The sequence below is a fragment of the Neofelis nebulosa genome, chromosome 2 (assembly GCF_028018385.1).
Source record: "Neofelis nebulosa isolate mNeoNeb1 chromosome 2, mNeoNeb1.pri, whole genome shotgun sequence".
Lineage (NCBI taxonomy): Eukaryota > Metazoa > Chordata > Mammalia > Carnivora > Felidae > Neofelis > Neofelis nebulosa.
The window spans coordinates 144,961,424-145,105,602 of NC_080783.1; the positions used below are offsets into that span (position 1 = coordinate 144,961,424).

At 35.9% G+C, this 144,179-nt stretch overlaps 1 protein-coding gene and 1 long non-coding RNA gene across 28 annotated transcripts; both read left to right on the forward strand.

Moving 5' to 3' along the window:
- Nucleotides 1–3,359: 3,359 nt before the first annotated feature.
- Nucleotides 3,360–107,755, forward strand: ZNF644 (zinc finger protein 644). 27 transcript variants are annotated; one of them, XM_058716614.1, is made up of 11 exons: nt 3,361–3,647; nt 4,443–5,040; nt 26,101–26,710; nt 28,634–28,787; nt 33,579–33,639; nt 54,899–54,934; nt 84,049–87,086; nt 87,272–87,877; nt 89,783–89,905; nt 105,144–105,246; nt 106,052–107,755. In XM_058716614.1, exons 5-11 carry the CDS (start codon nt 33,596–33,598, stop codon nt 106,242–106,244), a joined length of 4,143 nt encoding a protein of 1,380 aa, XP_058572597.1. In that variant the 5' UTR covers nt 3,361–3,647; nt 4,443–5,040; nt 26,101–26,710; nt 28,634–28,787; nt 33,579–33,595; the 3' UTR covers nt 106,245–107,755. The 27 variants fall into 27 exon arrangements, with proteins under 27 accessions (XP_058572614.1, XP_058572597.1, XP_058572600.1 ...); XM_058716617.1 differs by lacking the exons at nt 26,101–26,710; nt 28,634–28,787 and adding an exon at nt 7,713–7,757; XM_058716625.1 differs by lacking the exon at nt 54,899–54,934.
- An 11,675-nt stretch (nt 107,756–119,430) lies between these two features.
- LOC131504396 (uncharacterized) lies at nt 119,431–135,368 on the forward strand. The gene is made up of 2 exons (XR_009257963.1): nt 119,431–131,040; nt 131,141–135,368. It is a non-coding gene; the product is annotated as an uncharacterized LOC131504396 (long non-coding RNA).
- Nucleotides 135,369–144,179: the final 8,811 nt, after the last annotated feature.

Consider the following 144,179-nt stretch of genomic DNA (forward strand, 5'->3'; position numbering starts at 1 on the left):
AAGTGATTTGTGCCACTTCTGGGCTTGGCCACTTCAACTTACTGCACTCATGATTCTCCATGTGTACTCTCTGTCTCTTTGCAGAGGATCTAGTAGGAGACTCTAAGACCTTCGCGGATGGCAAAGCCAAATGGTGGAAGGAACTTAGGTGCCAGAATAACTGCTTTGAGGCCTCCCCTCTCCTTCCCACTCACTGCAGTAGAGTGTGACCTGAATAATAATGAAACTTTACTGTGTGAAGCCATTGAGGTTATTTGTAATGGTGGTAAGCCGTTACCAATATTTCCTTGGCTTTGGTGATGTTACACTTGTGCCTGAATCTCCTTTTATGCCCCTGTCACTCCATTTCTTTCTTTTTTTTTTTTTTTTCCTTTGAGAGAGGTGGGGTAGGGGCAGAAAGAGAGGGAGAGAAAGAATCTTAAGCAGGCTCCGTGCTGTCTCCACAGAGCCCCACACAGGGCTCTGTCTCATGAGCCATGAGATCATGACCTGAGCTGAAATCTAGAGTTGGACACTTAACCATCTGAGCCACCCAGGCACCCCTCCCCCTCCATTTCTTGTTTCTTGGACTTCTCTACTTATTCCTTAAATATTTTTTATTTAAGTTTCCATGGTCCACTGTTTTCTTTCTCTACATGTGTTCTGTGAACAAGCTTATGTACTTTCATGGTCTACTTCTAATATGTTGATGAGATAGAGTAGTAAATGTGTTTCTCAATATTAGATGTAATTTTTACTAAATATTAAAAAATACATGTATACTATCTATCTGTCTATTGTACCATGTTTTACAAGGTTTTGTTATAACTATGATTTTGAAATCTTTGTTATCTATTTCCTCAACTTCCCCCTCCCTGGTAAGTTGAGAGTTGGTTATATTTTTTGTCTAGTTCTTTTATTGGACCATAAAAACTCCTCCTGCATTCAACTACTGTTTATTAAATATGTACGACAAATAGTCTTCTTTTTGCTGCAGTGCCCATATGGCGCTTTTCATGGAGTAAGCAATTGGTGAATGTTGTTTGAGCACAATTATTTATTTCATGCTTGCTCTGTATAAGGCTCTGTGCTGATGTTAATGTGAGACGAAAATTAAATATAAGACTTGATTTCTATTGACTTCATCTTTCTCTATGCCAAACATCCTTCTACTTCCACCCCAATTGGCAAACATTCTAATATTTGCAGTTCTACAAATAAGACTGCCTTATAGTCTCGGTACTCAGAGGGGAGTCCAGAACTAGTGAGGCCCTAAGATAAATCCAAAACTTGACTTTATTACTACGATAGTAGATTAATCAAGGTTTTTACTTTTTCTTTTTTCCTGGAATTTGGAAGTACTAGAATGTGGAGAACTACCTGCTTTTATCCAACATCAAACTGCATTTTCTTCTCACCTGTATCATTTGAGACTACAGCTTACTTTGGATCTTTTCTTGGGTAATTCCATTCACTGGAATAACTTTCCTCTTTCTCTCTTTCTTTTAAAAGATTCTTAGTCAGATGCACTTATCAGAGCATTATTTTATTACAGTGAGTAGAGGTGCTTTGTGAATTTTCTACCAGGGTCAAACTGTTTACAACATCTTGATGTTTATTCTCAACTGCCATTTCCTTTCAATGTCTTTAACTATTTTGGCACTGTACTACATATCTCGTCCTTGGATTTTTCCAGTTGCTTACATATTTGTGTTCTTTTTGCATTACCTTATTCAAGCTTTCCACCCTTATCAAGCTTTTTGACATCTATTTTGTAAATAATTTCATCAACTATTACTACTTTTACTATTATAATTACCACTATTACTTGTACTACCATATCTATAGCATTACAATTTAGTTGCTGGATCCTAGTATCAACAAACAGCATCATTAGTGAGACAAGTTCCTGATCATGGTTGACTTCTAAGTGGTTCTATTTGCTTGTGGCAAGATCTGCCTGCCCATCAGTTAATTGGTAGTGTACGTTCAGAACGGAAGCAACAGAGTTTGTTGGCTTTTTTTGTTTTTGTTTTTGTTTTTTTGTTTTTATGGTAACTGCTTCTGTACGGATACAATGTCATGAAAATTTTCATAGTACATAGGATTTTTATTAATTGTAAGTCTAATAGTAAATGGAGAATGTCTGATTTTAATGATTCCGCGGATGAAATGACCCAGAGGGCACCCCTCTCAATTGGCTGAAAAAAAATTTTCATTTACATAGTATTATTTACCCATTTGTGTAAATACAGAAGGAAAATTCACATTTTAAAGAGTCTAATGAGCTTCGTGACTTTGGGAAAATTACCTAGCCTCCCTTTGCCTCATTAGGTTGTAATGAAATTAAATGAGTTGGAGCAATGTTTGGTACCTAGTAAGCACTCAAAAGTGTTAGCCATTTTTATTATTAATTAATGCAGCAAGTGTAAATATCTGTTCTTGGGGATCTATGTCTGCTGCTGCTGTCATGATCATACAGGAAAGAGAATGTCCCTCATTCTTGTCAAATAAGCACAAATATGGTGTATTTCTCTGAATGCCAATAACACCTTGAGGGTTTGGAGAAGCACAGTTTATGATGGTTGCTAAGCTAATGAAAGGGTTTTTTGTTGTTGTTGTTTTTTAAAGAAGAAAACAGATTCAGAAAAGATGAAAAATTTATTAAGACAGGACTAGTAGATTCCTTGGGAACTTTTGGTTCATGTCAAACATGTTAGCAACTTCTTGTTTGCTCAGTTCGAAAGCAAGAGAATAGCCCCAAGTCAGTGTTTCTCAAAGTGTAGTGTGTGTAACTCTGTCCTCAGACTCTTGGGGTGGATACTTGTTAAAAAGGATGATTTCCAGAACTCTTTTGGGACCTACTGATTCTTTGAAGGGTTAACCAGTATCTCAAGTGCTTCTTATATAACCTTAATTTGGAGACTTCTGGCATAATGAGTAACACAGGGACAAAGTATCCTCCCTGCACTTGAGATTTGAAAGAATCAAATTGGGCCAAACCCAGGGCACCTTTTAGGGCAGCCTGCTCCGCTAATTGAGTTGCCACATTTGATGCTTCGCCTGGCCATCAAGCATCTCCCAACAATTGGCTCCCTTAAGATCCAAACCTTCCTCTGCCATTACAGTTGTGACTGGCAATCTTGAGTTCCTTTGCTCTTTTCATCAACAGTAGGACAAGAAAAGGAATTTTGGCACTCTAGTGATTATGGAAATCAAACACGGGCCTGTTCCACCTTAAAGGGCCTAGGCTTGCCTAAGTGCTTGGGTCTTGCAGAGTTTGGGCACCACCATATTTGGAGCGTGCCTACTTTGGGGCGGGAACCTCCTTGAGAGTGATTAGGTCAGCGCTGGGGGAGGTGACCTTGTTTGGTTTCTGGCACCCGAGAACAGTGGTGCACTGTTTCTGCTGCCCCCGTTTGCCTAATTGGCCCAGGCGCTCCACCAGAGCAAAGCCGCCCTAGAACTCCTCGCTGGCCGCCCCCGCGGCTCGCAGCTCGGTAGAGGCGGGAAAGCAGCGCGCCTGCGCCGTGGGAACCGGGGCCGGAGGCGAAAAGCGGGGAGCGGAGGGGGGCCGTTGGAGCCGAGTAGCGTACAGAGCGGCGTGTGACGCGGGGACGCCGCGCGCTCCCAACGTCGCCCCGGTTTGACGCACACGGCACCAAACTGTGAGTTTCAGGGGTTATTTGGTCGGATTCTCCGGGACTCGAGTGGGTTTCGGGCCTCTGGGCTGTGGCGGCGGCGGGATTGAGGGTGGCGGAAGAACTTGGGGGACCCGACCTTCGGCGCTCGGGCCCGGGGAGCTACGCCCTAGGCTGGGTCCCAGCCATCCAAAAGGACGCGTTTTGCCGCACAGGCTAAGATGGCGGCGGCGGCCGAGGAGGCGGAGTTGGTGCTACACAAGGAGCCCGGGCCCCGGGTTCGGGGAGGCGGCGGCCGCGGCGGCCGCGGGGGGCGGCGGAGCCTGAGGTGAGCGGCGGCCGCCGCCGCGGGGCGGGACTCGGCGGAGAGTGGGTGGGTAGGGGGGGGGGAACCTTTCCGCGGCGGCGTCGGAGGATCCGGTAGCGGACACAAAGGGGCTGAGCTGGGCACTAGACTTGGGGGTTTTGTTTAGTCACATGAAGCCGAGCAGCCAGTGAGCAGTAGGGGGAAGGGGCCGAGATCCGGCGGCTTGGGGAGCCTGGCGGTCGCCATTGCAACGCACTGAGTAACGGGGCGGTCCGAGAGCAGTCACCAACCCCTCTCCGGGGCTGCTCGGTTTGGGCCAGAAGCGCCAGCTCTGGCATTAACACACACCCCTCCCCTTACGTGGGACCGGGACCGCATAGACCTCCCCTCCCCCTGTTCTGCAAGATCTTATGCCGCTAGGTGCCTGGGAAGTAACAGCAAGAGGTAAATCGCCCAAAGTGTTTGGGTTGCCAGGGGCTTGGTGGGTGTCCAGCTAAAGCTTTTTGCTTCTCCAGGTCTGATTCCCTGGCCTTTGTGTCCCTGGGAGCTTAATCTCTGCCAGAGGAAAGCAGGTGTGCTCCACTTCTCCCGTGAACCTGAAGATGAGTTGTCCCAGACCCTTCTCAGTGATTGGAAACTTAGGTGGTGGAGCTAAAGGTTTCTTGTTACGAGACTTCCACAGACGACTCTCGTGTTGGGATCCATCCATGGTTTAGCAGCATTAGTGGAAAACTTTCCTTGAACTGCCTAAGTAACATTGACATAAATTTAGTTGTTATAAAACTTTCATGTCTAGACTTCAAATTTTGTGTGGTCATTGAGAAGTACTCAACAAGGGGGTAAACACAATGGGGGCCTAAATGATGGTCCTGTTTTGTATACAAGTCAATAATTACAACAGGAATACCAAAACACCATCATCTCTTCTGGCCAGTTCTGACTAATGCCAGGCTTGTTGCATCTGGATGATAGATTAGATTTGCCTTAATAGTATATTGCCTCTCTGCAGTAGTTTAGTTACATTTCTTTGGTCCAAGAAGAAGGAAAGCATTTCAAAAAATAGACAACTCAAGTTACTCAAAGGAAACCTGCTGTTTGCCTTCAGTGTCATGTGTAAGTATCCAGGGAAGTTGATGGCAGTAATACTGCTTTGGTAGCTTTGGTGAGAAAAAATTAGTTTTTATGAGGAAGTTAGAATTTTGACATTTTAATAGGTGAAACATGAAGGCTTGACCACTGTTGATGCAGTGATATGTATATCCCTGTTAAAACCTCTGTAGTGTGGATTTTAGAATTGTAAAGTGACACTGCACTTAACGGCTACCTCATACTTTGTATATTGGTATTAACTAATGTTTGAAGTACAGAATTTGGAAACAACTAATGTTTTGGCCAGGTCACGTTAACAAGAGTAAGTTATGTGATTGCAGGGTTAAAGCACATTTGGATTGTTAACTTTAGATCTCTGTTCAAATTAAAATTTGAATTTTTTAATATGACTTAAAACTTTCATTTTCCTTCTTTCAGATACAGATTTTCCCCCTTTAACTTTTCATCTTTTAATAGAGAACACTCTTACTGTATTAACGAATAGGAGATACATCGACATTGGCAAAATGTATTACTGAATCATGTGGTTTTGGAGTGGAAGGAATCTCAGGGAACACCTAGTTTTACCCACTGTTTTATAATATATTAAGGACCAAGTATGATTAAGTTAGTGAATAATGGAAAATTGTCTTTTCAACTTCTACCTCATTGCTCTTTTCATTGATCACGTTGGTGGGATGAAAAGGTGACTGTCTGCAGCTAATGGTTAAAATAAAACATTTAAATAAGTGTGCTTGAAAACACTTATTAGATACTATTATATTAATGAGAACTTCTGTGACAAGAAGTTAAAAAGTTTCAATTAACATGATATGGTGATACAGTTGTGAAAGTGACTTTCAGTGAAATAATTTCAGATACAAAATACAGACATTTCAGATAATTTGGGGCCAATGTTGCTTTTGAATTGTGAGGTTTTCAAAAAGCAGTCTTGACCCAGAAATTAAAAAAAACAAAAACAAAAAAACAGCTTGATGAACTTCTTGGAAGATTTGAAGTAATTGCCATTACTAAAAATTATTACATAAGAAATGCGATGCTGAAAACAGTAATGCGAGTGCCTTCATTTTGTAATGGTAGCTTTTTTATTGGGTGAATGGACATGACACTTAGATTAGCCCTTGTTAAAAGCAACTTTTTAAGATTTACTACTACTGAATAGTAGTAGATCTGTAAGATCTGTTAGGAAATTCAAAAGTAGCAAAATCACTTATGGTGGGATCCCTCAGTTCTTTAACTCCTTTGGATATCAAATATAACAAAACTTTTAAATCATATTGAGGTTTTAAAGCTTTTATTGGTCATTTAGGGTACATTTAAATTATTGATTTTTCTAAGAACTGCTTCTTAATTTTCAACACTGAGTAGATTTAATTACATTTTAGTCATGTGATAAATCGGATTATTCTCAGATTATTAGTAATTACAAAGTGAGTGTTATCTGCAAACCTTAAATATTTTGCAGTTTTAATTTGTTATTCAAGTTATATGAGGAAGAGTTTTGGTGTGGTTGAATTGAGACTGTATTGGGTAGCATGAGAAGAGGAGAGACTCAAGGACAGTCACTAGAAGTGGTGAGGATACCTAAAATTTAGACAGATTGGTTGTCAGAACAGATCAGGTTTATCCCAGACATACTGTTAGTGTTAGGGTTACCTATTTAGACTCTTCTCAGGGTGTGGGACCAAAGGAAAAGAGTGGATCTTATTTTTGTAGGAATGCTTTTCTCATGATTGCTTTTCAGGCAGTCTTAAAGGCAGCAGTTTGCCCTGAATTCAGAAATAGGTATGCTGAATTATCCAGTCCTAATTTTATTCCAGTCCTTTTAAAAAAGTGTTTTTAATTTAATTGATAGCTGTATACAATAAAACATGAGAATAAAGAATAGCAATTATGATATTTTGGGTAGGTATTCAAATGAGCTCTAGTTTTGAACACTTATTATCATTAATCCCAATAAAGACTGTTTTGTAGATGGAATCTGTAAATGTTTACAAAGTTATGAGATACAGCAACGATTAAGGCAGTTCTAGATATATTGTCTGTTAATAGAGAGAAATAGTTGCTTTTAATATTACAGACCATTTACATCTTTGAATTTTCAGAAAATTGACAGTAATCAATCTGATTCTAGCACTAGCTCACCCTGCTGGTTGGCTGAAGTATTTCTGTTCTTCTCTTAAAAACAAGTGTAAAAATCACTTGAGACCTAGAAGGTAGAATAGCAAATTAAATTCATGGTCTTTCTTCAGGAAGGTGGGGGTCTCCATGAAAAGGGTGTTTCTCATCTCTAGGGTCGTAGTTGCTCTACTGTTAATTTTTTTCTAAGATCTGCCAAATTTGAACTATGGAGTTACTATCTTTGAATTTAGGAGGAACTCTTAATTATGGGGAGATACTATGTTTTTGTCCTTTTCAAGGACAAGATTCAAGATAGGACATCCTTTGACAATTGAGAAATGTTAGCAAGAAAAACAAAAAGTCCTGTGACATAACTTTCCAGGAGGAGAAAAGCAGAGGATCTCAGGGGGAAGAAAAGAAGCATGCCAGGACAGAAGCAGCAGTGCACACTTCTGGATGGAGGAAAGTGAGGCTGGATTAAGATTAGTGTTTCTAAGATATTTCCTTTATACTCTCCCTCTACTAATCTTTGCTTTACCTCTTCTGTTTGCAAGCTGTAGCCTTCCCATTTCATTTGGGATTCTTGGAACTGTGATCTTGTAAGTAACTTTGCGAAAAGTATAGATAAGTGGTTTTTTCCTTGTAATTTAATTCTATTAGTCTAGATTGTGGTACAGTTGAAGTTGGTTGGAGTGATAAATATGATTTTAGGTATTAAGCCTTTAGTATGTATGTCTTTCATTGAAGTTGAAAATACAGCTTTTAAAAGCTTTTAAAAGACTTTTTGTACAAAGTCCAGAAACTTAAATAAGTCAGGAGTGAAATGAGTAATTTAAAATAAAAAAAATGTAACGAAGTGTTAGGATGAAAGTACTTTACAGTTTACAAAGCATGTTTATCTGTATTCTATCAATTATCTATCTTTTATAAAAGATTAACACTTTTATCCTTTCTTCTGTGGTGTTTATCCTTTTATTTGAAAGCTGAATGCATATTTTTTTCATCAGTTTCTTGAGGAAGATGATAATATAACTAGTATTTTCAAAACACCATTTATTGGAAAGAGAATTATGGCCATTTGTTTGTTGAATGGTTTGTGAAGGTGGATAAAAGCCTTGCCTGTTGCTTACTGTTGATTTGCTGAGTATTACACACATACACACACAGACAAATGTGTATATATACACACACAGGAAATCATAGTTGCATTTATAATTGTATATGAATAAAGAGATAAGATGAGCTAAGGTTTAAAAGTGTAAGCTTTGAAGTAAAACTGATGGGGTTAAAATCTAGCTGTTGCGGGGGGGGTACCTGGCTGGCTCAGTCAGTAGAGCATGTGCATGTGACTCTTGAGACTCGCTCTCAGGGTTGTGAGTTCAGGCCCACGCTGGGCATAGAGATTGCTTTAAAAAATCTAGCTCTGTGAGCATTAGGCAAGAGGATTTAACAATAATAATCTTCATAGAGGCTTAAAGTTTACATAATTCATGTAAAGTCCTTAGCTTTCTGGTACACAATGGGTGCTGAGCAAATGTTAGCTTTTATAATAATAGTAATAGTTACTACTATTGTTTAATTTTTTTATAATAACTTGAAATTTTCACCTGCGAGTGATTTGGAATTACATACTTTTGCTAGTGTTCCTTTTTTAGACCCATGTCTACAAAGGGAGGGTTGTTGATAAAGGAAGTTAGATGTAGGCATCAAAGTGTGCCTTCTCCAGTTCTAGCAGCAGAAGCTATTAACCAGGTTCAGTATTTCAGGAGCACATTCCCTTTTAGTACTGTCAGCTGATGAATAAATGCACTTGGGAATGAGTGCATTTTAATGTGAAGTTGTTTCCCAGCCAGTGTGTTGATTTATCTTGGTTAAAACATCCTGAATTTCTTTACTGTCCTTTAAATTTTTGACCATTAGTGGCGGGAAGAGGGTGAGTGGCTGTATGTATTTGTATATAATATACTTTTAAACCCCAGCTAAGAGAGAATAGCTTCAACAGCAGCTAGATTGAGGAGAGGTATGTTATCATTTTGTTGCTTTGTCTGAGTCAGGGGAATTTCCTCAAACAGCATTTCCTTTTGCTGTTTTCCTCTCCATACTTTGTTTTGTATTTGGGCTGGTATGGTCTTAAACTTACTTGTATCTTTAATTTTTCTTCTACCACCTATGTCCCCCACCACCAACATAGATTTTAAGCTTTTTATTTAAAAGCTAGTAAAAGTAATTTTAAGTTCATGTGGCAGAGAGGTGTGAGCATGAAAAGTTAGAAGTTTCAGATATGCTTAATATTTTCAGCAGTTTGGAAAATGAAGGAGAGAAAAGTCACCCGTTTCTTATCACCATTATATAATCATTAGTATTAAAGGAAAGGGAGATGAGGGGCGCCGGGGTGGCGCAGTCAGTTAAGCATCTGACTTCGGCTCAGGTCATGATCTTGTGGTTTGTGGGTTTGAGCCCTACATCGGGCTCTCTGCTGGGCTCTCTGCTGTCAGCTTGGAGCCTGGAGCCTGCTTTGGATTCTGTGTCTCCTGTTTTCTCTGCTCCTCACCCGTTCATGTGCTCTCTCTCTCTCTCAAAAATAAATATTAAAAAAAAATTTTTTTAAAGTTAAGGGCGATGAGACCAACATTAAGCATCTACTCTGTATTCCTTATAATAATGTTTGATGTATATATTCCCGTTTTATATGCAAGGAAACAAACTCAAACTCAGGTCATGTAGATAGTAATTAGTACAGCAGCCAAATTTGAATCTTAGGTATATCTTGATTCTATAGATGAAATCTTTCTACTGTGCTTTCCCTCCTTTCTATCTGTACTTTAACCTAATTATACAATTTGTAAGTTTTATTTCCTACTTATAAAACATTATAAAAGCATTTTTCTGCCTACTCTTATTTTAAGCGGTGTCATATTGCCCACATTGTTTATTCGTACCACCGTATAAAGGCTCTTTGTCTTGGCTGCTGGATATTGGTACAATGTTATTGGTCAAAGTGGAGACTGCCTTTTTTCTTTACTGAGTGACCAAGAAGAAAAATAATGAAGGTTAATCAGAACTAATACTCTTTGGGATTAGAAATGCTACAGGTTTAATAATATCTACCTGGTGAGACATTTAACTCAAAATTGGATATATGTAAAATGTAGATGACATTTTCAGTTTAGGCATGTGAAAACAACTTTTCCTATATTTTTATACTTTGAAATGCTGTAAGTTTCCCTGTTAGAAATATTTAAAAAGTGATATTAAAATTAAATAGGCAGTTAATTTTGTTTGGTTACTATTTGTAATTCCTAATGTAATAACCTTTATAAAAGGGAAAATACTGAATTCTTATACTTTAATTGGGTGGATGACATATATTTAAATATAATTTGTGGGGCTTTTATAAATAAATTGTACAGGGCAGCACTGACCAGTAGGAATATGTTGTTGTGCTACAAATGTGATTTAAATTTTTCTGTAGCTATATTAAAAAATGAAAAGAGGGGTGCGTGGGTGGCTCAGTCAGTTAAGTGTCAGACTTGGGCTCAGGCCACGATCCTATGGTTCTTGAGTTCGGGCCCCACGTCGGACTCTGCTGACAGCTCAGAGTCCGGAGCCTGCTTCAGATTCTGTGTGTCCCTCTCTGTCCCTCCTCCACTCACACTCTGTGTCTCTCTTTCTTTCAAAAATAAATAAACATTAAAAAAATTTTTTTAATGAAAAGAAATAGGTAAAATTAAATTTATTAATGTATTTTATTTAACCCAGTATATTCAAAACATTATTCCAATAATTGAGCTATTCTGCATTCATTTTTTTCATGTCAGGTCTCAGAATCAGAAGTGTGTGTTCTGTAATTAAAGCACATCTCAATTCAGACTAGCCGGACTACAAGTGCTTAGTAGCAACGTGGCTTTTGTATTGGACAGTGCAGATATAGTTAGTTCTGTACACATATGGAGAAAGGATAAAGTAGGAATTGAAATGAGCCTTAAAGGGTAGCTAAGAAAAGAGTCTGCTGGAGAACAAATCTGTAAAGTGATGGGAATTAAAATAGGAGACATAATTGGAAATCAGATAATAGAGTGACTTGAATCTAGTTTAAGGAATTTGTTTAGTATGGGGGATGTGTGTGTATGAGATATTGTATGTTGGAGGGTGCCTAATCATGTCTTGTACATGAGCAGTTAATATCAAATTAATGTTTAAATGAGTTAATATGAGGCAGAACAAGGGGCACTTGGGTGGCTCAGTTGGTTGAGCTTCTGACTTGGTTTTGGCTCAGGTGATGACCCTAAGGTCATGGGATCAAGCCTCGTGGTGGACTCCATGCTGTGTGTGGAGCCTGCTTGGGATTCCCACCCCCCTCCCCCTGCCCTTCTCAACCCTGCTTATGTTCTCTTTCTCTCTCTCTCTCTCTCTCTCTCTCTCTCTCTCTCTCAAATATGCACACACGCGTGCGCGTGCACACACACACACGAGGCAGAACAGGAAAAATGCAGAAGAGTACTCACAAAGTCTTGTAGGTCTTCTAAGGGGAAAAAAGTGTGCTTAGGGAATATTGGTATTCTCTGATTAGCCTTATGATGGAGAATGATCAAAAAGGAATTGAATTGAGAAAAGGTTTTTAGATTTGACCATTTTTTGTAAGTTATTTTTATATGTTTTATTTAGGTATAACTTACATACAGTGAAGTGGACACATCTTATGACTACACCTCAGTGAAATTTTTCATAGAAGCATACACACACGACTTCTCAGATAAAGACAGTAAACATTTTCTATATGGAAAAAATTTCCAATTCCCCCTCCAAAAGTGACTACTGTTTTGGTCTCTATCACCATAAATAAGTTTAGCTTATATTTGAACTTGATTGTGGCATATTTGTCCTCCTTTCCAAGGGTAGTGAGAGTTGATGGCTTGAATCTCTGTCTTTTCTGTCCTTGTTTGGCATTATGTGAATTTGGAGGTAATCAGATGATAGATGGTTGGTACCGTAGCTCTACTTTTTTTTTTTTTTTCCAGTGTGGTTTATACCAAGATCAGAGAGGTGTTTCTTAGTTTTCATTAATATTGATTCTTCAGAAGGTAGTTTTATGACTAGAAATTTGTTTAGAATGCAGAGATTTGAATTGCTTCTGCAGATATCATAGTTATCTGGCTTGCTTTCATTACAGTATTCTCTAGGCATATAGCCAAGAAGTAGGTAGAGGAGGTCTTGGATTGCCTCCTAATATAGAGGTCTTTTGGAACCTTTTTAATAGTAGCTTCTAGGCATTATGTAAGTTAGCTTTCAGGCATTGCAGGTTACTTAATAAGGTATTTGAGTGTTTCTGATTGTGATTATAGGGATAAGAGTAAATTGGTGTACTTCTGTTTACAGCTAAGTATGCATTCTTAACCTGAAAGATTTTGACATTTATTTATGTGTAAAGAACCTAGAATATTACCTTAAGGACAGTTACACAAACATTTGAATGGTTAAAATCCATGAGAGACACTTTACAAAATGAAAACTGCAGTGGAATTATTCATCATGATTTTGACTTCTAATGCTTGAATCAATTCTGTTTTTCAAACGGAATTAATGGTTACAACATTGTTTTTTATAAATACTGAGCAGCAGAAGCCTTGTTTACTACAACAATTGGTGCTTTTGGGAGAAATATTTTTATTTCTCAAATATGTATTTCATAAAGTTGAAACAGTACCTAACAATGAAAATATGTATCTTTACATCCTAGTATGCCTAGTTTTGAAGAACAGATACGTTTCGTAAATTTGTACAGAAGTGGACCTGAAAATACTTTCTCATTAACATTTGGATTATGAATGCTTTTGAACTTATGGAATGAGAATATATAAAGTTTTGTTTTTTTTAAATATGTAGTAAGTTTGCTTAATATACTGTAACCCTAAGAATTTTATAGTTGTCTTGAAATAAAACCTTATATATCAACTTCTCTTATGTAGGTTTTGCATTTATGAAGTACAGAAGGCTAAAGCAAATTGGTTAGATTAGACATTGAAAAAGTGTGGTTATTATCTACAAAATATTAAGACTTTATATAATATCTTTTGGGCCAGATTTAGAAAACCACAAACAAAAACAACTAGAATGTTATTAATTAACAGCCTTAAGAGCTTTAAGAGCTGACTTCTCCAGATAGAAAAAAATATTTTTAAGGGTATGTTCTATGTTTTTGTGTTGTTTTGATGAAAATGAATGTTATATTTGTATTTAGTTTTGGGAGATTGGATTTTTTTTTGTATGCAGAAAAACCTTATTTTTGTGGTTGTATGTTCTTCAACCTTTGCTTGTTTTCACTGGGGTAGTTATTATACAGAATTCACTTAGTATCTTACTAGGGTAAGAATGCTAATATATGGAGTAAAGGATATGGTTCCTGCTCTGAAGAACTTATGATTTAAGACACAACTTGAAGAGCACTTAATAATGAAGCATTTGAATTACTGAGTTGACAGAAAATAAAATGAATGGTATCTAGTAAGACTGGACTAATTAATTAAGCTCCTTGGCAAAAATATTTTTCTAATCTAGGTTTTGAAGAAGTGGTATGAAGATTGGTAGAGAGGTAGGGGAATAGTTATGTTAAAAAAGCACAGAGATGGAAATTGTGGAATGTAAGTGTTTCCCTTACTCAAAATAGAGTCTATTTTAAATGAATGTAATGAAGAATAAATTTGATAAGATGTGGCCCGAGCTGGGGGAATCTAAAGAAGTTTGGATTAGAAATTAGAGATAAGGGATATTCCTTAAGGCCACTGAACAGAAATAAATGAATAAAAATAAAGAAAGATTAGCAGCCAGATAGAACATGATTGGAGAAGAGATTGAAGTGAGGAAGGCCAGTTGGAGGTTATTATCTTGGTGGGTGAGAGGGAAGAGTAAGGATGGGTAGTTTTAAAATCAAGCAAGTGAACTATGTGGTTCCTGTTTGTCATGCAAAGTTAAAATAAGAATGGAACACTTTTATTGTCTCATTGAAAATAAATTTACTTGGACACACAATTTGCAAATAAATTATTAACACTAACTGGGATACATTCACCTTGTTCTATTAAAAAACTGATGAGCTTTTAAGTTTGGTTTGAAAACGAAGTAACACCCAAGGAAGTTATGCTGTAGTGGTATTTTCTGAATTGCTAGTACTTTGAACTAAAAAAAAAATTACTTGAATATTAAGAAGAGCTTGTAATTGTAATGTTGTATTCTGAGTTATAATAGTATATTTTAGACATGGTTTAAGAGACATTCTGATTGGTATAGGAGTTGGTGGGAAAACAGATAATAAAATTAATAATCTGGAATACCAGTGTTTAAATTTGTTTTAAAATAAATACTTATTTCAAAATTTAGGAATAGTTGAGAAGAACACAGTGTGTTGGTAGGGGAAAAAATAATCCTTATAGTTCCCTCTGAGCAGTAGCATTTTTTGATATTTAAGATGTAAGATGTTTGTCTTTATTGGGGTTTTTAAGGGTGTTTAAATGGAATGGATACTGTGTCTTATAGTAAGATTCTTGTTTTTTTATTTAAAAATTTTTTTTAATGTTTATTTTTGAATGAGAAAGAGACAGAGTGTGAGGTGGGGGTGGGGGGGTGCAGAGAGAGAGAGGGAGACACAGACTCTGAAGCAGGCTCCAGGCTCTGAGCTGTCAGAACAGAGCCCGACACAGGGCTCTAACCCACAAACCGCGAGATTGTGACCTGAGCCGAAGTCGGACACTCAACCGACTGAGCCACCCAGGTGCCCCAAAATTATTCTTAAAAGAATTAGAAAAATATGAAAAAGTTTAGAAGTAAAATAATTAAAATTTTTTATTTCCCTTTTTTAGAGTTATTAAGTGGAACAGAATTTGGGAGTTTATAGAGCCTAGGAACTTAAGGTAATATGTTAGTCTTAGTTTAACAAGTTTACATTTTAACTGTTCTCACAGTTAATAAAGACTTAATTTCAGTAAAGAAGTTAGTGAGATTTCTGGCAACATGATAAAATAGGCAAGTACATTTGACTGTGTCCTAGTTACCTGTTGAGACATCAACTAAAGTAAAAGAGAATAGGCTGTCCCCTGTTGTCACTGGAAGTAGAGATCCATCCATCATTTCTGAAATTGGTATTTTGGTATAAAGAGTATGGGTGAGATGGGATGACAGTAGAACTATTCACTCTTCTCTGATTATCCTGAACTATTGATATGAGAATAGGAAGCTTGCATGAAAGCCCTCCTCTGAACCTCTTAAATATTTCCCTGTCTCTACCCATTTGTGCCTGGAAACTTCTTAGAAATAGACATATTTCCACCTTTGTGCACTGCTTGGGTCTACGTAAGCTGAGAAGCAATGAAAAATCATCACATGCTTGAGGAGAGGCTGCAGTTTGAAAGGCCAGATTGACTATTCCGTATACATTGAACCTACTGAAAAGCTCATACAGAAAAGAGGTGGAGGAGATAGAGATAATTTGTGGCTATGATGGGATCAAAAATCTTGTGCTATGGCATTGAATGCCTTAATGGTGACTCTGCCATTAAGAGTGGTAGAAATGGCATCCTAAGAAGATGCCCTTTAGTGTGATATTGCTTGTCCACCTTCCTCCTGGTTCATCTTATTTTCCAAGACTTACCAACTCCCTGTCAAGTTTGATTAACTGATAGCCTTCCAGCAGCTTTTTCTTAATTTAACAGGAATTGGTCCTCCTCACTCCCTGCCTTTGCAGATTGGATTAAAAATTTTTGGTGTGTAGTTTTATGAGTTGTATCTAAGACATAGTAGGAAATCTAAATCATTAAAAATAAAGGAATGGCAGGGTGCCTGGGTAGCTCAGTCTGTTAAGCGTTCGACTCTGCATTTTGGCTCAAATCATGGCGTCACAGTTCACAAGTTAGAGCCCCATATCAGACTCTGCACTACCAGTGCAGAGCCTGCTTGGAATTCTCTCTCCCTCTCTCATCTGCCCCTCCCCAGCTTGTGTGCTGTAGTGTGCACACGCTCTCTCTCTGAAAACAAATAAATAAAGTTAAAAAAAAAAAACAAAGGAATGGCAAAAATACTAAAACAAGTTCATCAATATCAAGCAAAGGATAAAACCTTTTCTAGAGTAAAATGAGTGAAAAAAGAAATTTTTTAATAAAAAGTTAGAACTAAACTCTATCAGCTTGAAATTGTGTGTGATAAACAGCATTGAAACATGAAGTAATGTTTCTTTAGAGAAATTAGTAACACCAGTCTTTTTAAGAGAGTTTAATTTACCTCTCAGAAATTAATAGATCAAATAAACAAATTAAGGATATGAAGATTTGAATAGCAATAGATTTTACTTAAAAGATGTATGTCAACCTTTGTTCCAAACAGAGAATACGACATTCTTTTCAAATTCCTGTGAATTTTTAAAAAAATCGTGTTTTGAGTTTCAAAGAGAATTTGGGGTTCTAAATAAGAGGAATGGCATAGGCCAGTATTTTTTTTTTGATTAAACAATAAAACTAGATATTAAAGCCAAAATGATGTTAACTACTTGCTTGGATGATGAAAACTGTGTCCTGTTGGGATTTAAGCTTCAATTTTGTACTATTTAGAAGTATATGACATGAAAAAACAGATGAGATTAATATTCATTTAAACATGATGGGTTAAAAAACTTTCATTTACTTTGCTATCCCTACTAGAATTGGAATAGTGGTTTTCGTTTGTTTTTTTAAAGGCATAGGGTGTCAGGGACAAAGAAAACTGAAAAGTTGATCACAGGAAACTGGAGGCTGAAAAGCAACACGTAGTAACTAATTTTGTAGATCTGAGAAAACTGAATTTTCCGCTTATTTTGGGGGAAGGCCTAGAATTGGTGCCGTAGATCCTGGGGTTCTTCAGAAATTGGTAGCTTCAGGTACTTTTGAAAGAATTGTCCAAAAGTCTATACTAAAAAATAAGCAACACTCATGGTACCAGGAGGGTACCAACATGGTACCCTCAAGTTTCTTCTCTGTACTGGAGAACTCTACACACAGCTTGGGATAAGGGTGTCGTACTAAATAGTATTGACTAGAAATCTACATCCAGGAATCCTCCCCAGCCTCTTTTTCTCTACTGGTCCTGAGAATACTGGGTGTCAGTCTTATAACCCCAGATGTGAGGTTGGAAGATTAATCCTGTGATAGCAAACTAATGATCAGGAAAAAAGGCCAAAAGATAATAACAGATGTGGATTCACCCAGAGAAATGGCCCAGACTGGTCCACATCCTACAATGACACCTACCCATTAACGCATTTTATAGACAGCCTTTAAATGTTTCATTTTCAAATATGACATTAAGGATCATTTGAAGATAACCTCAGTATGAAAGAGGAAGAAACAGAAACAGTTCAAGAAGAAAAAAAGTTACTGGAATATATTTGGAAGTAAGATAAATTCTATCTTTGAAGCAAGAAAGGATGCTTGCTTTAAAAAGAATCCTCAGGGGCGCCTGGGTGGCGCAGTCGGTTAAGCGTCCGACTTCAGCCAGGTCACGATCTCGCGGTCCGTGAGTTCGAGCCCCGCGTCAGGCTCTGGGCTGATGGCCCGGAGCCTGGAGCCTGTTTCCGATTCTGTGTCTCCCTCTCTCTCTGCCCCTCCCCCGTTCATGCTCTGTCTCTCTCTGTCCCAAAAATAAATAAAAAACGTTGAAAAAAAAATTAAAAAAAAAATAAAATAAAATAAAAAAATAAAAAGAATCCTCAGAAAACAAAGAAAAGCTCTTAGACATTTAGAATATGAAATAATAGAAGGATTGGAAGTACAGGATATGACATTAATAGAAAAGCTAGAAATTTAGAATGTTACATACTTAGTAGAAAGTTGGAAGATAAAGTTGAGGAAATCTTCCAGAAAGCAGGACAAAAAGAGATACAAAGTAGAAGGTAAGAATATGAGAGGATCATACTTGGTGAATTCAACATGTAAAAAATGAGAATTACAGAATGGGGAAAAAAATGTGTGGAGGAAATTAATAATTGAACAAAAAACTTGGGTTTTCACACTGACAGGGTGCACAGAATGCTCCGCATAGTGACTAGGGGGGAAGAACCCACGTCAAAGTACATCATGGTGAAATTTCAGACATTAGAAATAAAAGGAAGTTCCTAAGAGCTTTCACGTTTGAAGCATATAAAAGGGATTAGGAATCAGTAACAATGGAAAGTAATTGTTAATGGAATAATGCCTTCAAAGCATTTGAAGGAAAGGTATTTCCAAACTAATTCTATACCTTGCCAAGCTGTCAAGTGTGGGAGTAGGCTAAAGTTATGAAACACATGAGGTCGTTGGAATATTTATTTCAGTTGCACTGTATCTCAGGAAGTTACTAGAGGACGTGGACTTTATCAAAATGATGAGGTAAATCAAAAAGAGGGATTATCCAGGAAATAGGATCCAGTACAGGAGATAAGTAAAAAGAATGCATACCTAAAATAATGGTGAAGGGAGATCCAAGGAGTGTGGCTGTGCAGCAGGTCTGAGAGTTATTAATTTAGATTGGAATTAGAAGCAAAGAGGATCTAGATGGTATGTCTTCAGAAACGTGTGTGTGCATGCACACAAAATAGAGGGGATTTTTGTGATTTTATTAAAAAGGGACGTTTATATGTAGTTTTCTTTTCCTGTGATGTCTTGGTTTTGGTATGAAGGTAATAATGGCTTCATAAAATGAATTAGGAAATGTTCCTTCCTCTTCTTTTTTGAGGAAGAGTTTGTGGAGGATTGGTGTCAATTCTTTAAACGTTTGGTTTAAAGGTAGATTGTACCAGAGAATCCATCTAATCCTGGTTTACTTTTGGTAAATTTTTTCCTTATTTAATCTCTTTAACTTATAATGCTATTTGGATTTTCTACCCCTTCTTGAATCAGTTTCAGTAGTTTTTCCCCCTAAAAATTTGTCCATTTTATCTAGGTTATTTAATGTGTTGCTATACAGTTGTTCCTAATGTTCCCATATAATCATTTTTATTATAACACCAGTAGTAATGATCCCTTTATCATTCTTGATTATAATAATTTGTCTTTTTTTTTTTTCTTGGCAGCCTAGCTGAAGGCTTGTAAACTTCATTGATGTTTTCAAAGAACCAACTTTTGGTTTCATTGTTCTGTATTATTTTTCTGTTCTCTGTTTCATTTATTTATGCTGTAATCTTTATTTTCTTCGTCTGCCTGTTTTGGGTTTAGTTTGTTCTTTTTCTGTTTTTTTTTAAGGTCAAAGTTTAGGTTTTTGAATTGAGATCTTTTTAAATGTAGGCATATATAGCTATAAATTTCCCTTTAAACACTGCTTTCACTTCATCATTTAAATTTTGGTGTGTTGTGCTTTTGTTTTAATCTTAACGTATTTTATAATTTTCCTGTGTGATTTCTTTGACTTCTTGTTTTTTAGGAGTTTGTTGCTTAATTTCCACATACTAATTTCCCAAATTTCCTTCTGTAACTGCTTTCTAGTTTCATTCCCTGGTGTTTGGAGAACATACTTTGTATTATTTTATTCCTTTAAAGTTCTTGAGACTTGTATTATTGCCTAACATATAGCTTATACTGGAGAATGTTCATGTACACTTGAGAAGGAAGTGTTCTGCTGTTTTGAGTGGAGAATCCTGTACCTGTCAAGTCTAGTTAGTTTATAGTGTTAAAGTCTTCTGTTTCCTTGTGTTGTTTTGTTTGCTTTTTTTTTTTTTTTTGGTTTGGCTGTATCCATTATTGGAATTGAGTTAAATAAGTCTCCCAACTATTTTTGTTTTTGTCTGTTGTCTATTTTTCCTTTCAGTTTTATGTTTCTGCTTCATATGTTTGAGTCTTTATTCTTAGGAGTATTTGTTTATAGCTGATCTATAATTTTTGATGAATTGACCTTTTTATCATTATAAAATGTCCTTCTTTGTCGTCTCTAGTAACATTTTTTTTAATGTCTATTTTGTGTGATAAGAGTACAGCCATTCCTGGCGTGCCTGGGTAGCTCAATCAGTTGAGTGTCCAACTCTTGATTTTCGCTCAGTCATGATCCCAGTATCATGGGATTGAGCCCTGTCTCAGGTTCTGTGCTGAGCGTGGAGCTTGCTTAAGATTCTACCCCTTCCCCTCTGTCTCTTAAAAAGGAAAAAAAAAAAAAAAAAAGAGTATAGCCATTCCAGCATTCCAGCTCTTTTTCTTGGTTATAGATTGCTTGGTATATCTTTTTCCATCCTTTTACTTGCAATTTATTTGAATCAAAAGTGTCTTTGAACCTACAGTGTATCATCTCTTTTAGATAATGTATAATTGGGTTGTCTCTTTTTACACATTCTGTCAGTCACTTCGTTTTGATTGGAACGTCAAGTTTATTTGCATTTAATATAGTTACTGATAAGGGAGGATTTATGTCCACTATTTTGTTACTTGTTTTGTGTTTGTCTTAAGGTTTTTTTCTGTTGTTCTTTTTTCCTCTACTGTTACCTTCCTTTGTTCTAAATAGATTATTTTGTAGTACCATTTAAATCCCTTATTAGTTTTTTTCACTATATATTTTTTCATTGTGGTTGTCCTGGGAATTGCAATTAATAACTTTACTTCAATCTAGTTCAGATTAATAGCAACTTAATTTCAATAATACACAAAAATTTTTCTCCTGTATAGCTCCATTTCTTCTCTGTCCTTTGTGCTATTATTCTCATGCAAATTATGTCTCTATATGTCTCTTAAATCAGAAGAAAAAAGTTACACAATTAAAAGTTATTTAATGTTCTATATTTTATATAATATATTTTATGTATATTTTATATTGTATCTTTAATATTTACTTACCTAGCTACCTTTACTGTGCTCATTATTCTTCAGGTGGATTCAAGTTATGGTCTAGCGTCCTTTCATTTCAGCCTTAAGGACACCTTTCAGTATTTCTTGTATATTAGGTCTCCTGGTAACCAGTTCTGTCAGTTTTTGTTTATCTGTGAATGTCTTAATTTCGCCTTCATTTGTTGAAAAGTAGTTAAAGAATTCTGGGTTGATAGTATTACTTTTTCAGTACTTTGAATATGTCTTCCCTTTGCCTTTCTGGCTTCCATGGTTTCTGATGAGAAATTATTAATTTTATGGAGGATCTCTATACATGACAAGTCACTTATCTCTTGGCTATTTCAGGATTCTTTGGTTTTTTAGTTTATTTATAGTAGTTCATTGAGTTTTTTGGATGTTAGGTTAATATTTAGGGAACTTTTCAGTCATTTATTTAGATATTGGTTGTTTTTTTTTTTTAATGTTTATTTAGAGAGAGAGAGATAGCAAGTAGGGGAGGAGCAGAGAGAGAGGGAGAGAGAATTCCAAGCAGGCTCCACACTGTCAGTACTGAGCACGACATGGGCTCGAACCCATAAACCATGAGATCATGACCTGAGCCAAAATGAAAAGTCAGACGCTTAACTAACTGAGCCTTTCAGGCACCCCAGATATTTTTTCTGCCCTTTTCACTTCTCTCTCTCTCTCTCTCCCCCTCTTTTCCCCTCTCTGGGACTCCCATTATGTGTATGTTGACATGCTTAATGGTGTCCCCCAGGTATCTTAGACCCCTCTTTTTTTTTTTTAATCTTTGATTTGTTTTTCTTTGTTTTCAGAGAAGTTAATCACAATTGACTTATCTTCAGATTCACTGATTTCTTTTTCTGCCTGTTCAAATCTGGTGAAAATTTCTAGTGAAGTTTTAATTTTACTAAAATTTTTTTACGTTTCAACTCCAGAATTTTTTTTATTCTTTATCATGATTTATATCTATTTATATTTTCTATTTGTGGGACATCTATCTCATAACTTTCCTTTGGTTTGTTAGACATAGATTTCCTTTAGTTCTTTGAACATGTTTAAAATAAGCGATTTGTGAATGTGGTTAAGTCTAATGTCTGTGTTTCCTTGAACACTTTATATTGACTGTCTTTGTTTTCCCATGTATATGAACGATTCTTTTAAGTCTTTTTTTTTTAAGTGTTACTGTTTTTTTGTTGAAAACTAAATTTTTAATAATGTGGAAGCTTTGATAATCAGATATTCACCCCTCCCCAGTGTTTGGTGTTATTACTGTTTGTTTCTGTTTGTTTATTCTGAACTAATGTAATAAACAAAAGTGAATTGAGTAAAATCTGCTTTCTTTAACATGGGTGACCACTGAAGTCTCTACTCAGTGAGCTTAGTGTTCAACTAATAATTCAACAGAGGTGTCCTTAAATACCTGGAATCAGTGAGTCTCCCAGTTTTTGTTTAGAAGGTCTGTGTGTGTTGGGGCCTTCAGCATTCAGAAGAGAATTTTGTAACTTTGCCTTACTCTTAACTTGCTGCTTGTGTAGAGCTTCTCGTTAGCCAGAGGTGAGTGCTTAGGGCCTTCTCAGTTTTTTCCTGAGCATGTGCACATACGTGTGCTTACATATGACCATCTAGATTCTCAGGAATATTTTGGAACTTTTCGAAGCACCCAGTTTTCTTTTTAAGCTCTTTTTGGTTAGCTTATTGTTTGTCTCAAGTGTTATCCACTGCCTTGGTCAGCTGCAATATGAAACAATTGCCTCTGATAGTTTTTGACAAATACCCTTGGGGCAAAGAGTTTTGTTTTGTTTTGTTTTGTTTTGTTTTGTTTTGTTTTGCATGGAGGGAGCTCTGAGGTCAAATTAAGATAGCTTTGGGAGTGGGTTCTTCCAGGAAACCACCAGACTGTCAAATAATGACAGTCCTCTGGGAATGTAGTAGTAGAGGCAGTCCACCTTCTTCTGCCCCCCTGATAGAGCTGCCAGGCTGTTAGTTTTCACCAGGTTTGTGGACTGTTGACTTTCAAAGCTACTATAAAGCTGGAGTGGGAGGCTGGGAATAGGGCAAAATAAAAATGCCACAGTTTGCTGGTCTTACTAAAATATAGCTATCTTTCTTGAATAAATTCTCCCCAGATTGCTGCGAGCCTTTGGTTAATTTCTAGTTTGGAAAATGTTGACACTATTTTTGCCAGTGTTCTTCTTGGTTTAATGGAGATGATGCTTTTCAAATGTCCTTATTTTGATATTTTTGCTTATGTCTTACTGTTGAGTTTTGAGAGTTCTATATTCTGTTTTAGATGGCAGTCTTTTGTTAATGTAGTTTACAAATACTTTCTCCAACTCTGTCACTTTTTAATCATCTTAACAGGATCTTTCGGAGGGTAAAAGATATTTGTTTTGATGAAGTCCAGTTTATCAAGTTTTTTCTTTTGTGGATCATGCTTTTGGTGTTATTTCTGAGAACTCTTTTTCTAGGTCTAGATCCTGATGATTTTTCTGTCTTCTACAGGATTAATAGTTTTACATTTTATGTTTAAATCTATAATCCATTTTGAGTTAATATTGGTATAGAGTGTAAGATTTAAGTTGGTATCCTCTTTTTTCTTCTGTCTGTATATTCAGTTGCTCTAGCACCAACTGTTGAAAAGACATTTTTTCTCTGTTGAATTGCTTTTATACTTTTGTGAAAAATTCAGCTAGCCATCCTCAATAGGGCTTTGAGGAGGTTTTAGAAAATATAGAAGGAATACAGGGAGTTAATTCATTTTCTCATGTAGGGTTCGGTCAGATCCAAAGTGAAAAATCCACATACAAGTATAACTACATTGTTTAGAAATCAGGGGTAGGGGAGGGATGGTTAGAGAAGGGGTGGTGGGTAGTCTTGATTTTCATAACAAGCTTTAATTGAAATCTTCAAATAATGTATTTGTATAATTTTAATTAAAGTAGAAACAAAATACTCTAGTATAATGCCAATGCTTTAGTCAGGGGAAAATTCAAAGCCTTAGATGTCTATATTTTTAATATTGTAATGTTTTTAATGTGGAAAAAATACTCAGAATAACACATGGTAAAAATGTACAACTTTAGAATTCAGAAGTGCATACCTTCTTAACCCCTAGTCAAGAATTTAACACATTGCCACTCCTTCCACTCTGTTCCCTCCCAATCAGCCTCCCCTTTGTCTTTGGGAGGCTACCATCCCACCTTTTATGTAGTCACTTTTTTGTTTTATATTTTTATTACTTAAAAATACATTTTTAAGGTATATATTTTTTCCTGTTAATGAAATTTGCATAATTGGATCTTGGCTTTTTTCAGCATTATTTGTGAGTCATTTATATTTTCACATAAAATTGTAGTTCATTCAGTTTCGTTGCTCTGCAGGCATACCTCATTTTATCACACTTTGTTGAGCCTTGCAAGTGCTTTTTTTTATTTATTTATTTTACAAATTTCAGGTTTGTGGCAACCCTGTATCTGCAAGTCTGTCAGCACCAGTTTTCCAACAGCATTTGCTTTGCGTCATGTTTTTGTGTCACATTTTGGTAATTCTCACAACATTTCACACATTTTATTGCTATATTTCTTACGATGATCTGTGACCAGTTATTGTTGATGTCACTACTATAATTGCTTTGGGGTGCCAGAAACCACCATGGCATGGTAAACTTAATAAATGTTGGTTGTGTTCTGATTGCTCCACTGACTGGCTGGCTGTTCCCGTTTCTCTCCCTTTATTTGAGCCTTCCTATTCCCTGAGACACAATATTGAAAATAGGCCAATTAATAATCCTACAATGGCTTCTAAGTTTTTAAGTGAAAGGAAGAGTTGCACGTCTCTCACTTTAACTCAGAACCTGGAAATGATTAGGCTTAGTAAGGAAGGCATGTCAAAAGCTGAGATAGACTGAAAGCTAGGCCTCTTGTGTCAGTTAATGTGTGAATGCACAGGAAAAGTTCTTGAAAGAAATTAAAAGTGCTACATCAGTAAACACATGAATAATGAGAAAATGAAACAGCCTTATTGCTGATATGGTTGAAAGTTTTAGTGGTTTGGATAGAAGATCAAATCAGCCACAACATTCCCTTAAGCCAAAGCCTTATCCAGAGCAAGGCCCTTCAGGGGAGATAGCTCAGGGATAGAGCATTTAATTACAGAGCAAATCCCTCTCTTCAATTCTGGAAAGGCTGAGAGGTGAAAGGCTGCAGAAAAACTGTTTGGAGCTAGCAGATTTTGGTTTGTGAGGTTTAAAGAAAGAAGCCTTCTTTAGAACATAAAAGTGCAAGGTGAAGCAGCAAGCGCCGATATAGAAGCTGCAGCAAGTTATTCAGAAGATATCTAGGTAAGGTAATTAACAAAGGTGGCTACACTAAACGACAGATTGTCATTATTGACAAAGCAGCCTTCTAGTGGAAGAAGATGCCATCTAGGGCTTGCATAGCTAGAGAGGAAAAGCCATTACCTGGCTTCAAAACGTCGAAGAACTGGCTGACTTGTTGGGGGCTAATGCAGCTGGTGAAACCAGTGCTCATTTATCATTCTAAAAATCGTAAGGCCCTTAAGAATTACACTACATCTACTCTGCCTGTGCTCTATAAATGCAATAACAAAGCATGGTTGACAGCACATCTTTTTATAACATGTTTCATTGACTATGTTAAGCCTACTGTTTGACCTACTCCTAGGAAAAAAGATTCCTTTGTAAATATTACTGACAATACACCTGGTCAAGAGCTCTGACAAAGATGTGTAATGAGGTGAATGTTGTTTTCATGTTTGTTAACACAACATCCATTGTGCAGCCCATGGATCAAGGAGTAATTTCAGGTCTTGTTTAAAAAGTACATTTTGTAAGACTGTAGATGCCATAGTGATTCCAAAGATAGATCTGAACAAAGTAAATTGAAAACCTAGATTCAGGGGCGCTGGGGTAGCTCAGTCAATTGAGCATACGACTCTTGATTTCAACACAGGTCATGATCCCAGGGTCATGGAATCGGGCTCTGCATTGGGCTCTGCACTGAGCCTGTAGCCTGCTTAAGATTCTGTCTCTCCCTCTGCACCTCTCCCCTGCTTGCGTGCGTACTCTCTCTTATCTGTCTCTAAAATAAAAAAATAAAACCTGGATTCACCATTTTAGATGCCATTAAGAACATTCATAATTCATGAGAAGCGGTCATAATAACAACATGGACAGCAATTTGGAAGAAGCTGAATTCAACCCTCATGGATGACTTGGAGAGAGGTTCATGACTTCAGTGGAGAAAGTAACTTCAGGTGTGGTGGAAATAGCAAGACAACCAGAAGTGGAGCCTGAAGGTGTGACTGAATGGCTGCAATCTCATGATAAAGCTTGAACAGGTGAAGAGTTGCTTCATAGGGATGAGCAAAAAAAGTGCTTTTTAAAGATGCACTCCAGTCCTGGTGAAGATGCTGTGCAGATTGTTGAAATGACAACAAAGGATTTACATATTATATAAACTTGATAAAGCAACAGCGGGGTTTGAGAGGACTGGCTCCAATTTTCAAAGAAATTTTACTGTGGCTAAATTGTTTTCAAACAGCATCACTTGCTACAGAGAAATAGTTCACGAAAGGAAGACTCATTTGATGTGGCAAACTTGTCTTATTTTAAGAAATTGCCGCAGCCACCCAACCTTCAGTAGCCACCACCCCTAATCAGTCAGCATCTATCAACTCTGAGGCAAGACCAGCAAAAAGATTATGACTCATTGATAACTCAGAAAATGGTTAGTATTTTTTAGCAATAAAATATTAAAAATATAATAATATAATATAAAATTAAGGTATGTACTTTTTTTAGACATAATGCTATTGCACACTTAATAGACTATAGTATAGTGTATATATAACTTTTATATGTACTGGGAAACCAAAAAATCATTTTACTCACTTTACTATTTTGCTTTATTGTGATGGTCTGGAACTGAACCCATGCTGCTTGTCAGGTATGCCTGTATAGTACAGTACATTATATGAATATCCTACAATTTATCCATTTTGTTATTTGTGGAAACTTGGATTGTTTCTACTTTTTAGGCTTTTTAGGCTTTTATGGATAATGCTGCTATGTATTTACTTGTGCATGTCTCCTCGTGTACTCATGCACACATTTATATTGAGTAAATATCCAGGAGTTTAATAGCTTGGTTTTAGGGTACATTTATGTTTAATGTCAGAAGATACTAACTTTTTTTCCAAAGTGTTTTGTAACAATTTACAATCTCATCAACACTTTGCATTTCAATTTTACCAACACTTTATATTGTTAATCTTTAATTTTAGTCATTTTGGAGAGTGTGTAGTGGTTTTAGTTCCCATTTGCCAGTTTCCAAATGTATCAATTGACTCCCCTTTTTTTCCTGAGTATGGATCACAATCTCCTCTTTCTTTGTGTAGGATATAATTTTGCTTGAAAACTGGACATTATATTAACATGTTTTAGTGACTCCAGTTTCTGTTGGTGTTTTTCTGAGATTTGTTGGGTGAGGTTTATAGTCTGATTTTGATGCTTGCCCTGTGGTTTTCTTCTAGGGATTCCACTAGTTTTCATCTGTTCTCCTGGGCTATGGTTCTGTCCTCTGGCACTTCAGCCTTGTAAGGCTTCACCTTCTTGTTGCCCAAATGGTGCACACTTGAGAAATGCGCTCTGTTGAAAAAGCATCAGTAGTACAGCTCTGTTTTTCAAGTGTAAAAATACTGGCCTCTGCCAGATTTTTTTCCCTTGACCCCTGCAGTTCTCTTTACATACTTCGTTCATCAGTCATCTGGTGATTTAGCAAAGTTTATGCTGATAATTTTTTCACTACTTCTCTGGTTCTCTCACTGCTAGTTCTCTCACTTAAATTTCTATTTCTATTTTCAGCTGCTTCTCCAGGCCTAAAATCTGATAATAATTCTGTATTATCTTTTTCCAGAGATAATTTTTGTTTGCTTGTGCCTCACCTGGGGTGACCAGCAATCTGGGATTACTTTATTTAAATTTTAGGGATTGAGTATGTGTTGTTTGTTTGTTTTTGTTTTAATTTGCTCAACTAAAGTCTTTAGGTAGGGCTGCAGTACATGCAAGGACTTGTTTACTTCTGGCTCACTAGAGTTTAGTCCTTTGGAGTCTCAGTTTAATAGCAGGCAGTATTCAGTATGGCTCCCACCATTTCTGAACCTTGCATTCCTGTTTTGGTCCCCTTAGCTCTAAAACAACGTCAGAAATTATGATCAGTTTCTCAGCTGCCTCATCTGTATTGGTAAAAACCCCCAAGGCAAAGAAACATCCTTGGATGCTGGGTTTGTATCAGTAGGTTTCCATCCCATCTTGGATCTTGGCCAGGTCATTCTTTACTGTTGTGTTAACTTTTTGGTGCCTTCAAATTGATAGTTTTTTAAATATTTTGTTCAGTTTCTCTAGTAGGTACTTCAGTAGGAGGATTGATAAGTTATTTACTATTCTGCTATTACTACAGTTATTTCGAGAATGTTTGGATTGATGGGTGCATATAGTGTCATTGTGGTAATGATTAAAGCTTTTGGCTTGGGTTTTTTCTATGGTGGCTTCATTACTAAGTATGTTGTGATGTGGCAGAGATGCTGCTGGCTGCTCTGACATACATAATTCTCATGGCTGTTATTTCCACTGAAGAGTGTATCTTTCCTAGTACTTGGAAACATCCTGGGAAGGATTCCCAATTTCCCACACTGGCCTGCCTCCTCATCTATGAACAAATTGCTGTGGCTGCCTGAGGAATTCTCATCAGCCTGGATGCCACTTGTTCATCCCTCAGTCCGGAGGCCTATGGTGCCACTTTAACAGTTGAGTGAAGAGTGTTTTATTAATGGGCAGTCAGGGTGCCATTAACATAAATCGGAAAAAGGATGTTAGGTAAGATAGCAGATTGCTCGTTAATAGTTTTCATAGATCATTTTGGAGGACCCTGAAAATTTTCATTATATGGTTATATCTAGTAAAGCTGTCTAGCCACAGAATTTCACAAAAAATAATAGTTGACTGGTAACATTACTTGTAAAAAGGATTTTGCTCAGTTTATATGTCTCTTGAAATTGACAAACTCACAAGATGTTTTGTAGAGTCACTGCTAATAAAAGAGTAAAAGAGACTTTTATGTCTCTTTTTTCCTTGCCTTCAAAAATTGAGGTCAATTGTTAATCTAAAATAACTCTTCTAGCAACTCCTGGGTGGCTCAGTTGGTTGAGTGTTCAACTTCGGTTCAAGTCATGATCTCACAGTTCGTGAGTTTAAGCCCCTGTTCAGATTCTGTGTCTTCCTCTCTCTCGGCCCCTCACCCACTCATGCTCTGTCTCTCTCAAAAATAAACATTAAATTTTTTTTTAATGCTTAAGAAAAATAAAAACCCTTCTAGGGATAAGAATAATTTAATTTGGTTTCTTTAGGATTGAGTTGTATCAGTTTGCTGTTACTGTGTAATAGACTACAGTAAAACCTTGGTTTGTGAGCATAATTTGTTCTGGAAATGCTTATAATCCAAAGCACTTGTAAAGCAAAGCAAATTCAAGAACCATTGGCTCAGTTGTGATCATGTGACATTCGGTGTCACCTACTACTCAGATTGCAAGACATCACTTGTTTTAAAATTTATTAGAAATGTTTGCTGGTCTTGCAGAACACTCACAGACCAAGTTACTTGCAATTCAGGGTTTTACTTGTACTCTAAAACTTGGTGGTTTAAGACAAACCTTTATTGTTAAAACAAGTCTGTAAGTCAGCTGAGCAGTATTTCTGGTCTTGCCTGGACTCATTTATGAGTCTGCATTCAGCAGCAGGTCAGGAAGGTGGCGTTGGTGCTCTTGACTGAGTTCCCTAGGGTGGCCTGTGGTGGGACATTTGGTCTGTCCTGTTATCCTCCAGCAGATTAGAGTAGGCTTGTTCTCATGATGGTAGCAGGATTCTAAGAAGAACCATGCAAGGTCTCCTGAGGTCTAGCTCAGAATTTGTGAACTGACGTCTGTTACATTCTATTGATCTTCCTCATAAGGAAGCCTAGATTTAAGAGTAGGGGAAAACACTCTACCTCTTGATGGGAGAAACTGCAAAGCCTCATTGTCAAATGCATGAATAATGGGGAAGTGTAGAATTGGAGCTGTTTTTGCAGACATATTTTTGATTCATGATGTAAAATTAATATTCTATATTTGTTTAGTTCCAGGTTGACCTTTATTATATTTCAGGAGGAATTGTGTTTGGGTATAGAAGTTTAGGCAAGTATAAATTAAATATGTCAATCTGTTCAGAGGTCCAGATGATTCTAGTTACGTACGTTTTATTGAATATATCTAATGACATTCTGGAAGCATCGTTCATGCATTGAATTACCAAAGTTGTAGTACCAGTTGTAGATGTTGAAAGAGGATTTATTTTCACCTCTACTCTTTTTTGGTTATAAATGACAATATTCTTTTTGTATTCATTATTATTACTCTAACTTCTTTAATTAGAGATTTCATTGTTTTCCCAAGTTTATTAATATTTGTATATTGTGATCTTATAATCCGTTTTATTGAAGTGTAATTGGTATGTAATAAATCATGTTTTATGTGTACAATTTGAATGCATTTCGTATCTGTGTGTACCCATGAAATCATCACCACAATGAAGATTATAAACTTATCCTTTACCCTCAAACTTTACTTGTGCCCCTTTTAATCCTTTCATATTTATTGCTCCTCCCTTATGCAGTATATAATCTTTTTGTCTATATTTTTTTCAGTCAGCATAATTTTCAAATTCATATACATTGCATGTGTCATTAATTCACTCCTACTTACTCCATTGTAAAACTGTAAGGGTTCACATGTTGGTGGACAATTTTTCCTTCAATTTTTGGCTATTACAAATAAAGGTGAACGTTTGTAAGTTTTTATATGAGCATATGCTTTCATTTCTTTGGGTAGATACCTAGAAGTGGAATGACTGGATTATACGTGTAGTAGTTGTATATTTGACACTTTAAGAAATGGTGAAACTTTCTACAAAGTTCCCTTTCAATTCTGGTGGCTACTGACATTCCTGACTGTGGCTGCAATCTTCAAAGCCAGTGTTTCAAATCTCTACTCTGTCTTCACCTTCTCTTTGTATAGTCACATTTCCCTGTCTCCTCTCTTTCAGGAATATATGTGACTGTACTTAGGGCCCACCCAGATAATCCAGGGTATTCTCTCCATCTCAAATTTTTAACTAATTACATCTGTAAAGACTTTTCTTTTGGGAGGAGCGGTCATACAAGGTAATATTCACAGGTATTAGGATGTGCATTCTCTTTTGCAGGGCCATTGTTTTTCATCCTTTCACACTCAGCAACTCCTAGTGGACTTTTAGTCCTCTCACTTTGATTTATAGTTTAGTTTGCAATAGGTCACAGTATCCAGTTCTGGGTAGGTAAAGATTGGTGGTAGTGGATGGCAGAGAGAATATTCTTGTCTCTTCTAGACATTATGTAGAAAACTCCAGGCCTGTGATTCTCAGTTGTGGCCCTGGAAATAGCAGCATGATCTTAGGGACTTACTAGAAATGGAAATTATTAGGCTCCAACTTAGAACTACTGAATCAGGAGCTCTGAGGGTGGGGGCTGGCAGTCTGTATAACATGCTCTCTAGGTGGTTCTGATGTATGCTGAAGTTTGTGAACCACCTTTCTAGTTTATTGACATTATTAGTATTAAAACCATATTTACCTTCTTCTCCAACTCTTTTTTGCTTAAGTCCAATACTTTAATTAGTCTGGGAATTGTAGTCCACAAACTTTGTTTTCAGTAGGGATGCAAACATTTAGAACCAAAATCTTGGTACTGATGATCAGTGAAATTAATTAATTTACTCTATAGAAGTTTGCATTGGTCTGATTTTTGTCAGTTGTATCTTACTTAGATGTAGTTATTTCATAAAGTAATATTACTGTATTCAGAAGTGATATGAACTTTTTTTCTCTAGTCCTGGAAATGTGAATTAAACTCATTAGCCTGAATTTTACTTATTTCCCTATGTACATTTTGGGATACAACACAAAATTTCTTGTCTTTCATTCAGCCTACATTGTTGTACTTTTACCACGTACCATCCAGTGAAAATGCTGAAATAAGCTGAATGACTTCTTGGCCTCAGTGTGTCCACACTGTAGTTCAGAAAAACACACAAGTAAACAATTGATACAGAGCTATCACCAGTTGTTAATAGCAATTGAGAAACACAACATCGCTGAAGAAATTAGAGAAGGATCTTTCGGGATAACTAATATTCAAACTAATATTTGAATATTGCAAAACTAGTAAAAAATATGTTAGCAAAGTTAGAGACAGTAAGTGTAGTTTGCCATGTTAAAAAGCATGAAAGTTGAGTGTGCGTGGGAGCTGTTCTGGGAGTTGAAGGGGTTTAGTATTAGAAACCTGGAGTGAATGGGAGAGTAAAGATTGGGGATAAATCGATAAGGATGAGATCATTGATGAGTAGTGTTGAAGGACTTGAAGCATAGATGTGACATCTTCAGTATAGCTGTTTGAAAATGAGGACTTATATGATTCTGAGAAGGATGAATTTGAGATGATAGTCTGGAAACAGAGTAGTTACAGTAATCTAGGTGGGAATGGCAGTAGGTATGGTGGTGCCATTTTTGGGGAATAAGAATTTAAAAGAGTAACAAGCTTGTTTCAGATAAGGAGAGGAGATGTGTAGAGTACAGAATAAGACATACTGAGTTTTCAGAATTTGTGAAATGTGAAAAATTAGAGGTAGGTAATTTTTCAAGTATAAGGGAATGTTGGGGTGGCGGTCACATTATGCTAGATTGTAGGTTAAATTGAGGAAGTAGGAGAGTATCAGTATATACTGCCTTCTAGAATAATGGCCCATGGCATTTAGCAAATAATCGTTGTTAGTCATTATTACAGTTATTATTAGTGTATACTTTTATGCCATCTCATACTGTATTTTTATCTTCAGCTTTTTGGTGTACTTTTTGGCATGTATGTAATAGTATTAGACAAACATCTAGATAGAAGTGTGTGTTTTAACAAATACTGATTTTAATTATTGCTATACTATTAAAATTAATCAAAATAAGTTATTGTAAATCTTTAAAAAAATTTATTTATGGTTTATTTATTTTTGAGAGAGAGAGAGACAGACAGACAGAGTGTGAGCAGGGGAGGGGCAGAGAGAGAGAGAGGGTGACACAGAGTCCAAAGCAGGCTCCAGGCTCTGAGCTGTCAGCCCAGAGCCCCATGAAGGGCTCGAACTCACGGATTGCAAGATCATCACATGAGTTGAAGTCGGATGCTTAACCAACTGAGCCACCCAGGTGCCCCATATTGTAAATCTTTTTTAAGATAACTAGAAAGATTAAGTTTTTCATTTGAATATATCTCAGTTCATCAAAAAGGTAGTATTTAGTAAGTTTCCTAAAAGTTTAAAATGATCGTGTTTTAGTTGAATGACTTTTTCAGATAGATGTTATATAAAGAAAATAATTAGATTTGCAGTTTTTAATTTAAAACAATAAGCGTGTCATAGAAATGTACTTATTTCTATCTGAAGCAGAAAACTAAATGATGGTCTTTGCATGTATTTTTTCAGGTTTGAGTTAATTTCGAATGAGATTGTTTTTGCAACGAGATGTTAATAAGACAAAATCTAGGTAAGTAGAAGACTTTGTTAAGTGTTACGTATCAAAGTAGGAATAATACAAAAAAACTTATGTTTTAAAAATGTGTCTTTAAGTTCAGAATTAATGAGTTTTTCAATAAAATTTTGAAATACGAAGAACTGACTTTTTGATGTACTTGCTCCAGTTGATTTGGTGGAAGTAACAGTAGAGCTATGAAATTGTGGAACTAAATTCTTCATTTTCCTTCTTTTATGTTGAGTTTAATGCAGTTTCCAGTGACTATTAAACATAGAAAATTGAGTTGGCATTTGGTTTAGCTATTCAGAAACCAGTTCAGTAAGAGATTTGCTAGATTGCTTCAATGTTTTCTTAGTGGATGATAGTACTTGAGTAGTTTTTGCCTTTGTGAATTTTACTTTTTTGTTTCTATTAATGAAGCCCTTCTACAAATTGATTAAATTTGCCAAATTGTGTTTTTTTAATGTTAGTATAATGTTCAGAACTGTAAATGATAATATTTTTCTTATGAATATTTGTACTGAATGACTTTATAATTTAGCATTGTGCTTTGCTTTAATTTTTTAAGACTGTTGATTTTCAGGGAATTGAATTGTGATCATGTACTTGTTTGGTTTGGTATATGGGTTTTCAATAATATAAGCTGTTGAGATGTTAAAAGGATACATTTGCTGTCTTTTGGTAAATGAACATGGTTTCAGGATATAAGCAGATTAAAAAGAATACTTTGATAAATTGTAGTTAATTTGGTCTTTCTCCAATCTAACCAGATGTTTCAGCTGTCAGAAACTTGCTGATTTCAAAGTTAAAAAAAGAAAAAAAGAGCCCAGAGTGAGAAGTGCTGTAGTTGAGTAATATGCAGTTAAACAGTGTATTCTCAGTAAGTGGTTTAGGCATAATTGGAAACTTTTTAGGCAAAAAAGTTTCAGTTTTATTGCTGTTACATAATAATTGTAATGACAGTGTGAAGAGTTCTTACTGTGCTCTATATTGTGTTAACTGCTTCTCATGCCTTATTAATCTTTATAGTACTTCTTGTAAGGTAGGTATTGCTGTATAGAAAATTTTTATTTTTTTTTGTTTATAGTGAGCTATTTCTTTTCTTTGGGAAAAGTACACTGTTTTCACAGCATTTATTATAAAGAATACTTGCCTGTATATCTTCTTGTAGGGGAAAAGAAGCTAGACTTTTTTACATAACGTCTTATAGGGATTTTGTTTACTAATTGAATATACAGTGTCTGTTAGAACCTTTATTCTGATTTCTTAAAAGTCAGATATTGCTTAAGGGATGACACTGATTTAATTTATTCTGGCCTTATTCTACCACAATTATGTATGCATTTTTTCTTTTTTTAGTAAAATATGTACATTTTTACATAGCTTAAGTTGTAATTTATATGTGGTAAATTTTAAAGTATAGAGCTAAATGGGGTTTTTACATATATGTGCACACATGTGACTACCATAGAGGTCAAGATACAGAACATTTTCATTGCCCAGAAAATTCCTCATACTCTTGCCTTTCCAATCCAATGCCTTTCCCCCTGAGGTAAGCATCTTTCTGAATTTTATCAGCATAGTTTAATTTTGCTTGTTCTTGAATTTTATGTATATAGAATTCTGTAACATTATACTCTTTTGTATGGCTTTTTCCAATCAACATAGTATTTTTGAGTTTTCTCCATGTGGTTGTATCGGAAGTTCATTACTTTTTATTGCTGAGTAATATTTCATGCTACATATTTTTTTCTCTATAATTTTTTTTATTCTCCAAGTCTCTGACCTCACTTGCCAGCATTCTACATTGCTTTTTTCCCTCTAGTTGTCCCCTTCATTGTTCCCCTGTCACCTGCGCAAGAAAATGTAGGCTCTGTAATATGGCATACAATGGTCTCACTGCAGCTATTCCAGAATGCTAGAATTATCTGAGTAAAATAAGTATGATGTTTCATATATTTAGTTTTAGTCCTGATTAAATGTTGTCACTCTTCCCCAGCCCCTTGTCTCCCCAGCTGCCATTGTCCTTCCTCCTCATTGTCAGGTTATCTCCTGAAATAGTCCATCTGAAGCATTATCTTGTCCTTTGAGCCAGACCTAACACTTCCGCAGTAGTATGTTTTCTTTACTGGACTTTGGTGAGCTCTTTGAAGGGAGACACCACCAGTGTCTTACTTATCTTAGTAGCACAGTGCCAGAGTACTGTGTGTACTTAATGAATGTTTGTAAAACATAGAACACTGAATAGAGTTCTGTCTCGGACAAGTAGGGATTGAGAATACTGGCTGGAATGGGGTGAGGACATTGGCACTTCGATTGCTATTGCACTGTATGAAGGAGCCAATGAGGCAATACAGAAGCAGCATTATAGACATTTTGGAAGGAGAAATAAAACCTCCCTCGAGTCTTCTTTCAGTCCAGTTGAAAAAAATGGCTCGTGATGTTCTTAGTTGAGACCTTAAGGAAAACCGTGTTGGTTTTGATTATTCTTTTCAAATGAAGGTATTAATCCATGTTATGGCAGTTGGAGTGTTTAGTACTAATGGTATTCTTTTTGTGAGTTTGTACTACTTATTTCTTTAAAGATTTTTAAAGATGTATTGGACTAATACAAGCAGGAGATTAGGAAGACTGGTCACATCTAATAAAGAAAACTTTTTCTCATTTTCCTGAGGGTAAAAAAAAATATTGGAGTAGAGAAGGAAATTGAATCATAGTCTGGAACTATGATAACATTTTTGATTTCTGTAGCTTAGGAAGCTTGCTGTTTGATGAAAAATATTTTTAAAAATTTTGTTTTACCTTTCTAGGTCTATAATATATATAAATAATACACTTTATTAAGAAATGAAGCTTTTAGAATATTTTAAAGCATTTTATACTAGTTTTTTTTCTTCCGTGTTTGAAATTTGGCTAGTTGGGTTGGCTGTTGTAGTCACCTGGGGGATTTTTATGCCTTCTAGCAAGTCCAAAGCAAGGAGAGGTTCTTCCCCACTGGGATCAATTTGTTGCTTTTCCTCTCTGCAGCCTCTGCCATAAAGGTTGAACACAGAGTTGGACATTGACCCCGTCTCTTGCTGTTTCTTCTGATCCCTACAAGGATTTTCATAGACATAGATCTTATCAAATGTAGAACTTCAGTTATTTGTTTTATTTTATCATGGATGTGAAGTGTGTTTAGTTTTCTTGTTGATAAAATTTGAGCATTCGGAGAAATTTAACCTTGAGGTTGTTTGACTTAACATGTATTTGAAAGATTTTAGACTAGTTTTTCTTCTCAGAAGCTGATAGGTAAACCTCAGTTTCAGATTCTTCCCCTTCGTTTTGCCCTTCAATAGTTTATATGGTCAGCAGCTGCTTTTTTCATTTCGCAGAGTTCCTAAGTCCAAGGATTTGAATTTCTTTATGAATATTTATCTTATGTTAGCTAATTTCCTTAATTTTCAAATTAATCTCTCTATGCTTCACTTTAGTAGCAGTGTAGTTGTGCTGCCCTTTGTTGTAATGTGAAAAAGAAAACTTTTAAATTAACAAAAATGTATGTTCTTCATTCTAGATGAGATTGCACAATGTGCATTTTACCTTTTTCAAATATATTGCCAAGTAACATTTAGGATTTTGGAAATGTTATTTTTTAAAGAAGTCACATAAGCTTATTTGCATAAGAGCAAATAATATAGAAATGTTTCCAATAAGTAAAACTTCCCTCTCTCACCCAGCTCTGTACTCCCCATAAATCATCAGAAAGAACAGGTATATATTCTGCATCTTTCTCTTTACACTTGTCAATTATATCTTGGACATTTTTCCATATATGTATTACATTTAATATAATTGTTTCCTTACTGATAGAGATACTTGGATAAATCTCAGGTTTTTTTCCTGTTTATATAATGCTGTAATCAATATTCTTTACTGTGTATATATTTCACTAAATTATTGGAATTGTGTGAGAATGTAGGATAATTTGTAGCAGTGGATTGCAGGTGAGTGTGTATGTGCATTTTAATTTCTGATATATATTGCAAAATTGCAATAAGATTGCATCACTTAACATTTTTGTTAGCAGTGTTTGAGAATATCTCTTTCCCCACACCCCACTGAATATTAACTTGTGTTTTAATCCATGTCAGTGTAATCAGTGAAAAGTGTATTTATTGGTGCATTTTTTTTAATTAGAAGGATTTTAAATTTCTAGGTCTTTTGAGAAAGCAAAGTTAATGCGACACGAATTGGAACATCAAATTAATAAATTTAACAACAAGCCAAAGTAATTTTGCTACAAAACAAGCCCACTCATTATAGCGTAGCGGTGTTTCAAATGGTAGAGTTTCTACTGGTCATTGAGCTCCTTCATTCTTCTGATGGCAGACTTTTACTGTGGCAGTGGAGGTGGTGTTGCAGGTCCAGGCACTACCAACTACCATTTTCACGCAGGAATCCCAACGCCAGATCCCCACAGCTTGTCTTTTTATCTTGGTTTTGCCCCAGAAGGAGCAAGTGTACTTGATGTGCTGGCTTATTTCATTATTCTTCACCATTTTCCTGAGAGAGGCACCATAATGGGTCCTGTATTTATGACAATACCGACTTTCTTGGCGTGCTTAGCTATGTTGCCACAAACAAGGTCTGAGCCTAGAGAAGGCTGGTGTATTCCTTTAGTTGTGAGATTCCTCAAAGGTTTGCTATGTCCCCTTCATCATAACTTAATTCCATCAAAGAATATATAATTGGCAAAGATTTTTCTCCTTTATTGTTAAATCCACCAATTAACATACTGTTGTGTTTTATGTGTTGCATTCAGTTATTTAATATTGAATAATCAGATTGTTTGTCTTGTTACCTTCATACTGTTTACTTAGAACACATATTTCCTTGTGATGGATTTCTTTGTAATTTGCTCCAAACTGATGCTAGTGTAGTCTGTAAATAAAATAAAATAAAAACCATTACTAAGTATTAGGTTAATTAAATTTAGATTAATAACATGCTGCTCAAAAGCTGTTGTTTCTTGTAACTAAAGCTTTAGAAAACTGTGTGTGTGTATGTGTGTGTATGTGTGTGTTTACCACCCTCAGCATGTGTGATAAGCTGTAAATGTCTCTTATCTAGCTTGTAGAAATTCCTAAATTTAAGATAAAAAAAAAAAAGAGCTGAGAAAATCCATAACATTATGATGGCTTTCTCTGAATTGTTTTTATTGCCTTCTTTGGGGTGTATTTTTTTTTGTGTGTAGTATTTTCCAATGTGATGCCTTTTCTCCTGGATATGATTATATCTGTTTGCCTATACCTCTGAAAACTCATCCTTGGTTTCACTTTGTTGTTTAATTTGTCTAAAAGGTTAAGTAGGCTGCATTGATTTGTTTTGGAAACTATTTTCTCATTCTATTTTTCCAAAGAAAGTTTCATCTAGACCTGTACTTGTTATAAAAGTTTATCCTCAAATCTGAAGTGGTTTTCAACTTGACAGTTAAAGGCAAAGTGGCAAATGTCATTCCAGTGTGTGAACAGGGAACCATAAAACTGCCCTGTCAAACTAAAGAACTTTGATATTACTATAGTTTAACCTTCTGTGGTAGGTCTAAACTATAAATAGAGGTGCTAAATAAAACAAGATATTCAGTAAGCCTTAACTGAAACATAATGTTCTAGGCACTTGCTATATGTTAAGTGTGCATTGGTAATTTGAATTCTCAGTGCCATATAGCTAATTATAGCTCATGAACATAATACTATCAGGTATATATAGGGGAGTATAGTTGCACTAACAAGGGAATTTTGAAGGGAAAGATCAGGAAGGGCTTTGTTGAAGGAAGGTGGTGTTTGAGTTGGGCCTTGAAGAAAAGAGTAGGATTTTGATTGTAGGATGGCCTTGGGAAAATGTGGGCAGAAGGGAGTATGAACTAAAAGTCTTATTTTAGTTGCTAGAAATTATTTTATAAAATGGTTTCATTTAACTGGATGTCCGTGTTATCAAAATTACTGGCATTTTCTTAAGTGTACTAAAGTTTATAATTTATTATAGTTTTGGAAGTCATTATTTAAATGGTTTCCGTGTTCTGTTTTTCAAACTTTATTTTTATTTTTTAATTTTTTTTAAGTTTATTTATTTATTTTGAGAGAGAGAGTGTGTGTGTACAAAGTAGAGCAGGGACAGAGAGATGGAGAGACAGAATCCCAAGCAGACTCTGCACCATCAGCACAGAACCCGATGTGGGGCTCAAACTCATGAACTGTGAGATCATGACCTGAGCCGATATCATGAGTCAGATGCTTAACCAGACTGAGCCACCCAGCTGCCCCCTAAACTTTTTTAACAAGTCTAATTTTGAACCAATCTAGAAATAAATTATACTCTGAAAGACTCCATACTGATCATTCACTTACATATTACACTGTTGTACTTAAGAGTATGTGATTTGTAAATAGTAAAAGACTAGTGTGAAGTCAGATAGAGAATTGCAAAGATTGAAGAATTAGAATGTAAGTCTTCTGACCTCTAATCTACTGTTCTTTTGAGATGACTGACCATTAAAGAGATATTTGAAACATTTTAGGGTCTTCTATCAAGGCTGGGAACTATGGGTATATCTGTCATATGATCAGTTATCAGTATACTTAAGATTTTATTGATTTATTCATTGTTTTCTGAGTTGGTTATTACAGCTACATTGGTTTCGGCTCGTAACTGATACTAGTTATTAGTATGAAGAGGAAAGATGACAAAACATGTAATTACAATAAAATGTGATTAGTGTTGTTAGAGTTTGTGTTCCTGGATGGCAAGGACCACGTCTGTTTTATTTACTAATATGTAAGCACGGAGTATAGCACTTGACTCTCAATAAGCATTTAGTAAAGATTTATTGAATGATTGAATGGAAATATGCCAAGAAGTGACATTTAAACTAAAACCTGGAAGAACTGTTAATGATTTATCTAGATAAAAATTTGGGGAAGGACTGTTGTTAGCAAAAGAAATAACATGTGGAAAAGATGAGAGAAAAGAGAAGGAAAGATTGGAGCAACTGAAAAAAAAATGTGTATCTTTTTTAAAAAAAATTGTTTATGTTTATTTTGATAGAGAAGGAGCGCATGTGGGGGAGGGGCAAAGAGAGAGGGAGAGAGAATCCCACAAACTATGAGATCATGACCCCAGCTGAAATCAAGTCAGAGGCTTAACTGACTGAACCACCCAGGCACCCCAAAAATGTGGCTCTACACTCTATCTTGAGTGTAGAGTTCTACATGGAGTGGGGCGGGGGGAGCTGGTAGTGTCAAGAGATAAAAGGGAGAGTAAGTCTTAAGATATTTTATTGAGGGCTTTATAAACCATTTTAAGAAGTTTGGATTGGGTTGCCTGGGTGGCTCAGTCGGTTAAGCATCCAACTTTGGCTCAGGTCATGATCTCACAGTTGGTGAATTCAAGCCCCACATCAAGCTCTGTGCTGACAGCTTAGAGCCTGGAGTCTCCTTCAGATTCTGTTTCCCTCTCTCTCTGCCCCTCCCCCGCTAATGATCTGTTGCTCTCTGTCAGTAGACATTCAGTAGACATTAAATAGACATTAAAGACAAAAATAGACATACAAATAGACATTAAAAAAAATAAAGGAGTTGGATTAACTCTAATGAGACATCATTTTAAGGAGTTAAAATGTGAAGAAGTGACGTGGTCAGATCTGTTTTTTAGAAAAAACGTCCCTAATTGGGGCACCTGGGTAGCTTAGCTGGTTGAGCATCCAACTCTTGGTTTTGGCTCAGGTCGTGATCCCAGGGTTATGGGATCAAACTGTGTTGAATCTCTCTCTCCCTCTGCCCCTCTTTCCCACATGTGCTCTCTTGCTCACTCTCGCTCTCTCACTCTCTCTCTCAAATTAAAAAAAAAAACAACAGCAACAAAAGAAAAACATCCCTAATTAAAATGTGGAGAATAGGGGTACCTGGGTGGCTCAGTCGGTTGAGCATCTGACTTCACCTCAGGTCATGATCTCGTGGTTCATGAATTCAAGCCATGCGTGGGGCTCTGGGCTGACAGCTCAGAGCCTGGAGCCTGCTTCCGATTCTGTGTCACCCTCTGTCTCTGCCCCTCCACCTCTCATGCTCTCTCTCTCTTTCTCAAAAATAAATAAAGATTAAAAAAAAAACATGTGGAGAACAGATTGGAGAAGCTAGATTGGATTCAGGACGACCAGTTAATAGCAGGAGAATACTGGCCTGACTTCAGAGTGGTGGTAGGGGGAATAAAGACTTAAAGATTATTGAAAAATGGTTTGCTCCTTATAGATTTATGTGATGCTGTTTTTATTAGAGTTTCTGGCCTCTCCTTATTAATTAAACAAGATTTAATACTATTAATGAATAAATAATCATACTATTGATGGCAGGAATCTTACCAAAGATACTTGAGTTGCTAAGAGTATGTTAAATGTGTTAAGTCTTGGATTTCCATTAACATTGTCTAATACATAGTAGCTAAATATGAATTCTGATAATATTTGGTGATGGAGACATTTTTCAGTCTGAGTAGCAAAGTTTAGGTTAAAACGATCCTGAAGACTTAAGGTTAATCATGATTCAGAAAATCATTTGGAGGAGGATGTAGGTGGGGGGGCAGGTAGAGAAAATCATTTGGAGAAAAGTTATATGAGTAGGACCTTGCCTGCTTTGTTCACCATTGTATACTCACCATCTAGAGTAGTTCTTACAGAGATACTCAATAAATATTTGTTGAATAATGTCACTACTTACATATATTTAATATCTAATCAAATTTTATTTTTAGTTAGATGGCAGAGTGGCAGACAAGTTAGTTTTTCTAGCTTATAAAAGATTATACTTTAAGTAATAATTCTCCCCCTTAAATTTCCCTATAACCATACGTATTTATACTTCATTCCTTCTATGTTCTTCCCTTCCAACAGTGCCTAATGATGCCATTTCATAACTTACTTGCTTCCTCTCTCCCCATTCCCTAGTCCCTTGTAAGCAATAATGTTTGCAATTTCTGTAATTTTTTTTCATTTCAGGAATGTTATATAAATGGAATCATATGTATATACAAATGTACAACATTTTGGTGTTGTTTTTTTCTATCAGGACAATTCCCTCAAGATTCATCCAAGTTGTATATATACATTGATTAGTTCATTGTTTTTATTGCTAAGTAGTATTCCATGGTGTCAGTGTTTCACAGTTTAACTCTTCACCTATGGAAGAACAAAAGTCTAGATTATTTCCATTTTGGGGCTATTATGAACAAAGCTCATATGAACATTTGTGTACAGGTTTGTGTATAAACATCAGTTACGGTTTCTCTAGAATAAATGCCCCAGAGTGCAGTTGCTGAGTACAAATGCTAGCTACATGTTTAGTTTTATCACAACTGGCCAAATTGTTTTTCAGTAGTAAATAAGTGATCCAGTTTCTCCATATTCTTGCAAGCATTAGGTGCTAGAAGTAATTTTGAATTTTTTTCTACTGTAGCCATTCTGAAAAGTGTGTAGTGATATCTCATTGTGTTTTTAATTTGGATTTCCCTAATGGCTTATGATGCTCAACATCTTTTCAAGTGATTTTTTTGCATTTTTAATCTCCTCTTAAATGAAATGTCTGTTCATGTCTTTTGCTCAATTTCTAATTGGATTGCTTATTTATTTATTTTACTGTTGTTTTGAGAGTTATATATTAGAGCTACTGGTCCTTTGTCAGATAAGGGGTTTCTAAGTACTTTCTCCCAGTCTGTAAGTTGTGTTTTTATGCTCTTAACAAGGTCTTTAAAATTTCAAATTTTGATGATATTCGGTTTATCTTTTTTTTTTTTTTCAATTGTGCTCTTGTTGTCAGGGTCTAGGAATTCTTTGCTCTAAATCCTGAAGAGATTTCCTTATCTTTTTTTTTTCTAAAAAATTTGTAGATTTGCTTTTTACATTCAAGTCTGTGGTGATCCGTTCTGAGTTAGTTTTTTATGAGTTGTAAGATTCAGTTTGTGGTTCTTTTTTGTCCTATGGACATTTAATTTCTCTAGCACCATTTTGTTGCAAAGGCTATCTTTCCTCTATGAACTGCTTTTGGAGCTTTGTCAAAAATTAGTCGGGCATATTTGTGTGGGTCTGTTTCTGGGTTCCTTTTCTGTTCCTTTGGTCTATATGTCTATTCAGTACCATGCTGTCTTGATGATTATAGGTGTACACTGTGTTGTAATTTAAGTGTATAGTATGTTGTAGTATACTGTGATACAGTATGCTGTAATGATTTTCCCACTTTATTCTTTTCAAGTTTATTTTAGCTAATCTAAGCCTGTACCTTTTCATATAAAGTTTAAAATAAGCTTGTTTATGTCTATCAAAATCATTCCCAGGGTTTGATAGGACTTGTAATAAACCTATAGATCAGTTTGGGAAGAATAACCCTATACTATATTGATTGATCTTCCAATCTGTCTCTCCATTGTTTAGGTCTTTATTTCTTTCATTAGCGTTTGTAATTTCAGCACACAGGTATTTTATGTTTCATTAAGGAGATAGTATTGTGATTTTAACTTCGGGTTTTGTATGTTCATTGTTAGTATATGGAAATGCAATTGGTTTTTTTTTCTTGAAGGTACGATTAACCTAAAATATATTATTAATTTTAAAGTATAAAATTTAGTGACCTTTTAGATTTACAATATTGTGCAGTTATACCTGTAACCAGTTTCATTATGTTTCATCACACGCAAGGAAACCCTGTACCCATTAAGCAGTCAGTCCTCTTTCTTCCCTCTTCCCCCCAGCCCTTGGCAACCACTAATCTGCTTATTATCTCTATGACTTTACTTATCCTGGATATTTCACATGAAATGCTTTGTATAGTATGTAACCTTTTGTGTCTGGCTTCTTTCACTTAGCATAATGTTTTTGAGGCTGATCCATGTTGTGCCATATGAGTACTTCATTTCTTTTTATGCCTGAATAAGAATAACATTCTGTTGTATGGCTGTGCTATAGTTTCTGTATCCATTCACCTGTGGATGGACATTTGGGTTGCTTAAAACTTTAGGCTCTTGTGAATAGTGCTGCTATGCACATCTTAATCATTTTCAAGTTTATGGTTCAATAGTATTAAATATATTCACAGTATACTTATGAAGTATATTTTGTGAAACAGATATCCAGAACTCTTTCATTTTGTAAATCTGAAACTCGATACTGATTAAACAGCAGCTTCCCATTTTGCCCTTCCTCCCAGCCCCTGGTGACCACATTCAACTTTGTGTTCTCATGAATTTGACTATTTTAGATACCTCATATAAGTGGAATCATATAATATTTGCCTTTTTGTGACTGAGTTATTTCACTTAGCATAATGTTCTTAAGCTTCATCATTTGGTAGCATGTGACAGGATTTTCTTCCTGTTTAAGGCTGTATAGTATTTCATTGTATTTATATACCACATTTCCTTTATTGATTTATCCATCAGTAGATGTTTGGGTTGCTTCCACCTCTTGGCTATTGTGAATAGTGCTGTTATAAACATGAGTATGCAAATATCCTTCAAGAGTCTTCCTTAAATTTTTTTGAATATATACCTCAAAGTGTTGTTATGGCTGGATCATATGATAGTTTTATTTCTAAGTTTTCTAGGAGCCTCCATCCTGTTTTTGCACCACTTTACAGTCCCCTAAATAGTTCACAGGGTTCTAGGTTGTCCACACCTTCACCAACATTTGTCATTTTCTGTCATTTCTTTGAGGGAACTATCCTAATGGATGGCAGTGATACTTCATTATGGTTTTGATTTGCCTTTCTCTGATGATTAATGATGATGAGCATTTTTTTCATATGCTTGTTGGCATTTGTAGATTATATTTAGAGAAACATCTTTTCAAGTCCTTTGCCCATTTTTTAATTGAGTTATTTGGTTTTTTGTTCTGCAAGAATTTTGAAAATATATTTTAGACATTAACTAGTTACCATATCTACATTTGGTAATATTTTCTCCCATTCTGTAGATTACCTGCCTGTTCACTCTGCTGATTGTGCCCTTTGATGCCCTTTGATGCATGGAAGTTTTTAAGTTTGATGTACTTCCATTTGTCTATTTTTGCTTTTGTTGTCTGTGTTTTTGGTATCATATTCAAGAAATTATTGTCAAGTTAAATGTCACGAAGACTTTTCCTCTATGTTTTCTCCTAAGAGTTTTATAGTTTTAGATCTTACATTTAGGTCTGTGGCTCATTTTGAGTTAATTTTTGTTTATGGTATAAAATAAGGATCCAGCTTCACCCTTTTGTATGTGTTTATCCCATTTTCCCAGCATCATTTGTTGAAGAGAGTATCCAGTTTTTGTTGAAAGGTTTTGGCATCCTTGGCAGAGATCATTTCACTGTTTTGTGAGTGTATTTCCAGACTGTCTTTTCGGTTCCTTTGGTCTGTTTGTCTTTATGCCAGTACCAGAATGTTTTGATTACTATAGCTTTGCAAATTTATTTTGAAATTAAGAAATGTAAGACATGCAATTTTGTTCTTCCTTTTCAAAATTGCTTTGACTTTTGAGATCCCTTGAGATTTCATATGAAATTTAGGGTAAATTTATCTACTTTTCCCCCAAAAAATGCCATTGGGAATTTGATAGTCATTATGTTGAATCTGTTGATTGCTTTGGATAATATGGATAATATGGACTTATTAACAGTAAGTCTCCCAGTCCTTGAATACTGGTTATTTTTCCGTTTGTGTTTTCCTTAATTTTCTTCGGCAATGTATTATGATTTTCAGTGCACAAGTCTTTCATCTCCTTGGTTAAGTTTATTCCTGTTTTTTATTTTTATTGATGCTTTTGTAAATGAGATTGTTAATTTGTTTCAAGGTTGTTTATTGTTAATGTATAGACACAACTGATTTTTTTTTAGCGTTTATTTTTAAGAGAGAGAGAGAAAGACAGAGCATGAGTGGGGGAGGGACAGAAGAAGAGGGAGACACAAAATCTGAAGCAGGCTCCAGGCTCTGAGCTGTCAGCACAGAGCCTGATGTGGGGCTTGAACCCACGAACCATGAGATCATGACCTGAGCTGAAGTTGGACACTTAGCCGACTGAACCACCCAGGCACCCCAACACAACTGATTTTTGTGTGTTAACTTTATATCCTACAACATTGGTGAATTTGTTTATTTAGTTATAATAGTTTTGGGGTGGTTTTTTGTTGTTGGTTTTTTTTGGTGTCTTTTGGGTTTTCTGCATAAGGTTGTCTATGAAGAGAGATAGTTTTATTTTTTCCTTTCCAATTTGAATGGCTTCATTTTTTTCTTGCCTAACTGCTCTTGTGAGGACTTCCAGTACTATGTTTGATGGGAGTAGCAAGAGCATACAACCTTGTCTTATTCCTGATGTTAGAGGAAAAGCTTTCTTTTCCATTGAGTGTGATTTTTACTTGTGTGCTTTTCATAAATGGGCCTTATTATATTGAGGTAGTTTTCTTCTATTCCTAGTTTTTTACCATGTTTTTATATCATGAAATGGTGTTGCATTTTGTTAAATGTTTTTTCTGCATCAATTGAGTGGTTATGTAGTGTTTGTTCATTGTGTTAATGTGGTATATTACACTCATTGATTTCATGTGTTCAATCATCTTTGCCTTCTGGGAATAAATCCCACTTGGTCATGGTGTAATAATCCTTTCAGTGTGCTATTGAAATCAGTTTGCATTTATTATGTTCAGGATTTTTTTGTATCCATATTCATCAGAGATACTGGTCTGTAGTTTTCTTGTGTCTTTGTCTAGCTTTGGTACCAGAATAAGTAATGCTGGCCTCATTGAATGAGATTGGAAATGTTTCCTCCTCTTCAATTTTTTGGAAGAGTTTTAAGAGAATTGATGTTAATTCGAGTCTTCTGTTTTTCCTTAATTAGCTCACTGAGGACTTGTCAATTTTGTTGATCTTTTCATAAAGCCGACCTTTTGTTTCATTGTTTTTACTATTGTTTTTGTGTTCTCTATCCACTTATCTCTGCTGTAATGTATATTAATTATTTCCTTCTTTATTCTAACTTGGTGTTAATGTTTTCCATTTATAATTTCTAGAGTTGTAAAGTGAGGTTGTTGATTTAAGATCTTTTTTCTTTTTTTTAACTTATTTACAACTATACATTTCCCCTGTTAGCATTGCTTTCATTGTGTTCCACAAGTTTTGTTATGTTGGGTTTTCATTTTTCTTTGTCTCAAGGTATTTTCTAATTTCCCTTTTTCTCTTTGTTTTGACCCTTTGGTTGTTTAAGAGTGTGTTGTTAAATTTTCACAGATTTGTGGATTTCCAGTTTTCTTTGTGCTATTGATTTCTAGTTTCATTCCATTTTGGTCATAAAAGGTATTTGTATCATTTCATTCTTGAATATTTATGACTTGTTTTGTGGCCTAACACGTGGTCGGTCTGTCCTGAAGAATGTTCCATATGTACTTGAAAAGAATGTATATTCTGCTGTTGTTGGGTAGATTATTCTGTATATGTCTGGTACATCCAATTCGTCTTATTGATAATCTTTGTAGTTCTATCCATTTTTGCCTTTTTTGTGTTAATTGGTCTTTGTGTTGTGCATCATTTTCATTTCCTCTCATTTCCTTTTATGTGTATTTTTTAGTTGTTCTCTTGTGTTTACTTTGGCAATTTCAATTAATATCTTAAGATTATAACATTCTAGTTTGAATTAATACCAGCTCTGTATCAGTAGTGTAAAAACTGTTCTTATACAGCTCCATCCTTCTTCTGTTTTGTTGTTACTGTCCTAAGTTACTTTATACAGTAGTACTGGCTTTTATGTTTACACATGTAGTTGCCTTTATCATTATTATTTTTTTTATAGCTTTGAGTTATATAATGTCCTTTCATTGTAGCTGAATGATTCCCTTTAACATTTCTTGTGGGGCAGGTCTACTAGTGGTCAACTATCTTCAGCTTTTATTTATCTGAGACTGTTGTAATCCTTTTTTTTTTTTTTTAAGGATAATTTTGCTGGGTATAGAATTTTTGGTCAATTTTTTTTTCAGCACTTTTTTTTAAGTTTATTTATTTTGAGAGAGAGTGGGAAAGTGTGAGCAGGGGAGAGGCAGAGAGGGAGGGAGGAAGAGAGTGAATCCTAAGCAGGCTCCACTCTGTCACTGCAGAGCCCAGCAAGAGGCTCCATCTCACAAACCATGAGATTATGACCTGAGCCAAAATCGAGAGGCCACCCAGGTGCCCCTCTTTCTCTACTTCATTATGTCAGTGCTTTGTGGCCTCCATGGTATAGGATGAGAAATTAGCTTTTTTTTTTTTTTTTTTTTTTTAAGAGAGAGAGGAGGAGAGCATGTTCAAGCAGGGGAGTGGCAAGGGGGGTAGGGAGAGAGAATATCTTTTTTTTTTATAATATGACTTTTTATTTTATTTTATTTTAATTTATTTTAATGTTTTTATTTATTTTTGAGACAGAGAGAGACAGAGCATGAGCAGGGGAGGGGCAGAGAGAGAGGGAGACACAGCATCTGAAGCAGGCTCCAGGCTCTGAGCTGTCAGCACAGAGCCCGACGTGGGGCTCGAACTCACAGACTGTGAGATCATGACCTGAGCTGAAGTTGGACGCTTAACCGACTGAGCCACCCAGGCGCCCCCGAGAGAGAGAATATCTTACTTAAGCAGGCTCCGTGCCCAATGTGGAGCCCTTCATAGGGTTTGATCTAATGAGGTCTAATGAGATCATGACCTGAGCCGAAATCAAGAGTCCAATACTTAACTGACTGAGCCACCCAGGTACCCTGAGAAATTAGCTTGTAATCTTACTTACAGCCCAATGTATATGACTTCTCTCCTGTTTCTTTAATTATTCATTCATTGTGTTTGTGTTTTGACCATTTTATGTTAACGTGACTTACTCTGGATCTTTTTGGAGTTTATCTTTCTTGGAGTTTGTTGAATTTGTTGGCTGTTCAGTTTCATGTCTTTAATCAGATTTTGGATATATATGTCCATTATTTGTTGAAATATTCTTTCTACCTCTTTCTCTCTTTCTTCATCTCTCATTATAAATAGATTGGCACATTTGATGGTGTCCACAGGTCTCTTAGCCTCATTTTGCTTCATTCTTTAGTCTTTCTACTTCTCAGACTATATAATTTCAATTGATCTACTTTCACGTTCACTGATAGTCTCTTCTACTTGCTCAGATCTCCTTTTGAAATACACTAATGAATTTTTCATTTTAATTGTTGTTCAGCACCAGAATATTTATTTGGTTCTGTTTTATAAAGTTTTGTCTGATTCCTTTTGTATCTGTTTAGTGAGGTTCTCTATATTGAGTCATTATTCTGGTTTTTAAGTGGCTCTTCTAACACTGTCATACCTGCCACAAGTAAATAGGAACATTTAATTTGCAGGTTGGAAATTGCTTTAAATGTCAATGGTATAAATATATCAATCAAAAAAAAAAAAAGAAAATGACAGAGTAGATAAAAGACACAACTCTATTATATGTAGCTTACAAGAAATTTACTTCAAATTCAGTGACATAACTAGGCTGGAAATAAAAAGATGAAAAAGGATATACCATACAAATATTAACTTAAAAAAGAGGCAAGAATGGTTACATTAATTTCTGTTAAGTTGACTTCAGAATAGAAAAAATTACTAGAGACCAAGAGGTACATTAAATAATGATAAAAGCATCAATCTACCAGGAAGACATAATGATCCTAAATGTGTATATACCAAATGATAGAGTCCTAATCTACACTAAAAAAATAAAATAAAAAAGAAGATAAAGTTGAAAAAGGAAGAGATAAATCCACAGTTATAATTGAACACTTTACCATTCTCCTCTCAGCACCTGCTAAAACTATTAGACCTAAAACCAGCAAGAATATAAAAAATCTGAATACGATAAACCAACAGGATCTAAATGACACATATAGAACATTCTACCTAACCACATAGGAATACACATTTTAATCGAGTGCCCATGAAACACTCATGAAGATAGACAACCCCTTTCAGCAATGAAACAAGCCTGAAGAAATGTATAAGAATCTAAATCATATAGAGTGTTCTCTGACCATAATGGAATCAAATTACAGGTCAGTAATAGGAGAATATCTGTCTATTGAAAATTAAACCTGCTTCTAAATAATCCATGGCTTAAAAATTCTCAGAAAAAGAAATTTAATGGAAATGAAAATACGACATAACAAAATACAAGGAATGCAGCTGAAGCAATGTTGAGAAATTTATAGTGTTAAAATGTTACATTTGAAAAGGGAAAGATTTCATATAATAGAGAATGAAAAGCAAACTAAGCCCAAAGTAAACAGAAAATGAAAATAATAAATTTAAGAGTAGAAATAAATGAAATTAAAGAGAGAAAAATCACTGAAATGGAAAGCTACTTGTATGAAAAATCAATAAACTCGATAAACTAGCAGGGCTGATAAAGATAGAAAGTAGATAAAAATTACCTATTTAATAATGTAATGGTGGATATCACTGTAGACCCTATAGATATTACAGGGATGATAAGAGCTTACTATGAACAATTTTACAGACATAAATTTAACAATTAGTATGAAATGGCCCAATATCTTAAAAACACAACCAACTGCAACTTACTCAATACACAATTAATGTTTAATAGACCAATAACTAGTAAGGACATTGAATTTAGAATTGTGAATCTTCCAGAAAAGAAATCTTTAGGCCAAGATGGAAGTTTAACTGGAAAATTCCAAACTGGAGAATTATTTTAAACAAATTTAAGAAGAATTAACACCAATTATATCTAATCTTTTCCAGAAAATGGAAGAGGGAACACTTTCTGTTTCATTTTATGAAGCTAGTATTACACTGATGCCAAAACTAGGCAGAGAAAGTACAAAAACAAGAAAACTGTAGACTTAACATCTCTAACCTTAGATGCAAAAAATTCTCAAGAAAATATTAGCAAATTGAACCAAATAATGTGTAAAAACAATTATATAGTACAAGCAGGTGGTATTTATTCCAGGTATATGATATTGATTGAACACTTGAAAGTAAGAGTCCACGAGTTCATTCTTTTTCATGTTAATTCAGATTTCTCAGCATTATTTTTTGAGAAGACTGTCTATCCCTTTGGAATGTTCTTGACATCCTTGTCAAAAAATCGTATGATCTTATATGTGGAAGTGTAGTCTGTACCACTACCACACTGTTTTGATTACTGTAGCTTTGTGTAAGTTTTAAAATCAGTAAGTGTGACTTGTAACTTTGTTCTTCTTTTTCAAGATTGTTTTTGCTATTTAAGGTCCCTTGAAATTCCATGTAAGTTTTAGAATGAAATTTTTTGTCTGCAAAAATGCCATTGGGATATTGATAAGGATTGGATTAAATCTACCTCGAGTAGTATTAATATTTTAATGTTATTAAGTCTCCTAATCCATGAACACTGGATGTCTTTTATTTTTATCATCTTCAATTTCTTTTGGCAATGTAGTTTTTTCAGTAGTAAGTCTTTAGCCTCTTTGATTAGGTTTATTCCTAAATACTGTGTTCTTTTTGATGCTTTTTTAAATGGTATCATTTTAAGTGTTTTTTTTTTTCAGATTGGTCATTGTTTATTTTGAGAAATGCAGTCAACCTTTGCATGTTGTTTTTTCCCCCCTCTATTGTTATTTTCAATTTTTTCTTAGTTTTATTGAGATATAATTTGCATGCATCACTATATAAACTTAAGGTGTGCAGCATAATGGTTTTACTTACATATCCAGTTGATCCTTGAATAACGTGGGAGTGAGGGGTGCTGACCCTGTCCACAGTAGAAATCCATGTATATACCTTTTGACTCCCCAGCAACTTAATTCTAATAGCCAACTGTTGATCGGAAGACTTACCGGTAACATGGAGAGTTGATTAACACACATTTTGTGTGACACGTGTTAGGTACCATTCTTACAATAAAATAAGCTAGAGAAAAGAGAATGTTATTAGGAAAATCATGAGGAAGAGAAAATACATTTACAATATTGTCCTGTGAAAAATCTGCTTATAACTGGGCCCACACAGTTCAAACCTGTGTTGTTCAAGGGTCAGCTGCATTGTCAAATGATTACTGCCATTAGTTTAGTTAGCATCCATCATCATATAGATAAAATAGAAAAAGCAAAAAATGAGAAAGAATTTTTTCCCTTGTGATGAGAACTCTTAGGGTTTACTCTCTTAACACCATTCCTGTATGTCTTAAGGTGGTGTTAACTATAGTCGTCATGTTGTACCTTCTGTCTGTAGTACTTATCTTGTAATTGGAAGTTGTATTTTTTAGCCACCTTTCTCCAGTACCCTCCTCCCACCACCACCTCACCTGTGGTAACCATAAATTTGGTCTCTTCATGAATTTGTGGGGTTTCTTCTCCTTTTAGATTCCACATGTAGATGAGGTCATACATCATTTGCCTTTCTCTGACTTACTTCACGTAGTATAATGCCTTCAGGGTCCACCCGTGTTGTAAATGGCAGGATTTCCTCATTTTTTACAGCTGAATAATATTCTGTTGTATATATTTACCACTTCTTCATCTGTTCGTCTCTCATTGGACACTTAGGTTGTTTCTATGTCTTAGTTATTGTAAATAATCTGCTATGAACATAGGTAGCAGATATCTTTTCAAGTTAGTGTTTTTGTTTTCTTTGGGTAAATGCCCAGGAATTGCTGGATCCTAGGGTAGGTCTATTTTTTGAGGAACAAAATGCTGTTTTCCGTAGTGGCTAGGCCAGTTACATTTCCACCACCAGTATACAGGGGTTCCTTTTCTCTATGTCTTTATCAGCATTTGTTACTTGTCTTTTTGACCATGACCATCCTAACAGGACTGAGGTGATGCCTCATGTGGTTTTTAAAATTTTTGTTTAATGTTCATTTATTTTTGAGAGAGAGCACATGCGTGTGCATGGGGTAGGGGCAGAGAGAGGGGGAGACAGAGGATTCAAAGTGGGCTTCGTGCTGACAGAAGACAGCCCGACATGGGGCTCGAACCCTCTAACCAGGAGATCATGACCTGAGCTGAAGTCAGGTACGTAACTGACTGAACCATCCAGGCACCCCTCTCTCATTGTGGTTTTGATTTGCATACCTCTACTCACTAGTGGTATTGAGCATCTTTTCATGTACCTGTTGGCCATTCATATATCTTTTAAGAAAAATGTCTATTCAGATCCTTTGCACCATTTCTAATTGTATTATTTGTTTTCCAGCTATTCAGTTGTACGTTTATACGTTTGAGGTGTTAATCCCTTTTTATATTTATGGTTTGGAAATATTTTTTTCCCATTCTATAGGGTGTCTTTTTACTTTTTGATTGTTTCTTTTGCTTTACAGAAGCCTTTTAATTTGATGTAATCCCTCTTACTATTTTGTTGCTTGTTAAGGTGTCATATTCAAAAAGCCCTTGGGGCGCCTGGGTGGCTCAGTAGGTTGAGCGTCTGACTTCGGCTCAGGTCATGATCTCGCAGTCTGTGGGTTCGAGCCCCGCGTTGGGCTCTGTGCTGACAGCCCGGAGCCTGGAGCCTGCTTCAGATTCTGTGTCTCCCTCTCTCTGCCCCTCCCCTACTAGTGCCCTGTCTCTCTCTCTCTCTCTCTGTCAAATATAAATAAACATTAAAAAAAATTAAAAAAAAAAAGCCTTTGCCAATACCCATGTCAACACCGTGTTTATTTCTAGGAGTTTCATGTTTTCAGGTCTTACTTACATTCAAGTCTTAAATCCATTTTGAGTTAATTGTTGTTAAGTGGTGTAAGGGAGGGGGTATGTTGATTTTTGAATGCTGCAACTTTGCTGAATTCATTTATTTCTGACAGGTTTTTTGTGGCATCTTTAGAATTTTCTGCCTATAAGATCATGTCATCTGCAAACAAAGATAACTTCCTTTCTTTCTAAATTGAATGCCTTTTATTTCTGTGTCGTGCCTAGTTGCTCTGGATAGGAATTTCAGTACTCTGTAGATAGATACAACAAAAATGGGCATCCTTGTCTTGTTTCTCATCTTCGAGGAAAGGTTTCTGTCTTTTGCCCCTTAGTGCAGTGTAAATTCTGGGCTTTCCATATATTGCCTTTATTATGTTGAGGTCATTTCATTCTATTCCTAGTTCATTGAATGTTTTTATCATGAAATAATGTTGAATTTTTTCAAATGTTTTTTTCTGCATCAACTGAGATGATCATGTTGTTTTCATCCTTATTTTTTGTTAATGTATATTACACTGATTGATTGTCTTATGTTAAACTATCCTTGCATTCCAGAAATAAACCATCCCCTGCCCCCGCCCCGTGGTCACGGTGTGTATACTTTTTAATGTATTGTTGAATTCTGTTTGCTGTGTTTTGTTGATGTTCTCATTTCCTTTTCTACGTAGATAATTGAAGGCACACAGTTGCCTTTCATAATGAAGACGTGCTACAGTATATAGTATTATTTATTCTGTCTTTACTACTAAGGAAAATATGTTCAGTGGAATGTGATAATATATCTTTCAATAATCATTCATACATACCAATATTCAGTTGCACATGCCTCACATTAATCACAACATATAGTCATATGCTACCTGGATTCCACACTATGTTTTTCAATCATGGTTGCACCTTTAGCTCCCTAGGAGTTTCTTTAATATATATGTGTATTCTTTTAATAATTCTTTAAATATATATGTTTAAAACTAACAGTGCCAGAGCCACATTCCTAAATTCTTCAGAAGGAGACTAAGTGTCAGTAGTTTTTAAAAGGTCTCCAGGTGCAGACATGGTTGAGAAACCTGTTTTAGATGATTCTGACTACATATTAGAGCTACTATGGAAAATGGAAAACTATAGCAAAGTTGAATCAGAAACTCTAGGGAAGAAATTCTGGCAGTCTGTTTTTGAAAAGTCTCAATTTTTCCAAAGCACATTTACAGTTTTGACCACTAGTTCACAATTTTCTCAGCCACAGAAAAGGACAGTTAGCAAACTGTTTTAATTAAGGTCATTTACAGGGACTTCTTATGTAAAGCTTTTTATATTATCGACTCAAAAGAGATCCATATGTTTAATATATCAGGTAATAATAGCTGAGTTGTTCTCTTCTGACCATTAAGGAAATTGCTGTCGATATCTAGGTAGAAATATATCTCTGCTGCGTGGGGTGCAATAATAAGAGTAGGCAGGACCAAATTTTTTCTTAGGCAAGGGTGCTCATATGCCCAAACAGATACTCCTTTTTTTAAGCCCCAACATTTAGCGTAAAGCATGGCGGAGGTAACCTCAGTTTGGTGTATTCATAGGGCAAAAATAACTAGTTATTCACATATATTACAATGGATCCTTCAAATACAGTATAAGATAAATGTATTCGTCTACTAGGGCTGCCGTAAGAACATATCATGGACTGGGTGGCTTAAACAACAGAAATTTATTTTCTTACAGTTTTGAGGGTTGGAAGTCCAAGGGAGGTTTGGTTTCTCCCGAGGCCTCTCTCCTTGGCTTTAGATGGCCATTTTCTTGCTGTGTCCTTACATGGCGTTTTCTCTCTGCATACATCCTTGTTGTCTCTCTGTATGTCCTAATCCCTCCTTTTAAAGACACCAGTCAACTTGGATTAAGACTTACCCTAACTGCCTCATTTTAGTTACCTGTTTAAAGGCCTTGTCTCTAAGTATAGTCACAATCTGAATACTTGGGGTTAGGGCTTCAGTATATGATGGGAGTGAGGGCACAATTCAGTCTATAACATTAAGTGGGTTCAAAATGTTCTGTGTAACTGAATGAATTAGTGAGTTGAATGCAATTATTTGGAATTGTTTTTTGCAATCTACATTTTACCATATCCTTAGAGTGTAATACCAACCAAGTCCAATAAACAACTTTTGGTTTACTGTGGCAGGTAGGTGTGCACCTTTGCCATCTGAAGGTATTTTAAACTATTTAGAAAAAATGTCATAAATCTGGGAGGATATTGTAGCCTTACTTTATATCATTTATGATATAAATTTGTTTGAAAAATTCATTATGACCCATTTTAATTACTGTGATATTAATAATTAACAGTATAGAAACAGTAAAAGTGTGTTCTTTTGTTGTTTAAAGCACCTGAAAGCTAATGATATAACGATAAATGTTGCAAAGATTTATATTACTCTTACTTTCCAATTAGTGGAAATATTAAATAAGTTTTTATCTTTTGTGTACACACTGATGGCTAGGGAGAGGCAGTTACCCAGAAATAAGGAGTGTGTCTGGATAAAACAGTTACCGTTAATAAAAAAGAAAGTTTGCTTTGTTGAATTCCCATAATTGACTGATTGCAGGCTTTATTATTCACTTATAGTTAGCCTGCTTTGTCTGTGTCCCTTCATTTAGGTATTCAAGCACCTTCTAGTTGCTTACAACACAGTATATACAGCAAAAACATGGTTCCTATTCATTGGGAGAAATACATTCTTCAAAAATTAAATCAAATATTTGAAAGACATTAGAGCTCTGAAAGAAACAAAAGCATATGACAGAGGAACTTGACACAGAGTTTTCAAGGAGGGCTTCCCAGAGTAAGTGACATTTAGAGCTGTGATCTGAAGGAAGCTTAGGAGTTTAGGTTAGCTAATTTATGTGATGGAGGGGAACAGAGGATTCCAGACCAAAAGAACTGCATGTGCAGAGTCCCTGTGATGAGAAGGAACACAATGGGGAATTTGAGAGAGGGCCAGAGTAGTTGAATTCCCTGAGAACTGTGAGGAGTAAAGAGATGGAAAGGTAGGCAGGGCCCAGCAAAAAGCCTTTTCACGGGCGCCTGGGTGGCTCAGTCGGTTGAGCGTCCGACTTCGGCTCAGGTCATGATCTCATGGTTCGTGAGTTCGAGCCCCGCGTCGGGCTCTGTACTGGCAGCTCAGAGCCTGGAGCCTGCTTCAAATTCTATGGCTCCCTCTCTCTCTGCTCCTCCCTAGCTCATACTCTGTCTCTCTCTCCTTCAAAAGTAAATAAAAACATTTAAAAAAAAAAAAAAAGCCTTTTCAGCTGTGATAAAGATTTGGGACTTTGTGCTGAAATAGAGGAAAATGTTGTGTTACATAGAGGAGTGGTAAGCTTGAAAAGGTCACTCTGCCTCTAGGCATGAAGAAGTGATTAGAAAGAAACCAACAGATCCAATGAGAAAGCAGATGGATTAATTTTTAAAAATTATTTCTGCTTATGATCATACACAAAAAAGTAGTCACACTGGTACTGTATTAGGCGCTAGGGGTGCATCAGTGAACGAAACGTTAGTCTCTGCTCTCAAGCTTACTTTGTGGTAGGGGAGAGGAAACAGATAATCATATAACTATATAATCTGTCAGCTATTAACAAGTAATGTGAAGAAAAATAAGACCAGAGAGGGGGATGAAGAGTGACTAAGGGTGCTGTTTTATTTAGGAACTGAGAAGATCACTGGAACTGAAGAATCTGTGGAGGAAGAACTCCAGGCAGAAAACATTACATACAGAGTATGTGGGGCCTGGTCAAGAAATAGCAGGGAGGCCAGCATGGCTGGGGTACAGCGATAAGGAGAGTGTTAGGAGATGAGGCCTAGGACTGTATACATTATAATTGGGTTGTACATTAACCAAATGACACTTACTACTAATATCAAAGAGTGTGTGTGTGTGTGTGTGCGTGTGTGTATAGCTTTCTACTAAAATTTAGTCATTTATTTTGCTGGTAATAGTTTACAAAAGTAAAATAGTATTATTAGGTTCTGGACCCATTTCCAGTATATGGAGGGTTGATTTCTGTGCACACCACCATGCAGTTCTCCAGATATCAGCTTCGTGTCCTACAATTCAGCTCATTCTGGGGCACCTGGGTGGTTCAGTTGGTTAAGCATTAGATAGACTTGATTTCAGCTCAGATCATGACCTCATGGTTTGTGAGATAGGGCCCTGTGTCAGGCTCTGCACTGACAGCATGGAGCATGCTTGGCAATTCTTTCTCTCCTTCTGCCCCTCCCCTGCCTGCTCACGCGTGCTCTCTCTCTCTTTCTCTCCCACCTTCTCTCTCTCTCTCTAAAAAATAATAAACATTAAAAAAACAATTCAGCTCAATTCTGATACTATTTCACAGGTTAATGTTACAGCCCTCTAAGACTCCCCCCACCCCTAAACTTCAGATGCCAGTTGCAAGCCCAGGTTGTGGTCTGCTTCTGATCAACTGGTTACCAGTTAGAGGTTCCCATGACCCTCTCCTTGAATTTAGGATGCAAGTTACAAGTCTGGGTTGTCACCTTGTTACTTGTACTTCAAACCTACTGACTCTAAATCACAGGTTCCCATGATCCCCTCTTTGGGTTTGATTAATTTGCTAGAGCAGCTCACAGAACTCAGGAAACCAGTTTACTTACTAGATTTCCGGTTTATTATAAAAGGGTATAACTCAGGAAGAAGTGTGCAGTTTCCATTGTCTTCTCCAGGCACACCACCCTCGCAGCACATCCCTGTGTTCACGAACCCACAAACTCTCTGAGCCCCATTCTTTTGAGGTTTTATGACAGCTTCATTATATTTACAGGATTGATTAAATCATCAGCAATTGATCTAACCTCTAACCCTTCTCCCCTCCAGAGGTCAGGTAGGTGGGACACATGGTTAGCATGGCAACCTCTGGCAAGCATTCCCCAGTCTTAGGTGATCTCCAAAAGTCACCTCATTAACATAACAAAAGGATTTTTTAATAACTCTTTACACTTAGGAAATTCCTAAGGGTTTTAGAAGTGCCAGAAACTGGGAGGAAGACCAAATGTTTCTCATATATCACAATATCACAAGTATTCATCATTTAATAATTTCTAAGAGCTATTTTTCTTCTTTTTAAATAAGAAAAATAGTCATCAAAAATACTCAAATACAAAGGATTAGTGTTACTGCTCTCCCAACCCCCAGTTCACTGTTGAAGTCCTAATCCCCATCACCGCAGAGTAGGACCTGAGGTAGGTATCTCGGAATACCTCAGAGTAAACCTTTTTTGGTGATAGGGTATTTACAGGGGGAATCAGGTTAAAGGTAGGTCACTAAGGAGGATGGCACAAATCCACTTATAACTGTTGTCCTTATTATAAAAGGGATATTTGGACGCAGACATGCATATAGAGGAAGACAGTTTGAAGAGACCTAGGAAGATGATCCACAAGCCAAGGAGAGGCCTGAAACAGATCATTTACTACTCTCCTTACTGTCTCCCTGTCTTTAATGAGGGTAATACTGTTGTAAAACCTTCAGGTGCCTCCCCTGCATGTGTTTCACTAATTTCTAAAGCAATGTAAGTCTTTTTAAGAAAATCTGGAACTAAAAAACAAGCAACAAAAATAAACAATGTGGCATTATATTCATTGTTTGCTTTCTAAAAAAAACTTAACTTTGAAACTGTAGGTTTCTTCAGGGTAATACATACAGCTGTTTTCCAAAAAGATTGACCTTTTTGGTTTGTTTTCAGACTTTGTACCAAAATATTTCACAAACTTATTTACTTAAAATTTATTCTCAGATTGATTTTTTTTTTTCTATTCTAATAATGTATTTCAATGTAACTTTCTGTTGCTTCAGAGTGGTGTTTCATGAAAAAAAATTGCCACCACTTGGTGGCACTACTTGGCTTAAAAATGAATCAGATGGTCTGCTTCTGCTATTAACTGCTGTTCTGCATAAATCATTAAATTCAGAGGGGAGCAGCTTGATATTAAGCAACTTAATGTTATAAATATTTGATTCTTATTTTGTAAACAAAATAATAATAGGTGTTGTAAAATTGAATTGTATTAAAATGTCATATGGAATATAAAAATATAAACCAAGGCTTAGTTTGGTAGAGAGGGAAGCCTACGAATTTTTGATAGGATTGTCTTTTAGTTCAGGCATCATCTTTATTTTTTGCCTTAATCATCTTTGTGTCTAAATGTCTGAAAAATATTTTTAATATTAGAAACAAACATCTTCAACTTTTCTTTAATGTTAGCATTTTCTAAGATGTGTATTTTATTTTGTCTTATATAAAGCTATGAAATTGGATTTTTTTCAGGTGATCAAGGTAAATTAAATGTATAGGAAAACAGAAAATATAAAGGTGTTTCATTATGTCTTTCTGCAGCCAATATGCAGAGGATCTAGAAATGTAAGATGTGGAAAGTTATTACACCCCAGACATGACTTTTCTCCTAAGCAGTTGATACCTAATATCATAGTAGCTAAAATATTTGTGTAATTATTGTGTTCTAAGTTGCATATACAGCATATAAAAGATGGTGATCCACGTCTTTAAAATTCAAATATGATACATCAAGAAAGTGCAAAAGTGTAAGTATACAGCTCAGTGAATCACCACAAAGTAAACACCCCACAGCCACCAGAGATCAAGAAATAGAATACTGCCAGCAACCCAGCAGCCCCTGTGTTTCCTTTCCCGATCACTCTTACTTGGAGTAACCACTGGCTTGACTTCAAAGAATATGTCTGTGTTTTTGTTTTTTTAACCCCGCCTTTGTGCTTTTATATAAATAGAATTATATAATAGTATTATTTTGTTTTTGCTTATTTTGTTTAACATTACATTTGGGAGGTTCATGGATTTTTTTATTTTCAGATGTAGTTATAGCTCACTTGTATTTCATCAGTATCTTTTTTACTTTTGGACATTTGGATTGAATAATACTGTCATAACATTCTTGTATGTGTTTCTTGGGGCACATGTACATTTATGTTGAGTACATACCAGGAGTAGATTAGCTGGGTGGTTGGTGTATATGTGTTTAAATTTAGAGGATAACATGAGAACTGTTTTCAACATAGTTGTACCTGTCCTGTTAGTAGGATATGAGTGTTCATGTTGCTCTGAATTTTCACCAGCATCTGGTATCAATAGCTTCTTTAATTTTAGCCCTTCTGGTGGGTGTATTTCCCTGATTTCAAATACGATTGAGTACTTTTTCACAAATTTTTTGGCTGTTCGTATATCCTTTGCTGTGAGGCTTCTTCTTTCCCCCACCTTTTTATTATAATTATTATTATTATATTCCTAATATATTCCTAATTTATACGAGTTCCATAGTTTATGGGTATGAGCCCTTTTTTTTTTCCTTTTGGAGTTTCTGTCCTTTTTAAGAGTTTTTTTTTAATTTAAAAATTTTGTTAATGTTTATTTTTGAGAGAGAGAGAGAGAGAGCAAGCACAAGTGGAGGAGGGACAGAGAGAGAGGGAGACACAGAATTTGAAGCAGGCTCTAGGCTCTGAGCTGTCAGCACAGAGCGTGATGTGGGGCCTGAACTCACGAACTGTGAGATCATGACCTGAGCCAAAGTCAGACACATAACCAACTGAGCCACCTAGGCACACCCCTGTTTTCATATGTGGTAGATATAAGACCTTCATTTAGTTAGGTTTGTTAGAAAAATATATACCCACTTTGGCTTGGTCTTTACCCTATTGTTAATATCTTTTGATGAAAGGAAGGTCTAAATTTTAATGTAGTTCAGTTTATCATTGTTTTCCTTTATAGTCAATGTTTCTTGCGTTCTGTTTAAGAAATCTTTCCCTGCTGCAAGGAGGTGAAGACATCTCTTATGTTACCTTCTAGAACAGTGGTTCTTAACTAAGGCAATTCTCCCTTCCCTCACCCCACACCTTCCCTACCTGTGCAGGAAATTTGGTAACGTTCACATTTTTAGTTTTCACAGCTAGGTGACTGGGGTATTCCTGGTGTCTAGTGGGTTGGCTAGGGTTGCTTGCTAAACATCTCACAGTGCACAGAATGCTAAACGTCCAGCAATGTACAAAACAGTTACCTAGCCCAGAGTGTCACTAGTGCTGAGGTTGTTAAGACACTGTCCTAGAGACTTTATTACCTAAAACTGATTCTATATACACTTGACCCTTGAACAACATGGGAGTTTGGGGTGCTGACCCCTGCATTGTCGAAAATTGCTATATAACTTTTGACTCCCAAAAAACTTAGCTACTAATAGCCTACTGTTGATTGGAAGCCTTAATAAAATAAGATAGTCAATTAACACACATTTTATATATGTATTATATACTGCATTCTTATATTAAAAGTTAGCTAGAGAAAAGAAAATGTTAATAAGAAAATCATAAGAAAAATACATTCATAGTACTGTAGTATATTTACTGAAAAAAATCCATGTAATGAGTGGACCTCTTTGCCATTCAAACCCATGTTGTTCAGGGGCCAACTAAATGTAAAGTATAGAGGTCACCTTTTTTTTTCCTTAGGGGTACGCATTTTATGAGGCACCATTTATTGAAAAGATTGTCTCACCTCTGCTCTACAGGATCACCTTTGTCATAAATCAGGTGACCATATATACATGGGTCTGCTTTGGGGCTCTGTTTTATTTTGTTGGTTTACTGTATCTACCCTTACACCAAAATCATGCTGCTTTAATTTATGTGGCATTATAGCAAGTCTTTGTATTTAGTAAGACAGATCTTTCCACCTTGTTCTTCTTGACTCTTTGAGCTTCCATATAAATTTTTGTAGTCACGTGGTCAGTTTTACAAAAATTGAATTTATTCATTAATTTGAGATAGAGTTGACATCTTTATGGTAATGTCTTCCAGTCCATGAATGTCATATTATCCTTTCATTTATTTAGGTCAGGAGTCTCAAATTCTGCATTCTCAAGACCCATTTAAACTCTTAAAAAGAACTTTATTTGGTTATATCAGTGTATCTCAGCCTTAGCACAGTTGACACTTTGGGTCAGATAATTTATTGTTTGGAGGAAGAGTTTCCCATTAAATGTCATTATAAATAACATAATTTTGTGAAGAGCATACTTTCCAAAACAAAACTTAGTGGGGAGAGTAGCATTGTTTTTACATTTTTGCACATTTCTTTAATATCTCACTTAATAGAAAACAGCTGGATTCTTACACGTGCTTCTGCTTTAATCTGTTGGAATAGCACGAGTCCTGTAGACTCTGGACAACTCCATTTTACAATTTTGAGAGAATGGGAGTGAAAAAGGCAGATAAGGTCTTCATGTTATTATGAAAATAATTGTGATTTTAAAGATCCCCTAATAAGGTCCCAGGGATCCCTAGAGGCCTATAGATTGCACTTTTGGGAACAGCTGCCCTAGAGTTTGCAACATGCACTGTTGACCTGTAAGTCTAATTAAGTTATTTTATATTTTTTAGACAATACAAGGAAACTAAAACACTAAAGATTCCATTAACTTCCTCCCCTTCTTAGTTTATTTCCTAGAATACGTATTTTTGACTGCATATTTGTTTTAAGCCCCATAAAAAATCATCGTTTTATGTCATTATTTTAGATTTACCCACATAGTAACCATTTTTGTTGCTTTTTATTCTTTCCTGCATCTTCAGTTCTCCCATCTATAATCACTTCCTTTTTTTGAAGAACACTTGTACTGAGAAATTGTCAGTTTTTGTTGTCTTGTCATGTTCTGTATTTCACCTTCACTTTTGAATGATAGTTTTTTTACTAGTTAGAATTCAGGGTAGGCAGTTATTTTCTTCTAACTACAATGTTATCCCTTTGTGTTTGGGCTTCTTTTATTTCTGTTGAGAAATTGGTTGTTACTCCTGTCAATGCCTTCCAGCCAAAAAGACCAGTAAGAACACAGTTTTTTATACTTGTTGCAGTGAAGGATTCTACATGTATTTATAGGAAACCTTTGGGTGTTTTTTTAAGAGGGTATTAGAAAGAACCTATTACAGGATTTGGACTTTGGTTGGGTAATTTTAGAGAGAGTCTAAGGAAGTAGAAGTTTGCTGTGAATTTATTGTTGTCAGAACATGGAAACATTTTAATATTGCTATCTTTTTTTAAATTCAGGTGAAATTTATGTAGCACACAATCATTTTAAATGCACAGTTCAGTGGTAGTTAGTATATTCATAATATTACACAGCTCTCTTGTTTCAGAACTGTTTCAGTATCCTGTAGCTATTATGTAATATTTCCTATTTTCTCCTTCCACTATCACCTGATACTCTTTACTTACTATCTGCATCAGTTTGTCTATTCTGGATATTTCATATGAAAGGAATCCTGCAATACATGACCTTCATGTCTGACTTCTTTTACTGAGCATAATGTTTTCAAGGTTCATCCAAGTTGTAGCATGTACTTTGTTTCTTTTTTGCTATTATGAATAATGATGCTGTAAACACTCATGTACCAGTTTCTGTGTATACATAAGTTTTCATTTTTCCTGTGTATATATCTAGGAGTTGAGTAGCTGGGTCGATTGGTAATTCTCTGTTACCTATTTTTAGGAAACACCAAACTGGTTTTCCATAGTGGATGCACCATTTTACAGTCTTACCACAATTGATGAGGGTCCCTATTTTTCCATATTCTCATCAACACTTGTTATTTTTCATGTTTTTCTTTTTTTAATTAAAAATATCTTAATGGGGGTGCCTGGTGACTCAGTTAATCATCCGACTCTTAATCTCATCTCAGTTCTTAATCTCAGGGTCATGAGTTCAAGCCATGTTGGGCTCCATACTGGGTATGAAGCCTACTTTAAAAAAAAAAAAAAAATCCTAATGGGTGTGAAGTGGTATCTATTCGTGGTTTGCATTTGTATTTTCTTAATGACCAAGATGTTGAACATCTTCTCACAGATTTGTTGGCCATTTGTATATCTTTTGACAACTGTCTGTTCACATCGTTTGTCCAGTTTCTTATGCTTCTTACTTTTCTTACTCTTGCTTATATTCTTTCCTTTCCACTCAAAGAGTCCCCTTTAACATTTTTTGTAAGGCTGGTGTAGTGGTGATAAATTGCTTTAACTTTTGCATGTCAGGGAACTTTTGCATAACTCTCCTGTTGTGAATGATGGATTGCTGGATAGAGTATTCTTGGTTGCAGAGTTTTTTTCTTTCAGCATTTTGAATAGATCCTGCCTCTCCCTTCTGGTCTACAAAATATGTGCTGAAAAATCCGCTGATAGCTTTTTGGGGTTTCCCTTGTATGTAACTGTTTTCTTTTCTCTTGCTTCTTTTAAAATTCTCTCTTTATCACTCTTTGCCATTTTAATTACTATGCTTTTTCTTGGTACGGACCTCCTTGGGTTGATTTTGTTGGGGACTCTCTGTGCTTCCTGGATCTGTATTTCTGTATCCTTCCCTAGATTCATGAAGCTTTATTATTTCTTCATATAAATTTTCTGCCTCCTTTTCTCTCTGTCCTTCTGGGATCCCTATAATATGAATGTTATTACACTGGGTGTTGTGGAGTTCCCTTAATTTCGTCACATTTTTCCACTTGATTGCTTTCCCTTACTCTCTTCTCCAGATTGCTGATCTATTCTTCTGCTTTTTTTAGTCTATTTATTCCCTCTAGGGTGTTTTGAATTTCAGCTAATAGAGTTAGTCATCTCTGATTGTTCTTTATGTTTTCTGTTTGTTGAGGCTTTCACTGAGGCCTTCCACTCTTTTCTCAAGTCCAATGACTGTCTTTATGACCATTACTTTAAATTCTCTATCAAGCATATTATCTCTCTTCTGTTTATCTCTCTTGCTGGGATTTTGTCCTGTTTTTTCATATGGGTCATAGTCCTCTGTCTCCTCATTTTGACTAACTTCTGTATCTGTTTCTGTGTGTTAGGAAAGTGATCTATATCTTCTGCTCCTAAAAGTAGTGGCATTATGAAGAAGAGGTCTTGTGTCCTGCAGTGCAGTGTCCCCAGTTCACCAGAAGCTGACACTTCAGGAATGTCTCCTGTGTGTGTTGCTTGCATCCTACTGTGGCTGAGCCACGTTTGCCTTCAGTCCAGTCATCTGCAATATTGCTCTTTGCCTGTTTTGGTCAGGGTTTGGTCCCTGTGGTGTTAGTGGGCCAGTCTCAGCCACCTTGCACTTGAGTTGAGTCTGACCAGGTGTTTGCCAGAGCTGTGGTAGCACCAGTCTGCAGGGTTTCCCTGTGTTGCCCCTGAGGAGCTTTCATTGGTGGGAGGAGCCTACAGTCAGACCAGATGTCTGCTGGCAGCCCATGCTGGGGCCACAGACAGACTGGTGTGTGTGGTTTATCTTCCCCTCTCCCTGAGGCATGAGTCATTTTAGAGTGGTGCTTGTCCCTGGCAAGGCTGCTTGCACACTGCCACCCTTGTGGTATTGCTTTGGATGGACTCCTTCAGGTCTGCAGGAGAGCGTGGGGACAGGGGTGCCAGCCAGGTCCATGCCAGTCTACTGCAGGAGAGAACTTACAGCTGCCAAGGAAAACTCTTGTCCAGGCTGGGATGGAGGGGCCGAGTCTAGAGAAGAATGCAGGGGTGGGGCACCCTGTTATGTTAGCAAGCTTAGGTAGAGAGTATTTGTGCTACACTGGTTCCCACAGGTTTACTTTCCAGGCTGGGAGTCGGGGGAGGGAAGAGGGAAATGGTGCCTGCCAGCTCTTTTGTTGCTGGAGAAGCCTCCCAAAGATCCCTGCTCCTCCAACACATTCTTTGAGATTAGTAAACAAATCTCTTTCCTGTATGCCCTAGGCATTTTTCAAACTGCTGGTTCTATGTTGTATCTCATCAGGACTGTTTGTTGTGCTGTCTCTTTTAGGGAAGGGACTCAGTTTCCTTTTGTCCTCCAGCTCTCTCAGCACCAAGCCTGCTGAGTTTTAAAGTTCCAGTCCTTTTGGTTTTCAAAGCCAAATGTTACAGGGATTCATCTTTCCAGTACAAGTCCCCCAATGTCTGGAGTGCTTGGCATAGGGTCTCTTCCTCATGCCTGCAGCATCCCTCCCATGGATCCCTCAGATTGGTCAATTTGGCTCCCAATTGTGTCTCCACGCTACCTACCCTCTTCTCTACATTTAGCTGTGGAGAGTCTGTTCTGCTAGTCTTCAGATAAGTTTTTTGGGTTATCTACGTTGATGTGGGTATTATCTAGTTGTATGCATTGGACACAGTGACCCTAGGATCCTCCTCCTTTGCCATCTTAACACATTAGTTCTTGGCTGAGCCTTTGTCCATTTTTAAAACTGGGTTGTCTTTTTGTTGTCCAGTTGTTTATATATTCTGGATTCTAAACCCTTACTAAATATATCTCAATAATGTCCTTTGATGGACAAAACTTTTTTATTTTAATGAGTCCAGATTATCTATTTTTTCTTTTGTTCATCATGCTTTTGGTGTGAAATCTAAGAATTTATTGCCAAATCCAACATCATGAAGATCCATCCCTAGGCCTTCTTCAAAGAGCTTTATTGTTTTCAGCTGTTATATATATAGTGTTGATCCATTTTGATTTAGTTTTTGTATGTGATATGAGGCAGGGATCCAACTTCATTATTTTGCATGTGATTGTCCATTTGTCCCAGCACCATTTGTTGAAAAGACTGTTCTTTCGCCATTGAATGGTGTTGGCACCTTTGTTGAAAATCGGTTGGCCACAGCTCTTTGGGTTTATTTCTGGATTCTCAAATCTATTCCATTGGTCTCTGTGTCTACCCTAATGCCAGTACCACACTGGTTACTATAGCTTTGTAATAAGTTTTTAAATCAGAGGGAGTACCCTACTTTATTTCTTTTCAATATTGCCTTTGCTTTTCAGAAACCTTTCCAGTTCCGTATGAATTTGAGTATCAGCTTATCCATTTCTGAAAGAAAAAAAAAGGCCATTAGAATTTTCATAGTGATTGTACTGAATCTGTAGATCACTTTGGGAAGTTTTGTCATTTTAACAATATTTCATCTTCAAATCCATGAACATGGGATGTCTTTTCATTTATTTATATCTCCTTTAATTTCTTTCACCATTGTTTTGTCGTTTTAAGTATGTAAGCCTTTTACCTCCATAGTTACATTTATTCTTAGGTATTTTATCTTGGATGCTTTTGTAGATGGGATTTTAGTTTCTTTTGAGATCATTCATCAGATCATTCATTGATGGCTTAGAGAAACACAACGGATTTTTGTGTGTTGATCTTACAACTGCAAATTTGCTTGATTTTGTTATATTATCTCTGGTAGGGTTTTTTTTTGTGTGTATATGTGGAGTCTCTGGTATTTTCCAAATATATAAAATCATGTCATCTGCAAATAGAGATAGTTTTATTTCTCCCTTTCCAATTTGGATGCTTTTTATTTATTTTTCGTGTATAATTGTTGTGGCTGGGACTTCCAGTACAGTGTTAAATAGCAGTGGTAAAAACAGGCAGTCTTTTACTTGGAGTGAAAGCTTGGTTTTCACCTTTGATGACTATGATGTTAACTCTGGGTTTTTCATGGATGCCTTTTATTATTTAGGGAAACTCCTTTCTTTTCCTAGTTTGCTGAGTGATTTTGTCATGAAACAGTGTTGGATTTTAGTAAGTGGTCTGTGTCTGTTGAAATATTCATGTATTTTTTTTTCCTTTGGTCTGTTAATATGATGTATTACATTGGTTGCTTTTCTTATATTGAACTGTCTTTGCATTCCTGGGATAAATCCCACTTGGTTATAATATATAATCCCTTTAATGTGCCATTGGATTCAGTTTGGTAGCATTTTGTTGAAATTTTTACATCTGTATTCATAAGGGGGTGTAATTTTTTTTTCAGTATCTTTGTCTGGTTTTGATTTTAGGGTAATGCTGACTTATAAAATGTGTTAAAAAGTGTTTCCTTGGGGCACCTGGGTGGCTCAGTCGGTTGAGCGGCTGACTTCTGCTCAGGTCATGATCTCGCGGTCTGTGAGTTCAAGCCCCACGTCGGGCTCTGTGCTGACAGCTTGGAGCCTGGAGCCTGCTTTGGATTCTGTGTCTCCCTCTCTCTCTCTCTGCCCCTCTCCCATTCATGCTCTGTCTCTCTGTCAAAAATAAAAAATAAACATTTAAAAAAAAAAAAAAAGTGTTTCCTCTTCCACGGGGCACCTAGGTGGCTCAGTCAGTTGAGTGACTTTAGCTCAGGTCACGATCTCATGGTTCCATGAGTTCGAGCCCCACACTGAACTGTCTGCTGTCAATGCAGAGCCCACTTCAGATTCTTTGTCTCCCACTAGGCCCCTCCCAGCTCACATTCTGTCTGTCTCAAAAAATAAATAAACATTAAAGAAAAAAAAAAGAAGTGTCTCCTCTTCCACATTTGGAAGTTTGTGAAGGATTTGTGTTAATTCTCCACATGGTAGAATTTATTAGTGAAACCATCTGATCCTGGACTTTTCCTTTTTGAGAGGGTTTTGATTACCGATTCAGTTTCTTTACCTGTTACAGATATGTTCAGATTTTCTATTTATTTTTGAGTCAGGTTTGTGTTTCTAGGAATTTGTCCATTTCATCTAGATTATCTGATTTGTTGATATCTAGTTGTTCATGGTATTCTCTTAAAATCCTTTTAATTTCTCTAACGTCTGTATTAATGTCCTTACCTTTGTTTCTGATTTTAATTATTTGCATCGTCTCTTTTTCTCTTCTTAGTCAACTTGTTAATTTTGTTGATCTTTTAAAAGAATCAACTTTTTATTTGTTTTATTCTATTTTTATATTTGCTTATCTGTGCTCTAATACTTATTCCTTCTTTCTGCTGGCTTTGGGTTTAGTTTGCTCTTCATTTTTCTAGTTCCTTAAGGTGTAAAATTAGGTTATTGATTTGCTGTCCTTTTTAATGTAAGCATTTATAGCTATAAATTTCCTTCTCAGTATGCTTTTGCTGCATTCCATGTTTTTTTATGTTGTGTTTTGTTTTCATTCATCTCAGGATTGCCATCTTAATAAATTAATTATTAACTAATAGGGAAGGCACATTGAAGCTGGGATAAAGTTACAATTGGTAAAGAATTGATAATAGCAGTCAATTCATTTAGTGGCAGAAGGTCATATTTGATTACTTTGTGTTACACAGTAACCTTGTCTGAAGTGATTATTCTGTGAGATATTTTTATGTTCAACAAGAGAACAGTATGATTTAGCTGAAAGCATCAGAGTAGTTCTTGGACTTCAGGAGCTAGCTGCTTTCCCCCTCCCCCCCCCCCCCCCCAGTCTAATTATTGTCTTTTTGTATCCTTTTTGCTGCTGCAACTTTTAAGATTTTCTCATTGTTTTGCATTGTCATCACTTTTACTGTGATGTATCTAAGTGTATTTTTCTTTTTATTATATCCATCTTAAGAGTTCCTGGTGCTTCCAGAAACTGTGGTTCGATGTTTTTTTGTCAGTTTTAGAAATTTCTCAGCCATTGTCTCTTCTAGTATTGCTTCTGTCCTGTTTTCTCTCTCCTTTACTTCTGGGATTCCCATTAAATATATGCTAGATCTTTTTCCTGGGTCCTCTTTTGGCTCTGTTCTTTCCTCCATTTTCTATCCTTTTGTATCTCCTTTCTTCATTCTTACTTTGTTCTGACCCTTTTCTAGTTCACTCTTCGTTTTGTTTTTGTAGATACTCTTTTTCTCCCAGTTTTACTGAGATATAATTGACATTTTAACTCTTTAATTGTATCTAATTTTTAGTTTTATTGCATGGTGACCAGAGAATATGGTCTACATGATTTCTGTCTCTGTTGGAAATTTCTCCATGGTCATTATAATATATAGTCAGACTTTATATAATGTTCCACTTACGTTATAAAATAAGAATGTCTATTTCTTGTTGTATAGGGCTATTTGATCATTGTCTTTATAGACATTTATCTTTTGTATCTCCTAAGAGAATTTTGGAAAACTGGCATTTTTAAGTTGGCATTTGGATTTTTTGTCATGAGTGAAAATAATTATCAGCATTTATATGTGTGTACATGCTGTAAATCTAATTTCTTCAAAATCTTTGTACTGTTGATTTAATTCATTAGCTTACAGAAAATGTTGGCCATATAACAATTTAACAAAGCCAAGTCTTCATAGCTAAATCAAAGTGTCAGTAACAAGGCGGCTTTACTTTTTTAGATTTAACTATCAGACCTGCCACTGTTGACAACCTTTTCATTTCTGAATTTTAATTCTAAAACTGAGAAATGGAATGAGAGGGGTATGAGAGAAAGGAAAGTAGGTATAGAGAGGTTGAAGGCATAGTGAGAGAGATAAGACACTGGGATCTTTCCTTGAGTTGTTTTCAATGAAATAATACTATGTAGCCTTTCTGTATTGTTTGCTTTGCTGCCATATTAAGAAAATTTGTATTTCCCAAACTTCCTTCTATTTGGTTCCCAGAGGCTTTTACACAGAGCATTACCAGAGCAGTGTACAATACCAAGGTTCTGGATGATGGCATTCTTCTAGACCTTTGAGAGATTCAGTTAATAAATACAATGATCTATGCCCTTGTGACTTAGTTGTACAGGAGGGATACACAAACGATAACCATAATAAATAAATATATTATACAGTATGTTAGAAGGTGATAAGTGTTTTGGAGTAAAAAGGGGTGAACCAGTGTAAGTTTGCTTGAGAGTGCCAGCAGAATAGAGAAAGTGAGGGAGTTTGGGATGTAATCTTAATCAAAGTGGTCCAGGTAGGCATTATTCAAAAGAAAATGGTTGATCAAAGGCTTGAATTAGGGAATTTGTCATGAGTATCTGGGAGACAGAGTATTCTAGCTGGGGAATGGTTAATAATACTAAGACCTTAGCATGGGAGAGAATGTGTTCAGGAAATAGTAAGGAAGCCAACGTGACTAGAACTGAGTGAATTGGGGAGGGGAGTAAGAAATGAGGTCAAAATGTTGCTGAAAAGGATCTTTGTAGGGCATTACAGGCTATTATAATGACACTGGTTTTTTCTCTAAGAGGGAAAGACAGGGAGCCATTGAAGGATTTTGAGGAGCATTATCTGTCTTAAGTTTTAAAACGATCCCTCTGGTTGTGGTGTTGAGAATAGACAGTAGTTGGGCAAGGGTAGATGCCCTAAGGCCAGATTAGGAGGCTGTTGAATGAGTATAGGGGAGAGATAATAGTGGACCTGGATGTAGCAGTAGTGAGAAGTGATTGGATTCTGGATGTAATTTAAAGATGGTGGCAATAGGATTTCTTGATGGTTTTGAAATGAAGTATGAATAAATGAATAAGGAAGATTGACCCAAGGTTATTGAGCTGAACAAGTGATGGAGGTGGGGAAGGTTGCAGATTTGTATTTGGTAACCTTTCTTTTGTAAAGCAAGAGAAGGGTGATCTTGAAAGAGGAGATGGGCAAAGAAAACTGGAATATTCTCGGTGTGTTGACTTTTGGGGAGAAGTGTTTCAAGCCTCCCTCTGTGACGGTCAGTTTCTCTTAATACTTGTAGATGTTCACAATTTATGTATTTTGTAGCCATTTTGTTGTGTGCAAAGGGGTTTGTGAATATTATATCTTCTTGGTGACTTGTATACTTTATTATATACAATATTCATATTTAGCAGGTGTAGTGCTTTTTTGCCTTAAATTCCATTTGATTTTTCTGATAGTGAAGACATCTATTTTCTTATTATTAACATTTGCTTAGTTTATCTTTTCATCATCTTATTTTTAACCTTAACATTTCCTTTATGAACAACATATAGCATACTTTAAAACAAAACAAATACAAATACCTTTTTATTAACTTACAAACTTTATTTTTAAACAAAGTATTTAAGAATTTTTTTTAATGTTTATTTTTGAGAGAGAGACAGAGTGCAAGCGAGGGAGGAGCAGAAAGAGAGGGACGGGCTCTGAAGCAGGTTCCAGGCTCCCAAGCTGTCAGCACAGAGCCCAGCGCGGGTCTCGAACTCATGGACTGCAAGATCATGACCTGAGCCAAAGTCGGACACTTAACTGACTGAGCCACCCAGGTGCTCCATAAACTTTTTATATTTATTAAGAGGACTGATGTGTTTGGACTTCATTCTGCTTTCTTGTTACTTTCTCTTTGCTATGTTTTATTGTTACTTTTTAATTTAATCAGTCAAATTTTCTTTACAATTCCAGATTTGAAATTATATATCTTATTTCACCATTTTACTTGGTTACCCTTAACATTTTAATACATTTAAAAATTTTTTTTCTTTGAGGGGCACCTGGGTAGCTCAGTCAATTAAGCATCTGACTTCAGCTTAGGTCATGATCTCATGGTTTGTGAGTTCGAGCCCCACATTGGGCTCTCTGCTGTCAGCACAGAGCCCACTTCGGATCCTCTGTTCCCCTCTCTCTCTCTGCCCCTCCCCTGCTTGCACTCTCTCTCTCTCTCTCAAAAGTAAATAAACATTAAAAAAAAAAAAAAGGTTTTCTTTGAATCAGTATCTACCAGTTTGAACTCTTTTAGGCCTCTTTGTTCCCATATTATTAAATACCATATAACCCTCTTTTCTTAGGAATCCTTTTTGAACAATTATCAACAGTTAAGACATTTAGTTGCCATTTTCAGTGGTTTGGTTGCTCATTAATGCTTATTGATTCTCAGCTCTTTCTTTTTATATGTTCTTGTGTCTCTATGCCTGAGAATTACTCTATGAGTAATCTGTGCATGGTAAACTTTTGGAATCCTTGTTTGTCCAAAATGTCTTTTTTGTTGTTGTTATGCTTGAGTGGTAGCTATAGAATTCTGGGTTGAAAAGTATTTTCACATCTTTCACCATGATGCTGGCAAAAATGGTAAGACTGTAAGGAAATAGGCATTCTTACAGACTAGAAGTAGATATGCATGTTGATAGAAATTTGGGGAAATGATCTAGAAATGTGTATTAAGGCCAAATACACATGCAGCTTTGAAAAATCTATACTATTGAGATAAAAACAGTACTATAAGGCTGTCTATACAAGGTTATTTACTGTAACATGTATATTGTATGATCCCATTTCTATAAAGATAATCACAAAACAAATACATATATGTGTATGCTTGTATGAATAAGAAAAAGGAGTGGAAGGATATACCAGACTCTTACATTGGTAACTGAAGTGGGAGAGAGTGGGAAACGTAGAGGAGGCAATATTTTCAAACAGATTTGATTTTAAAATACCATTTTTCCTCAAAAATCTGATGACATTGATGAGGAATTGTGTATTCTTGTTTTTGTAGATAGTCTAGTTTTTGTTTTTGTCTTGTTTTCTGAAAATGAGCAGAGTTCTACCTCTTATTCCTAGAGATCTGAAATTTCCCCAGGACTTGTCAAGAAGCATGTCTTTTTCTTCATCCGCTGAGCACCGATTGAGCCCTGTTAATCTGAAGATTACTGCATTTCTTGAGCTCTGGCATTTTTTTTTCTATTGTGTCCTCTTCTTCATTCCCCTGGGGTGCTTTTCTATAGTTCCTACATGATATAATTTATGGATGTAGATTTCATATTTATTTTCTCTTCTTGCTCTCTTTTTAAGAAGTCTTTGTTCTTTAAGAATACCTCTCATTTCATCAGCCATATTCACTCTGCTCTTCAACTCCTCTATTGAGAGTTGTTTTGTTGTTAATAGTTGTTGTTGCTTAGTATTTTTTTTTTATTTCAGAGTTCTTTGTCACCCTTTCACTTAGAGCATATTATACTTCTATACTTCAGACACAATAGTTTAGGGGCACCTGGCTGGCTCAGTTTGGTGGAGCGCACAACTCTTGATTGTGGGGTTGTGAGTTTGAGCCCCACGTTGGATGTAGAGATTACTTAAAATCATAAAAAGAAGCCGCAATAGTTTATAGAAATTGAAGATATTATGAATATTTACTTATTTTTATTCTAGTGATTAACCTTATAATACAAACATTTAAATTTATATATTTCAATCACTTGTATAAAATAATAAAAAACACACTTACGCCAATTTTAGCCATTTTTAGGATACACCTCCCCTCCACATTCAGCCTTTGGAAGAACTTTTCTGAGTGGTGAGTAAGTGGTAAACTTATGGATTGTATGCCTTTACTCTTGAATACTATGTTATCTGTCTCTGTATAAGATTCTACAGTCAAAATAACCTTAACCCCAAACTTTGAAGTTATATCACCTTTGACTGAACATTTAAGTCTTGACACTAAAAAGTCTGTTGCTTTTCTGATTCATATTTTTTGGCATAAAACCTATTTTTAGTCTTTGGTGTTTTTTTTTTCTTTTTTTTTTTGATGTTGTTGTTTGTTTATTTGGGATTGTCATCTCCATTCTTTCCAGCAGTCCTCACCTATTACCATTCTCATTTATGGTTTTATCCACCTTGGTATGCCTCTCTGTTCTTGTTCATCTCTTTTCATTTCATTGGCATTTTATGAGAGGAAAAATAAATGCATGTCCCTGATAGACCCTAAGGAATCAGAAACTCTTAAATCCTGAGTGGCCACTTCATGTCCTTTTTCCGTGGCACACTGGGTCAAGCACCGTGATTCCCCTCTTTATTGCTCATTTAATACTGTTTTACTGAAACCCTGCTTTATTTATCCCTGCAAGAGTGTTATTCTTAAAGCCCCAGCAACTCTTAAGACATACTGCTTCTTTCTGACTCTTTAGCTTCTGCCTGTTTATCCTGTTTATACCTTAGGAGTGGTAGTAAGGTACCAGGTACCAGAATAAATTTCTGCTTGTAAGGATCTCCTGCTTCATTCAGTAGGAGCAGTATACAAACTCAGCATCATCATTCCATAAATGAAACAAGTTAATGGCAAGCATCATAAAGAATTAACACTTCATGAGTAATTACTAAATGCTAGGCCCTGTGCTATATGTTTTATGTTGTCTTATTTAATCCACACAATCCTCTTAGTAGGTTTCATACATATTTTATTGATGAAGCAACTGAAATTTAAGGAAAGTTGGAATAACTTTGCCCCCAGGTGGAAGGTGTGGAACCATTTTTCAAACCCAGGCATGTGTGCGACCAAAAACTGATTATCTTGGCATAGTGCACTATAAAATTTAGCTAAAACCCTCGCTTTTCTGAGGCTTTTCTTATCCATGGTATTTTACAGGACCTTCTACTTCCTCTGAACTATAGAATGTATAATCCATATTACTCACTTGGGACATAATGTATTGCTTTTTATTGATAGCAGTTTTTTATACATATGTGTCCTGTATTTTAGGTAGAAATACAATTAAAAAAAAAAACCTACTAGCAATACCATTTTATTAATCTTAAGAATAATTAAAATTTTCCCTGAAATGATCTCAGTTTTAAATAGCTTTAGTCTCCTTTTATAAAACAATAGTATACTATTCATAACAATTTGGTTTTACAGATATTGGGTAAATTGTAAAGCATGTGTTTTATAAGTCTCTTATGGTTCAAAAGTGCTACTTTTAAATGACACTTGTTTGAATAGAGCTGTGTACATTTGATTATTAATAAGTATTTGCATTTTCTAAATATTACATAGTGTTTAACATTTTGGTGACATTTTGTAATTATTTAAATTCACAACAGATAAATATCTTTGGTTTTATAAATGAAACTCCAGAATTGAATATTTAATAAGGAAAACTTGTTAAATCAGAAAAAAGTAGTGGCTGGTTTGTGATTTGCCATCACAAAAATATGTTCCTTTTTGTTGTTGTTGTTGTTGTTTTTAAGACATTGGTGCGAGAGAGATGCATATTCCTGTGTAATTTGCTTCAAGGAGAGCAGATTTCTTGTATTTGAATTTTTATCTTCCTGAATGAAGATAATTGTAGAATAGTGATTACTTTGGAATATTTGTCTTAGGAGATAATTGTATTTGGGGGGCTGATTTTAGAGAAAGAAAAAAAGGTAAGTTGAGTAAATGATAGCAGTAAGAGAGTTCACATATAATGAAAATATTTTACAGAAAATATAACTGGTTTTGTTTCAGTTTTCTAGTTCTCAGTGAGTATCAAACTTATCCATCTAAATATATAGAAGTTTAAATTTATATACTAAAGTTTAAATGTACATAATACAGGTAAATGGTTAAGTACTTGTTACAGATTATTGTAGAATTACAGAATTTTTCTTTCTACAATCTGAGCCGCTTTCAATAAAATAATGAAATAATTTTCAGTGAAATAATTTGTTCTCTTGATGTCATAATGTTCAAGTTTATTTCTCATTAGACTATAGACAATTTCGTATTTTCAAAATATGACTAATAATATGACTACCAAATGAATTAATGGAATCTTTATAATAAGAGTTTTACTTTAACTATAAAATCTACCAAAGTTTTTTTTAATGTACATAGTTTTAGGGCGCCTGAGTGGCTTAGTTGGTTAAACGACCGACTTTGGCTCAGGTCATGATCTCACTGTTTGTGAGTTCTAGCCTTACATCGGGCTTTGTGCTGACAGCTCAGAGCCTGGAGCCTGCTTCAGATTCTGTGTCTCCTTCTCTCTCTGCCTCTCCCCTGCTCACATTCTGTCTGTCTGTCTCTCTCTCTCAAAAATAAATAAACATTTTTAAAAATTAAAATAAATATACATACAATTCAGTATGTAAAGTTTTGAATTTGAAAGAGCAAAATTGTGTGAGTATTAGAAGGAAACATTTATTATGTTTCACGCAGTCTTTTAAGGCCAGATTATCTCTTCAACTCTTGTAAGGAATTCCTTCAAAGCCCAGTTGTTTGCATTTGCTGTCCTGTCACTTACTTTGATGTGCGTATTCTACTGGACCTTGGTCCTGTGGAATCGTCATGTGTTTGGGGCAGAAGTTTTATCCACAGCACTTTGAACATTCTTATCTTTTAAGTGCTTGAACAAATTCCTAGCCTTTTCTGAAAACCATTAGGCAAGTGGACATTGATGCTGATTTTGTACTTAAAAACTTCCTTTGTCACATTTCTTTTTATCTCTTGCTGATTATTGTTAAATGTGTAAGCACAGTAATTTCTTAATGGCAAAATTTCTTTGCTCTTCAGAATTATTTCAGCTCTCAAGCAGTTCATTCCATATGCACATATAATATTTATATTACCACTTTAGGTGTTTTATTATCTATCTTCACTTCTAATACAATTGTGTTTTGTCTTCCTAGGACTTTTTTGAACACTTGCACTTCTTTTGCATTTATTGGGCACGATGGGTTAATGTTTATAAAATAACTCAAAACTAAGCACAAAGAGTAAAATTCATCATAGACTGAAGAACACTAGAAAAGCCAAAGTAAAATAACGATTAATGGCAGTTAATTGGTTGAGAGCAGAGTTGACACACTACCTTTGGAGTGTGGAGCTGACACATTTATGTTCATGTTAATTATTCAATTGTGGTAAAAAATTTGGTCTGTTTGAAAAAATATATAAAGAGGTTATCACTCATTTTAATTTTTTTTTAAAAAAAACGTGAATTGTTCTTGTTGGAGCTATGTGCATATGCACATCATATATCCTTTCAAAGCTGTGATGGTCACTCTTACCTTGTTCTCACTATATGAACATGTAAACAATGCAACAAGCAGTCATTCCGTAGCTGAGTAGGATTTAGCATTCTCGTTTGGTTGCAGCTGTAATTTATTGCGTTGCCTCTTCTGTTACAAACTCTTCATTAGGAAATTAGCCTTTGATTAGTGAATATCCATTTGTTTTTCTGCTGTTGGTTTTCATTATTTTATAATTTTGCCATGTTGTTAAAGTTAGGCCTTCCCCACCACCTTTTGTCCTTCTTGTAGTTATCTGCCTCTTGAGGTAGGTTAGATTATGTTTACTATTTAGTATATCCGGCAGTAAGAATCACTTTGTGTTATTAGGTGTTTATGATCTTACTATTTGTAACATCTTCCTGTTAAATAATGAGGATCATATATGGCATCAGGAATAAAACTACTGGACAAGTTCAATATAATTTTATGGTAGGTGGTAAAATCACATATAGATCTTGGTTTGTAATGACAGTAATGACAGGGCCACATGCTGCTGGAAGAAAGCATTATGTGCCGAATGTATTTTATTCTTGTTTTATTTTTCTGCTCATTATTTATGTATTTTCTGTTGGTTTGAACTCATTGAAAATTTTTGAGGGGGATATTACCCATACAAAAAACCTTTGTATGTAGTTTTCATGATGCAGATAGCTCTGTGGCCTGTGTGTTAGTCATTTAGTGCCATATTTTCATTGTTCAGGAATCAGCTTATCAACATATTACAAGTTAACTAAAGGATTATTTCTTTTCTTTTTTAATTTTTTTAAATGTTTGTTTGTGTTTGAGAGGGATCAAGAGTGCACGCAAGGGAAGAGTAGAGAGAGAGGGAGGCAGAATCCAAAATAGGCTCCAGGCTCTGGAGTTGTCAGCACAGAGCCTGACGAGGGGCTCAGACTCAGGAGCTGTGAGAACATGACCTGAGCCAAAGTCAGATGATTAACCAACTGAGCCACCCAGGAGCCCCAACCAAAGGATTATTTGAAGTAATTTTTGATTTAGAGTATCTTTTTTAAATTAAAGTCCCAGTAGTATAATTTTCACTCCCATTTTTAGCTCATTATTTCAAATAACATTAAATGTTAATAATATAATAACCAAGCATTTAACATATAGAGTAGATGTCAGAGAGGATGTTAGAAAACATCTTATCCAATCTCCAGTGCCATAGTTCCTTCTACTGTGTTCTTGACAATAGTCCAACCTGCTGAGCCATTCAGTTCACTGTTGTGTGAGACAACCCTTTGCATTGTTGAGTGGTTCCTGTTTTTAGTTTTTTCTTAATCTTGAGTTGAAATCCATATCTTTATAATTCAAACATACCTTCTTTTATATGGCATACCTTCAAACATTAGAAGACTATTAATTGTATTGACTAATTATTAGACTAAGCATACCAAATTTTCTCTTTATTTCATTACATGGTGTGCTGGATACCCTTATGAATTTCTGTATTTTTTTAGTGTTTCCTCTCAATGACCTCCAGAGTAGGATACTACTGGGGTGGTATGGTTATACAGTATACTCTGTATTCACTTGCATTGTATACTAGGTGAGGCTTGGGTATATATATATATGTTTGAACATTGTGTACGGTATATATAGACTTAACTATCACAGTAATTGTAGATGTAGTATTTCAGTTAATTAAGATTTGTTTTTGCAATTAGAATGACAGTTGTGAATGTTTTTTTCTTCTTGACCCAATCTCCTATATGACTAACTGAAGTTGTCATGTGTTCTCAAGGATAATTTAAATGAACATGGGGTGTGTGAAAATCTGACAGATCTTAACTATAACTCAGCTAGTGGGCAACATTATAATTTATTTATAGCTGTGTAATATAGCTATTAATGAGCTAATGTAGAATGAGGGCAAATTGTATTATATCTTTGTATGAAATTATACTACATGACAAAGGTTGGTATTATGTAATAAGTACCCACAAAGTATTAACCTATTTGCAATAAATACAATTAATAATGTACATAAAAGAATGAAATTAAGCTAATTTTATCAAAAATTATTCATGAACAGAAAGTGGACAGCATAGATTTGATGACAGGAAGGTTGTATCTAATCTGAATTACTGAGTGACCTAGGAAGCTTGCTTAGAGGGATTACAGAATAATTATGTTAATATGCAATTATCACCTCATTTCTTCTGTAGTAACCTCAAGATGTAGTGTAGTGAGGGTGTTATAGCAAGTGCTGATAGTTTGCAAAAATACTGATGTTTGAAATTTCTAAGACAATAAGTCTAGCTTGAGGCATAAAAGTGATGATCTGTCATCTTGAAGACAGATCTGACCTTTGTACTGTTTTTTTTTTTAATGCTCACAGTGTATAACTACAGGCAGTTATAGCTGTAGAACTCATTATGATTTTCTAGAAACCGAAATATGTTTTATGTAGATTTAAAGTTCCATTTGCAGCTTTTTATAAGTGTGTGAATTTTTTTCAAGAATATTTTAAAAGTCATTTAAAAGAAAAATTCTGTGGTTATATGATGACATGGAGGAGGACATACTAATAGAGTCTAAGCATTTTATTAAAATATCCTATTTGATAATAGCAAATTCACTGAAATTTGAGGAGTCCAAACAATATAACATTAGTTTGATTTTTTTAATTTATTAGCTCCCCTTTTTTGAACTTTATGAATGATGTCTACCTTCAAATGTGTCCCCTACTTAGTTACATTAACATAAACTGGTGTTGATGGCTCTGTTACATATATTTGACTATATAAAGATAGTTGGAAGAACTTTGAAACAGTGTGAAATTAGGTTATTGGTCAAATGCTTTCTTGCCTAGATGCCACATAACCATCCGTGAATGTAGGGAAATAAATTTTGGTGTCAAAATTCTAGATCCATTATTCACCTTAACAGATTTTGATGATTCAGTGTTCTGCATTATATCTCAATGCAACAGCTATGATTTTAGAATACTGTTAAGAAAAAATGTACTTGGAACATGTTTTGGTTAAGATATATTCTAAAATTAAACCAGGAAAATTTTTTTATTATTGCTAAAATACTAGCTTACTGAAACAGTTTCTTATAGCGTATTTTTAAACTGATGGAGTAGATTTTTTAATATCAATGTGCTAAAAAGAAATTTTCTGAAAAATGAACAACCTCTGTTTTTGAGTAGAGAGATCATTAATTTGGGGACAAGTTAGGCATATTTCTTTAGGTGTGAAGGAAAACTTTGTTAAAGACTTCATTTTATATTTTAACAATATCTAATCTGATCTTTTGTTTTTTTCCTTCTGCTAGATGTGTTTAGAGATAGAGGATATATCACATACATATATTCTTCCTGTGTTTTTGTGGCAAAACAGTTTGGTATCTTTAGAATGTGAACTTATGGAAGGCTCATATTAAGGCCATTCTGGTAATGAGAATGCAGTCTCCAAGCAGACATGATATTCTCATAGTTTGTCACCCTGCTGTTCAGGGGGTACCAATGAAGTTGCTTTAAATGGGAAGCGTCTGTTCCATCTCTGAACCTCTAACACCAGAACAGATGGGTGGAACATGGAACATAGAAGGTTGTACCTCTGAGGTGGTAACAGTGAAGCCACTCATTAACACTGAATTTACCACTTCGTTAGCAACATTGCTTCCTGTTGAGAAAAGCTAATACAGGCTTTCAGATTGACTGAGCATATATTTGTGTACCCCTGTGATTATAATAAGTAGGAACACTAAGTGTCTTTCAGGCTAGTTTTTTTAAAATTCTGTTGTCCATTTCAGATTTATGAGACCGTTCCTATTTGGACATTTTACCTTTTTATGTAGTTTAATGAGAAATGTCAGGAATGGGTAATAGTATAGCATCAAGATTTGCTTTTCTTTTCATTGACATTTACACACTCTTCCCTAACACATGTTTATGTGCTGCCCATTTTTAACTTCTGTGTATGTGATGTAGAGACTCCTGCTGGGTGCTGCATTAGCACCATTTTGGGGTGATAGCATTGAATATGATCTTATTGGAAGTCTATTTTTATTGCTGTGGATGTCTGCCAATCTCAGAACAGAATTCTGAGACCTATGAGGGGCAGAAAAATTGTTGGTATACATAATAATGCCAAAGAAAAGATATTTGCAGTATTATTTATAATATTTGTTGTATTAAAGAACACATCTTGTGGAAAGAATAAGCTCGTTATAAGCGCTTGTTCTCAGTTGTGAAATACGAAAGTAATTAGAAATAATTCTTTTATTCTTTAACTAGACTTAATGTTTTACAGCACATGTAGTTGGTACCATAAGAGATTAGAAATAATGAACTGTATTGAAAATGTTTTAATTTCTAAATATCAGATTTAATTCATGCTGTCTTAAAATAGTATTATTACTTGTTATTCAAGTAATATACAAGTACAAATTTAAGTACTATGAAGGAGAAGAAGAGAGCAGAAACCTAGCATGTCTTGTTTGCGGTTTTCTGAATAATAGAGCAGTTCCTGGCACATGGTAAGGGCTCAATAAATATTTGGAGAATGAATAAACTGTACTTACTACCATGTGCAAAAGGAAAAGAAATAATGGAATTTTATGCCAGTACTTCAGATAGTTCATACCTAGGGTTGCCAAATTTCAGATTCTTTAAATTGTACTTGAGGATTATTGGATATTTTGAAGTCCTTGCTATAATTGCTGAGTCAAGAAGTCATAACCATGATGGAATTTGCATTAGTTGAATGGGGTATCTAAGTTTCATGGGAAGAAAATTGTCTCCTCTTACACACTTTTGCTTTGATTTTACAGCTATGTTTTTATTCACTCAACATGTTAGTCCTTTATTCACCAAATACTGCCTGAGCACCTTTGCCAAGCACTGTGCTAGGTTCTAAAGATATGAAGGTGACTAGGTATAGTCCCTGCCCTCAAAGAGTTTACATCCTTCCAGGGAGACAGGTAGTTCCAGTATAATGTGCCCATTTCTAATATTGCTGTTCTCTAGATGTTTTGTATATATTCAATATTGGTTGTTGTTGCTTAGCACAAAGAAAAAAAATAACCTAACCTTTTTTAAAGTTTTTCTTCATTCTTGGAAAATTATTAGGACCTCCACATAAAAAGAATGGAATTATGCTAATAAAAATGTGTACTTTGAACTCTCCATACATTCTACTAGAATTTTTTTTCATGCAAATCTAAATTTTTTTTCTTCCATTTTCTAGACTAAATGTGTTAAATGGGCTTGCCAACAATATGGATGATTTGAAGATAAACACCGATATTACTGGTGCTAAAGAAGAACTCCTAGATAACAACAGTTTTATCTCAGACAAAGAGAGTGGAGTTCATAAACCAAAAGATTGTCAGACATCATTTCAGAAAAATAATACACTCACTCTGCCTGAAGAACTGTCAAAGGACAAATCTGAAAAAGCCTTAAGTGGAGGCCAGTCTACTCTATTTATACATGCTGGTGCTCCTACTGTTTCTAGTGAAAACTTTATCTTGCCTAAAGGAGCTGCTGTTAATGGACCAGTTTCACACTCCTCCTTAGCTAAGACTTCCAGTATGAATAAAGGCAGTGTTTCATTAACCACTGGACAACCTGTGGATCAGCCAACAACAGAATCTTGTTCAGCTTTGAAGGTGGCACCTGATCTTCAGCTATCTACACCACAGAAAGCAAATCAACACCAAGTTTTATTTTTGTTATCAGATGTAGCACATGCTAAGAATCCAACCCATTCCATTAAAAAACTACCTACCTCTGCTTCCGTTGGTTGTGACATTCAGAATTCAGTAGGGAGTAGTATAAAGTCAGATAGCACTTTAATAAACCAAGTAGAGGTGGGTGAGGATAGTGATGATTTATTGGTAAAAGATGATTGTGTCGATACATTAACAGGAATCTCCTCAGGTACAGATGAATTTAGGTCAGAAAATGAGACAAACTGGGATCCCCAAAAAGAGTTCATTCAGTTTCTTATGACTAATGAAGACACAGCGGATAAAGCTCCAGTTCACTCCAAAGTAGGTCTAGAAAAAAAGAGAAAGCGGAAAATGGATGTAAGCAAGATAACTCGTTACACTGAAGATTGCTTTAGTGATTCAAATTGTGTACCCAATAAGTCAAAAATGCTAGAAGTAGACTTTCTAGAACAGAATGAAGAACTACAAGCAATAGACTCACAGAAATATGCATTATCAAAAGTGAAGCCTGAATCAACTGATGAAGACTTGGAATCTGTGGATGCTTTTCAGCATCTAATTTATAACCCAGATAAGTGTGGCGAAGACAGTTCACCCGTTCATACTAGCACTTTTCTTTCTAATACCTTAAAAAAGAAATGTGAAGAAAGTGATTCCGAGTCACCTGCTACTTTCAGCACCGAAGAGCCATCATTTTACCCCTGTACAAAGTGCAATGTGAATTTTAGGGAGAAGAAGCACCTCCACAGGCATATGATGTATCATTTAGATGGGAATAGCCACTTTCGTCATCTTAACGTCCCAAGGCCATATGCTTGTAGGGAATGTGGACGGACATTTCGAGATCGTAACTCACTTCTAAAGCATATGATTATTCACCAAGAAAGAAGACAGAAGCTGATGGAGGAAATTCGCGAATTGAAAGAACTTCAGGATGAAGGAAGAAGTGCACGATTACAGTGCCCTCAGTGTGTGTTTGGTACCAATTGCCCTAAAACATTTGTGCAGCATGCTAAAACCCATGAAAAAGATAAAAGGTACTACTGCTGTGAAGAGTGTAACTTCATGGCAGTGACAGAAAATGAATTAGAATGCCATCGAGGCATTGCCCATGGAGCGGTGGTAAAATGCCCTATTGTCAGTTCTGATATAGCCCAGAGAAAAACGCAAAAAAAGACTTTCATGAAAGACTCTGTTATAGGATCATCCAAAAAATCAGCTACCTACATATGTAAGATGTGTCCTTTTACGACTTCAGCCAGAAGTATTTTAAAAAAACACATGGAGTACTTGCATTCATCATCATGTGTTGATTCATATGGTAGTCCACTTGGACTTGATAAAAGAAAAAGTGACATTCTTGAAGAACCTATAGATATTGATAGCACTAAACCATTAATTAAACAACAGTCAGCCACATTTCCAAAGAACTCTGCTTTAAAACAAGATGTAAAGCGAACATTTGGATCATCCTCACAATCAAGTAATTTTTCCAAATTCCATAAGCGTCCACACAGAGTACAAAAAGCTCGGAAAAGCATTGCCCAGTCAGGTGTAAATGTGTGCAATCAAAACAATTCTCACAAGACTGTTATGATTAAAAGCAGCACTGACCAAAAACCTAAGTATTTCCATCAAGCAGCAAAAGAAAAATCTAATGCCAAGGCGAATAGCAACTATTTATATAGACACAAATATGAAAACTACAGAATGATCAAAAAATCAGGTGAATCATATCCTCTACATTTCAAAAAAGAAGAAGCCAGTTCACTAAACTCTTTACATCTGTTCTCATCATCAAGTAATTCTCACAACAATAGTTTTATTTCAGACCCTCAAAACTCTGACACGAAAAGGCCAGAAAGCTTCAGAGAACACAGGCGTGTAGCTGTAAAGAGAGTAGTTAAGGAATCCAAGAAGGAAAGTTCTGTTGGAGGAGAAGACTTGGATAGCTATCCAGATTTCTTGCATAAAATGACTGTTGTTGTTTTGCAAAAACTTAATTCTGCTGAAAAGAAAGATAGCTATGAAACAGAAGATGAAAGTTCCTGGGATAATGTTGAGCTAGGTGACTACACTACACAGGCCATAGAAGATGAAACCTATAATGATATTAATCAAGAACATGTAAACTTATTCCCGCTTTTTAAAAGCAAGGTAGAAGGTCAAGAGCCTGGAGAAAATGCTACCCTTAGTTATGACCAAAATGATGGCTTTTATTTTGAATACTATGAAGATGCTGGAACTAATAACTTTTTGCATGAGATACATGATCCTCAGCATTTAGAAAACGCAGAAACTTCATTGTCAAAGCATAGTTCTGTTTTTCACTGGACTGATCTGTCTCTTGAGAAGAAATCATGTCCTTACTGCCCAGCAACATTTGAAACAGGTGTTGGGTTATCAAATCACGTTCGAGGACATCTTCACAGAGCTGGATTAAGCTATGAAGCCCGTCATGTTGTATCACCGGAACAAATAGCCACAAGCGACAAAATGCAACATTTCAAAAGAACTGGCACAGGGACACCTGTTAAGCGAGTTAGAAAAGGTAAGTTTCCACGTGGATAATTTGGGTTACTATGTCTATTCAGATTGAAAGAATTTGAAGGTTTTGTTCAAATTTGGTCTTTATTAGAATAAAGAAAAAATAATTTTATTTTTCAGAGTTAATTGGCTTTAAGATGATCACTTTACAAAAAATTCTGATGTTACTCTTAAAAAATTTTTTTTTAGCTATAGAGAAGTCTGAAACCACTTCTGAACACACTTGTCAGCTCTGTGGTGGTTGGTTTGATACTAAAATTGGATTATCGAATCATGTTAGAGGCCATCTGAAAAGACTTGGAAAGACCAAATGGGATGCTCATAAATCTCCAATCTGTGTTTTGAATGAAATGATGCAAAATGAAGAAAAATATGAAAAAATCTTAAAAGCATTGAACAGTCGTCGTATTATTCCCAGACCATTTGTAGCTCAAAAACTTGCATCAAGTGATGACTTTCTATCTCAAAATGTTATACCTCTTGAAGCATACCGTAATGGCCTAAAGACTGAAGCTTTATCAGTGTCTGCGTCAGAAGAGGAAGGGCTGAGTTTCTTAAATGAATATGATGAAACAAAACCAGAACTGCCCAGTGGAAAAAAGAATCAGTCTCTTACACTGATAGAACTGCTTAAAAATAAAAGGATGGGAGAAGAAAGGAATTCTGCTATTTCTCCTCAAAAAATTCATAATCAAACTGCAAGAAAGAGATTTGTTCAGAAGTGTGTTCTTCCATTAAGTGAAGACAGCCCGTTGATGTATCAGCCACAAAGAATGGACTTGACTATGCACTCAGGTAAGAGGATGTTTATGACTATTGTGTATAATTTAAACAGTTTAATTACACTTACTTTTATGGAATATTTGTAGGAAATACTTCTTAGAATGTTTTTACTTAAGCTGCTTTTTTTGCAGAGCAGAGATTGGTTATACTGTCATTTCTATATAAATCATCAGTTGATGCTCATCAGCACTGAATTCTCTGTGCCTCATTTCTTGGTCAGAATGTAAGGTGAGAACAAAAAACAAAAAAAAAACCAAAAAGCTGATCTGTAAAAATAAAATCTGCTGTGGCTGGGGAATGGTCCTATGGATGGGAGGTTGACGTTGTTCAGAAGCATAGCATTACTGGAATGGCAAACCTGTTCTCTATTTGCCAGTGCTCCAAGATGATAATGGTCTCAAGATTTAGCTATTGGTTTTCCTTCTGCTTAGGTCAAACAAACAAACAAAAATAGGCTCTTTAAACTGAATGGATTGGTGTCTGTTGTGTGTTGTGATTAACCCAAAGAAACTTCTCCTTCTCCAGTTCCTCGTATTGTGGGATAGTTCGGTTTTGGAGAACTGTTGTGAGTATAAAATATTTGTTTGGGGTTTTGCAGCGGTGGTCTAATGGAACAGAACAGATGTTGAGGTTAGTGCTTGTGCACCAATAGTTTTTCCTTTTCAAAAGAACAGTTTGTATTGGCAAATGATGTAGCAGATGAAATAGCCTAACTATATTTGTTATTGCTAAGTCTGGTTTATACTTTTAGATTAGAAAAATTTTAAGTGTCTTTGTCGGTTTCTTTTGGAGGTTAAGAATGTCGATGATTGATTAACTTTGTGGTCTAGCCCTGAGTTGAACGTGTCTGAGGTAAAAGTAACTGGTCAGTGGGTTAATAATGAATACAATTACTATAATGTTGATTTGTTTACTTGGGACAGCCCAGATATTTGTTTGCAGTTTTGATTTAAGGAAAGATTACCTTGTGTTGTAAGTGGTCTGAAAAATGGTCCTGTATGAATTTCTGGTTAATACGGTTCTTTTGTACGAAGAGAGTCTTTCAAAGTCAAATTCTGAACATTTTTCAGAAGAAGAAAATGTAAGAAAGGTGTGTCAGCTGTGTTGACTGAGGTGTAGTACACTTGAGAGATGGAAACCGTATTTGTGGCTATCATAGCTCGTGTTGAAGAAACCAACTGAAACGAGTTGGGGGAGTGAGAATTGTCTTAGAAGTTAGGAGTTTCTTATTGTTTTCAACATGTTTTCTTTCCTGTGATGATTAAGATGTTAGCTTGTTGATCATTTATTTAGCACAAAGATTTTAGCAAAAAACTTCAAATCATTAACTTTCATTATTGATTGCGCATTCAGAGTAATGAACATAAAATGCCCTGAATAAAATGTTGTGTCTAACAGCTGCTCAGTGGTGTGTTTTACCACCTTTTCTCCCAGCCTTCATCAGAAAGCCTAATTTAGTATTGAGCCTTTTACGGTTTTGTGGGTAAAACACTTTAATTACCACTTTGTCAACTAGACTTTTTAATTCTTTGTATTGGTAAGTTGCAAGCTTTGAAACTTCTCAACTGAACAGTGCTCTTCAAATCACAGGATTGTATTTTAGGTTTAGGAAATGATCTGCGTAACACAGAAATCTGCAAGAAAGTGATAATAGGTATTAAATCCAGAGGAGCTTAGAGGTTCAAGACACTCCTCTTCCACCTTTCCAAAGAGCATGGGTTGGCTCTAAATACTAACTACAAACTAATAACATTTAACTTAACCCCCCCCCCCCCTCCGCTCCTTATTTTAAGTTAAGCTAATTCAATGAACGTTTTTTAAACCATCTTTATTGTGGTACTTTTCTTCACGCTTTTAGCTAAGAAAATTTCACTTTTTGAAGTGAGAACTGGATTATAGTTTTCTTTTGAATGATAGGTATGCCTGTGAAGCTTAGAACATGTGTGCATTGCAATACGACGTTTACAAGTGCTGTTAGCCTGTCCAACCACTTACGCGCTTATGCACGAAAGAAGAGTGCTGGACTTTTGACTGGTACAGGTATGTTTGAACAGATAACACAGCAAGTCTGCTTGATTCAGTACACTTTTTTTTCCCACCAGACTGGTGCTAATTCAGATGATATTTATAGCTTTCTTTGGTAAGCACAGTTGAGTCTGAATATACATTAAATTTCAGCAACTTGTAAACTGTTAGATATCATTTTAAGCAAGTTCTTCTTTTTCATTTGGCTTCTATTGACTTGATTTGGGAAAAATAAATAAATAACCCAATAGAAGTGTGGGACTTTTGAGTCTGCCTAATTCCCATTGATTTTTAAATTACACTATTTTTTGATTTTTAAATTTATTTTTGTGAGTAGATTCCAGTAAGGCAACCTCTCTTTAGTAAAAAGGATTGTAGTTCTAGCCTAACGAAATGCTTTATTAGGAAAGAAAATTATTGTGAAATTTCAAATATGTACCTTAAAACTAAGCAAAACTAAGGAGTTTTCATTAGTCTGTAGATGACATCTTTAAAGGGATAAGCCTTAAAAATGGCCCATGTTGACAACTGAATAGATTTTTCTTTTAATACTCCTAAACTATGTTTAGGATTAATAAATACAGCCAACACATAAATCTCAACATGCACATTTCTGTGTTATTTTTGGTTGGTTAGCCCAGCCTTGCAGATACTCTTCATATTGCCAGCCTGTGAAAAATTGTATTAGCTTACTCATATGTAATACTGCTTCTTACCCTACAAAAAGCCTTGCTCTTTTCATTTGTAGCCTTTCAAGCTACCCTGCTTTAGCAAATCCCATTTCTCTCATGTCTTAAAATACACTCTTTTCTAAATATATCTACATAAATCCTTTTGCCTAAAACTCTCCTTCCAGTCTTTTTATTTCTCTTGCTCTTTTAGATCACTGCCTTCTGCTTCCTTCTAGTTGCTGTTTTCCCAACTTTTTTGTTCTTCCTCATGTCTTCCCTTGGCTTACATCCAATATGTTCTTGCTACCAAAGAAACACTTGTATTCATACTAATGTCTTTCTTCTGCTTCTTTGCTTTATCCTTTGACTTGATATACAAATGACCAGGGATGACTGTTGACTGCATTAAAAGAATAGAGTGAGTTTTACTTTACTGGATTAGTAACCTCCTACTGTGAGGTTTTAGGTTTTATAATATTACTCCTACCTTCATCAGGCTTGAAAGGGGATTGCAGACATTAGAGGCAGGGAGGCAGTGAAAATAAAAGACTGTAGAAACAGAACTTCACAGTTATTGCTACCACAGTTACTGACTTTCACTGTATACTTACTATGTGTCAGGCTCTGTGCTGTGCAGCCGAATTGCGTAACATTTAACCTTCACACCGCCATATGAGTTGTAGGTGCAATAATTCTCTCAGTTTTACAGAACACTAGGTCTTAGACAAGTCAAGACTTAAGGTTAAGTTACCCAGATTTATGTAGTTATTAATAGCAGAGTGGAAAAATCAAGGATTTCTTATCCTAGACTTTTGTTTTTAATCACGATGGTCTGCCACATACAGAACAAAAGCAGTTGAAAATCCTAAAAGAGGTTAGGTTTAAAGTGGGGAGCATTCTGGTGAAGACTGAATAAATGAGTCTTACAAAGAGCAAGGACCCAAGAAACAGGCCTGGATTAGATTTTCGAGGACTTTAAAAAATATTTCAGTCTGACAATTCAGACAGATAATTGCAAATATTCAGTGAGGCGCATCTCTCCAGTACAGGTTTTGTAGGCCATTAAAAAATGCTTTTATTCCGCCTGAAAATCTTTTAAAACATAGTATTAATTCTTTATAAATAACTGATTGTAGCCCTCCACTGACCAGGGGTGCATTCTAATGAACACTTTATTTTCTAAACAATTTCATTATTAAAGAAAAAGTTAATATAGGATGAATGGGGATAGATTTCTTTGGTCATCAAGAAAAAAGAGAACATTACTTTTTAAATATCATTAAATACTAACCAAAATGTCAGAAGAGTTAGAAAATAAAAGGTGTGTGTTTGGCAGTCCTAAGGCAAAGAGAAGGGAAATTAAAAGCTGAAGAAAGTCTTAGGATGGTATTTTCCACAGCACATAACCACTTTTAACAAAAATAAAAAACTCATGCACCTTTTCTTAGAAATTCTGAAACATCCCTCCCTCGTTTTTGAAAGCTTCTTGACCAGTAGAGCTAAATAGGAGATGTCTTTGCTGCTTGCTCATGCCAACTACAAAGTTTTTTTTAATAAGCTTTCTTATTTTTTGTTTTCCAAATGAAACATTCTGTATTATATTTATAAAGTCCACATGCCTGTTTTCTTCCTCTGTATCAGTTGCAGTGGTGTAAGTCAGTGGTCCCAACCTGTAGTTTCTGGAGGGTTCCACCAGGTTATTGTAAGAGATTCATCAGTTCATATGAGTAACAAGCATTATTTCTCAAAAATAGGTAGATGTTGTTTTGATGAAAAAAGTACAGAATCATTTGAAAAAATCTTTACCTTAATCTAAGTATATCACAAGACTGAAGCAATGTAAAAGGAAAATAGGTAGGACTAAAGCTTCCATAAGAATGTCTGGGACCATGTTCTTAATTCAAGTAGTCTTCATTCATGTGGATTTTATTTATGTGACCTACTCTTGAAGAAAAAGCTTAGGTATCCCTACAGTATGCTAAAGGCCGGCTTGGTTATGATAAACCCCAAATAAACCCCAAAGCTTCCTTAGAAGACACCGGCTCCTGGCCTCTTCTGTGGGAACTAGTGGTCTTTGGAGGGAGAGAAATATTCTAGCTAGCCTGAATAGACCCAAAAGAATGCTTCTCTACTTCCCCAAATAGCTGTCTTATGAAAGCTGTGGACCCCATCCCAGAAACATGCACTTATTTCATCCACAGATAAAAAGTTTTCTATATATATGTTTCTGTATTTAGGTATATCCCCTAAAGGTTATCATCTGTGGACACTTCCTCTAGCAGAAAGCTGAGAAAGGGGAGATGACAAAATAAAAATGAAGCAGACAGAACTGGGAATCAGGAAATGTAAGAAATCTAAGCCCTAAGAGTTAGAAAATGCTTAATATGCCAGAACCGTGTAACACCAAAACTAATGTATATGGTCACAAACATAAATTAAAATACAACATGCTTCCTAACTTTAGTAAAAGGAAATGATGAATAATAAAGTAGGAAAGCTTGGAATTAAAGACATAGAAGGGTAGCCATACCTGGGACAGAGTTCAGTTGACAAAAAAGAATAAACTTCACAGATTAAAATTTTGCCCAGAACTGACCCAGTTTGTCATCCATTGGGCAGGTTCCAGTAATTGTTTAATAATTTCCATGTGCCTTCCATGGTAGATGCTCATTTATGAAACTTTTTTTTTTTTACCTTTTTTAAAATGAATTTTTGTCTAAAGAGGCTAGTGCCAAAGGGTTTACTTTATATTCTGTATTGTAAATTCAAGGCATACTTATTATTTTTTAAGGCATACCTATTAAGAATTTATTACAGTTAACATAGACTGCAGTATTGGTAGACTTCTTTTTCAAGCTTTATTCTCTTTAGGTTAACTTTTTACGTGGTCATACATACTTTTTCCTGGGTAATTCTTTATATAGTCTAATAATAAGAACATTGCATAATTTTCATTAAAAATCAGAAATTTCGTGTAGTTCGTATTAAATGCTTTTGGACTTCTAATTTTACTATTGACTTTTTTGTGTTTAATATTTAAATTAAGTGATGCCCTTTTTATACTGACAGTATTAAAAACACAGTATCACTAAGTTATTAATAAGAGCAACTGTACTGACTGGGTTAGCCCTTTTGTAGCGGCCGAGTAATAGAAAAGTGCCTCTTTCAGAGGTGTCCTGGATTGGACGATAAGTTACATGGTACCTTGGTTATTAAAATTTCTAAAATATTTAAAATTATTTAAGGCAGAATATATTCTATCAACTTAATCTGCAGTTAGGAACCAAAAAAGAAAAATATTTTGAGGTCAAAGCAAGTGAATTCCAACAGGTGAAGAAAGGGGAAACAATTAAAGTCCGAGTAGGTTGTTGTGAAAGGAAATGTATCAGTTAAGAGGAAAGCATGTTTGCACAATGGTGCACAGTGGTGCAGAGCCATGTTATCTCTTAAAAAGCAGAGAGAATAACAGTGGTGTTCAGCATTTTTATTGGAATTCCATTTTACATCTTGACCCTGTAATACAAATGCACATTAATACACATACTCACTTGGTCACTCATTACTCACCTGAAGTGATTGTGATGTACTCTAATAATTTCTATTTTATTCTTTTTCATTAAAAATAATGCTGGTCATGACCCAGTAAATTGATTTACTACTTACCAAGAAGTTACTACCCACAGATTGGAAACACTCCCCTCAAGTGACTCTTTTGCTTAGGGACTGGTATTGACCAGAATCAACAATAGTAACATGTTAGAAATCATAATACTACTTCTGTGGCAGCATGTAAAATTATTTTACTCATTGTATTCAGGTGTTTATCGGTAGATCATATTTTTTAAATAAAATGCTGACCTGTACTATTTAAAGTAAATTAGAGATTCCTAGTTATTTAAAAAAGTAATGCAGGGGCGCCTGGGTGGCTCAGTCGGTTAAGCGTCCGACTTCGGCTCAGGTCACGATCTTACGGTCCGTGAGTTCAAGCCCCGCATCAGGCTCTGGGCTGATGGCCCAGAGCCTGGAGCCTGCTTCCGATTCTGTGTTTCCCTCTTTCTGCCCCTCCCCCGTTCATGCTGTGTCTGTCTCAAAAATAAATAAAAACGTTAAAAAAAAATTTAAAAAAAATAAAAAATAAAAAGTAATGCAAGAAAAACATTTTTATATGCAAATATATTTGGGGAAGGGGTTTCATTTCATTATCTTCAGAACACTTCCGTGACAGCATTTTAGAAGTAAGGCAGGATTATTACTATTCTACACCAACAGACTCACCACCATCATAATTAATGCATAACTTTTCCAGTGAGAAAAAGAGAACTTAAAAACTTGGCACCGGAGTCTTTCAGTCAATACTACCAGTGCAATATGTCTACATTCTTTTTTTAGTAAAGTCAGTGTTTTATTTTTCATACCACCCACTTTTAAATAGAATAGTAGATTGCATGTTACTTAATAGGATCTTTTGCCTGTTTTCAGCTTTAATGATCTAATTGGCCACAGAGGCCTGCAACAACAAGTGCTAATGAATGTGTAACACAGTGCCAGGTGCTGAGCGGGTGTATAAGCCACCAGAAAAGTAATTCTTACATTGTGGAATGTGCTATAGGAACACTTTTCTCCTGCGGTGGAAAGAAAAAAATAGTATTGTGAAAGCTTCTTAAGATGCATTAAATTACTTGTCTTTTCATGAGTGTCTCTGCAGTGTCTTTTAAAACATTTTTGTAATGTTGCATCTTGAGGAAATTGCAAGCTTTTATAGTGATTCATTCAGCCTGAAAGAGTACAAAGAGAACATTTTTATCTTCTTATTATGATTAAACTTCAAAGGAGCAAACTAGCTTCTAGTTAAAGCAAATACCTTGATAATTACTCCAGAGTAGGCTATCTGGAAGATACCTGGGAAGCATGAAACATGTCCCTGTCATCAAAGAACTTAGGAAAGCATTATTGCAACACATACAAAACTATCAAAGTTAGAGACCTATGCAAGATAGTATACAAGTAAATGGAAATAAAGTATTAAGTGCTGTAGGAGATAAAGGTGTTTATTTTAGTCTAGACCATCTTTTGAGGGGAGCTGGGAATTAAGTTGGGTCCTTTTTTCCTGCTGTCATTATAATGTGTCTCGTTACTAAATAGAGCCTCAAAAGGAAGGAAAAAGGAAAAAATGAGAATAGTTCATGCACATATGTTTCTTGTCATTATGTTTGAAGTGAAAGAAAGTAAAACCTAGTAGTCAAAGAAAATTTTCATTCATTCAACAAAATTTTTAGTTCTTTTATCATACCAGGACCGTGCTAGAGGCTGTAAAGACTGCGCTTCAGCTCCATAAACATACTTAGGATCCTGTGGGATAGGTACAAAGATACTGTTATGGTGGAAAAACTTTATAAGGTTTCAGCTAGACCCTGAACTTGAAGGATGGGTAGTTTTAGGAAGAAGAGACAAAGTGGAACGTTCTCAGTAGAGAAAAGAATGTAGTTTAGGCACGAAGGGATGAAATTTCGAGTTCAAGAGGTACTGAAAGATTCAGTTGCGGGTGTTTGGGAAGATGGTAATGTCAGAAAGGTAAGGTTGATACTTTTGGATGCTTGCTAAAAAATTTAGGAAATCATTGAAGAATTTTTTTAAATAAGGGAATAATGTGGTCAGACAGATGGGTTTCTGTGTTTTCTTGGTTATAACTTATCTCTGTAGTACCATCCTTCATTAAAAGTCTATATCTGTACATATTTATGTGCACAGTAATGTATCATTATTTGGGATTAGCACAGTAATAAATTGTTCAAGTTGAGTAAATTTTCCAGGTAATTGAAGACTAGTATCAAACTTGATTTTACCCTAACCATTTTGATGGTTATGTTTCTAAAATGTTGTTCTTATTTCTGCCTTGTGAAACTGTAGACTGAGTATAATTTAACCATTTGAGTACATAAGTGTCATCCTTATGGATACTAAGTGTTTTATTATGCCAGCAAGAAATGGACTATTTGCCCACAATACGAAAAATTGATTGGCCATTTGCCCACAATACGAAAAATTGATTGATTCAGTAATTCAACAAGCAGTTCTTTTAGCTCATGCTCTGGTTTATGCATTGTGATAAGTACTGCAGAGATAAATTGCATCTTAGAGTAGAACCACATAATATATAACTTTAATACAAGGCAAATCGTAAGTGCCATTGGTACTTTTGGCTAGACCAAGACTCAGCAAGGTTTTAGGAAGTCACATTTGATTTGGACCCTGAGGATAGCTAATTGAAATGGAAATGGGGTTAGGGGTAGGGAAGGAGCATACCTATAGGAGGGAGCAGCTTGGGACAGTGTGGAAGTTTATTGCAAATACTTAGGAAGTAGGAGATAACAGGAGTAGAGGTGAACAGGTAAAGGACATGGAATGCCAATCTTATGGTGATGGAATTAGCTTTGTAGTGAGGAACAAGGGAGGATTTTTTTGTTTTTGTTTTTGTTCTTGTTCTTTTTTTTTTTTTTTTTTTTTAAAGAATTTGAGAAACGTTAAAGGATTTGGTGGGGAGGTGGAGAAATTATAAGTGAGGTCATTTTAGGAGTCTTGAACCAGGACAATGACAATAGGAATGTAAAGGAAAGATAATAGATGCACAGATAATACTATGGAAGTAAAGTAAGCAGAACTTGGCAGATTAATTAGAAGTAGAAGAAGAGGACAGAGACAGAAATGGCTTAGGTTTTAAATCTTGTTACTAGGAGGATGGTTGTACTAAAACAGTTAATGAATCTGCTGCGGTGGGGTTTCCTAAAAGGTTAGGCTTCATTACTTATCCAGCAACACCTAATCATCCAGCTATCCACTGTAATAAAGCAAATAACCACACGTACTGAATCGGTTAAGTTTGTGGTTAGGAAAATGGAACCCCGAAAAATGTTGTACCCTTGTGGCACAAAATGTTTACATTTTATGATGCCCTCTTTTGATGTCATTAGTTATAAATTTTAGGGATTCTCTTTGATTGATACTCTTTTTTGACCAGCCACTTGTTTTTCATAAAAATCCTAACGAGTCCCCTACCATTCCTATTGGTGCTGTTACTAATTTTCTGAGTTTTGCTTTTTTATCTTGTTTGGATCTTTTTAACAATTGAACTAACCTGGACTGTTATGTTTTGGGATTTTTTAACATGTCTAATATCTTTATATCCTTTGTTATAATCTTTTGTGTTCGTTATGATTTCCATTCTAACATGAATTTTTTAATGCTGTTTATAATCTGGGTTAAGATATAGTTAGACCTTAGAGTAACAGGGCATGTTCTAGGCAGAGCTGAATGTAGGCAATCAGCATTAAGTAGCTTTATAGAAATAGTAAAACAATACACAGACTCTCTCTTTTGGAGGTTAAGGTGAGAGGATGACTTGTGGAGACTCTGCTGGTCCCTCATGTGTCTAAGAACTGGAAAAATAGGGCTCACTATTTCTTTGTTGTGTCTGGGATGTAAGGGATAAGGTTAATTCTTGCTCTGCAGTGTTTAGAGCGTCTGTTTAATTGTGGCCTTAGCTGGAAGTTAACTCAAAGTAGAGGATACCTGGTCAGCACCATGTTTGATTTTAGTTTGGATTTTGGCTGGAATGTGTAAACATGTAAAAATTATAAGAAAACTGAATCAGAGATCTGTTGGGGTTTGTGTGTTTGTGACCTTTAGATTTACCATTATAATTATTGTGCACCCTATGTAAGTTGAACATGATTATGTTGAAAATAATTTAACTGCAATATTAAAGTAAGGTAGATTCCTTACCTAATTTACTTTATAGTCAGAAACAGTTAATTACTCCTACTAAATATGAAATGATATTTTGGAAATACTGAGACTTTCAGATGTCAGGGAGTGTGATTATATTCAAATAATTCTAAACAAAAGTGATTTATAGCAGATTAGTTATGTATTTTAATGTCTATTCCAATTTCAGGTGTGTCTTAGTCTTAGGAAAGTGGTCAGTATTGGTAAGTGCCTATTTTGCTTTAGTAAAACAGCATGCAAGTTCAACCCACGTTAAGGAGGAATTTTAAATGTTTTTTTCTTTACCTGTTGCCACAGAGAAATAATAAATTTGCTATCTTTAACTCCTAACTGACTAGTAAGCTACTCGTAGCCAGAGTATTGTTAGTGTATAACTTTTGACAAGCTAGAAAAACTTGTATGCCTCCACTTTCTCTATTTATAGAAATCTGTGATAAAGTATCATACTTAGGTATAGCTTTTCCCTTTATGTTTTAGGGACATAGTACTCAAAATATTCTTTTACTAATATCCCCTCTACTTTGAAATAGCAGAGACTTCTACAAGTTGAATATACTTTTTTTCTTCCAAGTAGACCCAAGTTTAAATAAAGGCTATCTTCATTTGCTTGAACTCATTCTCTGGGCCAAACATAGATGCCTGGCTATTGCTGCCCTTAATATAACTCTTAATTTGTAGGGCAAACTCAAGGTACCTGCCTTTTCTAGACTAATACTTTAAGCAATAAACCTCATACTTAAAGCAAAGGAAATCTGCTTTTCAAGTATTTTTGCATTTCATCCTCTTCTAGGCAAAATGTTAAATCATGCAGGATCTGATTAACTTTGCTATGATTGTTCTGTGTTCTATGTTAGTTACTGTTTTTAGTCATTGAGAATGGAAACTCTAAAAATTGGTGAAAGTAACTTAAAGTACTGAAAAAATATCCAATTTTGGAGGGAAAATGTCAGGAGAAAATAATGGTGAAAATACACTTCAGAGGTTGCTAATTGTATATCTTATCTATATGCTTAATTCTGATTAGAAGGGGAACATTGCTTTTCATAAAAATAAACCACTTAAACTGCTTTATATGTATCTTGGGAATAATGATTGGTTTGATGATGGCAGTATACCTAAAAACAAAAAAATTGGTATTGGGAGTAGGGAAGTCCTTTTCCATTTTAATGGGTTGTAGAGAGTAAGATTTAACAATTCTTCTCTTAATAGCTATTTTTTTTTTTTTTTTTTTTTTTTTTTTTTTATGAGCCAAGAGATTAAGAAGTGGAGCTGAGGGCTGCCTTTCTCATTTAGAGTGGTAGATACTCAGGACCCAGAATTAGTTACACAATTTGTAGGGTCCCGTGCAAAATGCAGATGTAGCGCCTTGTGTTAAAAAATTAAGAATTTTAAGGGGCGCCTGGGTGGCTCAGTCGGTTGGGCAGCCGACTTCGGCCCAGGTCATGATCTCGCGGTCCGTGAGTTCGAGCCCCGCGTCGGGCTTTGTGCTGACAGCTCAGAGCCTGGAGCCTGTTTCGGATTCTGTGTCTCCCTCTCTCTGACCCTCCCCCATTCATGCTTTGTCTCTCTCTGTCTCAAAAATAAATAAAAACGCTAAAAAAAAAAATTAAGAATTTTAAGACTGTGTACGACAAGAGCGTTAAACTGAGTGTGGGTTGCTTTGTGTCTGCTCAAGTCATATACCCATGAAGGCTGTTTTGTAGGTACTTTATGCAAAGATAAGAGTGTACACTGAAGAAAGAAGAATTTGGCTCTCTCTATCCCCCATCCCTACTTTATCCAAGGTAACAGGTTTCTTCCCCGATTCTTCCCCCCAAAAATGCCATGTTCCTTTTTCAGTTGGGACTGAGGGAAAGAAGATGTTCTTTGCACAGTCTGTTATGTGCTTGGGACTTACGAACTGTGAAAGATTAATGACGGCAACTAACATTGAGTTTATCAGCTCATACTTGTGTATCCCTTGGGACAGGCATATGCATTCTCCTCCCACCTCTCCACTGCCATTACCTATCTCCTCCACTACCAGTGTGTTAATGGTGGTAGAATGATGATTTAACCTATTTATGTCTTTTTTTATCCCTCCTGTCTTCCTGAATGAGCTCATAGCTGCTATTGCCTACCCATCTTATACAGACCAACTAGATGGAGAAGAAATTTTTCTTCCCTCTACTAGGGCTATACCATACCTCTTATTTTGGATAGGTATAGCCTGGCCATTACATTAAGTTTCACTTTACCCCAGAGATACCAACAACCAGTTAGGAGCAAAACTGATGAAATGGGACTTTTAAATAAACGGGCAGGGGAGGATGATTGCAAATGAAAATATTTTGGAGGTGAATGTTAATTTAGCTTAGTTATAATGTGCTCCTTTACCACACTGAACTTTGGATGTTTCTAAGAAATAAATCCTCATTTTTTGAGATCATTTGTGTAGTGAACTAAAAAGAACATGAAATTCATTGAAACAATTGTATTTAATGGGCAGTAAGGTGGAAAGGGCAAAAGTACTTACTTAATAATGTTAGAGCCTAAAGTAAATTCTTTTTCTTCTGGGTATAAAACTAAATAATGCTCAAAAAAAACAAACTTGAATTTGTATCTCTTGTGTTATTTATTAATTTGTTTCTCACTGATCTGGTTTAGTGCTTTAGACACACTGTTGTTGTTGTTGTTGTTGTTGCTGCTGTTGTTGCTATTGTTGCTGTTGTTGTTATATTTTGTAGCATAGCAGTTTGGTGTTCTTTTTGAGGGTTCATAAGTCTATTGTATTTCTCTTTCATTCCTATTTGATCAAACAGCTGTTCTGTTATATACTGAAAGGTATATTCTAAAACTTTGTATATGGCCTTACAGTATAATTCACTCTCTTTACAAGTAAGTTAAATACTCCCAGTAGCAAATTAGATCCTTTATAAATCAGATAACTGCAAAGGTGTTTTTAACAGTTTTCTGGTTAAAATCAATCACTTAAACATTCTTTACCACCCTGAATAGGAACCTTAGGAAGGTTTGAATGACTGAATTTGTTCCTTTCTGAAGATGCAGTTATACTCAAGAGAAGAAAATTAAGAATTTCTAAAACCAATGTAGTATTTTGTGTAAATACATTTCAAGTACAGAAACAATGTTAGATTTAAAATACTTTGGAAGAGATAAAAGTGTTTGTGTTTTTATTTTTTGACACTAACAAATAAGTGCACACATAAAATCCTATTACAGGGGCGCCTGGGTGGCTCAGTCGGTTGAGCGTCTGACTTTGGCTCAGGTTATAATCTCATGGTTTGTGGGTTCGAGCCCCATGTCGGGCTCTGTGCAGACAGTTCAGAGCCTGGAGCCTGCTTCAGATTCTGTGTCTCCCCTCTCTCTGCCCCTCCCATGCTCATACTCTGTCTCTCTCTGTCTCTCAATAATAAATAAACATTAAAAAAATTTTAAATCCTATTACAAAGAAAAACTTTGTGTAAACTTATGTATTTGGCAGATTATTAATGTAAATAACTTTGTTAAACTTTTGACTATTTATCACAAATATTGATAAGCCCCATTATACTAAAACTGAATGTGTTAGTGTTGTGTTCTAATGTTCTAGTGACTCCTGGTACAGTCCAGAATAAAACTGCTTTTCCCTCTAGATATAATAAAAACTGTTGAATGAGAACATTTGTGTAATAGTTATGTTTGTACATCATCTGTTTCATTTAGTGGAACATTTTGTGTAAATCATCTTTTTCATGTAGAGAATACCATATGGGTGTCCCTTTTGTGTGCATATTAATATGTTAAATACTCATTTTTTTTTTTTTTTGCAGATTTTTCTAAAATGTTTGGGCTGTAATGCAGGTGTGAAGTTTGGATGTTGGTATTAGAAAAAACTATTCCTGTAAAATGTATTCATGTTTTATCATCTAAGATAAATAAGTGACATTTCAAGGGATAAGAAATTTAAAAGTGATCATGGAGGGGCACCTGGGTGGCTCATTCGGTTAAGCGTCTGATTTTGGCTCAGGTCATGATCTCATGGTTTGTGAGTTCGAGCCTTGCGTCCAGCTCTGTGCTGACAACTCAGAGCCTGCTTTGGATTCTGTGTCTCCCTCTCTCTCTGCCCCTCTCCCACTCGTGCTGTCTCCCTCTCAAATATAAATTTTTTTAAAAACAAGAATTATGTAAAAGTGATCATGGAGATATTAAGACACCAAGGTATTTAGGTATAATTACCAAAGGCCCTAGGTTTTTTAATATACTTACTTTATGGACAAGTTTTCCAAGGGATGCTCAGTGCATGTGTTCTCTGAGCTTACTTGGAACACTGGGTAATGGAGATTCTGTCATATGCTGAGAGAGTTGTCCTTTCTGAAGTCATAATTCCTTTAAGTATTAATTACTATAAAAACTATGGCATTTTCATTTAAAATTTAGATCTGATCATTCATAAAATAGCCTGAACCTCAGTTTCTAGAGTCCGTATAACATCAAAAGTCAGAAAAATTCTTTTTCCTGTATTAAAGTCAAAATTCTTTCTACACCTCAAAGCAAACATGTCCAGTTCCATTTTTAAAGAACCACAGCATCTAAATATATAATAAAACATTGTATTGCATACTTGCCTATCACCCTCTGCCCTTATCCCTCAATTTGCTTTACACCCTTAACGTTAGCATTCTGTGAACAAATTTTTAAAGGATTGTTATAATGCATTCTGTTTGTATCCTACAGTAATTTATTTACATTTTAAAAGGAATTTGAATACAGTGTGGCAATTTTGACAACCAGCAAGCTCATCAAAGTAAGATTCTACCTATAATCTCATGATAAACCAAATGCTTACTCTGTTGCACATAACAAAGACAGGGATTGTGTGTGGTTTACCTTATAGATAGGGAAAGAAAAGCTGACATCTAGTAACACTTAGCCCTTTGAGTTCCCTAAACTCTTTACTTCTGTCTAGTGTATGAATTGCTTTAAAGTCCATTTAAATTCAGATTGTTCACCAATGCAACTAGGGGGAAAAGGTGCTACTTGCAAAGCACTTGATACCTCACTCTTTCTGCTGGTTGTGAAGAACTTAGTTTCAACATATAAGCTAGACTGATCAATGAAGAATATGACTGCTAGCAACATATTCATTTAAACAAATGATGCCGAGGTGTGCTACAGGATGCTATCTGTATGGCATAGTAGAACAAATTTCCATTCATATGCTGTCTAAATGTCAAAGGTTCAATTATTGGGTTTTCCTTTGAGTATTTGTTGAGTTTCTACTATGTGCCAGGCTCTTGACTGAGAAAACTAATGAGATTTTTCTATTCCAGATTTTGGTTGTTTAGCTTTGAATTAGCCATTCTTTAATACTTAACTTGATTTCCTACAGTTCTTTACTTACTAGATTCTTCTTCTGAGCATAAGCAAAGGAAGACTCTGGGCCCAAGCAGGATTTTACTTTTTAAAAGGCAGGTGACAAGAAGCAGAAACCAGTGGCTTGAATGAGATTTGTCTAGGCTTCTCATGGATTTTAATTTTCTATATGACGTTTCTGTTAGCATTGCTACTTGACTGTAAGGAACTGTGTTTACTGGTTTTGTAATAGTAGCATCTGTTCTTTTGGAATCTGGACTTTGAACAGCTCATTTCACAGAGTCATTGGATAGCCAGTTCCTATTCTTTCTTACCTAGAATTTTTCCAGGGGATTTCACATGGCAGGTTGACAGAAGAAAAGCCATTTGTGTAACTCTTCTGTTACATTTGTTTCCCTTCCCCTTGGATCCCTAGAGATAACTCTTACCTTCTCTTCCTGCTAATTGACCAGCAGCACCCTGGAATACTGTCATCCCTTTGTCCAAAGGAATGGTGTAGTTGTATTCAAAGACCAATAAAATGTTACGTTCTGTCTATTCCCCCTATAAAAAATACCTTTTTTTCCCTTATTAAGTTAGATTTTATAGAATAAGTGATTGAAGGAGAAGTCAAGTAATTGAAAAAATTTTTAAGACAGCACTACAATTTTGATTGACTTTAATATAAAAATCTTTTTTCCCATTTTAGTCACGTTTTAAAAATATAGATAGGAGATAATGTAAATTGAAAAAAATGTGAAGAATAGTTAGCATTACATTTCTGGTCCATTTGTAAACTTTTGTGAGATAATCTGGATTTATATTTCTTAGTAAAATTAAACATGTATTATTGTACATACAATACAGGTTGAGTTAAAATTTGAGAGTTGAGCTTTTTTTGCCCTTTCATGTATAGGGCCAGCATATAATTTTAAGAGCTATTTGCTATTAATAGAATTCAAAGTGTATTTGCCCTAAAATTGATTTCTCATTGAGCTTTTTATTTGTTGGTGATGATCTTTTACTAGGTTTTCAAAGCATGTGAGACCTACTTAATGGAATAGTAATCAAATGGAAATTTAATATCATGATCTTAAGTAAAAGATTATAATTTTCCTGAAAATAAGGAAGATTAATGAGATATTAAAATAATGGACTTATGGCCATAAGAGGAAAGATTACTATTGTAATAATTGACCAATTCAGTAATTTTAAGTTTAGTTACATTTTTCTCAGTTCTAGTTTGGTATGATAAAGCATTATTTGAAAAAGTAGTACAAGAAGAATGTATGTAGGTACTATCACTGTAATTAAAGACCCCACTGCAAGTTAGTGCATGCTTCAGGGTACACAAAAGAATGTAGACTTTTTCTAACTTGATTTAGATGGTCTTGACCTCTCTAGAAGTATGTATTTATGTTTTGGAATATATAAGAAACGTTAAGTCTTTCTCTTCCCTTTTTTAGCCTTAGATTGTAAGCAAAAGAAATCAAGGTCAAGATCTGGAAGTAAGAAGAAAATGCTAACGTTACCTCATGGTGCTGACGAGGTTTACATTCTCCGATGCAGGTATATGCCTATTTTGCCAAGTCTGCTCGGTTTCTTCAGACTTGCTTTGAGACATATTAGCTGACTTATTTGGGATTTTTAATTTGTGGCAGAAGGTGCATTCTCAACAATCAAGTTCTAAATGAACTTTTGGAGACAGGCTTAAATACACTGTATTTCTCATAATACACTATATTTCAACAACTGATGAATAAATTTTTTATATTTATCTCAGAGTCTCAGTGATACTGTTGATTTATGAAAGTAGCTTTTTTTTTGGTGTGGTATTTATTTGCTTTGTTGGGTTTAATTTGATTTGGTTTGATTTTTTTTTTCCTTAATTGTCTTGAGTTTCTGCTTCTTGGGAATGCGTTTTCTCTCCACTCACACTTCTAACTAAGTATAGCTATACAAACTCATTCCCACCTCCTTCTATACTCATCCTCATGCAGTTTAAGGAGTTCTGAATTGGGGAAAGGTCTTTTGAAAACAGTGGTACATTTTGGAATTATAGTTGTTTTAAATGTATTGAGATGTATAGGCATTAAGACCTTTTAGTTAATTTAATTTAATAGTAATGTTCCCACCTCTACAAATATTACTAGAGGTAATATAGCTGTTAAACCTATGAATTGGCAGTTTTATATTGTATTAAATCATTTTGACTTTGTATGTATTTAAAAACTGTTGTCAAGTGCTCCCGTATATGGTAGCATCTCCAGGCTATGGTAAACTCTACCTCTTATGTGTATGGATTTTATGTGACTTGGTTTTAAGTAAAGGGAATTGGTCATGTTAAGAGAACTGTTATCAACTTCTTCTATAGGTTTTGTGGCCTAGTCTTTCGTGGACCATTGTCTGTTCAGGAAGACTGGATTAAGCACTTACAACGACACATTGTAAACGCTAATCTTCCACGGACTGGAGCTGGCATGGTGGAAGTCACGTCACTACTTAAAAAGCCTGCCTCCATTACAGAAACTTCATTTTCTCTACTAATGGCAGAAGCAGCTTCATAGAACAAGGAAACCTTTTAAATAGCAAATTTAAATTGGATGTACATTTGAAATTCTTTGTCTTTTTTTTTAAAGCCACGTTAAATTATCCGTTTATAAATACTAAAGCAGGAATATGGGGAAAAGTGAATTACAGTGACATCAGAGCAAACTGAGTACTTCAAACAGTAAGTAGTCTATATATTTTATATAGGACGGAAGCTGTGTTTTTAAGGTTTACTAAGTTTTGTCAGTTAATGGTGTTCACTCGATGAAAGATCAGTACATGTAAGCAGTCATTAATAAACTGTTGCACATGAGTAACTTAAAGACAGACTTACTGGAAAATTACATTTTCTGCAGTGTTACCAGAATCAAAGTTCTGTTTATTCCCCACAAGACTTGCATTGAAAAATAAGATATTATATTTTGTTTGTATGTATTTAGTGTTTTGTATAATACCAGGAACCGCTAAACTAAATTTACTCAACTTAGGGCATTAAATATCATGTACTTCATAGTTTGAGACTGTTCACTCAAATAGGGCAGAGTACTATTCTATCTAGATGTGTAAGTGTTTTTTTAAAATCACATGGAACGGTTTTTTTTATACTAAAAAGTGGAGGGAGATTTGTTTAAACAAGTATTTCTAAAAGAAATATGTACATAGTCCTGGAAATTATTTGTGGTAAGGAAATATTCTTTACTCCAGTTGCATTTCTCAGACAATAAAGTGGTGCATCCATGCTACCTCCTACTTTGTCAACAAAGATGCTATTTACCCTTTACATTTTTGTATCATAATAGATTTAAAAAATCTAATGTTCTTTATTGCAAGACATCCCTTTTGTTAACAGATTTGTTTCTTTTTAATGTTTTACTTAAATTTTGACATGCTTACAGGACAGGTTTGCCTCTTACTTTATTTAACATTGTAGAAATGTAATTAAGGAACAATGCTCACTACACAATTTAGAATAGGCTTTCTCATTTATATTCCAAATTTGATCAGTTAGCAAAACTTAATACACCAATTGAAATATTTCTACATATGATGAGAATGTTTACAATTTAAATTTTAGAACTTGTTTTGGATGTGACTATATGTACGAAAATCGTGTAACACTATGCTCATGCTAAGAACCGACATAACGGAATTACTGAAATAAATGTGCTGTGAGGAATGGAAAATATGGTGCAGATGTCTTGGTCATGATAAATTGTGATTCTTTTAAACTCTTTCCAAAAACAAATTAGTTCTTTTAACCTGCAATCAGATTCCTTTACAAATAACAGTTTTTGTATGCAAGCACCATTTCATTTTATTTCATGTAGTATGGCTAATACTATAGTTGAAACAAGGATATGCATTGATAATTTTCTTCGTATGTAAATAAAGTTAAAAACAGTTAAAATAAGGAGTATTTTGGTAGAGTATATACATACCTCACTGCCAGTGAATTGCTTTCCTATGGTATATCTCCTTACCAGAAAAATCTCTAAATAAAAAAAGACTTAAAGAAAATTATAACGTCTATATTGTGAAGCATTTCTTACTTTTATCACTGGTGGAAATAGTCCACTTGAGGTTGTGTTTTATGTTGTTTAAATTGTTTATATTGAGCAGGCTACTTTATTCACATACCTTATATGTGAAATTAGGAAGTGGGATTAGGTGGAACATTTTCAACCAAGGGTCTCCTTATCTCTGAGGTACTAGATAGAGGGAAAGTACTTTCAAGTTATTTTTGTTTTTTGAAATCCCTGATAGAAACTGTGTATTTCTCTGTAAAGATGAGGCTAGCTAAAATTTCAGATTCCTTTACTTCTGACTCAAAATATACCAAGTCTGTGTATACCAGTTGTCTCTTACTGCGAGACAATTCTTACTGAGCATGTTTCATTGATAGTTATAAATGAATATATTTTTTAAATTGGAAGACATATTACATAGCCTGCAGAATTCACAAATTTAAAAAAATGAGGATTCCTCAAGGGAAGACTAGCATCACTAGAGTTGAGTCCCTTTCAGCTCTCATTTTTATAGTTCTCTGATTTTATCTTATTAAGCAAACTGTCAAGATGTAAGAATACAAGTAGTTTGACCACAAATTTTATAAGCAAACCTGGATTATAATTTTTATGTTAAGCTATATTTAAAATAAATATTTCTTTTTCTTAATGTACATAGAATTCAATCTAAGTAGAGTAATTCAAATTAAAAACAGTAAACTATAGGGATTCCTAAAAAGTAAATTAAACAAAAAATATTTTTCATGGTAAAGATATTTGGGTTTCAAAATTTGAAAAATTCTTTAGGAAGCCAAGTTTATCCATTATTTGACAACTAGGAAATTAAGACATAATTTTCATTTGGCTTCTACTAGAAAAAAAATTCATATTGTCTCAAATTATGGTATCACAATATAGCCTGATTCAATATTGAGTATTGCCTATTTTCTTTTAACTCTTTTTGTTGTTGTTGTTGCCTAAAATATTTGAGCTTCTTTAGTATTAGAGCTTTACTTTCTTTTTTTAAAAATCTGGTTAAAAGTGTTTATTTATTTAACAGCATCAAGACAAAAAAGTTAACTTCTCTAAAAGTAGTACTTTCTACTATGCTTCTTTAGAATATATTAGAACCATGGTGTAGCTAATATCTCTATTTTGGATTTCACATATTTAATTATGGGTTAAGGAGATGATAGTTTTTCAGTAATAATTTACTTATTTATTAAATGTGTTATTTATTTTTGAGAGTACAAGTGGGGGAGGGGCAGAGAGAGAGAGGGACAGAGGATCTGAAGCCGGCTCTGCGCTGACAGCAGCGAGCCCAGTGTGGGGCTCGAACTCATAAACTGCGAGATCATGACCTTAGCCAAAGTCAGACACTCAACCAACTAAGCCGCCCAGATGCCCCATCAGTAGTGATTTAATAGATAGACTTTTCTTATGGACATACATATAACCTCCCAGGAACTATACAGTTAAAACATATTAGTCTAAACAATAGCTTTGATTTTTTTTTTTTCCCCCTCACTAAGAAAGCATAATATATGCTCATTTTAGAAATATTATGAAAATGCAACGGTAAAAAGGGGAAATAACCTTGGTATAATCACTCAAAGACATTTACTTTTACAGCTTGTTATATTTCTTTCTCTTACTGTTTCAGTGAGCTTGTGATTGTATTATATAACGTATACTGTTTTCCAAATTTTTTCAAATGTTTATTTACTTATTTATTTACTTATTTTGCGAGAGATAGAATCCCGAGCAGACTCTTGCTGTCAGCACAGAGCCCCACGTGGGCCCAAAAGTGAAATCATGACCTGAGCCGAAATCAAGTCAGACCCTTAACTGAGTGAACCACACAGGCACCCCATGTTTTCTCAATTTTAAATTTGAGTGGTGCATTGTGTAGACTAACCTTTGAATATTAGATCTGGAGCATTTTCTAGTACCAACAACCAGTTCTCTGATTCTTGAGACATCAACTGGGTATCCAAGAATTTGATGCAATTCTAGCATTAACTACCTAGAGTTAGCATCAGACTCCTTAGGCTCAGTCCCACAACACCCACACTTCAGATGCCAGTCACAAGTATCAGCTCACTTGTACTTCTCACAATCTGGCTATAAATTGGGGTTCCTGCAACACCCTGTTCAAGTTCAGTGATTTGCTACAAGAGCCTTATAGAACTCAGGAAAATACTTGACTTTGCCAGTTCATTTTAAAGGACGTAACTCAGAAACAGACAAATGGAAAGGGATGCATAGGGCAAGGTATGCATGGAAGAGGGTGGCATGGAACTTCCATGTCCTCTCTGAGTGCACCAGCCTCCCAACATCTTGATGTGTTCACCAACCTGGAGGCTTTTTGAACTCCATTGCTTAGAAGTTATTATAGAAGTTTCATTACATAGGTATGGTTGTTTTAATCATTGGATGCTGATGATTAGCTCAATCTCCAGCTCTTTTCCCCATCCCTGGAGGAGTTGGTGGGACCAGGGTGGGGTCGGGGTCAGAAGGGGTGCTGAAAGTTCCAATCTTTTAATCATGCTTTGGGTTTTCTGGTGACCAGTACCCATCCTGAAGCTATTTAGGGGTCCCAAGCCACTGTTTCATCTCATTATTCTTGCAAGTTTAGCTGTTGATTCTTTTAAAATAAGCTGTTCTGTAGTTCTGGCTCCTTTTTAACATATTTAATTTTATCTCTAGTTTTCTAAAGTTTTACTATCATATTTCTAGATGGGAATTTCTTTTTTATTATTGTCAAGTTTGGGATCTCTGATGGGCTTTTGGAAATTTCCTAGCTGTTGTCTCCCAGCTGTTTCTTCTGCCTCATTCTCTCTTTCCTTTGTAACTCCCAACCAAATGTATTTTAAATCCTTCTCACTGTGTCCTCTAGGTTTTTTAACATTTCTTCTCAGTTTTCTCTGTTGGTGTTTGCTACATTTCAAATAATTTCTTTTGACCCGTCTTCCAGTTTACTAATTTTCTAAGCTACAGTATACTAAATCCCATTTACTGAAGTCTTAATTTTGGTTGTAATATTTTTCAGATCTAGAATTTACATTGGTTCTTTTTTTGGATATACTTTTTATTGTTTCTAGTAGCCTATGTGGCTGTTATTTCTTTGAATATGGTCTGTATAGTTATTTATATATTCTTCTGATAATTCCAAATAATTACGTGTCTGAGCTTACTGATGTTTTCCATGCATCTTGTTCATGGTACCTTGTTTTCTTACATGCCTAGATGTCTAACAATATGCTAGATATTATATTTGGAAGCTGTTAATAGAACTATTTTAAAGCCTAGGATAGTATCATAGTATCTTTCTCTGCCAGAGAGTAGGGTATCATAGTATCATAGTATTTACTTCTGCCAGATGAGTAGGGGTTCTACCAGTTTAGAACACTGTAATTCCAAATTCAAGATTTATATTTTCCTGGTCTACCAGATGACCCAAATCAGGCTATAAAAGCTACATCATGGGAAGGTTCATACACCCCTAGTTCATATTTTACCCTGTGAATGTAATATTTTTTGTACAAGTTCCCTGCGACCATTGAAATTGCAACTTAGTTTCATAGCTATTTCTTCCAGATATGCTGTGTCCTCTGCAAAAGTAAAAGGTTTTATTACAGGGCGACCCCATAAGGTTTCTTGTCTTCTCTTAAGAGTTTCACCAGATAATTCTTTACTATCTTGTTATTTCTTTGCTGCTTATATGATGTTTTTGTTTTTATTAACCCAACCTTTTTAGTTGACCACAGTGAGAGAAATTATTGAGATTATGTAGTCCACCATTATCAGAATCCAAAGTCCTTACGTAAGTTTTCGAGAGAGGGGATTTTATATGTTTTTCAGTTCTATTTTCCTATAAGAGTTCTGTTATATAGTATGCATCTAGTCAATATTCACTGAATGATTAAGTGAATAAGCTATTATTTTAGAGCTTATTTAAATACCTTATGGGATATGTTCCCCTTGTTTTTCTTCTTAAAAATAAATTGTGGTTATTCTTTTTTTTTTTAGTTTTTATTTAAATTCTAGTTAGTTAACATACAGTGTAATATTAGGTTCAGATGTACAGTAGAGTGATTCAACACTTCCATATAGCACTCAGAGTGCTTCCTTAATCCCCACCACCTACTTAACCCATCCTCCCCCGCCCCCCACCTTCTCTCTGGTAACCATCAGTTTGTTCTCTATAGTTAAAAGTCTGTTTCTTGGTTTGCCTCTCTCTATTTTTCCCTTTCCTCATTTGTTTTGTTTCTTAAATTCCACATAGGAGAGAAATCATATGGTATTCTTGTGTTTTGCTCTTCCTGATATATTTTAGGATTACTTTGTCAAAATCTCTTTGAACTCAGATCTTGCTTTTAGAACTGCACTGAATTTATAAATTGTGGAAAATGGGAAATATGAGTCTTCTCTTTTAGGGATATGGTATGTTTTTCCATTTATCTTCATGTCTTACAGGAAAGTCTTACAGTTTTCTTTATGAAGAATTGCACATTTAAAATTTATTTCTCTGTATTTTAGTTTTGCTGCTGTTGTGAACAGATTTTTCCCAAAATTTTTAGTTGAACGTTACTGATATAAAGGGAAATTACAGATTCTCTGTGTAGCAGTCATTTATATCCTGTCACATTGCTGAACTCTCTTATTTTAATACTTTTTTTGGTTAATTTTTTGAAATTTATGTAGCCAGTCATATCCTCTGCAAATTGTGATATTTGTCTCTTGCCTTCCAATACTTATTCCTAGTCTTTTTCTTGTGTTCTTATATTATCAAGAATCTCCAGTACAGTATTGAATATTAATGGTGATAGCTTGCATTCCTCTCCTGCTCCTGATCATATAATGGAAACTTTTGTTTCATCATTAAATATAATTTGCTGGGAGTTACTTGTAAACACAGTTTATTGAATTAAAAAGAGTTTGTTTCTTATTGGATAAGGGTTTTTCATTTTCTTCAAAAATTTTTTTTCAACGTTTTTTTTTTTTTGAGAGAGAGAGAGAGAGAGAGAGAGAGAGAGCATGAGCGGGGGAGGGGCAGAGAAAGAGGGAGACACAGAATCCAAAGCAAGCTCCAGGCTCTGAGCTGTCAGCACAGAGTTCCACGCTGGGCTCGAATTCATGAACTGTGAAATCATGACCTGAGCCGAAGTTGGACGCTTTACCAACTGAGCCACTCAGGTGCCCCTTTATTTTCTTTTAAATAAAAAATAGACTCAATATTAGCACATTTCTCCAGCCTCTGTTGAGATTTGAATGTGCTTTTTCTCATTTAATCTGTTGATGTTAATAAAAAACATTAATAGACTTTTAAACATTGAACCATCCTTAAATTTTTCCTTAGTCTTGATGGATTCTTCATACTATGAACTTAATTTGCTTTTATTTCATTAAAGAATTTTTTCATGTATGCCTATTAGTGATAATGGACTTTTCTTCTATATCTCTCTGGATTTGGTATCCAAATTATGTTAACCTCATAAAATGATTTGAGAAGTTTAAATTTACCTATGCTCTGAAAGAGTTTTCATAACATGGATGGACAATTTTGCTTTCTTAAAGATTTGGTAGTCCTCATATCCATAAACTCAGGAGCCTGTTGCCTTGGAGAGACACATCTTTTGACTACTTTCACTATTTATTTTATAATCGTAGGTTGTTAGATTTTTTTCCCCCTCTCAACCAATTTTAGTTTATTCTCTTACAAGAGTACGTGTTTCTCCTAGATTTTCTAAAATTTTGGAAAAATTTGTACATACTATTCCCTTCAAGTTATTGTTTCATCACATTACTAATGTTTACTTCAAGCTTGTATTAGCTTTTTTCCTTAAACTTACTGAAGGTTTTATGTTTTTGTTAGTCTTTTCAGGAACTTGCACTTGGTATTTTTTTTCATCAACTCTATTTTTCAACCTTCCACAACTTAAGGCTTATTTTCAGCCTTTTGGTTTTCTAATAACTACATGTAAGACTACACGTTTTTACATTTATATCAGATTTGACCATTTCCCATGGATTTAGATATATAGAGCTATTGTTGTTTGTTTATTACCTTACATTTCAACTTTGATTTCCTTTTTAGCCAATTTCTACCTTTTGGGAATTTGTTGAAATTTTGTGTGGCCTGAGATACATGGTTACTTGTTGGCAATGTCTCAAGTGTGAAAAAACAACGTGTAATCCGAGTTTTGGGGTACAGAATTTTATAGATATATTTGTGATATAAATCATATATTAAACATGCTATGTACATAAATTACATATATAAATATATATTCAGGATTTAAATGATGCTATTTAAGTTATATCTTACTCATATGTACTTCACCTTTCATATTCTCTGAAAGATATGTTAGCATCCCAGTATGGTTGCCACAGTGCCTGTTTCTCTTCACCCTCAGTTTTTGCTTTCTGTGTTTCCAGTCATTGTTCTTAAGTATATGAAGGTTCACGATGACTACTGAATCTACTTGGATTCAATAGAAGCACGAAAAAAGCCCTATTTTTAATTTCTGTTATTTACCTGATAGGCATTTTCCCCCTCCTTTCTAATGTCATTTTATTTTAGATTTTCCTCTCGTCAATGACATATAGCTGGATTTTCTTAATCTAATACACCTAGTTTGAGATGAATAGGTGAATATAACCATTCATATTTTTGTGCTTATGTATATATTTATACTTATTCTTGCCATATTATCTTACGCTTTCTATGTATTGTGCTTTCTTGATGTTTCTTTTCCTTTCCTATCTTTTATTGAATTGAGTTTTCTTTGTTGATTTAAGTTTACTTATTTATTTTGAGAGAAAGAGAACACATAAGCCCAGAAGGGGCAGAGAGAGAGGAAGAGAGAGAATCTCAAACACGTTCTGTGCTGCAAGCTCAAAGCCCAACTTGGGGCTCATTCTCACCACTGTGAGATGACCTGAACCAAAATCAAGAGGAGGAGGCTTACCTGCCCAAGCTACCCAGGCGCCCCACTTTGTTCATTTTTTTATACATACATATTTGTATTGAGGTCATATAGGACAAAGAAAAATCTCACTTTCCTTTAATACAGGTAGTTTTCTAGATTTTCTTGGAATATATATTTTTTTCAAATTAAGTCTTTGCTATGGTCTCTATTTTGTGTACCCCACCTCTCCCCTGCCACCAAATTCTTACTTTGAAATCCTAACGTCCGATGGCAATGGTATGAGTAGGTGAGACCTTTGGGGCTGATTAGGTCATGAGGATGGAGCCCTCGTGAACAGGATTAGTGCTTTTGCAAAAAGATCTCTAGCCCCTTCCACAGCGTGAAATATCTGTGACGTGTGAGAGGGCCCCCCACTCCAATCTGACCATGTTGGTTGGCATCCTGATCTTGGACTTCTAGCCTCCAGACCCATGAACAATAAATGTTAGTTTATAAGCTACCCAGTCTGCGGTATTTTTTTGTGGAATGGACTAAGACTTCAATTTAATTAAATCTTTAATCCACTTGAAATTTGTTTTTGCTTATGTTATAGTGTAGGAGTCTGTGTCTCTCTTCTTCCAGAGTGGATAGCCAGTTATACCAACACCAATTTATTATTCTATACTTTGTCCAACAGAACTGAATACTACTTTCGTCATATATCAAATTTCAGGTATTCTGCGATCTGCATCTGGAATCTCTGTTCTGTTTAACTTTTTGTCAGAGGGCGGGGGGCGGGGGAGAGGGTGTCTTTTTTAAGGCTAGGTTCTGGTAACTGGCAGAGAAAAATTCCCTGTCCCTCTTTAGAATAAACTGTACTTAGCTTTCTTTACTGTAAGATCTTTAGAGTGATTTTACTACCTTTCTCTTCTGTTTCAGAAAATTGTCTATTTTCACAACACTGAGGACTCTATCCTCATCCATTTATATTTAATTTCACATGGCTAACCAGTGTTTCTGTTTCTCTTATTCCATCTTGAGGTCTCTTTTCTAGTTTGTTTTTTTACTTTTGCTCTGAAAGGTGAATAATAAGTTTACTGAGCAAAGGATCCTCGAAGACAGTCCTCTCCTTTCAGGGTGGTAGGTGCTATTTGTCTCAGGGTGCATAGACCAGCTATTTCATTGCCAGTCTGAGTTTTTTCCTTTTAAGTAACTTGATCTTTCTGTTTATAAGATTGTCTCTTTATCCTTAGAGTTCAGGAACTTGCCAAGTATACCCAAATTTGTGCTTTTCTCATTGGTACAACCTGGAACATAGCAGAATTTAGGCTTTCTATAACTCAGGTAAAAATTTTTTACTATTCTCTGTTGAATAGTTTTATCTTTTCCATTTTTTTTTCCTCCTTTCAGAATTCCTATTATCTGCATTTTGTATTTCCTTGACCTGTTTTTCAAATCTTCTCCCTCATGATTTCCATTTATGTGTTTCCTTTGTACTTTGAAATATTGCTTGCACTTACAGTGACCAACCTCCTCTTCAATTCAATGAAAACTTTATTTCAATAATAAAATAAAATTTTGTTTCAAAAATGTTACTAAGCTTTCAGAAATGTGTGTGTGTGCACTGCAGTTGAATTTCAAATGATATGATTTATTTTCATTCATGTTTTCATCTTCTCTAGTATTTCTGTTTTACTGAGTATGTATTTAATTATTTTGCTGATTTCCTCTCTAGTTGCTGAAATGCCTTAAAGGAGTTATTTTTCTTTTTCAGCTCGTTGGATTCAGATCTGTTTGTTGAGATATCGGGATATCCTACATGTTAATAGTCTTCCAAGTAGTGAAAAGTGAAGTGACAGTCCCTTGCTGAGGTACCTGAAGGACATCCCTGATATCTCTCAGGCCTCTGTAATCTCTCAGTGTGTAGGGCAGGGAGGATTCAGTCTACCCATTTCGTTCCTTTGGGGCTTAAAAAAGATGTAATATGCTTACGTTGGGGCCAGATATCTCTGATTGTCAAGTTCCTTCTAGGATCCACCACCCTCTCGTCCTCACCCCTGAGCTTCACCACCTGGAAAAGAAAGTTCCATATCAGTTCCCTTTTCTCTCAGGACCCTAAGAGAGCCCCATGCCTCACTTATATTTACACCAGTTACCTCTAAGTCTCAGCAGTCATTTGGCTTATAAAAAGCTAAAAGCTTAGTCGTATTGAAAGTAGAGGAAGGGAATTTGTTAAAGTCACACCTGTTCCTTGGGGCACCTAGGTGGCTCAGTTGGTTAAGCGTCCAAGTCTTGGTTTCAGCTCAGATCATGATCTCACAGTTCGTGGGTTCCAGCCCTACATGAGGCTCTGTGCTGACAAGGAGTCTGCTTGGGATTCTCTCCTACTCTCTCTGCTCCCCACCCCCTCAATAAACACATACATACATACATACATGCATAACTTTTAAAAAATCACACCTATTCCCATAATTTCCTCACCCTGAAAACTTGTAACAATTATTAACTTAATTTTTAATTAGCATCTACTATCATCAGTATCTGCGTCTCTTCCCTCCAATACCACAAGAACCTTGGCATGTTTTATTTCCCATTCAGCAGCCTATTTTTTTCGATCCCCTGAAATTTGGCTTCCATATTTATTAAATTTGATTAATTATATTAAATCTCTATTCTTCAGTACACATCTTTTTATAGTCTGTGTGAAGAATACATAAAGCACGGTGTACCGAAGTAAAACACTTATATGTAATTGTTTCACTTCCAAAGTAGACTTGTTACTTTTTTCATGGAAAATTTTTAATTGAGGTAAAATTAACGATTTTGTTTTATTTTTTTAATGTTTATTTTTGAGAGAGTGAGAGAGGGAGCACAAGTGGAAGAGAGGCAGAGGGAAAGAGAAAGAGGGAAAATCCCAAGCAGGCTCTGCACCGTCAGCACAGAGCCCCATGCAGGGCCCAAACCCACGAACTGTGAGATCATGACCTGAGCCAAAATCAAGTCAGATACTTAACCGACTCAGCCACCCAGGTGCCTCTAAAAACAACTATTTTGAAGTAAACAATTTAGTGTATTCACGGTGTTGTGTAACAATCATCTCTCCTTAGTTCCAAAATATTTTCATTACCCCAAAAGGAAACCCTGTACACAGTAAACAGTTGCTTGCTCCCCAGTGCCCCCATCTGTAATCCTGGTCAACCTCCAATCTGCATTTTACCTCCATGGATTTACCAGTTCTACCTTAGTATCCTTTTTTAATCAGTACTTTTAATTTTAACCCTTGAATATGTATTAGTTTTTTTGTCACCTGTGGTTTTATATATGCATGTCTTCCTCTTGGAATTATTTATCTTTTGCTGGAATATATCCTCAAGGAACTCTTTTCAGAAAGGGCTTACAGGTGGTAAGTTCTCCAAGTCTACATATCCGAAGATATATTTATTTCCAGTTTGATTAGGGATAGAATTTTCATAGACTTTTTGAGAAGCCTGGCTAGAGGCTTATCAATTTTGTTTATTTTTTCAAAAAACCAACTCTTGGTTTCGTTGATCTGCTCTACAGTTTTCGTAGACTTTTGAAAATACTATTCCATTGCCTTCTTACATCCAGTATCATGGGTAGTCTGGTCCCAGTCTGATCTAATCCCTGTTTCAATCTTTTTTTCCCCCTCTATTTGGAAATTTTAGTATTTATCCTTTTATACTTATTTACCAAGATATGTCTTTATTTTTGATTCATCCTGCGTAGCACTTTATGGACCCTCTCATTTGAGGATTTATGTCAATTTTCTGTCCTGGGACATTTATTTTTATTTTTATTATTTCTTTGCTTATTTGTTTTAATTCTTTTTGCTGTATCCTTGTGGAACTTAGAGCTCCTAAATCTGTCTTCCATGTGTCTTATTTTTTTCCTTTTATACTTTTTATCTCTTTTGTCTTCTGTATTTTCAGTTCACTCTTCCAATACACTAACTGACTCTAAAACTATGTTCATTCTGCTAATCAGCCTACCTGATGAGTTGTTTCAGGGGTTGGTATTTTGGTTTAAGTCTTCTTTTTGCTCTATTAATTGTTTTGTCAGGGATTAGTTTTTATTTGTTGAGCTTGATGCCTTTCTTTCACGGTGTTAGTTTCCCTCAAATATTTGGTGATTCTTGCTTGTTCATCTTAAATTTCAAATTCCTTGTTAGCCTTCTGCAGTGTTCTATGAATTCAGCCTATTTCTGGTTATCACAGGGAAAGAATACAACCAACATCAAGGCTTCTAGATGTGTAGACTTAGTTTCTTTTTTGGTATTGTAGAACAGTACCATGCCTCTGCCCTGGCTAAACTGAAAACACCTTAACTCTTTTTTTTTTTAAATTTTTTTTCCAACGTTTTTTATTTATTTTTGGGACAGAGAGAGACAGAGCATGAACGGGGGAGGGGCAGAGAGAGAGGGAGACACAGAATCGGAAACAGGCTCCAGGCTCTGAGCCATCGGCCCAGAGCCCGACGCGGGGCTCGAACTCACGGACCGCGAGATCGTGACCTGGCTGAAGTCGGACGCTTAACCGACTGCGCCACCCAGGCGCCCCAAAACACCTTAACTCTTGGCCCTTTCCACCATTAGTAGCCGTCTATCTTCCCATGCATAGTTTGGGTTAAGGTTTCCCCTTTCAGTCAGATTCCATTTATCATCTGTGTTTTTGGGGATTACTCATAATTTCTGATTAATCAAAATATACTCTCTTCTTTCCCAACACTATTAAAGACTTTTACATTTTTTCTTTTTCTCATTTTCCTAAAAACTGGAGGATCCTGAAATATATGTTCAATCGACATCTTGATCAAAACTTCAGAAACTAATCCATATATTATTGTGAATATGTAACCCAAATCACTTCTCCAATGATTTCTTAGTCACTGGGAACTTCAGTATGTTGCACAGTCTGTAAGACATATTTACATGAAAGCCCTTTTTTGATTAATGGGAGAAAAGTTCATGTAATTGGAGTGGTATGTTATTTCCTTAAGCCCTTCTGAAATCATGTTATAGGATGTTGTAGTTATGTTCAAAACAGTGTTCTTTTTAGCTGCCCCAAATCCTCAAATTTTTTTTCTGAATATAACTTATAAATCAGTCCTTTTAGAATATCAGAACAATGCTGTCTACTCACTGCTGTCACTAGATATATATTTTATGGAGATGCATTAGGAATAGATAAGAAATGAAAGTATTTTATTTTTTTTAGAAATTAATCTGAAACATGGATTTTTTTTTTTTTTAAGTAATCTGTACACCCAATGTGAGGCATGGACCCACAACCCCAAGATCAAGAGTCATATGCTTTACTGACGGAGCCAGCCAGGGGCCCCAATATATGATTAAAATGAGTAAATTTTTTACCCTATGATTTAAATTTTATATTCTGCTTTTAATTTTTTATTTGTTTTTAGAAGGTGACATTTATTGTTGCTCATTTCTCTTTCCTCAAAGTGATGAAGCTGCTGATTTGAAATGTGTATTTTGGTGCCATTTCAGAACCAAAATCTTACTTACCAAAGGTGAAAAATATTATGTGAATGTGGTTTCCTGAGATACCTGCTCTCCTTTTATATAGTATATTCAAGCCCTTTGAGAGGTCTAAATATTATAGATCATAGTTCATGAGACCTCTTCTCACCCAGAAGGGCAATATAATAAGGACTTAAGGCCATTCACTAAAAAGATGGAAGAAACTTATGTTCTCTTATATATAACTGTAAAAGTCCATTTTCTCTGTTAGACATCTGCTACTGCTGTATTTTCTGCTATATTTCAGGAGGCAAATGTCCTTAAGACTAACGCTAACGTGGCTCTTAGAACTGATGATCAGGAACTCCCCAAGGGTATGCAGTCCGCTATGTGGTTTTGGGCCCACACAGTTTTTAAAAGGAAGTCAATTCCTCACATAATTGCAGCTAAAATCAAAGGGTTCTAAATAGTAATACCGGCACAGCAGTAAATGTTATTTTATTCTCATGACCCATTTTCTTGATGATCCTCTGAATTGCCTAAAAACACATGCCAAATGCAGTTTGTGCAGTTAGCAGTAAATAGATTCAGTTAGGGCTCACTTTATGTAAGATCTACCAGTATCTTTAATAAATTACATACATTTTTATTTAACTTTTCAGAGAAAAGAAAGGTCTGATCTCATTTGTTCTTCATTGCTACTTCTGAATTCCTCCCTCTCTCCTCTCTAAAATCCTCTGCTTTGAAGCTCAGACTGTCCAACATTTCACTCCGCATCCTTGTTGCAGTTAACTGACAGTTCCCCAGGATGCCACAGCCTTGAAGGTTTTTAGCTCCTCGTCTGTCTTTGCAACACTACCCATGTTCTAAATCTTGAAGATTTCAGTGTCCATGAGAAAATGACATTAGAAAAAATTGCCCAAGAAGGTGAGGGAGCTAGTTATATAATTATCTTAGGGAAAGTGTAATGGGCTGAGGGAACAAGTGCAAAGACTGAAGCAGAGCATGCTTGGTGTGCTGAAGAACCGCAAAAAGGCCATTATGGCTGGAGAAAAGCCAGGGACAAAGGAGGAGATAAAGTCTGAAAATAGAGCTGGGTCATATAGGGCCCCTATGCCATTGGAAGGCATACCAGATCATAAGATTTTTCTAGCAGATTTATCCTTCACTGTATTTCAGGCTCTCTGATGATCATGTCCTAAACCTTGTCTGTATCCATAATTATAGGCCTATCTTTTTTTTCTCGGTTTTAGTAGTATTCTCTGAATTACCATTTATGGTCATTCCAATTTTACTCTCCCTGATTTCAGTGATTCTTCAACCCCACCAGGGCCTACAATCCATTGATCTTTTATCATTTTTTATTGACTCCGCCTCCCGCCCCTCCCTGTTCTTCCTTACTCCCTTATCAAAATTATATTCATCAGCCCTTCATCAGAATCACCCTGTTGTAGTCACTCATCCTTTGTCTCTCTCTCTCATTTTGTGTACTCTCTTGACAAAAGTCTCAACCCCAGCTAAACCAGCTCTCCACACTTAAACGTTTTTTTCTCCCATATTAAACAAATTGTTTAAAATAAAAACTTTTGGCCTCCATTAGAAATGGTGGAGGCTGGGGCGCCTAGGTGGCTCAGTCAGTTGAGCGTCCAGCTTCAGCTCAGGTCATGATCTCACAGTTCGTGGGTTCGAGCTCTGTGTCGGGCTCTGTGCTGACAACTCAGAACCTGGAGCCTGCTTCGGATTCTGTGTCTCCCTCTCTCTCTGCCCCTCCCCTGCTTGCGCTCTGTCTCTCTCACAAAAATAAATAAACATTAAAAAAAAATTTTTTTTTTTTTTAAAGAAATGGTGGTAGCTGGAGAGCTGGCTCCAGCTACCACCCATTTCCTTTTTTCCTTTTTAAAGCAAAATTCCTGTCAGAGCCATATATTATAACAATGATAACAATAAATAACATTTATTACGCACTTGCTGTGTGCCAGGCATTGTTCCAGATATTTTACATATATTAATCTTGTTTTATTCTCATAGCAGTCCAATGAGGTAAAAAAAAAAAAAAAAAAAAAAAAAAAAACCACTTTTTACAATGAGAAAAAGGCATGAAGAACTTAGTTTCCCAACTACTTGATGACAAATAGTGATCCTGGAATTAAAATCCAGGCAGTCTGTCATCAGAGCCTGTGCTCTCAACTAGACCAAAGCAAAGCAAATTATGTTCTAAATCTCAGTTCTCAGACACATTAGCAGCACACTCCAGTTTCCAAGAATGAGTGTATCCTACCCCACTCCTCATTCCTCCTGAGCAGTATTGTAGTAAGTTCTGGCTGCAAAGCCACGATATAATGTGGAGTTTTTCATGTAACCAGAAGGTTCAAAGTGATTACTTTTAGGCAAAGGACTCTTTCTCTTGCAACATTTTGACTTTAGCCTTTTTTGGTTTCCTTGTGCTTTGCATTTCTCTCTTGCCTCTCCTGTAAATTCATTGGTAAGAGGCTTAAGGCTGCCTCTCTCTTTGGTAGAAGCTCATGCTCATAGTATGCCAAACAGGAACCAGATGGGGAAAAGGAGTTAAAGGAGAGACTTTTCTGATCCTGATCTCTAGTTCAGGGGAAAAAAAAAAAAAAAGAATACCTGAGCTGCATCAGATTAGTAATAAACAAGATTTCTTTGTCTGGATTGCCCCCTTTTCAGTTGCTGCTTTGGAATATGTGGTGGCAGATTTTAATCCAAAAAAAAAAAAATTAGGGACTTTGCACTATTTGTCAAAGAGGAGGGGAAAAAAACCTAATGACATGATTTTAAATTCGTCAATTGGAGTTGTTTTCTCTAGACCCTAATCTAATATTCCCAGAGAACTTCTTACTCAAAGAACTTCCTATGATACATTATTAATTTGTCAATTCTTTCTTACATTGTCTTTGGGGAGAGAGCAATTCAGTTAAACATTTAGTGTATTTTTTTAAATAACTACTGACTTAGAAAATTTTAGATAGTAAATCATCAAAATCAGTTTTAAGAAGAGGGAAACATCAGAATCACTCTAGAATGCCTTTCTCATTGGCAGAGGTCACATGCCCCTTCCTAAACAATTGCTGGCAAGGAGAAAGGGTTTCTATGATTGGCTTTTCCTTTTCTGGAAGGAAGGTTGTGGAGTCAGCCACCATCCCAAAGAGGAGTTATGTTTCTTATTTGATTTTCGTTTGGTTGGTTTTTTGGTTCCTTTTTGAAAGTTATCCTCATGTTAGAAATAGTTTAAAATTCCCACTCTAAAGAACAGGCAAGCTTTTCCCAGCCATGTTGTTGCCCATCCCAACCGCCCCCATACCCATTATATATAGTATGTATAGTGTATATAATTCTGCCTCTCTGTAACCATGTTTTAATTATATTCAATTTGCAAAAATGTTAAAATTTTATTCACAGTGAAAGGTCTAATCTGTTGAAGGGAACTGATGTTGATGTGAAATCACTGGAAGAGAATAAAAAAAGAATCGACCTACAAACGACCGTGGCAAAATGAAGTTCTAAACATTTCCCAAGTGATTACTTTTTACCATGGAAGTTTTATTTCCCAGAAAGCATAAAGCTGAATAGTCTTGCCAAACCAGCTGAAGCTTAATGAACAAACTCTATTGGCCCTTTAATAATAATATCTGAACCGTTTATCTCTTCAGTTATAAAAATGCATATAAGTTGGCAGAGATTTGACTTAAGAGTTTTAAGTCCTATATATAGCTTTTGGGTGACTTGATCTCTTTTTCTAGACATCTATCTGCCTCAGGGCTTTGGTCTAATTACTTTTAGTAAATAAACTATTTTCATATAAATGGTTTAAAGAAGAGCAATATTACTAGGATTATGAAGACCAAGAGTATAATGTTACAGTCTAAAAACCCAAGGTTTTACTGTGATACTAAATGTTTAACTGAATTGCTGTCTCCCCAATTGTACCTGTGTTGGATGTTGCCACTTTTCTATTGCTGGAAAGGGCCTTTTACAAAAGCATGTTCAACGTGAATACTAATCCTTATAGCAAGTCCTTCAGGTTAATGCCAATAGTGTGCATGAGGACAAAATCGTATTTATACCATGTAATACTCCAGAGGGATTAGGTACTGAGCAGCAGCTGTGGAGAAAAAGATGATAGGTCTGACAAGGCAGAACAGGCTAGAGAGTCTGATTTCTGAAAGTGGAGATCCGAGAGTAGAACTAGCCACTAGGAAGTATTAGGAGATTTCAGCTTAGAGCAGTTTCAGTCCAAACCCAGTGGGTATGCTTAAAGAGCCAACCAGGAAAAAAAACGAAAACAAAACCAAAAAATCTTTGCTTCCTTATATGGACTTAGGGAGGTATTCTGGGAAAAAAGCATGTTGAAACTCCTTCAGGAAGGAAGAGGACTTCTGATTCAAGAGTCATTCTATTTCTGTGCCTTTGCCACCAGTTTTCACACAACTGCTTTCTCTGATACTACACTGTCAGAGACACCCAACTGATAGTTGGCTTTTTCTTTTACTGAATAAATACAACTTTTTCCCCGACCATAAGAAAGAAGAAAACTATGAGATAGAAGATCTGTTTCCATGGCTTAAAAAAAAAAAAAAAAAAAGGTAGTATTTCCCACTGTGTTCAATTGATGATGGTGAAAGGAGGAGAAGGAGGATGACAATGAGAAAGGCATTTTGAAGTTTAGTGGCTGTTAGGGGAAGGAAGTTGGGGATAGTGGAAAGAATACTAAACCAAGTATCGTAACTTGATTTTTAGATCTGGGTTGTTCCCTACTTTAGCCAAACGTAAGACTCTGAATTCATATTGGTTTTAGTTTCTCTATCAATAGGAAGTAGACTATATGATCTCTTGCCCTTCTACCTCTAAAATTCTGTAATTATGACAGCAAGTATCTACACTAACGCCTGAGCAGTATCGAGAATATGAAAAACAGTATATAGAGCGAGGTGTCCTTTTATAATTAAGTTTATGCCTAGTTATAATTGGTTTATGGAACAGAATTTTTTCCCAGACCCACTGTACCTCAGAAAGGATTGAACAGTTCATTCTGGCAAAGAAAAGGCAAAACTGTTAGCACATCATACTGCCACATGAAGGCTAACAATTAGACATAAAGCCAGACAAAATCGCAAGGAGAGCCATAAATAAAAGAGAGTCTTAATGTGATTTAAATACCGTGACTGAGTTGCATTCAGTGTTAGCCTGGTCACCAAGTCCAATGCAACATTATCCCCTATAGAGATGTATTCTAGCAAAAGACTTCTGCATCCGCCATCTGGCCCTTGACTCAGGGAGCACATCTCACTGAATGACACATAACCCAGTGGGATGCACCAAATTTGCTTAAACATGAGCACATCCTCTTCTCATAACAAAGGCTGGATATGACCCTAATTTTATATTCTATAAACTATGTTGAGGAAATTATTAAAACAACAGTCTTCTGGGAGGCCTGTAACCATCTACTGATCATGTTTTCTTTGTCACAGCCACAGTTTCAAGAAATAACTGTAAATTTCAGCTTAAATTGAGAAGCAAATTAGATGTGCTTTAAATTTAAAAATTCATTATGAATTTAGAAGTAAAAAAGTGAACTGTTTGTGACTAGATGATCTGACCTTACAAACACAAGAATTTGAGCAGAATTCCAAAAGTTAGAGTTTGTGTTCTCTGTGAACAGCCGTCAGGGAATTGTGCCAGAGGAGCTCTACTTAAGAGAAATTTCTCTGAGGTTCTGATTTTTTTTAAGTTAATACCTTAAACTGTGATTTCAGACGTGTTCCAGAATAAAGGCAATCACATCCAGTATTTCCTGTCTCTAAGATAGAGTCTACTGCACTGCTTGTATTTTATATTACTTGAGAATTATTTTCCTTTAGAAGGAACAGTATGATTTGCCTAAATGGAGAGTATTTTTTTTTTCTTTTTAAGTATATCTTTGGCATTCCTCACAGTGTTAAATATTTTATTGGCTATCGGGAGGAAAGGATTCTCTATTATGTAAATGGCACCCCAAATCTACAGATCCCAAGTTAATACTGAAGACTTTTTGTTAGTCTCTGGTGCCCTTTCTGGTAAAGATAAATGCTAAAGAAGGGGCAGTATGTGGAAATAGGAATAAAACTAAAATGACCATTTTTCTTCCAAGTTATATAACACTATAATGCTTTGTTGCAATAATATGAGGAAACCTTATGCAAGAACTGAGCTGTGATTAATAGAAGCAAAAAGAAGTAGAAACATCATTCCTTAAACACAGCAAACTCAAATAGGAAGGAAAATAGTCTTTTAAATGAGAAGCAAAAAGTTGTATGGAAGTGTTGAATCATTATATTGTACACCTGAAACTAATATTACACTGTCTATTAACTAACTGGAACTTAAGTAAAAACTTTTTGAAAGTTCAAAGTGATATGAGAAGGAAATGTTAATGCTAATGCCAATATCATGTGAACTGTTAATTAGAAAGTAAAGTGGAAATGGAGCGTGTGACTAATAAAGTAAATACCATGAAATTCTGGGGAAAGCCTAGTAAAGCTGGACTTCTTCAGGGCTACAGCACTGAGGGGATTTTCTCATGTTTCACGAATTGACCCAGATTATTATGGAGTCAAATGATAGTGGAGTCCCTATCATGAAGGGTAGTGAAATGAATGAAGACTGAAAGAGAGCATCATAATGCTGACGTTGTCAGATGTCCAGTCACGTGGACTTGCGAACCTGGCAAATTGCTGAAATTAGTATGGGGGAAGAAATCTTAAGTTATAAACTAATTTAAAAATGAGAGCAATAAGCTAGGTAATGGCAGTTTTAACATATTTTAAGAACTGAACCTATTCATCCAGTTTAGTACCAGGCCCTAAGCTTCTGCCTCGAGTGTATGGCCCACCTGAATATTAAGGGCCATTATATGGAAGATGATGACCAGCTGTTCTCTTTCTCCCCTGAGTTCCAAACAATAAGAAATGGGCATAAGCTTTGGTGTGAAGGATTTAGGCAAAGAATGAGGAAGAATATTGTAAATTGAAGTGCATTACTGAGTGAATTTCATTCTATGGAAGTCTTTTAAAAAGTCATTACTGTCACTCAAAACACTTACAGTCTGTCTGTGACATACATAGGTAGCCCTACAGTAAGAGATGTGAATAATTACACAACAATTAGAACGTCTTTGAGCTGGAGAGTAATCCGCCCAAACACCAAGTAACGCAAGAGAGAAGCATGAAAATACATAACCACAAAAATGAGAGAGAGAGACATGTATAGATCAACATAATGACAGCATTTAGCTAATTAAACTCTCAGGAAATGTTCTGACTGCTTTTGGAAAGCAAAGAAGTCTTCATTTTTAGCTTTGTCAGTTGACATAATTTTGAATTGAGTCTGATTCTCATTGGCATCTATGATCTATGTATACAGTTTCTGGAACAGCCTTTTCCTGGAGAAAATTTTCAAACAAACATTTGGCATCAGTGGAATATTTTTTATCACACCATCAGTATTTTTCATTGTACAGCCTTTGACTTCCAGAAGATTCAAGCTGTCTTAGAGTCTCTGAGAACCCTAGGGCATTAGATGAATGCCAGGTATATTACACTGAGAGATTAGATCCCAGGGAACTGGAATTCTGAGAATTAGGATGCCTGACTGAGATTGAACTATCTATGTATCCTGGTATAGATACAGAAAGATATTAGTGGTATTTTAGATTAGAATTTTTAGACTTCATCCAAACAACCTGTTAAAAGCCACGTTCTCTTGTACCTGTGAAACCATAGATTCAGTGTAAGAATAATGCGTTCAAGAAGATTTAGTCCGATGCAGTGGTGTGCTAATGTTTAATTCCTGGTTTTCCGGGCAAGGAGTGTGTGGTTTTAGGGGGTGGAGGATTGGAAGCAGAGGTGGTAAGCAGGTATCTGATTTGTAGCAATGGCCAATTTCTGTGATACAAATGCCCCACCACGGCCAACTGCAAGCTACTAAAATGACATCAGTGAAAACAGAGTTGGGAAGAGGTTGCCTCTCGTTATTCCTGCACATGAGTGGTACTACATCAGGTATACGTAAAACACCAAAGTTCAAAAATCTCACTCTGTGTCATTCAGTGGCAATCAGCATTGTCATCATGAAGTAGAACTTCTCGCTTCCACCTTCTGGCAAATGGTCTGAAAGCATACCTTACAAACACGTGGCTTCTCCGTCTGAGAGCTGTGATTTTTTTTTTTTTTAATTTCTATTTACTTTTGTGAGAAAGAGAGACACAGCATGAGCAGGGGAGGGGCAGAGAGAGAGGGAGACACAGAATCTGAAGCAGGCTCCAGGCTCTGAGCTGTCAGCACAGAGCCTGACATGGGGCTTAAACTCACAAACCATTGGATCACGACCTGAGCCGAAGTCAGATGCTTAACCGACTGAGCTGCCCAGGTGCCCCGAGAGCTGTGATTTTTAAATCCTACTAAAGACTTTATTATTTAACATAAGACTCCCCTATGATACTGCTCTTTTTAGCAGTGTCACCCAGTCCTTTGTATGTTCTAATTGCTATAAACAGCAAATGAAATGTTTATAGGTCAACAGAACCAATTCTTAGGAGCAGTAAGCACAACCTTCAGAATAGAAAAATAGTTTGGGAGGCATGTTTTATTTTGGATTTTAGTATTTTTGGTGTTAAAAAGACTGATAACACTGAGAAACAGTAATTATCATTCAACATGAGCCTGGCTGGAAACACATTGCATAGCAGTTCAAGAATTTATTTGCTTATTTTTGGAAACAGTAGAACTATTACATTAACCTATCAGTTTATGGTCATCTCCTTTTTTCTTTTTTTTAAGTGTCTCAATTTTTTTTTTTTTTAATGTTTATTTTGAGAGAGTGAGAGAGCATAGGGGAGGGGTGGGGAGAGGAGAGTGAGAGAGAATCTCAAGCAGGGTCCATGGTGTCAGCGCAGAGCCCAGTGGAGGGCTTGAACTCAGGAATGGTGAGATCATGACCCAAGCCAAATTCAAGAATTGGAGGCTTCAACCAACTGTGCTACCCAGGTGCCCCCTCCTCCTTTCTTCATTCTCTGACCTACACATAGTTTTGTAAACCCAAGATACATGTGTCTCATCCCTTTTGTCTCTCTGTGAAAATAAGAATTGTAAAATTGTAATGGCATTGCCTTCCCCTGTGCCAGAATTCCCAGATGCCTCGTGTTCCTGACCGAGTAATTCATTTACTTACGAATTCCTGCTCTTTGTATTTAAAAGACAAAACCACTTGGCAAAAACCCTTCTGAACTTTCAGAGAGAAAGCAAATGGATTCTTAGGACACAGTCATTCCAATCATGCCATGGTTAATATTCATTCTAAACTGTTGATAACATTTAGGATAACACCTATATTGCTATTTACAGTGAACTTTCACATGTATGTCCTTCCCATTACATAATACTGAGTAACATTATTGGTAACATGAAATGTCACTGTCCAGTCTTAGAGCCTCTGCCAATAATTAATATGTATTTATTCAATAAGTAGGTGATAGGTGCTTTCTGTGGTGAGCCATTATGGAGTCTGTCAAGATGAATTAAGACCAGTCCATTAGTATTTGACTTAAACTGGGCAGGGGTTAGAAATGCTTGCACGTATTTAAACTATATGAAATTCTTATTTTCTGTCATCACTGGGAGAGAATTTAAGCTCAAATAGGTCATCACCATGGCCCTAATAAAATTTTTGTTGTTGCTAGGTTGGTTGGTTTGGTTGTATTTCTTTTTTTTTTTTTTTTTTTCGATAATTGTTTAATATAAACAATAATTCAATCACAGTTGACAAACACATGAATAAGTCAGTGAACTGTATGTGCCTGCCACACATCTAAGGTCATTCCCAAGATATACTTCTTCAGTGAATTTTTCCCTGACAGTAACAGTTAATGACAGTGTGACCCCAATCATCTTAATTGCTGAGAGTTAGCACAGTTACTCTGCATTGCTATTGGCTAATGAATCAGATTCATTGGCTGGTTCTGACAGGGCTGACATAACATGTCACTGACTAAGTGACAGTTCTAGAAGAGGACAGGAAGAAGTATGAGGAGGGAAGCAAACGTTCGTCAGTACACTAAGACAAACTAGCACAACAACACAATCTGTGCTGAAGCAGGAAATGAAAAAACACACAGAGGGCCTCCTGATCATTTGCCTTAACATCACATTTTTATTCTCTCATATTCAGAAGAAAAAAAAAATAGTGGTAGAATGATATTTCTGAATCTGTCATTTATAAATTGTAGTTTGGGAGAAATTGAAATAAGTTACATGGGGGTGAGGAAGAGACAGATGAGATCTTAATAATTATTAAGTTGGAGTGGACCAGGGGGAAGCATCAGAAGGTAAGTAGAAATACAGAAGTAAATTGGGTGTTTCCACCAAATACCAAGCCATATATCTAAGGAGAGACCATCACTTCTTATTCACGATGTAATTAAGTGGAACCATGTGAAACTGCTGATAGTCAACCATCTTTGACCTACAAAAATGGTCATGGGTGTGGTTTGACCTATAAACTATTGGAAACAAGGTATATTTGTAAAATATATTTTAAAAAGCACACTGAATTATCCCATGGCTTGTTACAGAGAACAAGAAAAACAATAATCCAAAAAAAAGTTAGTTTTTTAAAAACACTATAGTCAACTCCTTAACGTCAAATACCTATGGGTTTTTAATCCAAAATACTCTATATGCTTGGGGATGAGGTTTGCAAGGGTTGTTTTGGAAAGAAAATAAGCTAGTTAAGAAGGCATTTTCTATTAGCTCCAAAGGAATGTAACACCAGGCAGTGTTTTTCATTTTTAAGGATCTGAAAGACGCTAACTATAGGAAAGATCAAGAACAGTCACGTGCTGGTGAGTACTAGCCAGTGTTTCTGCACTGACTGTGTAAAACGTTCTCAGCTGTGGAGTCTCCCACCCACGATGTAACTTTGACCTATGTTGCTGTCCACAGGTCCTCCACCACCCTATAGCAAGCAGTCCATGGATGTCTGCAAGCAAGCATTGGGGCCTGGCTGTGCCATCCTTACCCTGGCCCACCCCTGGGCACAAGTGGGATGTGGACTCTGAACAGAACCACCAGTGTATTATTTCTGCCACTTCTCATCCATCATTTCTGGGTCATTTGAGACCAGCTTTCTGTGTTTGCTAACAGATATATATATATATATATATATATATATATATATAGGAATATCATATATATATACACACACATATATATCATCCAGCCTTATAAAGGAGACTCTGCCATTTGCAACGACACAGATGAACCCGAAGAGGACATTATGCCAAGTGAAATAAGCCAGACACAGAAAAATACTGCATGATCTTAGTTACATGTGGAGCCTAAAATAGTAACCCCACTGGATACCACGTGGGGAAAATAGGGAGATGTTGGTTAAAGGATATAAAATTGCAGTCTACAGGATGAATGAGGAAAGCTAATGTACAACATTATGACTGTAGCTAGTAATACTGTATTGAAAACGAAATCTAAGAAAATATATTTCACATGCTCTGACCATACACAACACACACAGGTAACTGTAGGAGGAGATGGATATGTTAATTTGCTTGACTCTAGTATCCTATCATTATGTATATCAAAACACCAAGTTGTACATCTTAAATATATACAATTAAATGATAAAACAGGAACAATGTTTTTAGCCTTGAAACTGAAGTTTGAGCAGGGCTCAGTAGGGAAGCACTCTTCCTTCTCCCAGTTAGTGTTAACTAGGGCTTCTCAGTGTTGAATCTACAGAAGGCTCATTCACTCATGTGTCTGGTGGTTAATACTAGCTGTCAGCTTTAGCTGGGCTGTTGCCTTGAACATCATCATGTAGCCTCTCCATATGTTCTGGGCATTTTTCCAAAATGGTGGCTCTCACCATTTATCACTCACGCCAAGTTTAATTGTCTCAAGAAAGAGCTGGGTGGAAACCATCACCTTTTCTCCTTACTCTGCAGCTTAGCAAGTAGCCTTGAAAATAACCCACATTCTAGGTACCTCAGGGAGCAGAGTGGACTCCATTCACAAAGAATTGTCATTACTTGAACTGTCTGGTGGCTCTGTGGGAAAACAAATAGAAGCTTTACCTGTTCGTACCTCAGAAGTCCTCCAGTGCTACAGCTGCTGCACAGGTGGGGTTTGTTGAAATATTTACAGGGAAATATTTTAGTTGCTGCTGCAAGGGGTGATAACAGGGCAAACAGTATATTGATGAAAAGGCTTGGAAGAAAAGACTGAGAAATACAGTGTCCATAAAGGCTTTGAAAAGTTCTTGACATGGACATTTAGAAGGCCACACACATGCACGGGGCTGTGTGCATGCTTAGGAAGGCCCGAGAAGGCCCTAAGCTATCCCCTCTGGCTGACCTTGAGGCTCTATAAAAGCAGAAAGTGAAACCTAAGGCACAGTTGTAAACTGCCTGATTGAGTACTGAAGGTATGCCTCAACCCACACATCAAGTCCCTTGGCAAAAGCCAGTATTTTGTGGGTTCCAGGCATTTAAGGAAATCTCTGTGCGATTAACTGATCACTAAGCCAACCAAGAAATTGCAGTGGTTTCACATAGGAAGGGATACAGCTTTACAGGATTAGTTCGGAAAAGCCACTAAATAACAGACCCTAAGATGAGAGAAAGAAACCCGGATTTGCCACATAATAATATATCCATTTCTCTAAAAACAGTGCATGCTATGAAACAAAGTATGACTCCTCAAAAAAAAAAAAAAAAAATAGCCAATAGGAAGTGTCCAGGAAAAGCCCAGATATTGGACTTTGTAGACAAAAGTCTCAAATCAGCTATTTTTTTTAAAATGTTTATTCATTTTTGAGAGGGAGAGCACAAGCAGGGGAGGGGCAGAGAGGGAGAGAGACACAGAATCTGAAGCAGGCCCCAGGCTCCGAGCTGTCAGCACAGAGCCTGGTGTAGGGCTCGAACCCATGAGCCATGAAATCATGACTTGAGCTGACTGCTAAGATGCTCAACTGACTGGGCCACCCAGGCACCGCATTTTTTTTAATGTTTATTTAAAATTTTTGAGAGTGCCCAAGTGGGGTATGGACAGAGAGAATCCCAAGAAGGCTCCATCCTGTCAGTGCAGAGCCCAATGCAGGACTCCATCTCATGAACTGTGAAATGATGACCTGAGCCAGTATCGAGAGTCGGACACTTAATCAACTGAGCCACCCAGACACCCCTCAAGTCAGCAATATTAAAAATGTTCAAAGGAAGTCCCATTTAAAGAACTAAAGTATCAGAATGATGTATCACAAATAGAGACTATTAATACATAGAAATTATAAGTAAATGGAAATTTTAAAGTTGGAGAGCATAATAAAAATCCACTTGAATGGCTCAACAGATTTAAGCTAGAAGAATGAATCAGAAAGATTCAATAGAAATCAGTAATAGAAGGAAAGTTGGGAAATTCACAAATATGTGGAAATAAACACATTTCTAAATAACCAATTTACACAAAACTGTAAAGGAAATTATAAAATACTTTGAGATCTACAGAAATGAACACAATATAAAAAGTATGGGATGCAACCAAAGTGGTAAGTAGTAAAAGGTAAGTGTATAGGCACACCTGGCTGGCTCAGTCGGTAGAACATGTGACTCGATCTTGGGGTCATGGGTTCAGGCCCCACATTGGGCATAAAGTTTTTGCCTTTTATTTTTTATTTTTTTAATATTTTATTTCTGAGACAGAGACAGAGCATGAGTGGGAGAGGGGCAGAGAGGGAGGGAGACACAGAAAGAAGCAGTCTCCAGGCTCTGAACGGTCAGCTCAGAGCCCAGCACAGGGCTCAAACTCACAAACTGTGAGATCGTGACCTGAGGCGAAGTCAGTCGCTCAACCGAACCACCCACACACCCCAAGTTTTTGCCTTTTAAAAAGAGGCAAATGGATAGCTGTATATGCCTACATTTAAAAAGAAGAAAGATCTCAAATCAATACCTATCCTAAACTAGAAAAAGGAAAACCAAACCCAAAACAGGCATAATAATGAAAATAATAAAATAGATGACAAATACAATAGAGAAAATGAACATAACTAAAAGTTAGATCTTTCAAAAAATCAACAAACGACAAAACTCTAAATAGATTAAGAAAAAAAGGCTGAAACTACTAAAATCAGAAATGAGAGGACATTACTACTGACCTTACATAAGTAAAAAGGATGATAGGGAGATACTATGGACAATTACATGTCAACAAATTAGATAATTGGATGAAATAGATTAATTCCTAGAAGTACTTAACAGCCAAAACTGATTTAAGAAGAAATAGAACACTTGAATAAACCTGAATACAAGAAAAGAGATTGAATTAGTAATCAAAAACCACCTAATACAGAAAAGCCCAGGACTAGAATTCACTGGTGAATTCTTCCAAACATTTATAAATGAAAAAAAATGTTTTTAATTTTATTTATTTTGAGAGAGTGCTAGCAGGGGAGGGGTGGAGAGAGGGAGAGAGAGACTCTCAAGCAGGTTCTGCACTGTCAGCACAGAGCAGAGCCCAACGCAAGGTTCAATCCCACAACCCTGAGGTGATGACCTGAGCCTAAATCAAGAGTCAGACACTTAATTGACTGAGCCACCCATGTACCTGAGAATTCTTCCAAACATTTAAAGAAGAACTAGCACCAATCCTCAAAACTTCCAAAAAACAGGAGAGAAAATGTCGTAATTCATTCTATGAGTCCAGTGTTACCCTGAAACCAAGGCCAAAGACATCATAAAGGAAAGCTATAGACCAAATCTGTTATGATGTTAAAAATATGCAACAAACTACTTGCCCAATTGGAATTTATCCCAGGAATGGAAAGTTGATTCAAAATATGAAAATTATGTATTACACCATATTAATAAACTAAAGGGGAAAAACATCATCTCAGTTGATGCAGAAAGAGCATTTGGCAAAATCCAAAATCGTTCCTTATAATATAAATAGATGTAAATTATGACACTAAGACCATGTAGTTGAGAGGGGGGAGGGGAGGAGAGGTAGAAGTGTAGAGTTTTTATATGCAAATGAAGGGAACAGCTTAAAATAGACTATTATAAATATGTTTTACGTAAGCCCCATGGTAACAATAAAGATACCCCTAGGAGTTACACAAAAGGAAAAGAAAGTCTATCAATCCAGAAAAAGAAGGGGGGTGGGGGGGAAAGGACAGCAAGGGAGAAAAAGAAGGATAAAAGAACTACAAGAGAAAACAGTTAAAATGGCAAAAGTAAGTCCTCTATCAGTAATTATTTTAAATGTGAATGGATTAAATTTCCCAACCAAAAAACAGTGGCTGAATGGATTAAAAACAAACAAAAACCTAGATCCAACTATATGTTGTTTACAAGAAACAACATTAGGACACTCATAAGCTGAAAGTGAAGGAATGGAAAAAGATTAACCCTCAGTTAGACTAAGAAAAAGAGGAAACTCAAGTAAAACCAGAAATGAAATCACAGTGGATTTCACAGTAAAAAGAGACTATTACATACAATTATATGTCCATAAGTTGGATATCCTAGAAGAAATGGATAAATTCTTAGAAACATACAACCTAACAAGCCTGGATCAAGAAAAAAACAGCCTGAATAGACCAATAACAAACATGGAGACTGAAACAGTAATCAAAAACCTACAATAAAAGAAAACCAAGATGGCTTCAAGGGGAATTCTAACAAACATTCAACAAATACCAATTCTTCTTAAACTCTTACAAAAAGAAGAGGGAACACTTCCAAACTCATTTTATTAAGGCAGCATCACAGTGATACCAAAGTCAGACAAAAACACTGCAAGAAAAGAAAACTTTAGGTCAATATCTCTAATGAATATAGATGCAAAAATACCCAACCAAATCTAGCAAACTGAATTCAATAGCACATCAAAAGATCATTCACCATGATCAAGTGAGATTTATCTTTGGGATATGAGGATGGCTCAACAAATAAGAAAATATGATACAAAACATAAACAGAATGAAAGACAAAACCCACATCTCACTGGATACAGAAAAGGCAAGAATTACAAAGCTGGAGCTATCATACCCCCTGATTTCAATATATATTACAAAGCAATGGTAATCAAAACAGTTTGGTATTGGCATAAAAACAGACATATAGACCACTGGAAGAGAATAGAGAGCTCAGAAATAAATCCACATATTTATGGTCAACTAGTCAACAAGGGTGCCAAGTAAGCACTATGTTCCCAGGAAAGGAAGGTGCTTCTTACATTTTACCTATGTTATCTTCCAGTAGTTTTATAGTTCCAGGCCTTACATTTAAGTCTTTAATCCATTTTGAGTTGATTTTTTTTTTAAACGTTTTTTATTTATTTTTGGGACAGAGAGAGACAGAGCATGAACGGGGGAGGGGCAGAGAGAGAGGGAGACACAGAATCGGAAACAGGCTCCAGGCTCCGAGCCATCAGCCCAGAGCCTGACGCGGGGCTCGAACTCACGGACCGCGAGATCGTGACCTGGCTGAAGTCGGACGCTTAACCGACTGCGCCACCCAGGCGCCCCTGAGTTGATTTTTGTGTGTGGTGTGAGATGTCCGATTCCATTCTTCTACATATGGATATTGTTTTTCCAACACCATTTATTGAAGAGACCTTCCCACTTACGTATTTTTGCTTTTGTTGCCAGTGTTTTCGGTGTTTTGTAGCCAAGTGGGATTGCATCTAACTAAAATGCTACAGAGCAAAGGAAACAATCAACAGAGTGAAAACGCAGCCTATAGAATGGGAAAAAAATATTTGCAAATCATTTATCTGATAAAGGTTTAGTAAGGGTTCAATAAGGAACTCCTACAACTCCATGGGAAACAAAAAACAAAACAAAATTATTTTTAAAAATGGGCAAAGGACCAGAATAGGCATCTCTCAAACAAAAACATACAAACATAAATGGCCCAAAGGTACTTGAAAAGGTGCTCAACATCCCTAATCAGCTGGAAATTCAAATCAAAACCACTAATCTCTAATGAGATTGGCTATTATCAAAAAGACGAGATGACAAATGTTGGCAAGGATGTAGAGAAAAGGGAATCCTTGTATCCTGTTGGTGGGAATGTAAATTAGTATAGCCATTATGAAAAACAGTATGAAGGTTCCTTTAAAAATTAAAAATAGATCTACCATATGACCTGGCAACCCATATTCTGGGTATATATCCAAAGAAAATGAAATCGGTATCTCAAAGATCTCTGTAATTCCATGTTTATTGCAGCATCATTCACAATAGCCAAGATATGGAAATGTGTCTCTCAACTAACTGGATAGTCACTCACACACACATACACACACACACACACACACACGCTGGAATATTATTCAGTCTTAAAAAGGGGCGGGTGGGTGCCTAGAGGGCTCAGTCGGTTAAGGGTGCAACTCTTGATTTTGGCTCAGGTTATGATCTTATAGTCTGTGAGTTCAAACCCTGCATCAGGCTCCACATTGCCCTATTCTCTCCCTCCCTCCCCACCCCCGTCTGCCCCTCCCCAACTCGTGCATTCTCTCTCTCTCAAAATAAACTTTAAAAAAGAACAAAGTCTGAGGGGCGCCTGGGTGGCTCAGTCGGTTGGGCGTCCGACTTCGGCTCAGGTCACGATCTCGCGGTCCGTGAGTTCGAGCCCCGCTTCGGGCTCTGTGCTGACAGCTCAGAGCCTGGAGCCTGTTTCAGATTCTATGTCTCCCTCTTCCTATGACCCTCCCCTGTTCATGCTCTCTCTCTCTCTGTCTGTCTCAAAAATAAATAAAGGTTAAAAAAAAAAAAAAAAGAACAAAGTCTTAAAGAAAAAAGAAAGAAAGAAACCCTGCCATTTGCAAAAACATAGATGAAACTGGAGGACATTATGCCAAGTGAAATAAGCCAGACACAGAAAGACAAATACAGCATGGTCTCACTCTTCTATGTGAAATATAAAACTGTTGGGCTCATAGAAGCAGAGAATAGAAGCATGGTTGCCAGAGGGTAGAATGGTGGGAGGAGTGGGGGGAAAAGGGGAGATGTTGGTACAAAGTTTCAGTTATGTAAAATGAATAAATTCTAATGTACAATATGGTGACTGCAGTCAACCACGCTGTACTGTGTATCTGAAATTGGTTAATAGAGTAAATCTTTTTTTTAATTTTTATTTATTTATTTATTTTTATTTATTTTTGGGACAGAGAGAGACAGAGCATGAACGGGGGAGGGGCAGAGAGGGAGACACAGAATCGGAAACAGGCTCCAGGCTCCAAGCCATCAGGCCAGAGCCTGACGCGGGGCTCGAACTCACGGACCGCGAGATCGTGACCTGGCTGAAGTCGGACGCTCAACTGACTGCGCCACCCAGGCGCCCCTAGAGTAAATCTTAAATGTTCTCACCACACACACACACAAATGGCAACTAGATAGGATGATAATTTGCTAATTGTGTTGATTGTGATTATTTTACAGTGTGTATCTACCTCAAGACATCAAGTTGTATACTTTGAATACATACAATTTTTATGTGATGATTATACCTCCGTGAAGCTGAAAAAAATACATCCTTTAATGATAAAAACACTCAACAAACAAGTAATATAAGAGAACTTCCTCAACCTAATAAAAGACATCTATAAAATATCTACAGCTAACATCATACTTAATAGTGAAAGACTGATAGTTTTGCCCTTAAGATCAGAAACAAAGATATTTGCTTGTTCTCAAAACTTCTATTCAACATTATACTGGAGATTTTAGCCAGAGCAATTAGTGAAGAAAAAAAAAATTAAAGGCATTCATATTGGGGAATAAAAGAAGTAAAATGATCTCTATTTGCAGATGGCATGATCTTATACATTTGGAAAACCTTACACCCTTGACATGCATGCCAAGACCATTCAATGGGATAAGAATAGTTTTTTCAACAAATGGTGGTGGAACAATGATCTATCCTTATGTAAAAGAATGAATTTGGACCACTGCTTCACCTCATATACAAAAATTAATTCAAAATGGGTCAACAACCTAAATTTTATCAGCTAAAACTTAAAAAATCTTAGAAAAGGGTGCCTGGGTGGCTCAGTTGGTTGACCATCGGACTCTTGCTCAGGTCATGATCTCAGTTTGTGGTTTCAGCTGTGCTGACAGCTCAGAGCCACATTCGGATTCTTGGTCTCTGTCCCTTTCCTGCTCTTGCACGTGCTCACTCTGTCTCTGTGTCTCTGTCTCTCTCAAAAATAAGTAAACATTAAAAAAAATCTTGGAAACATAGGTGTAAATCTTTGTGAACTTGGATTAGGTGACACATAAGCAATGAAAGAAAAAAACATAAATTAGACTTCAATCAATTAAAAGCTTTTGCATCAAAGGACACTATCAAGAAAGTGAAAAGACAACCTACAGAATGGGAGAAAATAGTTGCAAGTCATATATATCAGAGGATCTAGTATCTAGGATATATAAAGATCCCTTACACTTCAGTAATAAAGAGCCCAATTTAGAAACAGGCAAAGAATTTGAATAGATATTTCCCCAAAGAAGATTTACAAATGGCCAATTAGTACATGAAAAGATGCTCAACATCATCAGTCTGGAAATGCATACCAAAACCACAATGAGATACCACTTTACACCCACTAAGATAGCTGTAATAAAAGACTGTAAAATGTGTTGGTAAAGATGTAGAGAAACTGGAACATTTGTATATGTCTGGTGGGATTATAAAATGGTACAGCCACTTTGGAAAATAGTTGGGCAGTCCCTCAAAAATGTGGAAGTGAAAACATGTTCACACGAAAATGTGCACATTAGGGGCGCCTGGGTGGCGCAGTCTGTTAAGCATCCGACTTCAGCCAGGTCACGATCTCGCGGTCCGTGAGTTCGAGCCCCGCGTCAGGCTCTGGGCTGATGGCTCGGAGCCTGGAGCCTGTTTCCGATTCTGTGTCTCCCTCTCTCTCTGCCCCTCCCCCGTTCATGCTCTGTCTCTCTCTCTGTCCCAAAAATAAATAAAAAACGTTGAAAAAAAAATAAAAAAAAAAAAAAGAAAATGTGCACATTAATTTTCATAGGAGCTTTATTCATAAAAACCAAAAAGAAACAACCCAAATATCCATTAATTGATGAATGGAAAAACAAAAGGTGGTGTATCTGTACAATGAAATGATACCCATAAGAACAAACGAAATACTAACACATGCTGAAATGTGGACGTATCTTGAAAACATTATGCTAAGTGAAAGAAACCAGACACAAAAGGCCAAATATTGTATGATGCCAGGGAATTGAGGGGTGGGGTGTGCAGAAGGAAGAAGGGGAAATGGGAGTGACTGCTAATAGGTATGGAGGTTCTTTTTGATATGATAGAAATGTTCTGGAATTACTATGAATATACTAAGATCCACTAAATTGTGTACTTCAAAATGGTGAATTTTATGTATATGAACTATATTTCAATAAATAAATTACAAAATAAGACATGGAAAGGGAGTCACTAAATCCAGCCCTCATTCAAGGAGACGGGAATAAGACTCCACCTTCTGATGGGAGGAGTGTCAAAGAATTTGTTGGGCAAATGTTTCCAAACCACGCCTCCTACATATCCATCAGAATGACTAAAATTAAAGACTGGCAATAAATGTTGGCCAAGATGTGGAGAAACCAAAGCTCTCACACATTGTTGGTGAGAATGTAAAATGATACAATCACTCTGGAAAATATTTTGGCCGTTTCTTATAAAACTGGATATATGCTTACCATGACCCATGACATACTTATAATGACAGTCACATCCCTGGGTATTTATTCAAGAGAAATAAAAACATATCCACACAAAGGCTTGTATGTAAGTATGTATAGCAGCTTTATGCATTATAAACTACAGCTGAAAATAACACAAATGGCTATTAACAGTATTGAATAAACTGGTTTATTCAAACAATGGGATACTAATCAGCAATAAAAAAGAATGGACTAGGGATACATGCATAAACACAAGTAAACTTCAAAAACAAGCTGAGTGAAAAAAAAAAGCCAGACACAAAAAAGGAAATAAGGTATAGTTCTAATGCATATGAAGCTATGGAAAAGACATATCTAATGTATAGTGAAAGAAGGCAGATTGGTGGTTGCCTGAGGTCAGGTGGCACATTTTGATTTCAAAGGGTCACTAGGGAACTTTTTTTGGATGATGAAATTTCTATATCATTTGTGGTAGTTACACAAATTGGTCAAAATATATAGAAATGCACACCTGCATGGATATATTTCATTGTATATAAATTCCCTCTCAAAAAAAGGAAAAAAATTCATCCAGAATCTAGCCCTTTCTTAACTATTTCTATCCTGATCAAAACCACCATTATTTTTCACCTAGTTTATTGGAATGGGCTTCTAACTTTTCCCTATTCTTGCCCTTTTTCTGCCTATTCTCAACATAGCATTCAGATAATGCTATTAAAACACAAGTCATACCACACTATTTTTCTGCTTAAAATCCTCCAGTGGCTTCCAATCTTACTTTAAGCAAATGCCAGGGGAAACTAATTTACAATAACCCTTTATGTGATCTGCCAGAGATCTTCCATCCCCAACATCTGTCTGTATCCTTTTCCACTCCAGCCATCCTGGCCACTACATTGGTTTTTGAACACATCTGTCACATTCCTATTTCAGGCCTGTACACTGCTGTTCCTTTTGTTCCGAATGCTTCCAGCATCCCCACATGGCTCTCTTTCTCACTTCAAGTGTTTACTCAAATGTCACCTTTTCTACAAGGCCTTCCTTGACCACTTTATTTAAAATTCCAAGGCTTCTCTCTGTGTTTAAAAACATTTTGGCAATTATTTGGGGAGGTATTTCACAAAGCAAATAGTAAATAATGTGAAAATAATGATTTTTTTTTCCTTCATGAAGGAAATGTTTATTAGGTTTGCCCAACATCTGCATGGGGCTCAAGTTCATGCTAATTCAATTTGCTGACCTGTGAATGCAGGCATGCCTCTAACACACTCTTATGAACCTCAAACAATTTTACCACCTTGAAAAGCTGCAAGGAAAGAATAGGTGTTTAACAGTGATGTGGGAATCTTGGTGAAAGTTGCCAAATGAACATAATGGCTCATTGATGAGAAACAAAGGACTCCTGTGCCACATAGAGTTGGGCTGGTACTTTCAAACAGAAAGGTCATAAATTGACCAGAAACTGCTTTTTGTAAACAAAGATGTTTGCAACTTATGCATAACTTAAAAAAACTGTTTGCAATGGAGTGACTTCCTTCTGTCTCTCAGCCCCTCACCCCTCAAAGTTTTGGTCAACAGCCCAGGCTTTTTATTTTGAACTTATTTTTAAAAAATTTTTAAATAAATACGGAAAAAATAATAAAAATAAAAATTAGTTAAAATATACATTTAACATTTTTGGTAAATGGCGATTTGCATGTTTTCGTTGAAAAAATTGTTCATTTCCTTTGACCATTTATCTTTTTTTCTATTAAGTTTTTATTCATTTTTTTGTTTTTAAATAAGAGAGATGCCTGTTATAAAAATTTAAACAAAATAGAATTCTGAACAATCAAAATACAAAAATTGCCTTCTAAAATTTTTTTGTATATTTTTTTACTTTTATGTAATCTCTGCACCCAACATGGGGCTCAAACCCACAACCCTGAGATCAAGAGTCACATGCTCCACCAACTGAGCCAACCGCGCATGCCCCATTAGCCAATACTCTTAAAAAACAAAACAAAAGAAACCTTCAAGGACTGTGGGTCTCAGAAACCTGTATGTTGGAAATATTAGAGAAATCTTTGCCTTTTATTGTAACAAATAAAAAAACTGTGAAGGCCAGACTTTCCATGGAGACTGAGAATAAGGTTAGGCTTAAGGCCTGCTGAGAAAAAAATCTATGCTGTTAAGGGCATATTTAATCTGAATGACTTCTGAAGTGTTCGTAATTTTTCAGTTTTTTCACCCCTGAATTGTATAGAGTGCTGACTGGTGTTCTCAAAGATAGAAGTTATTCTCAGAAAACAGTATCTCCTTTTTAGGGGAAAGAAGGGCCCAGTATTGCTACAGCAGGAGTTCTCTACTTACTTTGGAGTGAGGTATTCAGTGGAGGTGGTGGGGCCTTCACATAAAGTGACCTGAAAAGGGGAGAGAAGGGGCACAAGGAGAAGACAAAGGGGAGGACGATCTCTGATTCATCAGATACCAGCTGGGGGTCCTATAATTTAACTCACTTCTGACACTACTTACTCTCTGCCCCTACTTCAGATTGTCAAGTACAGGTTATCATCTGTGCATCTGACTGACCAGCTATGAATTGGAACTTCCCTCAACCCTCTCCTCAGGTTTGATCATTCACTAGAATGGCTCACATAACTCAGGAAAAGTTCCCTCACTAGATTAGCAGTTTATTATAAAAGGAGCAGCTCAGGAATATAGATGGAAGAGATGCATAAGGAAAGGTATGGAGGAAGAGGTGTAACACTTCCATGCTCTCTCTGGGTGCACCACCCTCTTAGCATCTCCATGTGTTTACCAACCTGGTGAATTCTGTATGGGTGTCCAGTCCTCCTACACACACACACACACACACACACACACACACCTATTCCAACTCCCTCTGCCCATCCCCCATACTTCAGAATTTTTATAAAGACTTCATTATGTAGGCATGGTTGATTGAATCATTGGCCATTGGTGAATGATTTAATCTCCAGACCCTCTTCCCTCCCTGGAGGTGGGGGGGGGGGGCAGTAGGGGAGGTGTAGGGGACTGAAAGTTCCAGCCCTCTAATCACATGGTTTCCTGGCAACCAGCCCTCATCCTGTGGTTATGTAAGGACCTTTCAAAAATCACCTTGTTAACATAAACTCAGATGTGGTTGAAAGTAGCTTGTTACAAATAACAAAATATACTCATTTTACCTTTATGCTTTGGAGCTATTTCAAGAACGTGGTCAGAAACTAAGTATAACAAAAGATGCCCTTGTAG

Coding starts and splice junctions, on each gene's coding strand:
- ZNF644 (XM_058716617.1), top strand. CDS start 33,596: ATGAGATTGTTTTTGCAACGAGATGTTAATAAGACAAAATCTAG. Junction 89,906..105,143: donor TGGACTTTTGACTGGTACAG/GTATGTTTGAAC, acceptor TCCCTTTTTTAG/CCTTAGATTGTAAGCAAAAG. Junction 105,247..106,051: donor GTTTACATTCTCCGATGCAG/GTATATGCCTAT, acceptor CTTCTTCTATAG/GTTTTGTGGCCTAGTCTTTC.